This window comes from Plecotus auritus (assembly GCF_963455305.1).
Source record: "Plecotus auritus genome assembly, chromosome: 3".
In the NCBI taxonomy this organism is placed as follows: domain Eukaryota; kingdom Metazoa; phylum Chordata; class Mammalia; order Chiroptera; family Vespertilionidae; genus Plecotus; species Plecotus auritus.
Window position 1 is genome coordinate 63,458,779 of NC_137772.1, and position 144,179 is coordinate 63,602,957.

Sequence of the window (144,179 nt, forward strand, 5' to 3'; positions counted from 1 at the left end):
ACCATAGTAGTGACTCGCTTTTGAATCAGGCCACGGTGTGGGCAGCCAAACTGCCTGAGATAAATGGCACAGGTCTTCAATCACATTATTGAACTGCTAGATGAACCAACCTTCTTGACTTCCTCTCAGGTGAGGAAATAAACTTCCCATTGAAGTCAATTCAAGCATGCAAATGAACATTAATAGATGCTGTTTCTTTCTCCTGCGTACACTCAAACCCTTATCTCCAGCTACTGTTAGACACTTCTCATATGTCAACCCTGCAATATATCCAGAACAGAGCTTATCTCCTTCCTCAACAATATCAGTTTCTAAACTACCCAAGCTTGAAGTTCCAGAGCTACTCTTTCACTTCTGTTCAGCTCCCGTCATGGTTTCGAGTCATGTTCTCATATAATCTACTTACTCCATTTTTGCAGCCTCACCACCGGGGATCAGATATTGCCCATTTCATGGGTATATTGTCATGTATAGTGCATCTACATATCTCCCCATTCCTCTGCAAACAGGCCTAACTATGTTTGGGTTTTGATGGGAATACACAGAAAGAGAAGGATCTCTGGGGGGTTGATCCCAACACAGAAATGGTATTTTGTTCCTTCTGCTAAGATTGTATTTGCTCTTAAATATGCAGGTCAAAAATCAACTCTACTATAAAATTGCTTTTACTCCCTTAGTGTAAATAACTCATAGATTCTCACACCCTGTGGTCTCTTCTACCTCATACTAGAACCCTTTACATATGTGCCCCTCTCCTCCGTATGAGAATAAGGATTGCTTTGTATTCATCAAATATACTCCCAGCACCTACATGTTTTATGACAAGGATCTGGAAGTTGGTTTTGTCCTGTCCCATACACATGGATTTGAAACATAAATTAAGTTTTTTTAATGCCATTTTTATGGGCATGAACTGAAACTTGTATTAGCATGCCTTTTAATCCCTCTTCCAGATTGCAAGGGTGGATGTTAAAGTACTAAATAAAACAAGTAAAATCCCACTACCAGACATGTCTCTCAACTCTACCAGGCAATAGTCATTATGCTTATTCATTGGAATCCAGATCTTCCTTCCTTTCTTTCTTCCTTTCTCCTTCCTTCCTTCCTTCCTCCTTCCTTTCCTTCCTTCCTTCCACCTTTTTGCTAGTTCTTACCCCATGATAGAAATGAAAATTTCAAGTAAAATACCAAGATTAAATCCTTGAACAGAACAAGTTTAATTTTTATACTACCTTCCTTCCTGAATTTAGCATGGCAGCAGTTCCAGGTTTTAATGTATATAGGGGGTAAAATCATCCTCTCCCCTTCTCTATGGTCATGCCTACCCATAAAATAAAAACATTAGCTTTCTCAAAAAATATTGAAGAAATCATCCTTTCTCCTTTCTCTGTTCATTGTCCCTCTCCACTGGTAGAAGAGTGATAAATACTCCCCTCCTTGGGACAGACTGCGAATATTAGAATTTGCCACTCATGTTATGTCCTGGCTCCTCAATTCTTTTTTGATCTTGTATTTTAAAGCTGCTTGTGTACAGACCCCATGCTGTCTTCTCTCCTCTACATGGTTAGCCCACAAACATGGAGGACAAAGAGCTCTTCTCTTTGCTACTCACGTGTTAAACTCAATTCAAGTAGGAGGAAGTACGAAGTTTCCCAGCAAAAATGAAGCTGATAGTTTTGATACCTGCCTCTTACAACAATTCCCAATTAACCCATTGCTCGGAGGAAAAGGGGGTACAATTCATCCTACAAGCACACAGGTAATTCTCAAGTGTGAACATTGGAGAAATGAATAGCTAGGGAATATACTAGTATATTTGTACCTATCACCTCTTTAAGAATATAAAGAGGCAATATTCGAGAATATTTATGAAAATTTAAAACATAGAACATTCTTAAATAGTTAAAATGGCACCTAGATGACAATTTCTGACTCAGCCTCTCCCTGCTTTCCATAAAGTATAAATTAAGACATGGAAATGATGAAAATTCTTAACACTGGCAAAACGTGAGGAATGGGAGGGGGGATTTCTATCAATTACCATGAAGCTCAACTGTGACTCAATTTAAGGGCCCAAGGAGACAGCTGATTGGTGATTCTCTCTCATCATGATGTTTCTATCTCTCTCTCTCCCTATCCCTTCCTCTCTGATATATATATACATATATATATATATATATATATATATATATATATATATATATATATATATAAAATTTAAGGGCCAAAGTTGTAGGATATAAAATCAATACATACAAATCAATTGCATTCCTATGCACTAACCATGTAGCTCTTTTATAACGTAAGTCAGTTCATTTCATTCCTCTGCTCAACCCTCCAATGTCTCCCTATCCCATTCAGAGGAATAGCCAAGTCCTCAATGGCCTGCTGCTCTGTGCCCTCCCCTTCCCATATCTCCGGCCACCCTGTCTCTCTCATTCCATTTCAAACCCATGATTGCTTCTTGAACACACCAAATATTCTCCTCCCTCAAGACTTTTGTACTTGCTATTCCCTAAGTCTCAAATATTTCCCCCTCAAATATCTGGGAGGTTTGCTCCCTCATTCCTTCAGGCTTTCACTCATATAGGAGAGAGGCCGCCTCTGAAAAAGCACTGCCAATCTTCCATTTCCCACACTCATGGGTCCTCTTTACCCTGATCATTTGTTCTTCAATGCCCTTATCATAACATGCATGTTACATTTTCCTGTTTTTCTTTATTGGTGTCTCCCCCAACCAGAAATCTAAGCCCAATCAGAGCCCAGACCTTGTATGTGTTCATTGTTCTATCTATAGTGCCTAAAACTGTGCCTGGCATGTAAAGTTTGAATAAAAAATGTCCAGTGACTTTATCTTCCCTTGTTCCTACATAAAGTAACAACTACCCATGGGCTTATTCAGAGGTACTATAGAACCAGTGTCTTAGAAGAGAATCTCTGAAAGTTGTTCTAACAATTTGTACTAACAAAATTATTACCCATAAGTAAGATAATGTGAGCCACAAAAAGAAAAAGGCAACACACACAGAAGAAAAATCAACAGGAAAAGATTTAAAGACAAAAAAAGTAGATGAAAAGGAGTAACAATTAGAAAAGATACTGGATTAAAAAAACAAACAAACAAAAATCAGGTAAGAATTAAAGCTTGCACTACAGGTAGGAACAAGCACAATTAAGAAAAAAGAAGGAATTCTTACCATTTGCAACAGCATGGATGGAACCGGAGAGCATTATGCTAAGCGAAATAAGCCAGTCAGAGAAAGATAAATATCATATGATCTAACTCATTTGTGGAATATAATGAACAAAAATAGATACAGAGACAAAGAAGCATTGAACTATAGTGGGAAGGCAGGGGAAGATTGGGGGAGTGGGGTAAGGGATCAACCAAAGGACTTGTATGCATGCATATAAGGATAACCTATGGACACAGACACTGGGGGGACGGGGGGGGAGGGCAAATGCGGGGGGAGGTGGGAAGGGGGAGGGGAAGCCAGGGGGAGGTCAATGGAGGAAAAAGGAGACATATGTAATATTTGTATTACTTTGAACAATAATAAAAAAAGGAGACAAATATTGAAGCAGTGGCTTCTTAATTCAGCTACAGCATATTGAGGGCTACTATATGCCAGGCAGAGGCAAGGCAATGGAAGATCATTTTGGTGAACATGAGGTGAGATGGACAAGCTCATGTGCTACTTGTGAGAGTCTAAGCTGGTAGCAGCTTTTGGGAAACCTCTTTGGTAATATGTACCATTACAGCCTTAAAATGCATAATCTCTGAACCAAAACTCTCATATCTATTCAAAGAATACAAAGAAATAGATGGGATCATAGAAAGTCTACTATAGAATTTATATTATAAATATTTACCTATATACATAATATATGGCTATGTTATATATATGTGTGTGTGTGTGTATATATATATATATATATATTAAAATATTAGAAACAAGTGAGAGGTGCACAGTAGAGGAATTATCAACTAAATATTAATAGCACCAATCAATGAAGCACTATGAAACCATTAATAAAGATAAAGAGAAATGATTTTAAGAATTTAAAAAATTCACAGAATTTAACTAAGAATGCAGGATAAATTACACAGAATAGGTTCAAACATAGAGCTCTCATCTTTGGAGTTTGGAATTGAGAATTATATTCTTTATGTTTTAGGGCATTTGATAATTTTCATCAATAAACATATATATTACTTTAATAATCAAAAATAATAATAAATAAAAATGAACTACATTTTTCATTTTCTCCCACATTAGACCTCATATGTATAGTTCTAACCTATTCCAATACAGTTCTCATATCCTGAAATTATCCAGTCCACTCTCATTATTATAATAGAATCAAGCAAGCTTATATTTTTCTCAAAGCATGCTTCAATGTTTTATTCTTTAATTCCCACTCCAGATTGCAAAACATTAGAGATATCAATATTTTTACTGTACACATTTTCTAAACTCACTGTTATATATTTTTTAAGATATATTTTTATGAAAAAAAGTGTGCTGGGGAGGCAAGATGGCAACCGGCAGGAAGGTAGAGAGGGAGAGTGTGTGAGAGAGTGAGAGAGCGATAGAGGTGTGTGTGGACGTGTGTGGGTGTGTGTGTGAGTGAAATAGGGACAGTTAGACCCTGCAGTTCTTCCAGAGGGTTGCCAATCCGGGCAGTCTTAGACGGCAAAACCCCGCAGCCACTGCAAACACTCCGGGAAGGACACCGGCGGCACAAAGACCACACCATCTTGAAGAACAGAACTGCTTGAGACTAGGATCCTAGCCTCGCCACCACCCAGTCTGGTCTCAGAAGCAAACCAAAACCCTACAGCCGCTCTGGTAGAAGACCTGACACCACAGCTGCAGACCTAGGACACCAAGACTCCAGGCACCCTGCCGCAGATTTCTGTGAGTCACAAAGCCAATCCCCCTCCCCTGCTGCCCCCACGGCAGTGACATAGAAACTACCAGACCCCAGCCGCACAACAAGGCTTTCTGCACACACAAAGCAGTGGCGACTCTGCCTGACTTTGAGCATTGGTGTCGGACACAGGAAGTTTGTTTCCCATGACTACTCTCCTCGCCCAGGCAGGGAGACTGAGTGGAATTCAAGCCTAGCTGCTCATCCCTAGGGAGGTAGTTAGGCGCACGACCTTGGGGAGATTGTTTTCTGCGACCAGATCCTATGCCCACACAGGGAGACAGCGCTGAATTTGAGCCTGGGGGTGCAAACCCGAAGAGTTTGTTCCCCATGACCAGACCCTGTGCCCACACAGGAAGTCAGCACTGAATTTAAGCCTGGGTACATGGACACAGGGAGTTTATTTTCCACAGTGCACACCCGTGTGACCAGACCCCATGCCCACACTAAGGGGCAGAGCCACCTGACTTGATTCAGGGCAAGCACACACAGAAGGCTATTAACCGCAGGGTAGAAGTGGACCTCCTGCCAACACAGTGAGACTGAGCAACCCGGTCTCCCGGGCAGATTGGGGACCCTGAATCTCCACATAAGAGGCAGCATTGACCACCAGTGACTAGACTCCATTCCTCATTACGTGTGCCTGAGATCCCCAATTTCCAGTACGTTCACACTAAAAGCCAGTGACTCCAATTCTTGGTGCATGTGCACACAGGGACCTGATTCTCAGTGCGAGGTAGCACCAAGAAACAGAGACTCTGATACTCAATTCTCGGCATGGACACAGGGAGCCAATGACTCCTGACACGCAACAGGGGACTTTGCTTTTTGACACACGCCAGTGGGTTCTCTGTTTCAACGTGGCACAGGCAGGATTCCTGATTCTAGGTGCACACACGAGGCCACACTAAGCGCCTGTGACTCTGACCCAGGGTGAGCGTGGCTCCCACCAACCACAGCAACCACATGTCTTGGTATCAGAGCTCTTCAGTGACACTTGGGGGGTGCAAAACTCCTACTGCACACAGTCCATGCCCCTGCAACTCGACATCTGAACCTTCTGTGACAGTCAGAATGGGGAGACAACGAAGCAATCCCCAGATGAAAGAAAAGGAGAAATCGCCAAGTAAGGAAATAAGTGAAACGGAAGCATGCAACATGACAGAAAAATAATTCAGAGTAATGGTCATACAGTTCATACACCAGATGGACGAGAAAATCAACAACCTATGCAAAAATCAGGAAGAAATGAAAAATGATATAGCTACAATAAAAAACACCATTGAAGGCTTCAACAGTAGACTAGAAGAAGCAGAGGACCGAATCAATGAGTTAGAAGATCAGGTACAGAAACAAGCCCAATCAGAACAGCAACTAGAGAAAAAACTAAAAAGCAGGAGAGCCTAAGGGAGCTTTGGGACAATGCAAAACGAAATAACATACATATAATAGGGCTGCCAGAAGGATAAGAAGAGCAGCAAGGATTAGAAAATTTATTGGAAGAAATAATGACAGAAAACTTCCCTGATGTGGGGAAGAAAAAAGTTACTCAAGTACAAAGAGTCCCAAGCAAGATGAATCCCAAAAGACCCACAATCAAGACACACCATAATTACACTGGAAAATGTTATCGACAAAGAGACAATCTTAAAGGCTGCAAGAGAGAGACACAGAGTTACCTACAAAGGATCCCCCATCATATTATCAAATGATTTCTCAACAGAAACACATCAAGCTAGAAGGGAATGGAAGGAGATATACAAAGTGATGCAAAGCAAGGGACTCAATCCAAGAATACTCTATCCAGCAAAATTATCAATCAAAATTGAAGGGGAAATCAGGAGCTTCACAGACAAAAATAGGCTAAGGGAGTTTATCACTACCAAACCAGCAATGCAAGAAATGCTAAAGGGAATGCTGTAAAAAGAAGAAACAAAAAGGTAAGAAGGAACACAGCCTCAAAAAATAAAAATGGCTACAAACAAGTACCTTTCAATAATAACTTTAAATGTAAACAGACTAAATGCTCCAATCAAAAGACACTGACTGGCTGAATGGATAAAAAAAAAAAAATGACCCATATATATGCTGTCTACAAGAGAACCACCTCAGAACAAGGGACTCACACAGACTAAAAGTGAAGGGATGGAAAAATATCTTTCAGGCAAATGGAAATGAAAAAAAAAAGCTGGGGTAGCAATACTTATATCTGACAAAATAGACCTCAAAGTGAAGGCCAAAACAAGAGATAAGGAGGGCCACTTCATAATACTAAAGGGATCGATACAAGAAGAAGATATAACCCTGGTAAACATATATGCACCCAATGCAGGCGAACCCAAATACATAAAAAATCTCCTGGAAGATATCAAGAGAGAGTTAGACAACAATACAATCATAGTAGGGGACTTTAATACACCACTGACATCACTGGATAAATCCTCTAGACAAAAAATCAGCAAAAAAACAACAATCCTAAATGACTCACTAGATCAGTTGGACTTAATTGACACCTTCAGAACATTTCACTCCAAAGCTGAGGAATATACATTCTTCTCAAGTGCACATGGGACATTTCCAAAAATAGACCACATACTGGGTCACAAGCAAAGTCTCCCCAAATTCAAGAAGATTGAAATCATGCCAAGCATCTATTCAGACCACAATGGCATAATATTAGAAATAAACTACAATAAAAACAATCCAAAACACTCAAACACTTGGAAGTTGAATAGCATGTTATTAAATATTGATTGGGTTACCAATGAGATCAAAGAAGAAATTAAAAACCTTCTGGAAACTAATGACAATAAAAACACAACAATCCAAAACCTATGGGACACAATGAAAGCAGTCCTGAGAGGGAAGATTATAGCTCTACAGGCCTTCCTCAAAAAACAAGAAAAAATGGTAGTAAATCATCTAATGCTACAACTCAAAGAATTAGAAAGAGAGCAACAAGAAAAGCCCAGAGTGAGCAGAAAGAAAGAGATAATAAAGATTAGAGCAGAAATAAATGACATAGAGACCAAAAAAAAAAAAAAAAATACAAAAGATCAATGAAACCAAGAGCTGGTTCTTTGAAAGGATAAACAAAATTGATAAACCACTAGCCAGGCTAACCAACAAACAAAGAGAGAGGACTCAAATAAATAAAATCAGAAATGATAGAGGTGAAATAACAATAGACCCCACCGAAATACAAAGGATTGTTAAAAAATATTATGAACAACTCTATTCCAACAAACTAGACAATCTGGAGGAAATGGACATATCCCCAGAAAAACACAACCTTCCAAAACTTACTCAGGAAGATTCTAAAAATCTCAATAGGCTGATAACTATGGAAGAAATTGAAGCAGTCATCAAAAAGCTTCCAGCAAACAAAAGCCCAGGCCCAGACGGCTTCACAGGAGAGTTATACCAAACATTCAAGGAAGAACTAAAACCTATCATCCTCAGACTATTCCAAAAAATTCAAGAGGAAGGAACACTTCCAAGCTCCTTCTATGAAGCCAGCATCACCCTAATATCAAAACCAGATAAAGACAACACAATGAAAGAGAATTACAGGCCAATATCCCTCATGAACATAGATGCCAAAATCCTCAACAAAATTCTAGCAAATCGGATCCAGCAGTATATCAGAAAGATCATACACCATGATCAAGCAGGATTTATACCAGGGATGCAAGGATGATACAATATCCGCAAATCAATAAACGTGATACATCACATAAACAAATTGAGGGATAAAAATCACATAGTCATATCAATTGATGCAGAAAAGGCATTTGACAAAATCCAACACCCTTTCTTGATAAAAACTCTCGGCAAGGTGGGAATAGAAGGATCATACCTCAACATCGTAAGAGCCATATATGATAAACCCACAGCCAGCATCACACTCAATGGACAAAAACTAAAACCATTTCCCCTAAGATCAGGGACAAGACAGGGATGCCCTCTCTTACCACTCCTGTTCGACATAGTACTGGAAGTTCTAGCCATTGCGATCAGACAAGAAGAAGAAATAAAAGGCATCCAAATTGGAAAAGAAGAAGTAAAACTGTCCTTATTCGCAGACAACATGATACTGTACATAGAAAACCCTAAAGACTCCATCAAAAAATTATTAGACTTAATAAATGAATTCGGCAAGGTAGCAGGATACAAAATTAACGCCAAGAAATCTATGGCATTTCTATACACCAATAGTGAACTTACAGAAAGAGAGACTAAAAAAGCAATCCCATTTTCCATCGCACCAAAAAAATTAAGATACCTAGGAATAAACTTAACTGAAGAGGTAAAAGACCTCTATGCAAAAAATTACAGGACACTGAAAAAAGAGATAGAGGAAGATATAAATAGATGGAAGAACATACCGTGTTCATGGATTGGTAGAATCAACATCATCAAAATGTCCATACTACCCAAAGCAATCTATAGATTCAATGCAATCGCCATTAAAATACCAACGGCATATTTCATAGACCTAGAACGAACTCTCCAAAAATTCATCTGGAATAAAAAAAGACCCTGAATAGCCACAGCAATCCTGAGAAAAAAGAACAAAGTAGGTGGGATCTCAATACCAGATATCAAACTGTATTACAAAGCCACTGTTCTCAAAACAGCCTGGTACTGGCACAAGAACAGACATATAGATCATTGGAATAGAATAGAGAACCTAGAAATTGATCCAAACCACTATGCCCAATTAATATTCGACAAAGGAGGCATGAACATACAATGGAGTTAAGACAGTCTCTTCAATAAATGGTGTTGGGAAAATTGGACAGATACATGCAAAAAAATGAAACTAGACCACCAACTTACACCATACACAAAAGTAAACTCAAAATGGATAAAGGACTTAAACATAAGACGGGAAACCATAAAAATACTAGAGGAATCCACAGGCAGAGAAATCTCAGACATATGCCGAAGGAACTTCTTCACTGGTACTGCCCCTAGGGCAATGGAATCTAAAGAGAAAATAAACAAATGGGACTACATCAAAATAAAAAGCTTTTGCACAGCAAAAGAAACCATCAACAAAACAACAAGAAAGACCACTACATGGGAGAACATATTTGCCAATGTTATCACTGATAAGGGTTTAATCTCCAACATTTACAGGGAACTCATACAACTCAACAAAAGGAAAATAAACAATCCAATCAAGAAATGGACAATGGACCTAAATAGAATCTTTTCGAAAGAAGACAGAGGAAGGCCAAGAGACACATGAAAACATGCTCAAAGTCACTAATTATCCGAGAGATGCAAATCAAAACAACAATGCGGTACCATCTCACACCTGTCAGACTGGCTATCATCAACAAATCAATAAATGACAAATGTTGGCGAGGATACGGAGAAAAGGAACCCTGGTGCACTGCTGGTGGGAATGCAGACTGGTGCAGCCACTGTGGAGAACAGTATGGAGTTTCCTCAAAAAACTGAAAATGGAACTCCCCTTTGACCCAGTGATCCCACTTCCAGGAATATATCCCAAGAAGCTAGAAACATCAATCAGAAAGGATATATGCACCCCTATGTTCATAGCAGCACAATTTACCATAGCTAAGATTTGGAAACAGCCTAGGTGCCCATCAGCAGATGAGTGGATTAAAAAACTGTGGTACATCTACACAATGGAATACTATGCTGCTATAAAAAAGAACGAATTCCTACCATTTGCAACAACATGGATGGAACTGGAGAGCATTATGCTAAGTGATATAAGCCAGTCAGAGAAAGATAAGTATCACATGATCTCACTCATTTGTGGAATATAATGAATATAAACTGATGAACAAAAACAGTACCAGAGACAGAAACGTCGATCAGACCATCAAACCTCGGAGGGAAGGTAGGGGAGGGTGGGAGTAAGGGGGAGAGATCAACCAAAGGACTTGTATGCATGCATATGGGCCTAACCAATGGACACAGACAACAGGGGGGTGAGGGCATGGGTGGGGGGATTGGGGATAATGGGGGAATAAGGAACATGTATAACACCTTAATAAAGAAATTTAAAAAATATATTTTTTTTTATTTATTTCAGAGAGGAAGGGAGAGAGAGAGAGACAGAGAGAGAGAGAGAGAGAGCGAGAGAGAGAGAGAGAGAGAGGACATCAATAAGAAGAGAGAATCATTGATTGGCGCCTCATACACGCCCTCTACAGGGGATCGAGCCTGCAACCTGGGCATGTGCTCTGACCAGCAATCGAAACCTGACCTCCTGGTTCATAGGTCAATGCTCAACCACTGAGCCATGCCAGCTGGGCTCATTGTTTTATTTTTTTTTTATCACTGAGGAAGCAAAAGAATAAAGATTTTATGCAAATGATCCAACAATTCACCATTCACTTCACCTCTTACCATAAAAGCATACTGCATTCAAAAACAGCTTCCCATCAAAAATGAAGTTCCTTGTTAAAATTTTTCTACAAAAACAATATCAAGAGTGTGGTGATAGTTTCAGAGGTATACTTTTATGCCCAAGCTTGTCATATTGTACAGTTTATATGTGCAATTTATGATGTCAATTTATACCTCAGTGAAGATGGTAAATAAAACATAATATCACAAAAAGTCACGTACTGAAATATGACTAAAGTGCTTGGAATGTAGACACACACAAAACCACACAAGAAAAATAAATTAAAAAAGAACCACTCCTTAAATGCATCAGCAGTTTTATTTACAAATACAGTTGGACAGAAAGGCTCACTACTTCCTCGAGAAAATTTCTGGTATACAAACTATAATGATTTTTCATTAATGAAAAGCAGCAGCTTTCTACTGAAAACGGGCTAGTGACAATTCTAACGAAAAAAGAGCTCCCCTCATCAAGCAAATAACATTTCATATAAGCTAATTGTTTTTCAAATCATAATATATAGCTGAAAAGCAGGATACAGAAAGCAAATTTGGGGGGTGCATTTTAGTGACATTTTCCATATGGTTCTGTATTAATTTAGCACACATTACAATAAACAGCAAATGCAATTATATATTTATATTAACTATTTCAAATAATGTTTTAGAACCTTTTAAAAAAAAAAACAATAAAATAACCCTCTTCAAAACACCACTGATCATTATCAGCCTCAAAAATATTTTGAAGTTCTTTTTACCCTTGTGCTGTTAGGATGCTGAACTCAGAAAGTAAATACTGTACTTTTCCCCACACATAATTACCTCCTTATAAATAAACAACAACAAAAATACAGGTTCTACCAAGTCTATACTGCTCTGATGTAATCTACAGAGGCAAAAAAAAAAAGTGTTATTCTTTAAAAAAAAGAGAGAGAGAAAAACATACAACATATATTTATAGATCTACATCAGCAGCAACCAACTCTTCTTCTATCTGCAACAGTGCTTTCGTATGGAGGCTTACATCACATGGCGGTTGGCCGTCCAGCTGATCAGGCAGGGAGAGAAAAAAGAACAGCGCTTAGATTCAGAAACTCTGGAATATTGCTGTTGGGGATGCATAGCAATAATCACTCAGAGAATGGCCTCATGAGCCTCACGAGGTAGAAAGTCACCTTGTCCACTCACTGAGGATAAAGTGAGGCAAATCACAGCCTCTGGGTACTAGAAGTCTTTGAACTGCTGGTACAGAAGTAAGTTACACTCAACTCTCTTTTATTTGTGTTGGAGAAGAGAAAAGGCATGGGTACTTTTTCCGTGGTGAGTCCCCCAAAAATAAATTCTATTTGGCTTTGAAATTTGATTAAAGAGAGAAAAGCACACACACATATACACACTCCCCCGCCCCCCAATTGAACACCCAGCCTTGACATTCTCCAAGCTCAGTGGCAGCATCCAGGGAAGGACTGGGCTGCTGGGGTACGAAGACTCAAACCCCGCTGACAGATAAAAGAGAGTTGACTGGGCTGAAACCATATCCAAACCACTCTTCACATAAAGGGCCATATAAATACCTCAAAAGCAAAGGGATTTGCAGATACCACTTGTAACACCCTTTCACAATGGGAAGAAACACATGTTACCAGCATCAAGGTTCAAAATATACACGGCAGTAATGGTTGTCTTCATGGAGCTATAAGCAATACGCAATCTAACCGTGCTACCCTAGGTTTCATAGCACACTTAGAAACAAAAACATGATTAGACGCAAAATAGCATGTGAAGTTGTTGAAAAACTCAACTTTTCCGAAAATAACAGTGAAATGCCATATAATCAGACTTAATGCTCTCCTTTTAAAAATGTGTATGTTGATATCTGATTACATAATAACGAAGCATAAACTGTTCTTTATGACCTTTTAAACCACAGTTTTTAAAACTGATCATATTCTAAATCACATAATCAGAGCCCATTGTTAAATAATAGAAATCAGCTAATGATGAGAGAACAATTGATGACAGTCTACACCAAAAATTCATTTTAACTGTGTTTCTATTTGTTCGGATCCTCAGGTCATTAGCAATTTCTCCAGACGGAGCAGACCACACAGGACATCGTCCTGACTCGGGCACACGCCCCTCTCCAGTTCCTCAGCCCTACCACCCACCCTGTGTGGCTGCATTCCTGAGCTCTGACCCACCCACCGTACCCTCTTGGAATGGGTGGGCCACACTAAGATTCCTGAGACCTGGAGTTCGAAGGGGAGACGGGCGCAGGTTCAGGGAAATGCATGGGAACGCGTGGTTTCCTTAAAAGACTAGAAATTTTCTCCCTGATTTGCTCTCTTACATTTGAGTCGGAGATAGCAGTTGTTGCAGTACAGTTGGTTGTTTCGGATTCTGACTTCGGCTCCTGAGGAAGAGCCTCCGAGGTCACACTCACAGGCAACACACTGAAGAACAAACAAAGAAAAAAATGCACATGTGGTGAGCTCAAGAAAGGTTGGGGCACTCCTGGAAAAAACAACTGAGCAAAATGCAGCTTCTAAGCTCTTAAATATGTTTCAGAAAAAAAAAAAAGCCAAAAGATAATTAGTAGATTAAAATCAAGCCTGCTAGATGAGACATTAAATAATTCATAAAGCCAATTTTAAGAGCCAAGATGATCATTCTAAATATACCAAAAGAGCAAAAATGATTCATTGACTGGCTTAAAGAAAGCGAGTCTTCTCTTCTCTCTGGGGAATGAGAGAGGATCAAGCACCACATAAAAAAACCGAGGGAGTGAATGAACACTGGGAGACTGGCACTGCCCTCTGGGGTAGGACTCGCCCAGGGCCCCCACTGCACCAGCTTGGCAAGTGTTCTCACATGGTGCTTTCACCTCAAGGCTGGGCATTTTGGTTCCAAGTGCTCCAACACTAATAATTTTGACTCATTCTGCTTTCCCTAGAAACAGCCCACGCCAGCAATATACAAGCTTAAACAAGCTGTGGTCTGTGGGACTCTGGGATCAACAACTGGAATCACTCTTTGGCCCAACACAAGTTCAAATAGATGTGTCTCTAAAGACAGTTACTGCAAAATAAAGTTGTTACAGCCTTAGTTCTTTCTTATGTGCAAGCAACCATCAAGTGCAAGCAGCTGTGCAATTCTAAAAATATTTCCCATGCTTGTCCTTTCAGACTCTCCCTAGTCAAAGCTAGGCTTTTAGATACTTTTATAATTGCACGTCCCATCCCTATGCTGTTAATGACATTATTAAATTACATTTCAAATATGCATGAGAGAGAAAGCATTTATGCACTGTAAATTTTACTAATGGAATCTTAACAGATTGGAGATGGGAAGTGCAGAGCATTTCTACAACTTTTGAAGCCAGGTTCAGGATTTGAGAACTAAGTAGTAGCAAGCAATTTGAGATTCAAAATGCAGCACAGACCGACAAATACAGCAGCACCTAGCTCGCTAACGGCACGTCCACACCCAGCGCGCAAAGCAGCCATGCGCTCTCCAAGCAAAGCTTTGCGGGGCAGCAGCGGCTGTTTATCTTAATCTCACCTTAAAACAATATAAATGATAACAAAGACCCAGGGACTCGATGATCATGGCAGCTCCTTTGCCCAGAATGCTATTACAGTAGGAGCACACGCGCTTCCCACTGACTGACCTAGATGCAGAACGAGAGTGGAATGGAGGCTTTCATCTGTGCAGCTCAAGGTTATCATTTGACAATCACACTAGGGCAGTGGTCGGCAAACGGCGGCTCTGTTGACTAATGAGTTTGCCCACCACTGCCCTAGGGTGTTAACATTAACAATTTAGGAAAGTCTCTAATCTGTGGGAGGAAAGGTTTCACCAGCCAATCAAAATGTGCCCTGATTACATTATGCCTTGAAGGATCTCTGTGATGGTTGAGAAATCCTTGATGCCTATTCAATAAATGAACAATTTTGGTGTAATTGGTCCACTCTGCATTTCGAGACGCTATCCTCCTTAGATCCATTTGTATTCAGCAGTCGTCTCCCCTCTTCCAAAGCACAACTCTAATCATGTCATCTCTCCCATGAGAACACCAAAAGAGCAGCCTCACAACTTCCGAAAGGCATCGTAAGCTACCCTCCCAATCTTAGTTTCCCATCCTCTTCCTCATTCGCCCAATATTTCATTTAAGCAGAAGTAGCTGCTTTCCTTGCTGTGCCTCTGGCTTGACTGCCTCTGCGGAGAAGGAAATGGAAAAAGCCTGTCAGCTACCATGTAGATAAGTGTCTACCTCCCTTTGGATACAAGTCTCACCTTCTCTCCAAGGTGGGAAGGGGTAGGCCACTGCTGACCTCTGGATGCCACACGGCACTAGCCTCGCACTTCAGTGGCACTGAAAGGGCACAGCTGTGGAGTGCCTCATGTCAGAGCACCACCTCCCAGACACAGGCCTTTTCAGGCAGAAAAACCCTGGCCTGTCTCCTGTGTGTTCTCCCAGCGGGGCTCTCAGGAAATGGGTACTGTCTCCCCCACACATGGCCTTCATCTTCCTCCATAACTGACCATAAATTCTCACCCCATCTTCTCTCAATTCAAACTTCCTGACACATTTTATAGATCCTGGAACAAGCAACACTTTTAGATGGATCTAAAATATAGTCTCTTAAGAAAAAAATCCCTTTATTTAATGGCTAATAAAAAAATAAATCCCAGTATCAATCATTGTGTTTCTACTTTTCAGTATTTCATTTGCATGAGAAGCAGTATATGCTAGTAGCACTACTTTTGGGTAACAGCAGAAACACTGCTGTGTGTGGCTTCATGAAGCCTCAGTGATCAGTGGAGAAGCTACGCAGATCTAAACACCCAATACCTGCTGCTATCTGAGCTTTCCTCCATAGCAAAAGGCAAGTTTTTATTCAAGACCTATGGTTATAACTCTTCCACAGTTCTCATGGCATATGATCCACAGAATCAGTTGATGTAGTCTGAACAAAATGTCGGCAAACCAATAAGAGGCAGGCAATAGTTCTGGAAATCAAGAACCAAAAACAAAAACAAAAAAACAGTATCGAACTACTTAGAAGTTCCATAGACAATGGAGCTTGATTACAATGCTTTCCTTTTACGCTCAGTTTCTATAAAATGAGTTTGTATTGTCTCATGAAAACAGTCAACCCTTTTATAAGACTGCTTTTGTTCATAAATTTCAAATGCATTCATAGGCTACTGTATATCTGTATGATTGCATATTGAGAACTATTCAGGTACATCTGTATCCAAGACACTGACCACAGCACCAGCCAATGAGACAGCGGCAATGATGCTGGTATTTGAAAGGTCACCAATGGCTTCAGGAGACATCTATATATGCTCTTAGAAAGCTATGAAGAAAGCCCTTTTAACTGATCTGACAAAAGAACACTGACCTTGATACATTCAAAAAGGCATGACTTTCTTTGGGAAGCTGGGACAAGATTTGGAGTGAATTTTAATGAAAAAATACCCCTGAAATTAAGAAAAGGAGAAACCCAGAGGGCCTCACCTGTTGCGTGGCTGGGATGATGAAGTTGAAGGGAAATGGCTGCGTGGAGTGGGGGACGGTGCGGGGCTGGTCTTCATGGACCCCGCTGCAGGAGGGGGTACGCTGGAGGATGGGTTTCGCATGTAGGCACGGTTGGACGTGGACACCAGCTGAGGGGGTGGGCGGCTGAAGTCTTGGACAGAGGAAGAGGCATAGACCCCTGTGGACTGACTGAGCCAAGGGGACTGTCTCCAAGAATTGGACCTTGGGGACTCCAGGTTATCTAGAGATTCGCCTCTGAAACAGAGAAAGGATTAGTCACAATTACATTACACAATCAACTAGGAATTCTTTAACATTATAGTCACTAAAATATCAATTTTATATATTTTATAAGCAGGTATTAATCTAACAAGTCCAATTACATATAAATTTACTTTTAAAACTGAAGTTTCTTTTCATCAGAGGCATCCTGGTATTTCATATTCAGTTAACCTTCACTGATTTCTATTTTATTTACTTGGTGCTTAGGTTAAAGAATAAATACCAAAGTAGAAAGGAAAATACAAAGAAAAATATTTTTTAAATAAAATACTCAAAGACCACATATATTTGCCCTTTAAATCTTTAACTGTTTAGACATACCGATCTTCATTTTTTAGACCCCAAACAAATGAAACCACACACACCTTTTTAAACACTTACATATGTCAGGTATTAGACTAAACACTGTCACAAAAAATACTGAATTATATAATCTTCACAATACTTGTGACTCAACTCATGAAATCGTGTGACCCTGCCCACCCCGCCCTCCCGCTCACTGCCTCGCGTTAACACCCTAGGCTAACCTCTCAACCCAGAGCTTGAGCACACCTGGCCCCGCCCCCGACCCCTCCGGCCTTCTCTGGCTGCTTCAAGCCCCGCCCTCGGTCCCACAAGTCGCCTCAGGCTGGTCCCACCTCTTCCAGGCGTGTCCCCACTTCCACCCTGTCTCTAGAGCAACACTGCAGCTTTGCCCCGCAGTGCACCCAGCCTCCTGCTGAACGTTTGTTACAGCGTGAGGGCATCATGAACATTAGCATATTAGCTCTTTATTACATAGGATATTCTCACAGAAGTTAACTTGTCCATAATAAAAAGAGCTAGCCAGTGGTGGACTGGCTTTTAAACCAAAGTCTCCCTGATTCCAAAGTAATCCAGGCCATCGCTACTGTGTAGCCCTCGTTCACTCACCACCAAAACCTCATGCAAATACAAAGTTTGGGAAATCTCTCTTAAATGAAGTAATATACTTACATTAATTCTGATCTATAAAGAATGACTCTAAATTATGAGGGTCTGTTTCTACCTAGTCAATTTTGTTATTATTTTTAAAATTTTATCTCTTATCCCAAATTTTAAAAATATGTATTTTTTCTTTTGAAGTTATAGAAGTACTACATCATCATAATGAGAAAGACCCAGGCAGCAGAGAAGGGTATCTGAAGGAGGAATAAGGTTTTCCCCCTCTCACCACAATTTACCCGTGCTAATCCCAAAAGTTGCCATTATTAACTGTGTTTCCTTCTACAAATTGACATATGTAAGTATAGCAATGTCTATAGTCATATGCAATATATGTGATGTGTTTACCATTCGTAAACAAATAGGATTATTCTATAATGCATATTCTTTATAACTTGCTTTATTCCATGTAATATACATGGTCTTAGAACAATCTTCATGTCAGTTCATGTGATATGACACTTCCATGGCCCCCCAATGGACCATCCCTCCCGGCATCCATGCCCTTGTGTAGTCCCCTCTCACTGATTCTGGGCTTGGCCATGTGACATGTAGACCTATGGGACATGAGCAAGCATGATACAAATGGAGGTTTGCTAATAAGCATTAGGCTTATCCTCTTGCAAGGTTTCCTCTTTGAATCCAGGTGCTGTGTCATGAGGCCACCCAAGCAGCTATGTGGAGAGCCCACATGGAGAAGAGAGGCTCCCAGCCGAGTTCTCAGTGGAGCCTCTCCCTCAGGGGTCAGCAAGTCGCAGCCCACGGCCAGCCTATGGATAACTCGTGAGTGTAGGGTATTTCATATTTTCAGTCATAAAACAATCAGAACAAAGAAAATCTGACAGAGACTTATGTGGCCTACAAAGTAAATTATTTACTATCTGTCTTCATACAAAAAAATTTGCCAGTCCGGCTCTGAATGACTACAGCTGGCCAGGGGCCCTGACCAACACCATATAAAGAACTGCCCAGTCGACCCTCAGAACTGTGAGATGTGAATCATTTTAACCCACAAAGTTTTGAGCAGCAATATGCCGCTTTCAATTCTTTAATAGTTGTATCATATTCTACCTAATCTGTGAGCCACCATTTATTTAACGAGTACTAGGGACACTCTTTTATTTTTAATTGTATATTTAATAATATTTAAGTATATGCCCTGGATAGGTAGCTCAGTTTGTTAGAGTGTCGCCCCAATGAGCCAAGATTGCAGGTTCAATCCCCAGTCAAGGTACACACAAGAACCAACCAGTGAATGCATAAATGGGTGGAACAACAAATCTCTCTCTCTCTCTCTCCCTCCCTCCCTCTTTCTCTCTCTCTTCCCCCCCAATCAATAAAATAATAATAATAATAAAGTATTTATTCTTTGATGTATCTTTGCATACTTAACCAAACATATCCAGGAGATAAAGTGCCAGAAACTAAAGTGTTCACAGGGCACAAGCAAACACTTCTGCTCAATGATCACTAAAAAACCATCCAACCAATCAGGAAGAATTCTTGTTTCCTTATATATTCGTCAATACTAGACTTACACATTCATTTTAACTCTCTACAAATCCTATATACACTGAGTGGCCAGATTATTATGATCGCTTAACGCATAATAATCTGGCCACTTGGTGTGTGTGTGTGTGTGTGTGTGTATTAGAGGCCCAATGCATGAATTCGTGTGTGTGTGTGTGTGTGTGTATTAGAGGCCCAGTGCATGAATTCGTGCATGGGTGGGGTCCGGCCAGCCTGGCCAGGGGGAGGGGACATGGGAGGTTGGCCGACCTGCCTGCTGGTTGAACTCCTGGCCGAGGGGACAATTTGCATATTAGCCTTTTATTATATAGGATATACACTGAGTGGCCTGATTATTATGCATTCAGAGATCATAATAATCTGGCCACTCAGTGTATGTTGATCTTTTCTATGTATAAAGACTTTATTTCTATGAACTATCTATTCTTATCAATTATCTGTTTCTATAAACACATCAGGGTTTATCTACTGATTTACAAAAGTTAGTTGTACATTGAGATAATTAGCCCTTTGCCTGTAATGTGTTGCAAATAATCTTCCTTAGTTTCTTGGAAATACTGAATGAAAGTAGCCTTAGTATTCATTTACACAAAATACATCTTTTAAAATGTTCATCCTCTCATCTCCAATCAATTTATATCTATATATTTTTTCAGAAAGTTAAAAAAATTGAGTTTTCACAGTTTGTGAACACAATTATGATTCCAATCTAACCATTATCTCATTGTAAACAAATAAACAGACGCTTAAATTTATTTTAAGTCCAGCATCCAAGGAAGCACCAAGAACTGCATGAATTATTTAAGTGCCCAAATCACACTGTAGACTTTTACATCCAGCTTTGAAATCTATTAGTCATTTGGTTTAGTCCACATGTATTCCCTGCTTGAGCCACAGTCTCCTCATGTGGAAAACAGAAAGCTTATCTCTGCCTCAAAACATTTTCCCCAGACAAAGCAACTGGTATGGGTCTGGCACCTAATGAGTGCCCAATGACATTTGCTTTACTTCCCTCTCTCCCACTAAATCTTGGATTAAGAGAAGAATTTATGACATCTCTTCACCCAAAGCAGCCAGCATGTCTAGAAATTAAATATTTGCCTCACAGCACAGAAGAGGAAGTAATTCCTAAAATGTCTCGCACCTTCTCATAATCCCAGGCAGACAAATGGGCTCTTTATTGACGCTGGAACTGCGCTGACGGATCCAGCTGCTGTCAGTGTGAAGGGATGTTCTCTTCCTCATTTCTTGAAGGATCTGTTGCCTCTCCAACTCTGCTTCTGATGGACCTTGTTCCTTCTTGGCGCTCCTCTGTGAAGAGCTACCGTTCCCAACTCGGTCTAGATATTTATGGCTTCCTAAATTAAAAACACATCCAAAGCTGCAGGGTTAGCACATTAAAAAAGGATAGTGGATGCATCTCCAAACAGAGTGTAGCAAAAATGTGCCATTATGCACCTATGCTAACATTATCAATTCTCAATGAGGCTGCTGCCTGGGAACCTACTCCTGGAAATTCCAATTCCACACCCAGAGGCACAGCACAGAGCACACTCAGGAAAACTAAAGAGGCTGCCTGAAAAGGAAACAAGCACACTGATTTCAGCAATAGGAAGTTTCCACATGCTCGTCCAAAAGCAGTTTCTCGTCCACTTTTCCCTTCCTTACTAAATTAAGTCAATTGAGCTCATGCTCACTGAATGCTTGCTGTGACAACTCCACAGGGAGCTGGGAGTTCTCTCAAAAAACTTACACTTCCCCTGGGGAGAGCGTGAAGACATACATGCATACATCTGTAGATGACGTGACTAGAGTCTCCATGGTATAAGTCTATGACTTTAAGTCATGACCAAATTGAAGAAATAAGAGCATATTCAATCACTACACTGGCTTTTGTGAAACTGAAAAATAGCCAAGTCGCCAAAGAATAACCAAAGGATGTCATGAGACTTGTTTCTCTTCTAAGAAACTGACAAAGCTACAAGTCAAATTTGTGAATGAAAATTAAGTCAAGTTTTATCCTGAAGGCTTTGTCTCATTGGATTTGCTGATTAATTTCTGGTTTGGTTAGAAAATCCATAACTTTGAAATCCTCCCCACGTTGATTTGGATTAGGAAATTTCACCTAGTGATGTATTTTCTTTTACTTTCCAGATTCACTGCTATTGTCATTCTTTCAAAATTCATGATGTGTCTCTGCCTTAGTTCATCTTCAAGTAAGCCATGAATAAGGCTGCCAAAGGTTCCTTATGTACATCTATGTTTATATTTGTGTATCACACAACTCAACAATTTTGTCAGATTTGAAATGAAACGTTTTCTATTTTAAAAGTACCTTATTGGCATAACTAAGTTTTTTAGTAAAATATTTGATAACTTCCACTGCCCACAATTCATTTAGTTAAGGGGAGAAGACATACATGCCAGAATAATCAGGTTAATAACACCAGCCACAGATAATAACAAGACAATTTCAGAGAATCACACTTGCCATTACTAACAGGTCATGTGTTTAATTTCAGGAGAGAATATTATCAATGCAGGTTAAAAATGTTTTATGGCAGACAGAAGTACTTAAACCTTCATTTTCAGGGTGGTTAGTGGCAAATTCTGGGGAGAAGAAACCAGAAATCCAAATAGGTGAGACCAGAAGAATCAGGTCAGAAAGCATCTGGTAAGTTGGAAACTGAGAGAGAGAACACTTTGGTTATAGTTAAATGTTCCTAATGGGAAAAACAGCAAAAGAGGCTGGAAAGATAAACTAGGACCAGATGATGAAAAGGAAAGGGGTGATCATAGAACCTAATAAAAACTGTAAATTCTACAAGTTTCAACAAGAAGTGACAAACTGGCTTCCACCAGACCATTCAGACCTGTACATGTGGTATGGCTCACAGAGGGTTTTAAATTTTTAAATCCCTTGTCAGTGCTTAAAATATAACACGAAAATCCAGATTTTGTTTGTTTTACTTCTCTTGCAATAGAAATGGTCAGTAATAACAGGCTTGCATTCTCCCACTTGGCAGTAACAGGCTGGAGCTGGGTAGGAGTGGCTGTCCACATAGATGAGTGTGTTCATGTTCACCAAGTTCACCTCAACCCTCACCTGGACCTCCATTCGTTTACGTAACTGACCAAAACCCTGCTTCCACAAAGCCTGGTATGCAAACCTTGCATAAAATGATGCCTTTTTCTTAGGTTTTTTTCTTAGTTGTATAACATCAGCTACATGTGTACCTAGAAAGGCACTTTATATTAACAATATCAGATTCCAAATTGTTTTTGCCAAGTTAGTGAAATCATTAACATTTTGGATTTTCTGACATCTAAGTGTACAATTTCTACTTTATATACAATTTTTAAGTCCCATAGTATTCTGCAGAAAACTTTTCTGTCCCATTCCTTTAGCTATAAGATGAAATCTACTATACAAAACTATCAGCAGCACTTGGCAAAATTCCCACATATTTCATTAGCTATTTAAAACCATTCTAAGGTCCCAGTACTCCCCCCATTATAAAGTAAGGCCAAAATAAGCAAAAGATAGTTTTGTTTTTAAACACAAATGCTAAAAATATTTGGTATTTTAACTATGTAATCTTAATGAACCGGAAATATCTTGACCTTAAAAATAGTGATCGTAGCATGTGATAGCATAAATAAACAATTTTGACAAAACTTCACATTTACCATTTTTATTTGTAGAGAAATCATCCAGCTCGGTAGTGGATCTGGATTTATTCCTAGAACACAGAACACAGTATATTACACATTCTCATTAAGAACATCCTTTTCATATTTATGAAGAACCAAAAATATAACTTTTTTATATCAAAGAATTTTTCATGTTGCACAAACTAGCAGGAAACAGTGACATCTCTAGAGGAAAGAAGAGCTTGTTGCTAGAAATATATAATCATGTGAAGATCTCCTCTATCTTGTACAATGACTAAGCTTATGATTTGATCCAATTATGTACTTCGACTCTCTTCCAGATCCCAGTCTTACTGGGATGTACAAAGCTTTTGTCATCAGGGTACCTAACATCAGATGGTCCTACTTGCTTCAATACTGTCCACAGGGATTGGGCCTAAACCGGCAGTCGGACATCCCCTGAGGGGTCCCAGATTGGAGAGGGTACAGGCCGGGCTGAGGGACACCCCCCCACACACACACACACACGAATTTCGTGTACTGGGCCACAAGTATATAATAATGTAATATGACTGTTAGAACATTCATGAATGGTTTCATTTGTATTAACATATTAGAAAATACTTTTATGACACACTCCTTAATTCCTTGAGGGCATGCTACATCACAAATGCCTATTTCATATTTTTGAGGATTCCTTACGTTTCATTTCTCTGCAGTCTAATTATTTTCTCCAGGTAATGAGCTATATAATTAAAGCTTACTTAAATATACAAAGAAACCCATAGCTTTAAAAAAGAGATATACATATTTTAATCATCTACAGGTACCCAGAACCACATATTATAAGTCAGGTCATTCACCACTAGAACTTTTCCTAGCTGAATATTAACCCGTCATTACCTGTATAGTCCTCTTCTTTTCCTATCTACCCTGAGCCCTAGTCAGTCTCCTAACTGCCTATACAGATGAGTCTTTCCTTATCTAGAAGGCAAACTTCCTAAAGAAATTTCAGCTCTGAAAACACAAATTAATGTCATACACTGGATATTTTTATTCTGTGTAACAATTTCAAAAGTGCAAGTCATTTTTAAAATTATTTAAAAAAATGAAATTTAATGTTTTAGGACATTTTGAAGAAGTACGTGTAACTTTTCAGATATCTGAAATCCTATCTGTATTCCCTCAAAACTGACCAGTAGTTATAAACAAATTAAGAGAGGGGCCACATTTCTCATTTCAGATGTCCACATGTAACTTCATTTTGTGCAAGCCTATGCCATGGCTTATAATTGCTTTTTAAAAAGATGTTAAGGTAGATTGCAAAAAATGAACACAATTCTCCCCCTGTGCCCATTCCTCATGAATTATGGCCCCTCCCATAAAGAGGTAGAGTTTTTCTCCTCTCTGAGAACTTGGGCTGGCCCTGTGACTTTACTTGAAATAGTAGAATGTGGCAGAAGCAATGGTATGCCAGGTCAGAACTGAGCCTGCAAGGTGCCCGGCATGCTTCCTCTCTTTAATTCTCTCTCTTGGCCAGGAGTGGGCAAACTTTTTGACTTGAGGGCCACAATGGGTTCTTAAGCTGGACTGGAGGGCCGGAACAAAAGCATGGATGGAGTGTTTGTGTAAACTAATATAAATTCAAAGTAAAGGAGCGGAGGGGAGAGCAAGAGAACCGGATAGAACAGCCAGATCCGGCCCGCGGGCCGTAGTTTGCCCACGGCTGCTCTTGGCTCTCCCCAGCCACCATGTATGCAAGGCTGCACTGCTTTGCTGCATGTTGAAAAGCACACAATCCAGCTGGTCTCATTGCTCCAGCTGACTACCAGCCAACTCCCCAAAAGTTTACCTAGTAAACTGGTAGTAGACGCATGATGAGCGCAAGCAACTAAAAGAACTGTCAACTGAGTTCAGCCCAAAAAGCTGACCCACAAAATCATAAATTAAGTTACTAAGTTGAGGGGTAGTTTTATGTATCACCAGCAAGTTCTCTTTGCATCCCACAAAAGATCAAGAGCTATAGTAGTTCTACAAAAACACCTAGGCAAGCCCTCAGAGATTCATATGAAGTCAATTACTCCTACCAAATTACAATGAAATGTTCTACACACCTGTCACTAGGAAGCAAACCTGAAGATTCTTCCTCTCCCTTTAGTGTATCATAGGAATCAACAGGCCTGAAAGATGGAAAAGGTTTATGATAAAAATAAAACTTTGATGCCTCCCCTGGGTTTAAGAAATAGATAACAAAATTATGTTATTCTAGCACCTGTATGAGAATGGTCTCTTGGTTGAAAACTAAACACACAGAAGTATTTCAATCAATCATTGAAGAAAACAAACCTACAGCTACCAACAGACATTTGCAATTCATTCCACAAATACATGCTGTGTGCCTTCTATGACCCAGTAGGGTTCTAGGGAAACAAAACAAACTTATTGGCCTCCTAATGCTTACATTTTAGAGGGGCATGCAGGCCAATTACAAGCAAATAAATGCATACTATAAAGCAGAGAAGGGCACATGGAGAAAAGGGATAGGGTGAGCCATGTTTTTTTAGATGAGGCATTTTGGAAAGTTTGAGAAGGTGACATTGGATCAGAGACTTAAACAAGATGAGTAAGACAACAAACATGTGAGGGAACACTTCTCCGGGCACAGGAACTAGAAAATGTAAAAATCCAAGGGCAGAATATGATGTGCATTTTCAAGATAGGAAAGGGGTGATAGTGCAGCTATAACACACCAAGTGAGGGGAAGTCAGAGGAAGGTAGGTAGACCAAAGGGCCAAGCCACTTCATACAAGCCTTCTACGGCCCTGGGGAGGAGTTCAGGTGGTATTCTAATGTGAGGGAAGCCACTTGGAGACTCTGAGCAGGAGAGTAAGGTGACAGGCTCATATTTACAATGGGATGGGTTCACTCTGGCTGCTTGTGTTCATTTGTGTAGAGAACGGATGGTAGGGAGCAGGAAAACCAATTAGGTGCCTTCAAAGTGAGGAATGGATACAGCTAAGCCAAGCCAATTGAAAACCACATGTACCCATTGGCAAGGGAACCGACCTTCTATACTGGTATATTCTGACTGACGTTTCCCTCTCTCTCTCTGCCTGGTGCTTCTGTTCTTCTGTGTGACGCTTCTGCTCCTCCGCCTGGCGCTTCTGTTCCTCTGCCTGGCGCTTCTGTTCCTCGGCCTGGCGCTTCTGTTCCTCTGCGTAGCGCTTCTGCTCCTCAGCCTCAGCCTGACGCCGCATCTCCTCCTGCTCTTCCTGATATTGTTGCTCCTTCAGTTCCCTCTCTTTCTCAATAGTGAGTTGTTCCTGCAGCTTCTTTCTTTGGTCCTCAATCATGCTTTCCTCATGCCATTGTCTCCTCTCCTCTTCTCCTGCTCGGGTTCCTTCCCTGTCAGAAGACTTGGACCCTTCATCCCAGGTGGCTTCCAAGGTGGCAACAGTAGGCTCCCGAGGGGTCACAGCTATGATGTTTGAGTTCAGGACCATCAGCTCCTGCACAACCAGGGGGGGCGGGAATTTGATTAAGATATGTCTGTATTCAGTTTTTAATGATATTTATTTTAGTTGGCCCAGAATTCTATTGAAATGATGTTAAATTTTATCACTAACAAAGCCACACATATGGGTGACCGAGATGTAACTTAGAAAAGGAAGATACACTTAGAGTCTGTAGATAAAATAATTTAATTATTCAGTAGAGAAACTAGGAGAAATGTTGAAACATCAAAGCAAAGTTCTGATAAATCAGAGCTCATTATATTTTTCAAAGAGCTACATTGGCAAGTATGTAACAAAAGCCAAATGAAATGTACAGTCTTCCATTTTTCAGCAGATTTCATCAAGACAGAGAAGGAAGAACATGTTCCAACACTACCTCATTCAAGAACTTGTAATTCTCTCTCTCAGCCTCCTGCTGAGCTCTTTGCCACTCTTCCCTTAGTTTCTCCTGCTCACGTTGGTATTTTTCCTATAAAAAATTATAGCATATTGATTAATTAGCTAATTAATAGGCTGATGTTAATCTTTTCCATTAGCAGTTTTGCTAGCCCCGCCTTTCACCTCAATCTTTAAAGACAGAGATATTTATTTTAACTAAACAGATTTTAGTCCTCAAAATAGAAAATACTTATATTGAAGTAAAATGCAGGTGCTGGGAAAGGGTAGACATTCAGAATTGTACCCAAATGCACCCTTTACCATGGTGTAATTCATTAAAGCCCCTAAAGCTAACTGTAAGGGGGACTGAATTTCTCTGCAATAAACTGGCAGTAAGTCCTCACAAAGCCTCCTACTCACACAAAAATCTTATGTTCATTGCAGCATTATACACTATGGCCAAAACATGGAAACAACCTAAGTGTCCTTCGATGGATGACTTGATAAAGAAGATGTGAACATATATTTACTTGAATACTACTCAGCTATAAGAAAGGATAGAATATTATCATTTGCAACAGTATGGATAGATCTTAAGAGTATTGTACTAAATGAAATAAGTCAGAAAGAAAAAGACAAGAACCATATGGTTTCACCCATATGTGGGATATAAAACAGAAAACAACAAACAAACAAAAGATACAAACAAACTCATAGACACAGACAACAGAATGGTGGTTAACAGAGAGGAAAGGGATGGGGGGAGGAGGAAGAGAGTAAAGGATGCCAAATATATGGTGATAGAAGGAGACCAGACTTTGGGTGGTGAGTACACAATGGAATATACAGATGATGTATTATAGAACTGTATACACAAAAATTATAAAATGTTATTGACCAGTGTCACCCAAATAAATTTAATTTAAAAAATAGTGCATAGAAAAAAAAGAAATCCAAACTACAGTGCCTCATATTTTCTAAAAATAAACACAAGGGTTAATAAATTATTTTAAAAGGAGGTTTCTGGAAAGCTTCAAAATGAAAGGTAACTGTCCTTGTGTTTTAATAGAAAATTAGTTTAATACAAAAAAAATAATTTTATGTTAATACAAAATGCACTACCTTTCAAAGTATTTGTTAATTATCAGGTTACTGGCTTTTTAAATTTATTTTTTTAAAATATATTTTTATTGATTTCAGATATGAAGGGAGAGGGGGAGAGAGAGAAACATCAATGATGAGAGAGAATCATTGATTGATTGCCTCCTGCACACCCCCCGCTAGGGATCTAGCCCACAACCCTGGCATATGGCCTGACCAGGAATCAAACCATGACCTTCTGATTCATAGGTCAACATTCAATCACTGAGCCACATGGGCTGGGCAAATTTCTTTTTTCATTTGCTTCTCAATACTAGTGGCATTTACAGTAACAACAGGCCTACTTCCTGTTGCTCCATGTTATTCCGCTCTACCTGCAGCAGACGGTCCTGCTCCTTCTGCCACCTCTCCTGCCGCTTTCGCTCCTCCTCTTGATCCCACGCCCAGCGACTCGGGGCATTGATAGTTGGAACTGGAAGCTAACCAGTTATGAGAGAAGAGGTGCAAACAAAGAATATGTTACATCATTAAGTCACCTATGGAAGCATATTTGCATACATAAATTATTCATATCACCCTGTGTCTAAGCTGTACCAAAGGACAGTTGGCTTTATATTTCAAAATAGGTCTTTTCAACTTGAAGAGACTGGGTCACCTTATTTATTCCAAAAACAAGTGAATGCTACTTACATCAGGAACCACAGAATCGGAGCTTCCTGTATGGCAGCGTGCGGGTAAGGAAGAAAAAAACACAGTATAAGACTTTTCATTTCTATGAAATAATTCCATTCAGAGAGTTATGTCACTAGCTGTTTCTATGCCAGTATACTAAGTGACTGTTTTAAACAACATTTTTTTTTAAACAACAGGAGTAAATCCTTTTTTTTCCTCTTAAATTCCATCTGTTCGTTATTCATCTTCCAAATTCAAAGTCAGTTTAAAAGAAAAAGGCAAGAAGAAAGGGTCAGCTATGGGTGCTAAGAGTACATCCAAGTGCTAGGTACTAGCGCTGGATCAATGGTGTATTTCTGAATAAGTTAGAGGGTTTGTTTATTAATAGACTGGGATACTATCTCATAGTTTGGCCTACTTAAAAAAAAAGGAATTTCAAATATTACAACATCTACCAAATCTAATTTTTACTTGCCACTCTTCAATTACAATGTGAGAACTCTAAGCTGCTTTTCTTAAATAAGCCATCATATCAAACATGTTCAAGAAACCTTTCCTTTTCTTCTACTATTATTTGAAACATAAATATTCAAACTTCATATGTATGGCATAGTGTTATTTTTTTACTTTTTCACAGTGTTATTCTATTTAGTCTTAGGGGGGGGTCTATATAAGTGTGTGTCTGTAGTACAATGAATACAAACAAGTAAGCAAATTTCATAAAATATGTATCATATAGTATTTTTAAATTTTCCTGAAACCTCAGCTGTCAAATAAATTATTCACTTACACAATTATATTTTTAAGAAAACTGTTTTGAGACTTAGGAAAATATTCTTCCCTTAAATAGCCGCTGAAGAAAAGTAAAAATTAGAATAAAGAAGAAAAGGAATTGCTTTATTTTAGTCAATCTGAGCTAGAAGTATCATACTGCATCAATTAAATTACCAGGGAAAAACAGAAGTTTAACAAAAAATGTATCTAAACCACTAAGGATACTGACACAAATAAACCTTACACATGCATAGCTGGTGAACTATTTCTATGTGTGGTCAAAAGACCGTAATTCAACAAAGGAAGACTACTAGGAGACTGACAAAATACAAAAGTCCAGTAAACATCGTGTTACAAGGTAAGTTTGTAAATGTTTGATAATCTTAAAAGTAAGAAACCATAACATTTTAGACACCAACAGCACACACTTTCCACTGACCGTGCCATTGCATCTCAAATGTTTGGATTTTACTTTTAAGTTCTTGACAGTGAAACACAGAGCTCGAACTGCATTCATGAGACAGAGCATCAGGCAAACATGAGAGGGAAGAAAACGCCACATGCATAGACATCGTAAGGGAGCACTGCCCAACTACACCAACACAGAGAACCTCAAAATTCATTGTTCACAAATGTCACCAAAATTTATTTACTTTAATTTTACTTCCAAGTCAACAGAGCAGGGCTATTAATACTCCAAAGCCGCCATCCCAATAATAATAAACAACTCTGCTTTTTTATTGGGAACATTTTCCAGAACCAAAAAGCAGAGGTCTTTAGAAAGTTAGCCAATGATATGTTGGTGTAATCTAAGATTATGCAATTTGTAGGAAGTAGTAAGGCTTGAATGAAATGCTTCATTTCTTACTGTCACCCAGTTGGGGGGAGGGGGGGAAAGTATGTGTTTAATAGCATCTCAATTTTTTAATTAAAAAAGAAAAAAGAAACTTCAGAGGTACAAAGGACACGCAAAGACCCATTACCACAGAGGTAGACCCATGAGCTGTAAGAAAAGCCTGATGACCCTAGGGAAAGAATGGAAATGGGTTATGTCGTTGGTCATGATGACAGCCAAACTGAAGAGGCTCAGTGCCCAGCACCACAGACCATCAGGAAAGGTGGAGGGTGGGAACAATTCCATGAAAATGCATGAATTGTTAGCTTGGTGGTTTACCTTGTTCAAAAAATTGTGATCGCCTTTTTAAGTTTTTCAAAGAAATAGGTTCAGATGCTAGTTGAAAAATACAAAAAAAAAAAATCAATAAGATGTCATTCATTTTAATTTCTCACCACTGGAAAACTAAATGATACTTGCTATATATCTTTCTCATCTATAGCAATATAATTTTTTAATAATAAAAATGACAAAACTGATAGCCATAGAAGATATGTATTATTTCAATGCACAGAGACACACATATTTTTAGTAGTCTATGCTATATTTAAATTAGTAAAAGGAACTAATATTTTGATTAATAAATTTTAGCAGATAAGCAGTCTAGTTTCACAAAAGTCAAAACAGCTTTAGGAAAATGGAAATTAAATATTTTTGCTAAGGTCAATAAAAAATCTCTTCTAGTACAAGGAAAATTGTTTGTAATGAAGAGTTTTCACAAAACAGGTGAGTAAAACAGAAACTAAAGAATAATGAGGAAGAGAACAAGAAAATAAATAACCAGAGAAAGAGAAAATAAAAGCAAATGCTAAACTTAAAACATTCTTCTAACTAGAATACTTTGTCCTCATTTTCAAGATCTTTCAGCTACCAACTTTAAGTAAAACAAATGGAGTCCTGTCAAATAAAAAAAAAAAAAAAGAAAAAATTCTGACTTCTCCTATGGGTCTGTCGCGATATTATGGCAAATGATTATTATACTTCAATTTATTCATAAAATATAAGTGCAATTATTACTTGATATTCATTGTTGTTTACTTATCTAAAGAAAAAGCTGAAACGACAGACCTGTGTAGTGCCATAGTCACTAAGGAGTTAAGTGTCTTATCAGTTTGCTTTGCCTGAGTCACTGGCAGAACAGGACCGGATGTCTTATATTTAAGATCATGAAGGAAAATAAGCCATGCTTTAAAAACTCCTTTGATAAAGAATGCAATATCAAACAAAACATAGTCACTTCTGATGGTCAGAAACTAAATACAAAGATAAATAATCAATAAAGAGAGGGAAATTTATAAACTTAGTTTGGCTTTGACATTGGACTATGAACTGGCAAATGCAGATTCAAAGCCACCAGCCTGCTGTGAAAACCCAGCCCGATTCCTGGCAGTCTAGTTTCATGTTAAAAGAAATTTCATCTTCTGTGGGTCGCTTTCCCAGACTATTTCTTTTGTATGCCTATGGAAACATGTGGTAGCTAAATTATTTATAGGCCAACAGAAGGAGGAAGAGAATGATAACTCCATAAAGCAAAATTATCCTCGATACTATGCCTGCTTTTTTATTACAAATGGGTACTTTTGCTAACAACTGTTATTGCCCTTGGCATTTCCCTATTAATACTAGCCGCCTCCAAGCTTGTCCCTTTCACAACACTAAAGGGAGAAAGGAAACCTCATTCATCGTTTTGTATTTAACCAGGATTCCCTTTGGCAGCACCCCACAGCAAGAAGGCTGATGGCCTGGGCAAAACCAGTCTTTCTTCATTGGCTCAGGCACACAGGCTCTCAAAGCTCCTGGACATGCTGCCAAAGCTTTGTTTGCAGTGCCTGCACCATTCTACACAGCAGCCCAGCGCCCTTCCACATGGCTGCAATCCGATCTGGGTGCTAACCTTTTAGTTTCAACTTGCAGTGGATCAGTTTTTCTTTCACTCACAGGTATTAATGTTTATATTAACAGAACTGCGGTGCTATGACTTCTTACACCATAAATGTAAGTTATAATGGTGATGTTTACCTTTTAATTCAAAAGTACTGCTTTCATCACGAATCCCATTGATTTCCCTGGACTCGGTATTCTGGAAAGAATAAAAATGCCAGTTAACAACATTCTCTCCAATTGGACTTTGGACTTAAATAATGCATTTCCCCTTAATGCAAATATAGTTTAGTTAAATTAATTGTCGAGGGTATTAACGTATTCTTTATAGCCTTTTACATATAATAGATATTTTTTTATGATTCTTTAAAATTTGTGGAAGGATTAATGACCAGCTGCAAGCATGGATGGCTTTAAATTCAATCAGTCATTAATTTTTAAGAAACAAATAATGATTAGTTCATTTGGCTTATATTAATGAGTAAGCAACATAGTTATATAGGATTCTCTAACATTTATACTTGTCTTACACGATGTAGCAGGACCTCCTTATTAGATAAAAGAGGGTATCGTAGGATAACAACAATATATATCTAGGGAGTCAACATAAACATTTATTTGAAAATTTAAATCTAAGTATTCCTCTGATACTTAGAAAAATTTCTACATTATAATTATTTTAATCAATTAATGTAACTGAGTATCTTTTAACCACATATATAAGTCTACCCACCAAATTCACCTACTCAAGATTAAAAATGCTTCATGGGGTTTTAAATTGCACACAATTACTATACTTATTTTACCAGTAAAGACCAAAGAAAGCATAGAAAAGCCATAGTGCATAATTTTACATAATTAATAATTCACATTCACAAAGATCTGAGAAATGGGTATAATGATGAAAAATTGGTAAGAAACACCTGCAAAACACTAGTATGGGATCTTTTGATTTTACCATTATATAACTCATGATTACTCTAATTATTAATGAGTAATGCTCATGATGTTTAAAAATACATTTTACCCTCATTACTATAAATGATCTTATTTAATTATTTGTTTTTTAAAGTAGCATCAAAATTATCCAGACAAAATAAGTTCTTCTCTCCCAACACACATTTCCTACAGCTGCTTTGCTCTAAAAAATTTTCCTCCTTCTCAAAATACTTACAGAATTCTGAAGGCTTTCTGAGAAATCAGTCATTATTGATAGATTTGAAGATCGGTCTGAGTTGTAAATTCCAGAAGTTGCATCAATCCATTTTGTTTCAGGTGAACCTATAATTTTGGTAGCCATACTGGTGAGATTGAGGGTTTTATGCCGTATAAATGGCAGGGAAGGCTGGTCTTTGCCCCAATCTGATTGGCACGTGAAAATCAAGAAATGAGTACACATAAATGTTGAAGTGGAAAGAACAAAGTTACTGAATGCACACATACAAAATGTACATACACAAGACAGACAAACAAATCAGGCAGTGTGTGAAAGAAATGAAAAGTTTAAGGATTTTACCAAGAGACCACCTTCCGAAAACACAAGGGTTAGATCATGTTAATAATGAAAAGACTAGCAAATTTGCTGAATCTTTCTGTAAACCAGGAATGGATATTAATTTTTTTATATCAAAAGTTGGTAGGTCTGGGTGGTTTAATGTCCATTCCCATCTAACTTCTGTAACTAAGAAACACAATAATTAAGTATATTTTGAAAGTTTCTTGAGAATGAATAACAGAATGTATTGTGAAATTTTCTTGAGAATGAAAGGCCATCCCCATTTCACTTCTATAACTAAGAAATGTAATAGAGAATTTATTTTGAAGGTTTCCTGAGAATGAACAACAGGAATATGGCCTACCATGTTCTCTCTTACACCGGTTACAGTTTTGGTGCTGTAGAGAAAGTCCAATCGTAGTCTAATTCTTAATGCTCAACATTATTACATGACTCCCCAATGCAGATACAATTATAATAGCCTTCAAAAAAAAGTGAGAGATTTGAACGAATTTTTAAAAAAACAATAATCTTCAGTTGATATATGCAAGTCAGCCAAGAATATAAGTCAGTCACTAAATAATGTAGAATTCAGTAAATTTGCTAGTGAAAAGTTTTCAGACAGACTATTCAAGGAAGTATTACTCATGATTGTCTTGACATAACCAAAAAATATCTTTAAGCAAAAAATTTTAAAAATGAAAAGAAAAAATTGTTATTGAAGCAAGCTGTTATAACCACTTGCCAAAGACCAGCTCCCAATTTAAAAAGCCAGACACAATGATAAACCAACTCACCAGACTTTCCATACCGCCTGATATCCATTACTAGGTTTCCAGTTTCTTGAGCATTAGCCATGGCTTCTTCCCACTCTTTTGTGTCTTTATATGAAAACTTGGTATTGTTGATGGCAATAATTTCATCATCTACCTGTAGCTGAGAAAATTCTGCTGGGCTACCTAAATAGAGCAAAATAAACAACCAATTTAAAAATAAACAGGTCTGCCGAAACCGGTTTGGCTCAGTGGATAGAGCGTCGGCTTGTGGACTGAAGGGTCCCGGGTTCGATTCCGGTCAAGGGCATGTACCTTGGTTGCGGGCACATCCCCAGTGGGAGGTGTGCAGGAGGCAGCTGATCGATGTTTCTCTCTCATCGATGTTTCTAGCTCTCTATCCCTCTCCCTTCCTCTCTGTAAAATATCAATAAAATATATTTAAAAAAAAAATTAAAAAAAAAAAAATAAACAGGTCCTACAGTCATTGATTATTTAAATTGAAGAATAAATGACTTTTTAACCTCAACTAACCATTTCTCATAATTTTTTAGGTGAAAAATAGTCACAAAATTTCTTAAACTTCTTAGTTATCAAACATTTGAGTATCAACAATACACAAAGCACCAGAGGCATATTTTATTGTATAATATATGTCATCTTCATTAACATTTAAAGGACAAATGATAAGTTCATCTGTTCAAAAAAAATTTTATTAACCTCCTAAGAACAGAGAAAATGTTTAATTATTTTAAAATTTTAAATGTGAAATAAACTACACTTTAGTTGAGCTTCCAAATCCAAATGCATTTTGGAACAGAAGAAAACAGGGCCACTTAAAACTGATTAAAATTACTACTTACCATTATCTCATTGGAGAAGTCTTGAAATTTCAAAGAAAAAGCAATTTAGCATGCAATTTTTGCAAATGAGGAACTCCTCTTAAATGCCATAGTTTTCTTTTTAATTTTAGGCCCTGTGGTAGGAGTTCGGGGCTTCACTTGGCATAGCCCTGAGTGGGGGTGGGGCAATCCTTTTGTAAAAGTCCCAGAGCATCCTGAGGTCTCCACAGGCCATAGTTGAATTAGGACACTCAGAAAACACCATTTAATTATACAGCACAGATAGATCTACCACATACACAGATGATTGGGTTCTATTAGCATTTTCAAATATTAAGCCTAACATTTTGACAAATAAATTCTGTAAAAGTCACAAAAATAAGACTCTTCAAAACTAAAATTAGTTAGGCAAGGAGAACAAACAACATGTGGTTTGTAACTCAACTATCAGTCTCAGGGAAGAGGATGTATCTTCTCGCTTTACTGCTGCATTTTCCACATGTGTGTTCTCCTGTATCAAATAAACCAATGTCTGGGGGTGGGAGGAACAGCATAGGACAGCAAAGGAGAAGAAATTTCAGTAGAGCAAAATCTATGAATTACCTGCTTCCACTGATGCTATGAAGATCCCGGAAATATCCCATTTTACTGTAAACCCAAAGTCAAGGCCGTTCCCAGGCGTCTGGTTTATGCTGATTCTCATATCACTGAACTGATCCTGAAAACAAACATGAAACGGTGGGATCAGGTGTCCCTGGCACCCACGTAGAGGAAAGTCTATCCATGAAAGAAGGGAGGCTGCAGGCAAGGTACACTTCAATTATTTTGTGATCAAATGGGAGCTTCATTCTTTTTTCCTGGTTTTGATAAAACCTTCATTTATATAAATATTACCAAGTTTATTATTTTTCTTCTAAATTAGGGGAAATTTATATCAATAGATATTTTTCTTTGCATTAATATATCAGTTGGCCACTGATAAAGCTTATGCTATTGCTCACCATATAATTGGGTCTAATGTAAAGACTATTTGTTTATACCCAGGAATGCAGTTGAGTAAGAAAATGTCTGTGTGTGTGTGTGTGTGTGTGTGTGTGTGTGTGTGTGTGTAATGGAACATTCTTAAGTCCTGAGAAAAGGAACATTCTGCCATTTGCAACAACATGGATGAACCTGGATGTATGGTGCTAAGTGAAATAAGTCATGCAGAGAAAGACAAGTACTGTATGATACCATATATATGTGAAATGTAAAAAAGCCCAACTTGTAAAAATAGAAAATGGTGTTTACCAGGGGATGGAGTTGGGAAGATAGGACAGATGTTGTTAAGCGTACACACTTGCACAAAGTAGTTAATAAGCCCTAGAGATATAATGCACAGTAAAGTGAACATAGACAACATATTGTATTAAAATCATCACACTTGTTAGAGAATAGAACTTAATGATTCTAACCTCTAAAGAGAAAGAGTAATTATGTAATGTGATAGAGGTGCTAATTAGCACTACATTTAAACAGATATAAATGTATCAAATTAACATGTTGTACACATTAAATTTACAGTGTTATATGTCAAATTCAATAAAATGTCAGTTTTGAAAATGCAAAAAAAATATTTAAATCATTTATTTTGAAAATGTCACTATGCTTATAAAAAACTTCAAACATTGAACTTAGCTGAATCATTTCAAGGGGTTCACAGACACATAATTCAGTGACCAGTAGCATGCTTATCTAGGACAGGTACCACCCCTAAGTAGCATTTGAAATTTAGCAAGGCATTTTTGCTTGCTCCAGTGCCACATGAAGACAGAGCTGCCAGACAGCTGCAAGATGCTGAACTATGTGATCTCTGAGGAACCAGAAGTAAGATGCCAAGACACCCCCTACTGAGACACCCTGAAACTTTCTAGCCTTAAGCGGAGCCAAGCCTCCTGCTCGCTCCGTGGCTGCAGCCATTTTTGTTGGGATTTATTTATCTTCTATAATTGAAACTTTGTAGCCTTGAGTGGAGGCCTGGGCCCGCCAGGGCAGGTGGAAAGCTTGGCTTCCTCCATTGCCGGGGAAACCCAAGCCTCCTGCTCTCTCTGTGGCCGCAGACATTTTGGTTGGGTTAATTTGCATACTCGCTCCTGATTGGCTGGTGGGCGTGGCTTGTGGTGTAGCAGAGGTACGGTCAATTTGCATATTGCTCTTTTATTAGATAGGATGGCCACAAAAGTTAGGTGCTATAACAATATTAATTTGCTCAACATTCATTAATTGTACATCTTATTCTGCATATGACACAGTGTTAGCACGCTGGGAAATAAAGATGGATTAGGCATGGCTCTTGTTCTTGAGAAATAATTACTGATTCTTCAACAGTGGGTATGGAATTTTTTAAGAAAAAGTTTGTAACTAATAACATAAAAAGATCTCATCAGAAAGCTTGTAAAGCAGTTTAAATATGGGAACTCAGATGCAGCTAGTGAGAACGCTCATTAATAATCAGCCTAAACACCAATCCCCAGAATAAAACTCTGCTATGAATAGACAAAATTACTGGTTAGTTCTACTCCTTAACTAAAACCACCATACACTTAGAGATGACTCAACAAAAATAATTGGTCATCTTCGCTACTCTTACCCTCCCAAATTCCAGCTTAAACCCAATTAAAATGCAGAATCTATTGCTATATAAGAGCAGAGAGGCAAATGACAGGTTAGATATTCAAGACACTAACTGAGGTTTCTATCATGAAGAATAAAAGACAGGATGGTGATTTAATAAATAGTCTCAAACTACATAAAGAACACTTTGTGGGAGACAGCAAGTGAATATTTTCTGGCAAATATAGGATAAAACGAACAAGTTTAAGCCATAGATGGAAGAGTCTCCCAATTATATTAGACCAGAAGAATTATCTCACAAAGGGCTGCTCTTACCTTGGAAATAAATCTCTACTTGAACATATTAAATGAAAGGGCAGATAACCACCTCCCTGGAAGTTAACAGAGGACAGCCTCACTGTGGCTACCACCTGGAAGACTGTTGTATGTGGATCCTTGGCACTGTACACAGGCAAAGAAGAAGAATGAACCACCTGGACAATTACAGTCCATTCTGTCAATAACCAGGTGACCTCAGGCATGTCACTGAGCCTGACAGAGCCTTCTTTCTCAAAAATACATTGATTTTCAAGTTTTTGTTTTTTAAAACACTATTTTCAAGTGAAATCCTGATGCATACCATGTCCCTCCAAAAGCAAAATATAGCAAGGATTAAAACTAAAGGGTGGTTATACTTTTAGGTTAGGGGCCCCAGAGCCCCACCTGCATGGCCTCCTCATGGCAATCCTTCAAGCAGCTCTGTGGAGTTCAAGGTTAAAGCAGCTCTGTGGAGTTCAAGGTTATTAAATTAGGTTATCCCTGGGACTTCTTACAGGGGAATATAACTATAATTATAGTCAAGCATAAACTATTCAGCAATGATTTCACTTAGGATTTCTACTTCCATGTTTTTCTCTGCATGATGCATGTCACATGAGTAGTCTACAAATGGTCCATGCTTCAGAAGATAATGGAGAATTACCTTTTGAACTGGAGGGAACCATGAATATAAATTATTGGGGGAAATCTAGATTCTTGATGGCTGACAAACTACTATCCCAAGTAGTTTAAGTACTCTATGCCAAGAACAGTAAAATATAGTTATTAACATATCAGCACTTAAAAATGAAAATAATTTCCTTCAAATCAGGTATAATTTAAACAGAAATATATACTGAAAACTGTGATTTTTAAACAAAAAACATGATGATCTGGAGTAATAATAAAAAGATTTATTTTTATGAGATCTAGTGAATTAAGATTCTCATATATCACCACAGATGGGAATTAATGAAAAACAGGATCAATCTTACGAAATAACAAGACAGTAATTCTACTCAACTTTTCCAATTAGATAAATGTTTACTTAAGGGAAGCCTATTTAAGTTGATAAAATTAAACACTAAAAGTAGATTCAGGCTATAAAGTCAGAAATACCTGAGGAAATAAACAATCTTAGATTTCTGTACACATGGCATTTGAGTGTCTTTTTTTCCAGGGTCTAAGGTGAGCCTTCAAATCATGGCTCTGATCTAGCACTGGACTAACCTCCTTCACCAAAGAGACTGCATACCTCCTTCCTCCACTTCTCCATTCCAAAGACTCAGGGCATTTCCAGCTCTACCACTTACTCAACCCTTTCCAAGCTTATCTCTTACCTACCAAATCCATTTACAGTCCTCATCCCATCAGACATCACCAACTATTCCTTTTATTTTTTTAATACATTTTTTATTGATTTCAGAGAAGAAGGGAGAGGGAAAGGGAGATAGAGACATCAATGATTAGAATCATTGACCAGGTGCTTCCTTCATGCCCCACACTGGGGATTGAGCCCACAACCTGGTCATGTGCCCAGACTGGGTATCAAACCCTGACTCCTGGTTCATGGGTCAATGCTCAACCTCTGAGCCACACTGGCTGGACACCACGAACTATTCTTGCTTCTAAGAAATAGTCTTCCAAGTCATCCATTATTTCACTTTCTCTTGCCTTTCTCCTCCATCTCTCTGGACACATCAGTTTCATTAGTATGTTCTTCCTCTTACCATTTTCATTTTGTTGTTCCCTCCATAGTCTCCCATCTTTGTGATTACAGGCTTTCCTGAGTCACCTCCTTCACTGCTATATCTTCAACTACTAACTAAGCCCAACATATCCAAAACTACATTCATTATCTTCCTCCCCTAACCTGCTCTTCCACCTCTTGTTTTTTAAATGTTGGTTAATTACATCACTATCCAACCAGATGCCTACATTAGAAATACCAGGTTCTTTCTGGGGCTCTTCCTCTTTTCTTCTCCTAACTGCTCCCCACCCAACTCCACACAATGATCCTCACCCCCACTATCCACCACACACATGCATTTAATAGTGTTGTCAAGTCCACAATCCATAATTCCACCTGGAACCACCCCATCCTTCCATCTTCCTTCAAGTTATCATCTTAGTTTGGTGTCCCCTCTAAACTACTGTGGTCACCTCCCAATAGGCCTCCAGTTTACTTTTCCCCATCTTCCACACAGCTGTCAGAACTTGAGTAACAGAACATGGCAATTATTATATTACACCTTATTTAAATGCGCATAACTCCTTACTGTCTGGGTAGATTTTAAACTCTACAATTCAGAAATAATTCAGTTCTGATACATATGTACCTTCCGCAAAACAATCTTAAGAATTATTTTCTCTTTATAAACCAGAAGATATTTCAGTCCCTGTGGGCTCCAAAATTGTAAAGACAGGGCAAAGTTAAAATAAGTCAACATTTGGTGTTTTTCCTTCAGGCAGTTCTCAAACTTGAGCATGTCATATTTCATAAACATTAAGGTCAGAGAAATCATAATTGTGGCCTGATCATTTAACTGGCCTGGAGCATGTACATAACTTTCAAATCTCAAGAATTTCATTGGTAATAAGGTGGATGATACCACCTACTTTGCAAGGTTATTGAGAGGAATAAATGAAACATTTAAAAGGTGCCAAGGCAGGTGGTTGATGCCTAGTAATTACCTTCTTTTTCCCATGGAAACAATGTTATCCATTATGTATATGCTGGTTAAGCAATTAAAGAAAATCCTATTTAACACTCAACAAACATAGCTATGAAACCAACAGTACTCAATCAGCATTCACCAAATACAGATCCAGGCACTGTGCTAACAGTGAGCAAGACAGGCTTGTTTCCTGCCTTCACACAAAGTCAGCTCTAGTGAAGGTGACAAGCAAATAAAATGCATGTATGAAGCTGTGATAAGGAAAGCCCTGGGTGTTATTAAAAGGGGCATTTAATAGGCTCAGGGGTCAGGAAATGGACATGTAAAAAGCTTCCTTCCTTCCATACCTATCATCCTACATCTGGATACTGCTTTAAAAAAAAAATCAGGGGAACAGATTCCAAAATGTAGGCTTGGATGGGATTTGAGAATTCAGGGCTCTCAAAATAAAATGAAAACCTGTAGGTAACACCAATTTGGGAGGAAAACATGAAAGCCACATCTGTGGGAGGTAAGAAGAGGATGAAGGACTCTCTCCCCTTGCTCAGGGTTACCCCCAGAATTGTCCCAGCAGCCTGGACAGGCAAGGGAAGCAGACAACGGAGCAACACAAAAAGAGAAGTAGGGAGAAAGGGAACAGAGAGGACTAAAACTCCAGAGCTCAGCAAATGAGATGGGAAAGAAACCCCTGCAGGCAGGAAATGAGATAATATTAATTTCTTCTCTTCATTATGCCTTTCCTTTTTTATGGCATAAACCCACAATTCTGTGATAGGCTCCTAACCAGTCTCTGCCCCCAGACTTCATTTCCTTAAAATAGTTCTATGCAGCAGTGCTTACGTTCCTAAAACAACCATTAATCTGAAAACTCCCACATTAAAGATCCTATAAGGACCTAAGTTACCTGCTGGATCAAGTTTATACTTCAGTCTAGTAATCAGGGCCTTAAATGCAAATCAAGTCAGTAAACACTTCCAACTCTGTGCAAAGGCTGTGGAGGTATAAAGAATACCAGTGACGAGACACAGTGAACACAAGGAATAAGGAAGAATTCAGCAGATGAAGCTTTCAAGGGTGAAAAATTCAATTCCGACTTGGGGAGGGAGATATTTGTATTCACAAAGGAAATGACCCTCCTGGGCTATAAAAAAATAGGAGGACTTCTTTAAACAACAGAAATGGGTGAAATAAACGATTTCAAATGAGGTGACAATAAAAACAAATATTTGATGTGTTCAAGCAGTCTCATTTGGCTAGATCACCTACTTCCTCTCTCTTTCCCACATCATAGTGTGGTGTAGGTAGGTAGCTTGAATCAGATTGTCTGGGTTCAAATCCAGACTCCACCACTCAGTACCTTGCATGGCCTTGGACAAGTACTATGCTCACTCCGTGCCTCAATGTCCACAACTATAAAGCAGTGATCCAAAGGTCACTGAGGACTAACTAAGCTAATGCCCTGAGACACCTGGGGTTGGTAATCCCTCAATAAACAGCTGCTAACTGCACTACTAAAGGAGTTTGAAACCAGTGATGAGGGACCTCAATACTCCCCTGAATGCCCTGAACTTCACTGCGCAGATCACTGAGGCTTTGCAGCTAGGAGATTAGTCCAACCTGGCACCACACAGGTGCCTCCAATGCCAGCCTCTGTGGAATGCACAAACACATGTGACTGTTTACAAAGCATCTGCATGGATGGGGACAGAGCCTGAACCTCCACTGAAGCAGGGAGAGAAAAATATAACATCAGGGAAGATTCCGGAGGAAGAAAGAAAAGGACATTACTAGCAAAAGTGCAAGTAAAGAACGAGAATGAAGACTTGAAGAACAATTATAAAACTACCAAGACATCTAGTTCAGCCACGCACTATGCTTTTATTTTTCCATTCTCTGAACTCCTGGAATTATAGTTAGGCCAAGAGTTTGGAGGAGTGTTCCATATGCCTTGATATATTAATGACCAACTATTTTATGCCTTCACAGTATTTTTCCCAAGGCAGTGAGCCCCTTTTCAGTGACAAGGGCGGGGGGGATGCTACATAAGCTACTTCCCTCAGAGCGCAGAAGTGACACACCCGGCATCTCGGTGATGGGCAAGTGGCCATATGACACACACCTATGTTCAAGAATTCTAATGGTCCCACTTGTTAAATGAAGCCTAATTTTGCTTGGTAGAAGATAATTTCAAGTTTGGTGACGAAGAAGCCTAAACCCATTAAGGATGAAACCTGACACCATGCCATGTTAATTCAGGTTCCTCTGACCTGCACTAACCGGGGACACACCCACACACCACACTTTTTCTTAACCCGTGGATGCAGCTAGTCAACTGTCGCCCTGAGGGAGTTGGGTGCACCTAGCGCCCACACACCAATCAGGTTGCTTGTTTGGATTTGCTGTTTGAAAGGGGAAGGCTTGCATGCAAGTCCATAAAACAAAAGACACCTGGCTGCTGTTTCTATTATTCATCCACTAGTACCTTATGTTCCCCAAGTATAACATAGGCTATTGTTCTCATCTGAAACTTATAATGCTAATTAATATTTCCAATTCTTTAAAAATTAAGTTAAACACCTGAAACTGACACAAACTTTCATTAAATGTAAACTGTAATTGAAAAATAAAATTTTAAAAAGTAATAAAATAAAAATAAAAAGTTATAAAAGTAACTTACAACTAACTATTTTAGCAAGCTGCAAAAATTTCTTTTAGATATAGGTTTGTAAATATGCATGGGAAAAACTGAAAGAAATATACCTAAATGCTAATAACAAAGATTACCCATCAATGATGGAATTACTTTCCTGCGTTTCCTAATTTTTGCAACTACATAGTACTTTATAATCAGAAGAAAAAACTTAAAACTGTAAAACTTTACAGAATTAATAAAAATCCAATATACCAAAAAAATATGCTATTTCATATTATCTATACTAATAAAAGGGTAATATGCAAATTGGTCACAATGCCTGACAGGGGGGTTGCAAGGGACAACCAAACGACTGACCAGCAGGCTGCGTGGGGCGACCAGGCCAGCAGAGGGGGAAGCAGTTGGGGGTGACCAGGCTGGCAGGGGAGGCAGTTGGGGGTGACCAGACCAGTGACAGGGGGTAGTTAAAGGCGATCAGGCTGGCAGGCAGAGGGCAGTAAGGGGTGATCAGGCTGGCAGGGGGGGGCAGTTAGGGGCGATGAGTCAGGCAGGCAGGTGAGCCGTTAGGAGCCAGCGGTCCCGGATTGTGAAAGAGATGTCCGACTGCCGGGGTTTTTCTAAAAAAGAAAAGCTTGATCTAGACCCGTGGTCGGCAAACTGCAGCTCGCGAGCCACATGCAGCTCTTTGGCCCCTTGAGTGTGGCTCTTCCACAAAATACCACGGCCTGGGCGAGTCTATTTTGAAGAAGTGGCATTAGAAGAAGTTTAAGTTTAAAAAATTTGGCTCTCAAAAGAAATTTCAATCATTGTACTGTTGATATTTGGCTCTGTTGACTAATGAGTTTGCTGATCACTGATCTAGACAATCAACAGCTTTATAGCTTGCATGTAAAATATACTAAAAAAACAGTTATTACTTAATTCTGTTGTCATCTTTGGGGATTTGAAGAAGGAAAAACTACAAATACTTCCAGTCATTCTTCATCTGATGGTATATTTGTTTGGATTCCAAATGTTAAGGAACACAATTGTCATACTGTAACTAACCCTCAATATTACCATTAGGAGACAGTAAGTGGTTCAAAATTCTAGACTTTCTAAAGTATAAATGAGCATTGAAAGTCACTAGAAGATTAATATGATAGAGAAAGAAATGCCATGTCCCTAGAGGCCTGCACCTCTCGTGTGTACCAATTTCTCCTTGCGGTCAGTTAATGTCCCTGAAAAAGGGCCTTTTTTACCCATTTATCTATTAGACCTGCATCTAAAGCTTCCTGAGTGAGTCCTGCACCTGAATCCAGGACTGCTATGCAGTGTAAAGGCAGCAGCTGCTGAAATGGGCAGTAGAAAGAGCACCCAGATAAACCCCAAGGAGATTGGACAATGGTCTCAATACACCCATGTCACAGGTTCATCTGAATCCATAAACTCAGAGTTGAAAGAGACCTACTTCCTCCAAGATCTGCTCAAAATAAATGCAATCTCACATTCCACATTATCAGCCCATGTAACCAATCACAACGCCTAGAAATATGGGTTAGAGGTATGGATTCCAGTTTAAATACTTGTGTTTCTGAGCCTGGGTGATTAAACGCCTTCCCAAACTCACCTTTGATCGTGACACCTCTGTCTGTGGTGAGCTTCTCCCTTCTCCAAGTTCAGACATTGAATTGGGGCCAGATACTGAAGACCAGGTGGCATTAGAAGTGGCAGCCCGGTCCTGGGAGAGAGATGAGAAGGGGGGTGCAGGAGAGGGCAACCTCATCACACCCTCTCCTGATGTCACTGCCTCTCTTTCACCAAAGGAGCTGGAAGCCAGCTGGCTTGGGTCAGACTTTTGCACAGAGGTGCTGACCGAACTGTACTGAGTTCTCTTAACGCCTTCTACGTCTCCATTATACTTCCAAACGTCATCCATCTAAAATAGGAAACATCATTTTAAACTTGGTATCGTTAGATTTCTGTTTTAAAATGTGTGCAGTCATATTTTAGTAAAGATTACTAAAAGCTTGGAGCACATTCTTTCATACCCGCATAGGAGGAGAAGGAGTTGTTTTCACAAGGGTTTATATTATAAACAGACCTCTGACACTCGCTTTGCTCATTTACATTAGTCCAGGTCAGTAGATAGAACTCGACTCTTTTTAATTATTGAATACTCTATAGTATGGATATCTACAATTTATTTATGTGATATGCATTCAATGCTGTTCAAAGTTTTCTGTAACTTCCAAAAACATTGCAACGAATACCCATATACCTTTATAATCAGATTATTTTTATAGCACAGATTTCCAAATGATATTTACATATAAATATAAATTATATATAATATCTTTTAAAAATTATAGCAAAGCACACCCAAAGCAATGTATAAAAATGTCTGTTTTGCCTGGCCAGTATGGCCCAGTGGTTTAGCATCAACCCATGCACCAGGAGTTCGCTGGTTCGATTCCCAGTCAGGACACATGCCTGGGGTTCGGACTTGATCCCCAGGGGGTGGTATGCAGGAAGTAGCAGATTGATATTGATGTTTCTCTCTCATTGATGTTTCTAACTCTCTCTTCCTTCTCCCTCTCTCTCCCTCTCCCTCTAAAAATCAATAAGAATATATTTTTTAAAAAAAGAATGTCTGTTTTTCTCTGTATCCTTGACAACACTAGACATTTTGAAACTGATGGGTGAGAAGTTGTACACCTCATTCTTGTTCTAATGAGGTTGAACACTGATGGATGAAAAGTTGTACACCTCATGCTTGTTCTAATGAGGTTGAAAATTCACCTGGGTCCTTTATGTTATCAACCATTTAAAACCCCTCTCTCTTGAACTGGCTATTCATTTCTAAACCCATTTTCCTACTGGTTTATCTTTTCCCTACCAACCTGTAAGGCCATTTTAAACCTTAGGGATGTTGACCCTATATTTATAATAGATGCTACTAATATTTTTCCAAGTCTATAAATTATCTTTTGACTATGTTAAAAGTGTCTGTCATATAAATTTAATTTTTATGTTGTCAAATATGACTGTATTTTACTTAAGATAATGATCAGGAGTTCTTCCTGGCTATTTAGACAAGTTTTCCTCACTTCAATTTTTTTTTTAAATCATATTTTTTCTCTTTTAGATTTTAAGATTCCACATTGGCAGAGAAAAAAGGAACTTGAACATTGACAGTAAGAAGTGTATTGCTTCCTTTTACATAATGAAAATTAGTAAACCCACTTTCAAGTTTGTGATACTGCTTTATTCTCAGGGCAAATGATTCCATATTTTTAGAAATACTAATATAAATAGAAATAAATATGTAATTTTTGAACATAAGATACATTTTAATAACTATACTCAAATATATCAAGTTCTTATGAAGTAGAAAATGATGGAAAATAAACATTTGTACATAAGAACTGAAAATATTTAAGTCAAACCATATGAAACTGCTGTTTTGTAAGTCTAAAAGAACTGACAACTGGCAACTTCATATAGTTCAACCTAATACTTTACAAAAGCTATATCTGAGAAAATCTGATGCTAAAAAATAAATTCTCTGCCTTAGAATGTAGCTTATTCATTCTTCAAAATGTATCAGTTCTATTTTCATTGAATTTAAAGCTTAATCAATTCTCATCATTGCTATATTTTAAGCATTAAGTAGCATTAAATAACTATGGAATCTATATTGGCTAAAATAAAAATTGCGTTATATATGTTATGTACATTTTACAAACTGAATATATATAACTCAATCTTCTGCACAAGTACACCAACAGTTTGCTCATGAGAATCGAGTATATGAACTGAGAACACTTTTTTACCGTGTAGGATCTCGGGAGCGATGAGATTCCCCTTGAGTGAGAGCCAAAAGGTCTCGGTGTGACCACAGATGTCAACCTAGCTGTATCAGTTTTCTGGTAACTTCTGGGGAGAGAAGCTGAAACTCGAGTCGACTCCATTTGTGTAGCCAGTGAACGCTGGGAAGACAAAGAGGCTGGGCGTTGTTCTTCCGTGGGGCTTTTAGAAGGAAGCTGAATTTCAGCTGGCAGAGTGTCCTCTCTTTTCACAACAGTTGTAGAATCTTGTTTAGGAATTTCTGTAGGGTAAGTTGTTTCTTTCTCTTCTACTCTCTCCCCCTGATGACTTGCTTCTGACATAGTTAGTGTCAGGGGAAGCTTGTCTTCATTCAATACATCATCAGAAGAACATATTCTACTCCTCGATGTAATTGTAGACGTCTGATTTCGGGATTCCCTTAGCAGAAACACACCACAGCCGCAAAGTTAGGCATTTGGCATTCAAAGGTGGAGAGACAGATCTTATTTTGGTAATTAACATACAAAATGAGCTGGGAATAATGTGCAATATAATACTAACTTCACACAATGTGCAATATAGTACTAACAGAATATGAGAAAAAATGCATGCAATTGTTTTATGCCACACTAAGAAATATTATAAGAGCTTGACTTTTCTTTTCAGAGAGGCTCTCAAATACTTCACAGGGATTTTTTTAAGTTGTAAAGATAAATAAGGAAATAAAATTTTAATAAGGAATCATTCGCCAAATTTATCCACAAGTTTATAACTCTTCCAAATTTGACACACTGTACAAATAACTGCCTGACAACCAATTTGAACCCTTCAAAGATGTAGATTCCTTGTCAGCCCTGTATTTCCTATACATGATTTATAATAATTTAGTAAAAATAAAAGACTGCAAAAGACACAGACTTCCATTAAGATCAAGTTATTACCTAGTTTCATACAGCTTCATAGAATTTGCAAGGACAGTTATTACAGATTAAAAGTCACCATTCATACGTATGGAGATAATGACGAAACAGTCTCATCTCTAGCATTTAGTAAGGAGTGCCTCTTAAGCTGACAGTTGCATTTAAGTGAATGAAACTGTGTTTGCATTTGGCTTCTGGGGCATAAAGGAGCTTTGTGTAATTTCACCTGACAGCACATTTCCTTTTTGACATTATCCTTAAAGCATATTTGCCATTTCCCTGAGCTGTACATATCCCAAGGTTTCGAAGAGTAACTGCTCTAACAGGAAATTTTAATTTGACCTTTATTCAGTTATGTTGCAATGCAAAAAATAAACCCTCACAATTTATTTTTATTTAGTCTTCCTTTAAAAATATAATTTTAATTGTACCACTGAAACATGAAAAATAACTCTGTTATATTTTATACAATTTAGTTGATTGTGGGAGCTGGTTTTATTTGACCATTCCATTCCTAAATTCATTTTAAAAGAAGGAAAAAATAGTCCCTTTTCTGCACCAAATACAGCCAACACCACCCAATTCTGCATATGAATATCCAGTGTAAAATGAAGAAATAATGTATATCTATTTAGTATTCATTTCTTTTGTCAATCCAAGCCACTATTTATCATAGCAATACTTTGCTTTTTCACTGCTAAGCAAAATGCTGAAAGTTTCATTGCATATTTGGTTACAGTTTAATCACCCTACACATGCACAAAATGTCCATTTCTAACACTAGTCTCTCCGACCAGGAGATCTATCCAGCCTATTACCTGTCCTGCAGCATTTCCTTAAATGTCTTAGAGCTTTTCTCAGATTTCTCCAGTGCCTGCTTTTCAATTTCTTCCCTCTCTTCTTTTTTCTTCTGCAAGTCTGAAGTGTAGCTTTTTCGACGATCTTTCCATTTTGCAAGGTCCTAACAGAAGAAAATCACATCAGCACAGGCATACCTGAATTGCTACACACCCTTTCTAGCAGTGAGAGCATGCCAGCGTATCCCATTACATCGCTGAAACTATTCACTCCCACTTGATGCCAAGGTGCCCTAATTTTGCTTTTTATAGCCAGCGTTTCTGTACCAGGCCTTTATCTCATGTGTCTGCCTAAAAAACCTGACCTAATAAGATAGACCCCATTTTTGTTTTCCTGCCTCGTTGCCCATTTCACAAAGAATGCTAAATGCTTGTAATTAGGTGCCAGGTCAGAAAGAGCAGGAAATGTTTCAAGTTCATTTTCATCTCACTCCAATAATCTGGCTGCTATATGAAATGACATTTCTTCACCAGGAAAACTGGCAAAGAAAATGATTATAAAATGGTTAAGTGTGGATGCACACTGGATCTTCCATTGAATGAGCCCTGAGCTCAGTCCCTGCTTGGAGGCAAAGGGTGTATAAACACAAATAAATCAGATGTGCTCCCCACTCCCAGGAACTCTCAGTCTAGAAGGGAAAGACAAGCATGTAAATAAAAATTCAGCAATGAGTGCGACAGGATTGCTGAGAGAGTAGGGATCCAAAGGAGAGCATGGCCCACCTCAGGCAGGGGTTTCCTTGGGAGGCCAGCCTCGAGTACGGACTTCTTCAATGTGGATAAACTTTACATAAGGACAGGGCAATAAGGAAGATCACATAGAACAAGGGGACACCTGTTTCCCATATTCCTAGGAAGGGAAGTCTCTCCTAGCCAGGTGAACCCAGGACGATCAACCTAATTCAGCTTGACATTAGCCCTAGCAGTCTAAGCTGGTTCTGACATCCAGGGGTTTAAGGCATTTTTAATGGTACAACCTTTTCTATGTCTCCCAAACAGAGAAGTCCCATACTAAGAACTGCTAGTCATTCTGGCCCAAGTAGAAGCCTCTCCAAGTTCTCAGACTAAATGGAATCTCACTCCTAGGACACGCAATGTTAAGTTTGGTTTTAAACCCTCTGGGAGCAGACCAAGCCACTCCTGCTTTAAAAACAGCCTGAACCCTATATGAACTATTTGCAGAAAGAACAAAAGCAGTGTGCATTTCGTCCTATAGGATCACAAGCATGCATTTTTATCTGACCTAACCTAACTGATAACTCCTCAATACTATTTTCACAACCAGACAGTTACCATGTATGTTGGCAAAATGACATTGAATTCCTGTTTCCTGACAATTAAATTGAGTCCCCCACTCAAAGAGACACTGGAATTTTGAAATGTGGCCAGAGCAGGGGTTTCTCCTTCATGAATTAGACCTTAATTCCTTTGAAAAATTAAGATTTACTCTCTCTGGGCCTTCTGTTCATGCTACCACTCAACTCTATTACCATAAAGATGTCCTCAAACATCTTTGGGTTTGCTTTGTATAGCTTATCATACTTTTATATACTGCTTTGGTTTATAACAATTACTCCTTTCAAAATAGCCCAAGCTGCTTTCTGTAGGAACAAAACTATTACAGCTCTGTGAAAACACATAACTTTGATTCAGATTATATGATTACATTTTCAACCAAACTATTTCTTCTTAAATCTCCTCTACTAACTCTAAGAACCAGTTCATCTCTCCACGCTGATGCCCAGATTCTGCTGAGCCCCTGCCCTTCCGCTTCCCAGACATCGAGCAAAGCTTCTTCCTTTCACCAGCATTAGTAACGGTCCCACCCTAATTCAACTACCAACACACGTTAACAAGTTAGCAACACTGCCAGGAAGGAGCTTCTCATGTAGGAGAATTCTAGAGAATATTAGATCAACAGCCTATTGTGTTTTGCACAATGGCCTTTAAAATATACAACAGTAATGGACCAAGAAGGTTTAAAAATCTTCTTAAAGGAAGTTGGTCACATTTTCTACAAACCTGAGTTCTCTAATAGCAGGGAAAATCACCTCTTGAGTATACTGACTTTCTTTGCAGGGAAGCAAAGAAAAGCCAAACACACACACTTGCCCTGTCTTCCCATCTCCCAATACAAAGCATACTCACATCCTGCCATTTCTGATCTTGCTCTTTTAGTTGGGATTTCATTTTCTGCATCTCCTCGTAACGCAGCTGACGCAAGTTCTGAACATCCTCGGCGCTGACATCGCTCATGGACTTACTCCTATAACAAAAATACCCAGGGTAACCAAGGTTCACATGACTGGATTTAGAGTTGAGACTGGGAGGTTGGGCTTATACTTGGAAATTCCATCTAAATTTCTGCCGTACTACCTAGATGCTTTAGCGATATTATCACAGAAATAGCACAACAGAGATAAATGGTGTTTTTCCAAAACGCAGAAACAAGAGCCTTGCATGCAACTCAAGTGTGAATTCTTTCACAAGATGGCTAAATGAAACCTCCTAAGTCTGAAAAAAAATAATCCAATGCTCATATTTAGAGTGGTCTCTGCATAAAAGAATTGTTTCAGAAAAAAAATAATTATTATTAGTCACTAGAATCATTTGTCTTTATTTTTCTACCTCTCCCCAAGATAATCTTTTAAGGTTTGGCTGCCTTTTCTGGACACTTATTAAATAATTTAATGATTACCTGATATTTTCTCCTCAAGTTCAATAGCATGAATAAATGTGCTGCTTTTTCACAAAGATTCTATACCACCTGCCCACCACTGCATTAGACTTGTTCTCAAAGCACCACAGGTAGCTTCTAATACCCAGTTATAATATAGCCTCCATAGCTTTCTTTTTATTAAGGCAGCTCTCAATGTCTTCCATGGGTGCCCCCTACCATGAGGATGTACTGAGAGTTAGCTCTCACAGAGCTCAATCTAGAGTAGAAACCAATGAACGAAGTTGGGTGTCAGACATAAGGCACATGTGTGCTACATACATGCACCCATAAAAAGTTGGGGTAAACTGCCCCAGAGAAAGTGAAACTATGGGGGGGAGGGAAAGAGTGGAGTCAAGTCTAATATTGAAGAGCAGGTAGGAATGAGTAAAGAGAGAGAGATAGAGAGAGATAGAGCTTTTGAAAGTGGGGTGCCCAAAATGCTCTCTCCTACAAATCTTTCATAAGGCACTTCTGATTTTATTTCATTGTAAGTGACTCCATCTTTATTCGCTTAAGTAACACAACACCTCCTTCTTGGGCCCCTAAACTTTGCCTTCCCCTAGATCTTGCCATCACATTACTTAGCTCATGAGTTCAATTATAATCTATGCAAATGACTCCCAAATCCAGAGACAGGACCAGTCCCCTCCTTACACTCAATTCTAATTGCTCATTAGATAAACATCTCTGCATGGACATCCCCTAACCATCTAAATTGTAAAAGGACCAAATGAAATAATATCAAAAAGGATTCTGTAAACAGTAACTCACTAAATACATGGTTATTGTTAATGTAGCCAAACTCAATTCTGTCCCCAACTCTGTTTTTCCTCCTATAGCTGTTAGTAGTGTTACCTGCCCTCCAATCATCCACATCTGAAACCAAAGAACCATTTTTCACCTTTGCCTCTCCCTTCTCCCTACTTTCAATTAGTTATCAAGTCCTCTTACTCAGTGTCTTTTTCTTTCCATTTCTATTGCCAACACCCTAGATCAGAGCACAGTCAACTCTTAACTAGACTTTTTTAAAAGCTTCTTAAATTATCACCCAGTCTCCAGATCCAGTGATGGTCTTTCATGAACTGTTCCCTCCACTCAAAAGCCCTTCCCAGTATATATGCCTTTTCAAATGCCCTTCTGTCCTCAGGAACCCTGCTAAACTCTGGTTGGGTGTAAGCAATGTCCACTTGGAAGTCTAACAGGTCACTCAAACTTGTCACAGACCAAATCCATGATTACTCATTCCACTACCTGCTCAAAACCCATCTTTCTCATCCCAATAAAAGTCAATACAACATTCACTTCTCTCTTTCTCTCATACATGGTAGCTGATGTCCTTAGTAAAACCTGTCACTCTACCTTCTAAATATATCTAAAATACAACCACTCCTCATCACCTCCACCTTTACCACCTTGCTCCAGGCTATCATATCTCCTGCTGTATTATCACAATAATCTGTCTCCATACTTCCACCTCTTCCTGCCCAACAGTGTAGTCTCAACATAGCAGACAGAGGAGTCTTCAAAACTGCACTCAGATCATGAGTCTACTCAACACCCCAGTTCCTTCCCATCTCACTCGAGTTAAAAACCGGTCCCTACCAAGATTACAAGGTCCAACCATGACCTGGTCCCCACCTACATCTCTGCACTCATCTCCTGAAATGTTCTCCTCCACTCACTCAGCTACTGCCAACTGGCTTCATTGTTCATGCTCACATATAAGCTCTTCATGGCTTACCTCTCGCTCCCAGTCACCTGCTTAAATGTTACCTCAGTGTTTCCTTCCCTGACCACCTTGCAAAAATAGCAAATGTCCCTCTCCCCTGGCCCACCTTTCTCCATAGCATATATTGCCATCTGAAATGTACGTTTATGTCGACACCACCTGCCTTGTCTTATAAGATTACAAAGCAGGAGTTTTGTCTGGTTTGTTTATGTCTGTATCACCTGTGCCTCAAAGAGAGCCCAGCCGATGCATGTAATCATAAATGTATTAATGATCTAGGTAATATTCTGCCACTTTGATAAGTCTTCCTAGCTCCTCCATGCCAAAAATTGTCTGTCTGTCCCTTCTTCCAACTTCTCTAGTGCTTTAGTTCTACCTTTCTCATGGTATTTCACAATCAGCATACTGTGTACATGGTGTGTGCACAAACATGCATGTTTGGCTTAGCTCCCTCACAGGTTCATATGTTGCCTGGGAGGAAAACATAGCACAAGGCATGCAGGATACATGCATTTAACATCTGTGGTAAGAATGAGGAATGTTTCATCACATTTAATCAAGCAAAATAAACTTGAAATGTTTCTAATATTCTGTAAGAATATATAACTCCTCCCCAAAGTTTTATAAAGAAAGCTTTATAGGATTTATTAAGGAATACTGAAGAATTATATATAGGAAATACATGAATTTATATATGAAATTATATATTGCTCTATGAATGTAATATTACTTAACTAGGTATGACTAAATAAAACTGATTTGTATAAATTTGAGGATATAAATTTACTTAACTCATAAACTGAAAAGAATCAGGCTTTTTCAGCTAATACTATAACAGACTCACCAAAAAGAGGCAAGGAAAAATGTTCAAGATCAAGACATAAAGGGAGCCGTAACCGGTTTGGCTCAGTGGATAGAGCGTCGGCCTGCGGACTGAAGAGTCCCAGGTTCGATTCCGGTCAAGGGCATGTACCATGGTTGTGGGCACATCCCCAGTAAGGAGTGTGCAAGAGGCAGCTAAATCAATGTTTCTCTCTCATCAATGTTTCTAACTCTCTATCCCTCTCCCTTCCTCTTTGTAAAAAAAAAAAAAAAATCAATAAAATATATATATTTTTAAAAAGACATGAAGGGAATCTTGATACTTAAAACATGAGGTTACGAAAATTTCAGAACAAAAATGGAAATGCAAATATGATAGTAATATTATGGCAGGGGAAAGGCTGGCTGGTCTCAACTGGCCCAGACTTCTACACTGGTGCTCTTTGAGACTTCACCTCTTGCACTGCAGAACCTGAACTTGTGTCTTTTCAAAACACATACCCATCATGGGCAGAGCAGCCTCCTGAGAGCCCACGCACAGAGCCTGGCACACAGGCAGTGCCCAACGTGAACAAAGTGAGCCAAACATGATCAGGAGCTGACAAGTCCCTGCACAGGGCAGGAATGTGAGCTCCTTCTGTTCCCTCGGGTGCATAAAGTTTCCTACATAAGCTTGAGCACTTTCCATACAGGCTGAGCCAGGCACTGGAATGAGACAGGAGGTGGAGGGCTCTGGGCCTGACCATGGCACCAATTTTCACCCCAACCTAACATCGTTTCACTCCTCTGAGCCTAAGTTCCCCATTCAAGAAAGAGATCGTTATGAGACTTGGGTGGGTTATGTGGACTGCATGTCAACAACCATCTCGTGCTGTACACCAACTCTTCTTATTATGGCAAATGTAACTGTGTGGGATCTTCTGAAAACTAACTGCCAAAGCAGTTTCAAATAAGAGAGGTCATCCCAGGCCACACTGATAAAATCTAGAACTTTTGGAGTGCAGGAGTGTTCTAGCCAGATCATGAAGAATTCTTTCTTTCCTTATCAGAGTTGACAGCATAATAAACTTCTGAGGGCTTACTGTGAGCCAAGCAGCCTACCGGGATTATCTCATTAGACAAAACTTCAGTCCGGTTCTACCACTCACTAGCTGGATGACCTTGGGAAAGCTGCAACATCTGCTTCCCTTTCCCCATGTTTCTAAAATGCATATAATATCCACCTGTCTTACCTTACAGAAATGAGATGAGCACCAGAGATAGTCTCAGGAAAATTGTTTGGGAAAATTATAAAAGACTACACGCTCTAATATTCGCTAGCCAATCACAATTTTTACAATTCATTTATCTGCCACGCTTAAATTTGGAGAGGCTTTGATTTAGAACTGCTTTGGATTTTTTACAAAAATAAAAATATAGGTCTAATATGTTGCATTTTTAGCTGAATTGACTCTTTTTAACAGCAGTTGGGGTAGAGAGAGAAAGAAGGGGAAAGGTAAAGAAAAAAGGTATAGATTATAAAACAGTATTACTAAAATCTTATTCTCTTCTCCCACGATACTGATCAGCTGCTACTCTCCTGGCACTTTTTGACTAGTTTTATGATGCATATTATTTTATTTTTTTAAACATTTTTATTTATTTCAGAGAGGAAAGGAAAGAGAGAGAAACATTAATGATGAGACAAAATCATTGATTGGCTGCCTCCTGCACGCCCTCTATTGGGGATCAAGCCTGCACCCCAGGCATGTGCCCTTGACCGGAATCGAACCTGGGACCCTTCAGTCCGCAAGCCGACACTCTATCCATTGAGCCAAACCAGCCAGAGGAAGCATATTATTTTATAACTCAATTTCAGAAAACTTATTGATGAGTATCTAAGGAATAAAGGATGAAAAAGGACCAGCGTGTAGCAAAATTTTCTTACTATAAAAATCACTGAAAAAAAAAAATCACTGATAGCCTCATGGGTCAAATAGAGATTCTATGACATTAAGTTAGGAGGCCCCAACCTTCAGAGGAAGATATAAATATACTTATTAATGCACCTCCAAATACACGGTGGGCGAAAGTAGGTCTGCAGTTGTGAGTATGTGAAGCACAGAGCTTATTCTTGTACTATTATTGATTAATTATTGTATTATTTTCCATATGAACAACTGTAAACCTACTTTTGCCCTACCCTGTACTAGTATACCTCCATTACGTGTTGCAGGAATTCACTAAACTAAAGGGTAATCAATACTAAAGCTGGGGTAAGAGGCTTTAGAGCTGCCATAACTAGATTGATAAATAATATAAAGGAAACTTTAAGTCAGGGTTTCTCCACAGCAGTACTATTAACATTTTGTAGCCAGAAAATTATTTGTGGTTGGGGGCTATCCTACCTACCGAAGGACATTTAGCAGCATGTAAAGGAACTAGATGCCAGTAGCAATGCCTGCCCCCGCAAAAGCTCACCCAGTATGACAATCAAAAAGTCTGCAGATATTGTCAAATATTTCCTGGGAGCATAATCCTCAGAAAGTAACTCACATCAACATTATTTTCCCTTTCTTTTTGTTGTCTTGGCAATAAAAAAGATAATTGGCAGCAGATTCAATGGCTTAATCATATTGCAAAATTATAACTGTATACCCTTACATATTTGTCCTTAGAGCATCCACCAAGACCATAAAGACATAAGGTCCATGCAACACAAAAGCACACATGTGAGAAATGACTGCCACATACAAAGCATCTTACTAAAAATACACAAGTGACAAGTGTTAAACGCCAAATAAAAAGCAAGCCCAAAATTAATAATCTAAGATTTCAAAATTTAATACACATTTCTCTTTAACATAGTCCTTACAAAAAAAAAAAGCATTCATTATTTTTCAACCATAGGATGTTGAACAATAATGATTTTCCAGATAACATACATTATGTCCAGAGAAATATCACCCAGAAATATCAGTTGTTTTATGCTTATAAACACTTATGAACACCTTTATAAACATGAAATGAGTTCCAGATTAAAAGCCTATATTCAATCCAATTTTTTGTTTTCATTACAGATCAATTTAAGAAAAATATCAGTAACTGATAGAATATAGGGGGGAAAAATACCATATAATAGATTTTTTATTGCAAGTGGCCTAAAATGCACTTGAGTTTTGTGAGAACGTATTTGTATTTGTGTTACTTTCCATTATTTGACAAGGCAAGCATCATTCATCAGTCTCAATTTACAATCTTTATTTGTGTTGTTACCTTGCCACTAAATTGCCTTTATAACAAACACTATACTAGGCAAACAACAGTCTTGAAAAAATCTACAGGAGGCATTTGTTCTTGCTAATGACAGCCCAGAAAAATCCTTTGCTTTCTGAGTCTTGGCATTTGGGTTTCTCTCTTTTCTTAACCCAGTTATACCGGTATAATGTATCCCGAAAGAGGAACATGTACAGTCTTTGAAATAGCAGTACCTGTTTCCATCCCTCACATGACTTGTACTCAGGGTACTTATAATCACTTTAAGAAAAACAACCTATTTACAATATAAAGTCTTATGTACCAATGAAAATGCTTCTGAAAATTATCATTCAAAATGCTTGAAGCTGCAAAGAGGTTTTTCATCAAGTTAAAACAGCTTTGCCTTGATGAATCAAGATGAGCAGATGCTTAAGCATCATGCTGAAGTGGCCGTGTTCATCCTCACTGATGAGAAGGCTTTAACACCTGAGGAGCTAGAGAGAGACAACATGTCCTTGCATGGCATATGCAAAGCAGGCTGGGAGCCTGATTTTTAAAATCATCAACTGAGAAGTACTTGCAATGATGTGCCTGTGCTTCAGTGACACCTTTGACATCCAGAATGGTTATATTGCTTTAAATAGCAATTTTAGCAACTTTCAAGACCTCTACACTATCAAACTATCAAAACTAGAGAATCTTCGAGATTAATTAAATCTTAGAGATGAATTAAGTAGGGAAAGATTCTTAGCTACTCAGCCTTAGGCCTTAAATTTAAGATACTTGATTAGAGATCAATTAAAATATTTAAGTTTTCTTCTTGCTCAAAAATGTTAGCAGTTAGACACAACATCAAAGAAAGTTTGATGGAAAATATTTATTTATATGTAGCCACCTGGTTATTTTTCGCTAAGAATAAATGATTCTATACAGTTAGTATGTAGTAAAAAGTAAAAGTAGTATTCACTTTTAACTCTATTATTCTAGAAATGGAAAATATTTCCAGAAAATTATTTTTATAATATTTATGTCTATCAGGAGACTAAAATTTAAAAAAACAGACAAAAATTAAGAATTAGTTATAAATACAGTCTTTGCAATAATACTGGAAACTACCAAGATTTTAATTTTTGCAAGTTTTGGAAGGCTAATTTGACTCTATAACACAGAATGTTTCCAAATCCTACTAAGGTGAGATTAATGGCATTCACCATCCAAACTAAGAAAACCCACATAGGTAGGAGTATATAGGCAATGCCAACCGCATGTATTCCAACCTCAAAGTAAATGCTAATATCCTCTTTCCATCACAGATTTTTCTAAAATGCAGTTATGCAGTCTTCCACATCCAGAAAGGAGAATTTAGGTCTATATAATAATCAAATACCAAAATAAATATACCCAATCTCAGGTAAGTGCTTTTGTTACTTTTAATCAACTCCTTTAAAAAAAAAAAAACTGAATTTTGAACTAATAAAACAATTCTATTGTTGTGATATAGCAGTTCATGCACTGAGCACTCAGACACACTACCATTAGGTTGCTAAATTAAGAAAAATATCCCATTTTAAAATCTCATGCATAGCACACAGCATCCACGTTTAGTAACATGCCAGGATAGCAGTGCAATGACACATTACACAAAGGACAAACAATGTGCAGAGATTTCTTTTTTGCTGCAAACCATGACACTTACCCATTCTCACCATAAATCTTTTGAAAGAGTCTAAGAAATCAGAAAACCAAAAATTAAAAGTCATTTCTTCCAGTATGTTATTTTTTAAATGTTCGACGTTTTTAACTTAAGTGTCTAACAAGAGATGGACAAATCTCAAAAGGTTGCTTTTCCAGTCACGTTCTTGATCATGTCTCAAATTCTCATTGATCTCATATCTCAAGGAATTCACATTAAGCAAGATCAAGAGTTTCCGGATTTAGCTTGAACTGACAAATCCAAAACAAAAAGCTTTATTAGTTGCCAGGAACTAATAAAAAAGTTAGATTTGCATCTACTAAGTTTATTCAACCTAATCACATTTGCCCATCCCGAAGTTCAACAAACTGAACATTCATCAAACATCAAGTGTTCATTATTCTAAAAATGGCCATCATTACATACATGTAAAATTTAGCAGACAGCAAATAACATTCATGCATTTTAATCAAGTTTGCACTAAACTTTGAAACTATAAATTTAGAAATTCACACACTTATAGTCCAAGAAACCTAGGTCAAAAACAAAAATCAAAATCAAGTTAAATGAAATTTGCAATGCCATATTTTGAGGGAAATTTTTACACAAAAATCACACACTCCAAAATGAAAAACACATAAAACCAAACTACAACCGGACTGTCTCAGAAACGCCTGGACACGAGAATAAAAGTCTGTAAATGTAATCAGAAAACATTTTCATGAAACACCATGTTGCAGAATAGTACCACAGTCTCTCCTTAAGGCCAAAGGCAATGACTGTGTACACACTTTCTTAAACGGGCCTCAAATAGGCGATTCAGTGATGTGCAAATATGGAATTGCACTTTTTCCATGAAATGTGCAAAGGTTTCTCAAAGCAAAATAAATGTTTAGAAGATGCTTCAAAATGGCTCGTGACATGCAGTCGGGCAATATGAAGCCACTTTCTCACTCAAGAAAAGTAACACAAGACCATCCATTCAGTACAAGCAAAGTCCTTGCAGAAACACACTCTGACCTCTCAACCATCAGCCGTTTCCTGTGCCTAAGCCTGCTGGCCTCCCGGATGGCCTCCCACTTCCGTAAGTCCGCCTCACTGCAGGGACCAGGGATGAAACTGATGGGAGGCACAGAAGTTCCCAGCTTCCAATACTGGATCTTACGGGTCAACATGTCATCTGTCTTCTGCCGATACGAAGGAACTAGTACTCTACAGCTATTACTTTTCTCTTTGGCTGGGCATGTCCTTTCAAGTACACAGAGGAACTTTGCTTGAATTTCTGGAGGAAGAGTCCAGGGCTCGGGGAAAGGGATTGGTTGGTATCTATCTGGGGCCCCCGATAGAGGCACCTCTTTCTTCTGCGCTGGAATTCGGCGGACAATCATATCATCTTTCTCTAGATCTGGAAGTACGAGTTCACCTTCTCTGCACTGCAGAATTATATCTCGCTCTACAGGATCATCTCGCTCAGAAAACCTTCTGAAGTCTTCGAAAGCTCGGAGAACACATGGATTGGCGTGGAAAGCCCCAGTCTTTCTGACAAAGAAATCGTCATTCTCTAAGTCAGGATCTAGGGCTGACATCTCAAGGTCACCTCTTCTATACCCTGGTGCATAAGAGAGATGCTTCCTGCGAGTTATGAGCCTTGGGCCAGCAGTGGGATCAAGTTTGATATTTGTTTCAGAAGATAAGATGTCATCAGAATATGTTTGGAGGGCCTGAAGTAATAAAAACGGACTGAAGCACAGAAAAGAAAAAGGAAGGGAGAATCTTATTATGTGTATTAAGGAGAACAGGTAATTAGGTAGCAGACCAACTAGCCATTATTGTTTAATTATAAGGGGCATGGGAAGGACTCTTGTGTGGAACAAAGACTAGCATCACCTGTGACTTTCCTGGGTACCACTTAAAGAAACAAGAGCAGAGGATACAGCTCAGGAAAGGTGGGCACCAAGCAGGCCAAGCAATAGGGCTCAAACTGGGTAGAGTACACCTCCCTGAGATACAATGCAACTCTTGCTGTCACCTCTTCCTCACTCCATGAGCCACAATGACCTCATTCTCATCCCAGAGACTCAGGAATGATCTTGAAAAAGTTTTAGAGTCGGTCATGAAGCACTGTATGCAACAGGCACCGGTAGGAAGCAGACATTTAAAAACTACAATGCTCTGAAGCTGTACAAAAGGCCCTGATGACTCTTCTCTTTGCATTTTCCCACCAGACTTGCCTGTCCACCTGTCCATCTGAAAGTTATTTCTTTTATATCTCCACGCATAGCACAACTGTAAGACTACGTTCACTTTTCTTTTTTCTTTTTTTTTTAACATATTTTTATTGATTTCAGGGAAGAAGGGAGAGGGAGAGAGAGTTAGAAACATCAATGATGAGAGAGAATGATTGATTGGCTGCCTTCTGCATGCCCCCTACTGGGGATCGGGCCTGCAATCTGGGCATGTGCCCTTGGCCGGAATCGAACCTGGGACCCTTCAGTCTGCAGGCAGATGCTCTATCTACTGAGCCAAACCGGCTAGGGCAGTCTGCTTTTCCAAAGGCCTTTTAGAAATGGTTTTCCAAAAGAACTGACTATGCCACATGTAACTCTATACTATTTTATACATGACTCTGCTAAAGAATATTTAATCCTATAGACTTCCAAGCTTACATGCCTGCACATATGCTATACATAATGCTTTTATACTAAATATTAAGTGAGTACAGTTTCATGATTCAACACGTCATGGTCAGAGGTTAATGGTGCAGCAGAAGCTGGCCGGGTGTTGCATGCCAGACTCCAAGCAGGAAGGCTCATGCAGGCAGGTACACCTGGGCTCCTCCGAAGCACCACTGGTTCTCCTGGCTGCTTGGGTGTCCCATGTGCTCCTGGCTACCTCCATCAGGAGTGAACGTCTTTGGCAGGTGCCGTCTAGCCTACGCTCTGCTTTCTGCATCCAATTAAAAATGGCAGAGCTTCTGTCAGAGCCTAAATCCTCATCCTCAAAGCCTGGGCTCCTTCTACTGTGGAATGAGGCAGAGACAGGAAGGAGAGAGGGAAAAAGACAAAGAATTGGAGAAAAATATAACTAAATAATGTCAAGCTATGACTATGTATAGAGGAGTACGTGTTAGGATCCAGATCCCAAAGATTAAATTTAAATGACTTTTTTTTTTTCCAGTTACAGAGGTTCTATAGATGTTGGAAGGAAATCCATCTCTTTCATTAAAAGCACACACAGAACGCACCCAGCCAGGGCACTGAATGAACACTAGACTGACAGAAACAGGCAGAAAGACAAACCTGAATCCCTGAAATTCTTTATACCATGGTTTATAAGTTTCCCTTTTTATTCTTTTCCAGTTCACATCTTCTGGGATCCAACATTTGGGAAGAAACTGATCAAAAGTGTTCCCTGGGTTTGGCATGATGGGGCTTAGCTTTCGCACATAAAGGTCATCCTTTACAGTGTCGGGGATGCTTGTCCTTTCTTCCTCCTCCTCCAAGTAACAAAAGGAGTTTGAAGTTTCTTGTACTGCTGTCCAGTTCTCCACATTTGTGCCCCAAGTTCTCCTCTCGTTACTGTTCAAAACATCCAACCAATTAAGATACTGCATGATCAACGTGTGACAGAGAACACAAAAGGCATGCTTCCTGGCTCACAAAGTCTATACCACTGTGAATGAAGCAAATTAGTTTCCCTTCTCATCATTAACGCTCCTAGAACAAAGTCATGGCAGCATCACAGCACCTCATTTTAATTAGAGAATAGCTTGATACACGAGGGCCAAAGATAATAATCGGTGGTAAAAAGAGACAATTTGCAAACAGTTTGGGGTGTTACTTTATGTAACGCAATCAACAGGATAGACATTTGGCCCCAGGAGAAATTTTTCTGACCTCGTCAGTTCGCATAGCCCGGTGGCTACCGGGTCAGCAGGAGAAAATAATTGTGAACAAGAGTTAGGAGAGAGAGTTTTTGAGATGAAACTCTCTGGCCTCTTTTTCACTTGGAATCTAAGGTTGGCTAAGTCATCCAAAACTACAGGAAGGCAACCTTTGCTTATCCTTGGCATCCGATCCACTTTCAGGACCAAATGCCTCCTTCTGATAGGAAGCTGGATTTGAAAAGTCACACTCTGCTCTGCTAACTTGATGAGAAATCAACATAGAGGCGGGGAGAGGGTGGGGGGCTGCACAGCTGAGCTCCCAAGGAATAATGTAAGTCACCCAGTAAGCTGCAAGATACCAATAATGCTAAAGGCAGGCATCTAAAAAAAGAACCAGCAAATCATATGCTGACATTTTTAAATGGAAAAAATATCAAGATATGAATGACTAAAAATATAGGGGGGGAAAAACATTTTCATTTATGAAGTGTAAAATATTATCTATGAAATACAAGTTAGGGACCATTCCTTTTACCACATTTCAATATCCCAGCACATTTGCAAACACAGGACATCTTAAAGCTCAATCATCAGATCGCATCCCAGTACCTTGGAAATGTCCCATCAGCTTCTGTGCCAACTGGGCTTGCCCAGCTTCTTCTGTTATCCTCATTTCTGTCCGGCTTCTTCTTCCTCAAGGGTGCTGGCACGTAGGATGGCTGTCTACTTTTGTTGGGTAAGAAACGATTGAATGGTAAAGCAGATTTTGGTTCAATGGCCGAAATCCTTCGATAGGACATATCATCTTTATTATAATCCTGCATTTTGAATGTAAATTCAGAATCTGTGTCGCTTTCACAACCTGTAAAAATAAGAAGGCACCAGAACTGGCTTTATTCTCCAGATTATTCGTCTCGCTGAAACCCACACAGCATGCCTGCTTCGTCTTTCCCTACTGCTAACTGCGAGAAATATTTTTAGAAATTTGTCATGAAGTTGTGATAAGATCCATTAGGAGGAACTTGCTTTGCATACTGGAGGTGCCTGCGGTACATTCTTTCACTGTTGTACATTCTACGCAGAAAAAGTCCCAAATTACAGCTGAAACCCTTTTCTTCTTGACTTTCCTTGCCCATATAATTTTTTCATCAAATTTGTTGATAGAATACATGTCAATAAAACCTAATAATACATGTCCATAAAACACACTTAAAATGAGATATAAAAATAATTCTTGAGAGACAGTAATTTAAAATAAAGCATGCAACCATCTAACATTTCTGTGAAGTAAGAGATAAGGGAGGACACAGAGAAAGAAGTAGAAAGCACAAAAGATCTTAAAGGGGGTCGGCAGACCATTCTGAGACCCCCTATAAGCAAGAATCACATGTTAGGTATGAGACAGGACCAAATGTCTTCTAACATCCCCTAGGAATGTCAAGTCTCATACCTTAATGAGAACACAGAAGTCAGGCTTTTGTAAGGGTGGCTGTGGGAATTACATATTTGGTACAAAGTCATTGAAACACAAATTCAAAAGACTACACCTCAAAGTCAGATCCATACAAATACAATCCACTCTCTTAAAACTATCTAAATAGATGTGCTCTTTTAAAGATGGGAGAAGAGGTACAGAACACTGCTACAGATTCGGGCCAGACTGTCACCCTCTCCTGCCCTTTTCTCCTTCCTGCCTCTGTATATTCCTAAAGAAAGTTTGCTAATGTGGCTTGCTTCCTACCTGGCCTCTCTGAGGCCAACTACCTGAGCACTGCAGTCTCACAGCACACAGAGCAGAGCACCTGCAGGGTTAACCTGAGCTAAAGGCGGTCTTCGCTCCTCCCTCGGGCCTGGCAGGAGTCTACAGTAAACAACAGGGAGACTGGCCTACAGGAAGTGGTTTAACACACAGCTATGTAAGCAGGAGACCTGAACAGGGCGAAGGAGAGGCACAGCAAAATGGGAGACAGTTAACCAGCTCTCACCAGGAGGATTTATGGTCAATCATCTGGTGCTTCGCTTGTTTTTACCACCTCCTACATAAATAGTACATTTTTTGGAAATGAGAGAAATGTCTTAATTCTTGCCAAAATTTGTACATGCAAAATCTTAAATACACAAAGAGATTGTTTTACTCGGGAGTATTTTCCCCATCTTTATTGAGATATAATTGACATACAATAGTGTATATGTTTTTGTTTTGATATATTTTTATTTATTTCAGAGAGGGAGAGAAAGAGAGAGAGAACCATAACTGATGAGAGAGAATCATGGATTGGCTGCCTCCTTCACACCCCCCACTGGGGATCGAGCCCGCAACCTGGGCATGTGCCCTGACTGGGGAATGAACCGTGACCTCCTGGTTCATAGGTCAATGCTCAACCACTGAGCCATGCCAGCCGGTCAATAGTGTATGTGTTTAAGGTATACAGTATGATTTGATTTAAATATATTATAAGATGATTACCACAATAAGTTTAGTTAATGATGGATAAGTTTAGTTATCCATCATTCTTATATAGATACAAAAAAAGACCAAAAAAAATTCTTGTGATGAGACCTCTTAGGATCTATTTTCTTTTTATTTTAATACAGTTTTATTGATTTCAGAGAGAAAGGGAGAGGGAGAGAGAGCTAGAAACATCAATGATGAGAGAAAATCATTGACTGGCTGCCTCCTGCACACCCCCTACTGGGGATCGAGCCCACAACCCGGGCATGTGCCCTTGACCAGAATCGAAACCTGGAACCCTTCAGTCCACAGGCCGGCGCTCTATCCACTGAGCCCAACTGGCTAGGGCAGAATCTACTTTCTTAACAACTTTCGTGTATATAATACAACAGTGTTAATTAACTATAGTCATCATGTTGTTCATTTTATGAATTTTTAAAGTTATTTTTTTTTATTTTTTAGTCTAGTACAATGCTCTCTAGAGTAGGCAAATATTCTTGATATAGGGAGTTTCATATAAACCTAAGGAATTTAACCTTGCAATTCTGTTAACCTAAAAACATTAACCTAAGTGGTGGTGATCACCAATTTTGGACTATAACCTGGTGGGTAGCAGAATTTTAATACAGTAATCATAAAAAAAATGTTTATCATCCTGGTGGCCCCCAGGCTTTTTTTATTACCCCCTAGTTATAATTACCAAGTCTTCATTTCCACACTCTTTAACAAGGTAACTCCTTTTCCGAGATCAGGAAGCTGTGTCACAGTGGCCCTCTGCTCTTGGTCACATGGACAGGCACCAGTCCCATGAGAATTGGAGGAGACTTGGATTCCACACCACAGGACCACTGCATCTGAACTGTCTCAAGTCTGCATATTCCCAAAGTGCCTCAATCTTCCTCTCTTTCATTGTTTGCTGGCCAGATATAAATTTAAACTTTAAATGTTTTCGCTTCTTTGGTCAGGACAGAATAATATAATGAGTTCAGAATTTTAGCCTGTTTTTACAGCTTTAATTACTTAAATTATAAATCAGATTCATTTCTTTAAAACTATTATAATACTCATCTAGACTATTAAAGTGTCACACCTAAATAGCAAACAGCCAACAACTGGAGCAGTAACTATAAAGGTTAACTCTTCCCTAGCCACATATTTTACTGTTAGTTTTTAAATGCCATTTTTTGTTACCATGCTTAATACTTTGCTGATTTTTATTTTTGAAAGACAAATTCATTGTACTTTGCATTTATGTAAATTTATCTAAGAACAACAAATAAAGATTGAACTCTAGTTAATGACCTGCATGCTAAAGTATTTAGAACAAGTGTAATATGCTCTGAAATGCCTCCAAAAAAATAAGAAGGATAAATGAATGCAGGGAGAGGAAGGATAGGTATGTGATGAAGGAGATATAATAAAATGTTTTGGTAGAATTAGATGGTGGGTACATGGGTGTTCACTGGAAAATTCTTCCAAACTTTGATGATGTTTGAAATTTTTTATAATAAAAATGTTAGATAAGTCACTTAATATTAAAATAATAATCAAAATGAACAAGTAAAATTCCTAACAATCTAGTACAAACTCACAACCCGAACTCTCAATTTTTTTCACATTAATGGTAGAAGCACAGAAATATCTGAAGCAACATTACTCATGGTTCCAATCTAGTCCAATTTTAATTGGTAGAGGTATACATTTAGAAGTTTCTCAGACCACCAACATCCATAGGAGTAAGAGTTGCATTTAATTAACTGATCTGACCAGGACACTGACATTTTGAAAAGAGTTTCCTCTCCAAAACAGATGACTTTCATTAACATGTTCCTTTCACACTTACACTGTCCTGGATTAGCTCTGACCCTTACAGAACCAAAAGATGTTTTCTAACGCCACGCTTATATTGTTATTTAATCAAAGTTTAGCATAATGTTATATCATGATAGATATCAATCATTTCTTCTCTTAGAGATCATTAAAAAGATGTCTTTCTTGTTCTTTTTCTTGAGAATTTTTTAAAAATCTTTTGTGGGGTAAAGTAAGAGAAGGGAAAAAAGAAATTAACTCAGGAATTAGAACAAACTTTTTAGAATCTTTTTTATGTTTAGGTACATACCAGTCAATAGGCCTCATAGGCACAGATTATTAACCCTAAATCTGGAGAGAAAATAATCAAAATACATTATCACTAATAAGACAGATCACAGTTAACTGTCTCCTCATGTCTTCTCTGAAAATGGGAAGAAGGAAAAAATGAAACCAATACCCCTCTAGTGGTGATACAGTGAGGGAGGAAAATAAAATTTTTTTTCAATTACACTTCAGCCCAGTCGGTGTGGCTCAGTGGTTGAATGTCAGTCCATTAACCAGGAGGTCGTGGTTCAATTCCCAGTCAGTACACATGCCCGGGTTGCAGGCTCGATCCCCAGTGTGGGGCATGCAGGAGGCAGCCGATCAATGATTCTCATCATTGATGTTTCTCTCTCTCTCTCTCTCTCTCCCTCTCCCTTCCTCTCTAAAAAATCAATAAAAACACATTAAAAAAATAAAAAATTACAATTTAGTCTCTATTTCCTTGGTGAAATTTTTGCCTCAATAGTTTTCACCTCATTTTTCTACTCTCTCCCATTCCCAATTTTTTCTTAACATGCAAACAAATAAAAATAAACTGCCAGTCAAAAATGCAACTCACCTTACCTAGCAGGTTTGGCTCAGTGGATAGAGCATTGGCCTGTGGACCAAAGGGTCCCCGGATTTGATTCCAGTCAGAGTGTGTACCTTGGTTGCAGGATCCTCCCCAGCCTGGGCCCTGGTCATACCTCATGCAGGAGGCAACTTATCTGCGTTTCTCTCACATGGATCTTTTTCTCTGTCTTTCCCTCTCTCTTCCACTCTCCCTAAAAATCAATGGAAATATATCCTCGGGTGAGGATTTACCAAAAAAAAAAAAAAAAATGCAACTCACCTTCACGCCCACCCCTCAGCGTGATATCAGAGGAGCAGCTTGTGAAGGACCGAGAGCCCAGAGAGTCCAAGCTTTCAAACGAATCTTCTCTCCTGTGGCTGCCTGGGGGCACAGGGAACTCTCCCCGGTCAGCACACCAGATATCTCCGTACCCACTGTCCCTGCCACTTCGTTTCAGGCAGCTGGAGTCTTCAAGTGCCTAAAAAAAAATTTTTAGAGAATAAATTAGCATAAAATCCCAAACTGTGGTCAGTCATTACTTGTTTGTTTGCATAGCTCAAGTTGGTGTGCTTCATTTGATAGGTGAGGCAACAAGGTCTCCTGTTAATCATAAAAACCTGATTTAAAAAAAATCAGAAAATAAATCTGCTTTCCCACAACTAATAGTTGGTCCTCTTGTAACAACAAAGAGATATTCATTATTATTTAATAAAGTAGTACAACTGATATAAAAGTAAGGAAGGGGAGACATTTTAATATGAAAAGCTACTAACTAAATTAATATACTAAAATCAATTATTATCTAGAGTTATCTGGCAATAAATATGAATGGAGTTAAAGAGAAAAATCCACCTGGACTTTGATATCCAAAATAAGATAAACTAATTAATTATAACCATCCTACATTCAGCAAATAGTTGAGGAGATATATATTAAACAAAAAAAGTAGTTAAATTTTTAACAAAAAGTTTAAAACAGAGAGGAGCAAGTACAGCAGGTATACATGTCCCAGAATTTATCTATTTTCATTTATTATGAAACCTAGATCTGAACCAAAAAAAGCAGACTTGTTGGTCGACATACAAAATACTTTCCCTGAATCTAAATTAAATATTTGTTTGGCTCATGTAAGAGATGTACAAAAACATAGCAAATGTCAATAACTATAGGTTTATAAATCACATAGCATTTACACAAAATCAGTATTTGTAATTAGCATTTCTCTATGAAGGTAAATAGCAAAGTATAACTGGACTTTTTAAAATTAGGATTTAAATAAATGTATAAAGCCCTTAGCATAGTCATGATACAGAGTAATAATTAATTAATGAATTAATACAGAGTAATGAACTCTTAATATTTTAATATGGTGAATATAACTCTGTCATTATAGTAAAAGTCGGGAATGTTAGCTTCAGGTGACTTCACTAAAACAGAGATGGTTTTAGATAATGGGGCCTATTTATGAATTTTCTTAAGTATAATAGATATTGTGGCTATATGGAAGAATTTCCATATACCAAAAATAAAAACTCTTATTCTTAAGACAAGCATTCTAAGTATTTAGGGGTGAGATCTCTGCAATTTACTTTAAAATGATTAAGTAAATAAAACACAGGTGGATGAACAGATACATAAATAGATCAAGTCTATACGGGAAATGTTTAATAATTGAATCAGATGATATATATTTGTTGTACTCTAATTATGAACATATTAAAAACATTCTCAACATATGAAAAAGTCGATAAAAGAACGTTTACAATGAATAATCAGTAGCTCCTTCAGGCATACTTTTGGCTAAGGCTGGATTTGTCAATCTGTAGTTGAGTTTTTGGACAAGTGTTTGAAGAACCAATAAAGTCTAGTAGAACTATGTAAGATTTTCACATGCTTTGGATGCCAGACAAACATGTTAGAATTAACATCCTGTCATGAAAATGTAAGCACCTACCTTGTACCCTATTTCCAAGCAGATGGGGAAGCTAGGCCTAATGCTGGTATCACCTAGATACGTCTCATAATATAAAAAGATTAAAAGTTTTAAGTAATTCTTTTTCTTAATGGATTTCAGAGAGGAAGGGAGAGGGAGAAAGAGATAAAAACATCAATGATGAAAGAGAATCGTTGATCAGTTTCCTCCTGCACACCCTACACTGGGGATTGAGCCTGCAACCCAGGCATGTGCCCAACCGGAATCAAACCTGGGACCCTTCCATCCGCAGGCCAACGCTCTATCCACTGAGCCAAACCAGGTAGGGCTTAAGTAAATCTTTTGATCCATCAGGCTTCTTAGACACACTGGTGTAGCCATAGGGTCCTCACTACACAGCAAGATGACTTTTGACCTCATAAATGTTACAGTTATTTATAACAGGCCACCACAGTTATAAAAGAACCTGAGTCTGACCCTGGTGCCTGGTTATGTAGGACTTCACTCTGACAAGTCACCGGAGTCACCTTCAACTTATAGGGTAACTCAGGTGCAACAGCTTATCCCAAGTGTTTTTTTAACTGATACCTTGGATTGGCCATTAAGCATTATCTACTTAAGTTGGAAAGTTTGATGAACACAATGGTTTTGATTTTTAACAAAAGAGATGCCAAACAGATTACAGATCCACACACCTCTTATGGCTATTCCCACTCCATAATAATGGAATAAGAACACAATTATAGCTTTTTAAGTATTGAAAAAAAATTTTTTTAACTAACAAAAAATGTTTATCTACTCCGATTTCCCACTGGTGACAGGAAACAGCCCTTAACAGAGCATTCCCAGCACATACACTGCACCAGCCTTATTCAGCCTGAGTCAGACTGCCATAAAAAGGACCAAGGGCTGTTAAGAGAACACTAATTCAGGTGCCAAAGTCCAATATTGTTTTTAACTGGATGTTTTCTTAGCTGAAATAACTCGGGCAAAGCTATGCTCGTGCCCAAAGCCCCCTGCATGTTCCTCCATCAGTCTTACCCTCCTCTACCCTCCTCCACTGCAGTGACTTATCTGCTCATCTGTCTCCAACAGGCAATTGTGCTGCACGAGGATGGATCCTTTGTCTTGTACGTTTTCCCAACACCTGCTACAAGGCTTGCACATGATAATATCTCAAATATTACTTGAATTAACTGTTTCAAGGAATTTGAATGGAGTGCTAAAACTCCTTACAATTCAAAATAATAAAAATAAGCCCTGGCAGGGGTGCTCAATGGTTAGAGCATTGGCCCATGCACCAAAGGGTCTCGGATTAAATTCCCGGTCAAGGAGATGTACCTGGGTTGCAGGTTCAATCCCCAGCCCTGGTCGGCTCATGCAGGAGGCAACAATGTACCACTCTCACGTTGATGCTTCTCTCTCTCTCTCTCTCTCTCTCTCTCTCTCTCTCGCTCTCGCTCTCGCTCTCGCTCTCGCTCTCTCTCTCTCTCCACCCCCTCCCTCTCTTCACTCCGCTTCCTTCCACTCTCTCTAAAAATCAGTGAAAAACATATATATCCTTGGATGAGGATAAAAATCATCATCGTTATCATCATCAAAAAGGAAGACCGAAACCTTCTAAGCTATATAATCCCATCTATATATATAAAAGCCTAAGTGACCGTTATAACTGGACAACTGGCCCCGACTGGGGTGGGCTGGCTGGCCAACCTCCCGCAGCTCCTTCCCCGGGCCTCCTGCCCAAATCGGCCCTGATGGGGCAGCCTCTCCCCCTGGCCGGCCACCCCGATCAAGGCCAATAAGGGCAGGCCAGCCAGCCAACCTTCCACGGTCCCTACCCCCCAGCCGGCCTGCCCCAATCAGCCCCGGACCCCAATCAGAGCGGGAGACAGCCCCAATTAGTCCAGATCACTGGCCAGCCTGAGGGACCCCACCCGAATTCATGCACTGGACCTCTAGTCTTTCTATAATGTAGATGGCTGAACTCGGGCAAAACTAAAGATTAGGGTAGATATAAGGCCTGGTAATCATTTTCATCCTGGTCTACAATTTCTATCTTCCATTCATGACAACTAACATTTATTACATCCTTGTAATGTGCTAGAAACTAATACTAAATGCCTTCTTGGTAGAGTATCACTTCATCATCATAAAACCTATGGAGCAACTACATATCATGTTTCATGTAACAGCATTCACTACTCCTTAGGAAACAGAAGCAGTCTGTAGAATTGTGGAGATATAGAAGTATAGGCATTAGAGGTAATCCTCCATGACTAAAAGATACTACGATTTTTAAAAAAGTGAGTAGCTTCCATACATTTTAATAACCCTGAAGAACCCTACGACTACAGGTTGAATTCATAATGAACACAGGAAGATTTACATATATGAAGTATCTAAGAAAGGAAACAAATGCCTATTGTCGAGTTAGCTAGAATTAAGAGATAAATGCCTATACCCTGGACACTGTTCTGAAATAGACTCACTCACTCCCTGGTGGTGGCATACAAAGGCAGCCAATGAGTAACAATCCTCTCTACCCTTCCCAATCTAGACCAGAGCAAAGATGGTCAGACCTTCCACATTTGCTATAGAGAAGGAGAAGAATGAAATGGAAGGAAACAGAAAGGGGAAGGGAGGGAAGAGGAGAAAATAGTATTAGTTATAGTGATCCTCTCATACAGATATCGTTTCCTTACCTTGGTCAGAGCTTGTCCCAAAAGATTCTCAAATGCTTTCAAATTAAGATATGGACCATTATAGTAGGGGTTACTCTGTGCTTTTCTTCCCAGCCAGTACAATGTTATCAAAACCTTTCAAAAAAAATTCCATAAAACAAAAAGATCAGTCTACTTATAGCAACTAACTGCAATCTCAAATGCAGGTGAGCACTCCAGATAAAAGAGCATATCTATCTATGGCTGAAAGTAGATTTTTCTTTTAAATTATAAGGAAAAGAGTCATTAAAAATGTTATTCACTCTTCCTGGATTTCACAGTTAGATTCCTGGTCAGGGTAAATGCCCAAGTTGCAGGCTCAGTCGCCATAGTGGGGCATTCAGGCATTCTCTGAGCACATTCTCAGACCAAAAGCCCAGATCCCAACAGGTATTCATTCATGAATTCTACTAGTACATATGAACAGGGGGAAAATTAAACTTTTAAAGCAATAAATATTTTTCTAACAACAAACTTAGGAGGAAATGGACACTTAAAATCAATAATTCTCAGCTTTCCTAAAGGTACTAAGCTCTTATGTTTTTAATAAGCTGTCACACCAGAAATTCTTCTAATACATGTAGAATATTATAGATATTATATAAGTCCACATTGAATAATCATCTAGAGTTCCTAAACATTCAGAGGTATTCCTTAAAGTCTGATTTGATGGTTTCTGACTTACTACCCTAAAAATCCTAACGTGTGTTCATTGGCCTTGACCACATTACTAACATATGAGAAACCACTTTCTAAGTTTAAACTATCCTCTTATTACCATGAAGACAGACAATATGTTTTAACCATATTTTAACATATTTAGAGTTTGTGACTGGTTGGTTTCTAGCAAAAATTTCATTGAAAAAAAGATAACAGAGAATATCATATATTTTTAGATCCCACTGCCTTATTACAGAACAAGTAAAAAACCATCTATAATATTTTATTAAACATATCTTACATTTTTCACTCTCCTATCGGTCTCTTCTTGCCTGTAAAGAAAAAAGAGAAAATATCTATTAATATCTAAGAACTTTAAAATATTAATTATTAACTGAAGCTCATTTCTATGAATATTAATACCACCTGGAAGCTCAAAAACTTCAGAAAAAATTTCCTGCATTCATTGACTTCATGAAACAAGCACCAATTTCTATTAAAAAGGTTGAATTTTTCTAATTTTATTCATTACAATCTGATTTCTAAAATGCAGTATTTGCATTTTTTGTATTTATTTTAAACAATGCTTAAACCCTATCAAAAGGGGGAAATGTGCTCATGGCAGGGGGATCAGGAAAGAGGAGAAAGAAAAACTATTTTGCACTGAGTTCTCATCTCCATCGTCCACATGAGTTTTCTCACCCAAGTTTCCCAGAGCAAACTGCTGAGACCAAAACCCTGCAGATGTTGGAAGTAACATTTAAAAAATAACTGTGAGCCTAGCCAGCATGGCTCAGTGATTGAGCATCGACCTATAAACCAAGAGGTCATGGTTAGATTTCTGGTCAGGGCACATGCCCCAGGTTTCAGGCTCGGTCCCCAGTGGGGAGCATTCAGGAGGCAGCCAGTCGATTCTCTCCAATCACTGATGTTTCTATATCTCTCTCTCCCTCTCCCTTCCTCTCTGAAATCAGTAAAAATATACATATTTTTTAAAAATAGCCATGAATCTCCCCCTGAAGAGATTTTGCTCTATTACAAAAATCATGGGTTTTTTTTTTTCCTTTACCTATAACAGGACATGACATTTATGGGTGAAGTTAAAAATAGGCTGATGTCACCACAATGTTGAAGAAGCAACAATATGAGTTAATTAATAAAAGGAACTTAGGTTGCCCTAAAATAATGTGCTTTCAGTTGTTAGAGACACTTCAGCAGGATCAATGTGAATTCAAAGAGACTTTAGAAGCCTGAGCTGGATGACTTCTAGGGTAGCTTTTCAGTCTAAGGGTCTATAAGGAGTACATTTCTAAGATAAAATATATACACACACATGCTATATTTAAGACATACATAAAACACATATACCTGGTAAGACATAGGAAGACAGAAAGAAAAGAGGGAAAAAATGAGCACACACATATTTAATTTAGCTTTCAAAGACTCAATGAGACAGCTAAGACCATTCCTTTCCATAAAACAATCTTGAAATGAAATGAACCTAAGGAAAACATTACACCTCTCATCTACCCCTAAAACATCATATTAAAAATAACATTTACAAGCTTTCACACCACTGTGAAAATAGAAATTGGTACAACTACTTTAACTTTTGGCCCACTCAGAAGTATCTCTTCAAGCTGTATATATTCATATTCTATGACCTAATAATTCCACTCCTAGGCATATACCCAACAGAAATGCTTACATATATTCACCTTAAGTCATATATGACAATGTTTGTAGAAGCACCACTTATAATAAGCTGGAAGCTACACATAATTCTTTAACAGTACAATGAATAAATTATGGAATATCCACACAATGAAATATTATACAGCAATTAGAACAAATAACCCACAATTGCATTCAACCATATGGTTCAACCTCACAAGTGGGAAACAAAAGAATCCAGACACAGAGAGTATATAGATTGTTACCAATCATTCATGCCAAGTACAAGAATAGGCAAAACAAAGACATGATGTTAGAAGTCACGATAGTGGTTACCCTGGTGGGAGAAGATGGTGCAAGTGATTGAAAATGTGGGGGTTTCTAGGACATTGATAATTTCTTGTAGTTTGATCTTGAAGCTGACTACCTAAGTGTGTTCCATCTCTACAGTCTTTGAATTGTACATTTACACATCCTTTCTGTAGGTATATTATCTATAACTAGAGGCCCGGTGCACAAAATTCATACATGGGAAGGGAGGGTCCCCTCAGCCCAGCCTGCACCCCTCTCCAATCCAGGACCCCTCAGGGGATGTCCAACTCACAATCTGGGACTGCTGGCTCCTAACTGCTCATCTGCCTGCCTGCCTGATCACCCCTAACTGGCCCCCCTGCCAGCCTGGTCGCCCCCAACTGCCCCCCTCTGCTGGCCTGGTCACTCCTTACTGCCCTCCCCCCTCCACCAGACTGGTTGCCTCTTACTGCTCCCCTTGCAGGCCTGGTCACCCCATGCAGCCTGCTGTTCAGTCATTTGGTCATCCCTCACTAACCCCCCTGCCGGCCTGATCGCCCCATGCAGCCTGCTGTTTGGTCATTTGGTCGTCCCTCACTAACCCCCCTGCCGGCCTGGTCACCCCACACAGCCTGCTGTTTGGTCATCCATCCGGTTGTTTCGGTTGTGACGGCCCCTGGCTTTTTATATATTAGGATAATAAAAGCATAATATGCTAATTAGGCCAGACAGCAGAACGACCTTCCAGGCATCCTTCCGGATGACTTTCTGGATGAAGCCAGGGCTATGAGGGCCAAGCCCCTTGCACAAATTTTGTGCATTGGGCCTCTAGTAACTCAATAAAGTCAACAAATAGAATTTCACAGCCCAAGTACTCAAATCATAGTTTACTTCTTGAATAAAAAAAGAAAATCACCTTGTAAAAATTAACAACATTTAATTTTGGAAGTAATAGAGGCAAAAATCACTAGAAACTAATAATAAAAGATAGTACATAGAGTTGTGAGATATATAGCTTCTTTTTTAGATTAATGACCAACATACACTCCTCAGATATTGAATTAGCCAAAGCACAAAAGAATAAGCAATACTCAATGCAAAGGATATAATAGGCTGAAAAATCACTACCTTATTAAAAGTGGGATGCTTTGTGTTGAACATTATCATAAGCACACTGAGGGCAGAAGAACAACAGAGCTCTCTTGAACCCCAGACTTTACACAGCCCTCTATAAAGGTTCTAGTTCAAAACACTCATTTACTATTCACTTTTTATTACGATAAAGCAATCGCTGTAAATACAAGGTATGGCCTCTTCTGTCATAAACAGGCACAATAATCAGTGAACTTGGCACTACAACCTTTCACTCTATGTTCCCTTCTAAATATGGGCATTTATAAAGTGCTCTTGAACATAATGATACATAGGCCAGCCAACTTAGTGTCCTATCACTGAACTGCAGCGCCAGGAATTCAAGTAGTCAATGATTTGCTGGAGTCATGAGACGCCCCTTTCTGACACATGACAAACTCATCCCGCTGTATGGAAGTCAGTAACCATGCATGCAGCTCCTCTGCCTGCTGCGGCCAGGGCACGAGCTCAAGGCCTTTTAAATAGAAAAAGCACAAGGGAGGAGGCTCATAACACAATACTCTCCTTGAGCCAACCAAGTCACTGCCCAACCAGTCAGAACCAAAATTAAGGTAGCCTTATCTCCAAAGTTGGCTAACGCCCCCATAACAAATATTTCAAGAGTTGACTTAGCAAAAACACTATGTTTAAGAGCAGGCCTTGGGTCTGATCTGAGTCCCATTAGCCATGTTTGTCTTGGCAATTTACTTGATTCTTAAACCTTCAGTTTCATTCTGGAGAAACTGGTGATAAGGTCCTCTAGTTAACAGATTAGCAGGAAATGCACACAGGTACTTAGCAGAGCCCCTACCCTCGTGGCAGGTGCTCATCAGGAAACAGTTACTATCACTAAGCTATGTGAGGACAGAGTCCATCTTATTCACCAAGCTACCCACAAAGGCTTCCCAGCCAAGCCATGTGGGACCCCAGTACTTAAAACTGCAGCCAGTCTGCCTGACACACCCATCTCTCATCGCTGCTTTATTTTTGTATTTATAAACATCTCCTGCAGGCATTCATTTATTATCTCTCTTTCCTCCACCAAAATCCAAAAGAATTTTTGTGGTTTTGTTTACTAGCATACCCCAAGTGTCTTTAAGACAGATTCTACCACCTGGCAAGCACATAAAAATATTTTATTAAAAATATCTAGTACAGCCCAGCCAGTGTGGCTCAGTGGCTGAGCATGACCAGGAGGTGACAGTTCAATTCCCAATCAGGGTACATGTCCAGGTTGCAGGCTCGGTCCCCAGTGTGGGATGTGCAGGAGGCAGCTAATCAATGATTCTCTCTCATCTTTGATCTCTCTCTCTCTCTCTCTCTCTCTCTCTCTCTCTCTCTCTCTCTCTCTCTCCCTCTTCCTCTCTGAAACCAATAAACTTATATTTTTTAAAAAATAAATAAACAAATGTCAAGCACAGTGCATGGCACACAGAGGCTCTCAAACACTGACTGAACACATTTATTTCACTTACAGAAATGAAATTTAGCAGAAGATAGCCTGAAATAATAAAAGCCAGATAAAAGCCAGGGAGATTCCTAATAAATATTCATATGATGTCAAAGAACAGTTAAATTGGATTAGCTTATTAAAATATACCCAAAAAATAAAAATAAAATATATCCAATTTATATTCAAATTATATAGAGATTCACAATTGGGTTTCTTTTTAAGCTACTATCTTGAAAATCACAATAAAATGAATTCTTTATCATCATACATCAGTAACCCAGAAAAGGGCACAGATTCAAAAACAAAGACCAACTTCAAAGCACTGAGTACAAAGATTAACTGCTAGTCTCTACAATAAAAACACTTCCAGCATCCTGGCAGGTGTGGCTCAGTGGTTGAGCGTGTACCCAGGAACCAGGAGGTCACGGTTCAATTCCCAATCAGGGTACGTGACAGGTTGTGGGCTTGATCCCTAGTAGAGGGCATGCAGGAGGCAGCCAATCAATGATTCTCTGTCATCATTGATGTTCCTAGCCCTCTCCCTCTTCCTTCCTCACTGAAATCAATTTTAAAAAAAAAAAAAAAAGAAAGAAAGAAACACTTCCCAGCAGAGTTCTGAAAAACAGAGGCCAAAGAATCCAAGCCTACCTTGAAACCCGAATCTAACATAAAAAGGTGCAGAGATAAAACATTAATAGTTTGAAAAAATGACTATGATGAGTATGTTGCTAGTATTCCCTGCATATCACACAGTAATTTTTTTTCAATTACAGTTGACATTCAATATTATTTTATATTAGTTTTAGGTATACAGAAAAATGGTTAGACAACCATATAATTTACAAAGCAATCTCCCAATATTTCAAGTACCGACCTAGCACCATACATAATTATTACAATATTACTGACTATATTCCCTATGCTGTACTTTACATACACTAATTTTTAAATATTATATTTGATATTCAAGAAATAGCAGGTATAACATAAATATAATCTTCCACTCTGTTAATGGAATAGCTCTGGTAATTTCTTCACTACCTGACAAAGCCTAGAAGATATATATGCCCATTATAGACCTCAGATCTCTGTCAGAGGTTAGGAATAGCCACTAACTCTCAAGTGGGCCCATCAGTAAGCACATCCATCTGTCACCATCTTATCCTAACAGCTGTCAGGTATACTTACAGCCACAAAGCTCTGAGTCTGATCCCATCTGAATTCAAACCTATTTCAGAATACTCGTACACACTATTAATGAAGAAGTACCACGGCTAACCAAAAGTCCAGGGAAACAATCCATGTAGGTGCTCTGGCTCCCTGCAGGAGATCCCATGCCAGACCCTTCCCTGAGATGACAGCTTGGCTAAGAGGGCAGACTCTGGGGTCAGTCTTCCTGGGTGTGAATTCTGGATCCACTCTGATTAGCTGTGAGAACTTGCTCATGTTTTTTTAACTCTGTGTCTCCATAGTATTACCTGGAAACAACATACCGATCTCACTAGGCTTACATGAGAAGTTTAAAACGTGCTTAACCCAGGCAGATCAAGTAAAGGAGATGTTTCAAGACTATCCTCCAATTCCCCATCTCAACCAACAGGAAGGCAAGTAGCCAGAAGACAGCCAAGTTTCCCAGCACAAAGAATTCCCCCCAGGAAAGACATTTCTGTGAAGTGCAATTCATAATTCATATCATGCTTTCCTTGCCCTCTTGCTATGCAAGACTATGAACAAGAAATTATTTCTAGAATAAGGGCAAACAAAAGGCAAGGCAAACTGGGGTGATATTTCTGTCATTGACCAAACATCCATGTTAATACCAACCCAACCCTCCTCACCAACCCTTTGTCTACCAGGGACTGCTCCTTGGCCAACACCCTACATTTTCCAAAAGCTCAAAATCTGAGGGAGAATAATATGCATACTAGTACATTGCCAAAATCTATCTCCCTCATATCTGAGAGCATAGTTTGCGAATAAAGTATTAAAGGATGGGATTATAGTTTCATTATAGTTTGGGACAGCCAGTGTGTTCTAGAGCCTCATCAAAATATTTCCAAATACCTTCTGTTTATCGAAGAGCTAACCCAGGGCCCACATGCATGCACCCACAACAGACGTTCCTAGAGTCTCCTCCGGGAGACTGCAAAGAGCTGGAACCATACCTGACTCATGGTTACATCCCAGAATTCAACCACAGGTCTGGCTAAGGCAGCAAAACATTCAGATGTTCATGTACAAGTTGCCTACAGCCACTCATAGAGCTAGTCCGGCACAGCAAGGGCAGAGAAAGATGGAGGGTATTTCCCCAAAAATAAGATAAAGCTTCATGGAGTTTGAAACACAATCCTATTTCTCTTTTTATGTTCCTCTCCCATACTTGACATACCTTTTTTTCCTCAAAGTACCAACCTCCTCATTTGCAACTCTGCAGGGTCCAGTCTCCTCATGTTCTGCCTCAATACCATAATAAAAGAGCCTCTTTCCTTCTCAAATCCCAACTCCCAACTTGTTTAATCCAACTTCTGTAGAGGTCAAACAAAATTATCTTATCAAATCACCATCTGAGGAAACATATGATTAAAAACTCATGCTGGAATTTCTGATAGAGGAGAAGTATTTTTGCCCTGGGTACCATGAGAAGTTTGGCTCCACCTGCCACCACCCCAAGCCTCTCTGGCTAACAAGGAATCTGGAATGCTATAAGGGATACCAGTATAGCTTCCTATTCCACCCAGTCTCCTCCCTGACACACAAAGTCATCCTTCTTTCTACCCCTACTCCTACAGTCCCTATAGTCCCTATTTCTTGACCCAGAATAAGCCTCTATCTTTATTCCTCAGAAAAAATACATGCAATTCACTGGGTGATTATGTTCCCAGGCATTCACTTCCAGAGACTACATCCCAGAGCAAAGTGTGGATTCTTCCTAGGGACCCACCCCTTCTATAGTTAGTTCTAGCCCTGCCCTGCCCTGCCCTGCCCTGCCCTGGGTAGCAACTAGCTGAACTGAATGTTGCCTCTTGGGAAATGAGGTTGATATTAGAGAAGTTGGGCTCACAAGTTACTTGGTCCTTCTCCAAGCCACTAAGTAACCTCTACCCTCCAGTTGTTGCTTATGAAGTCTGGCCACCTGTTCACAGCTTTAAAAAATTTTTTGAAGAAATGGGGTCCTAAATCATGATTTCATAATCTGTCAGATGTGTATGGGGTAAGGATGGAATTCTATATGTGGCAGAGGGAGACCATTCAAAGCCAATGTCCTCCTCATGACAGCAGTGGCATCATTTGTACATATGAAACAAGACAGGCTGCCTCCAAATGGGCAGAAAGGAGGAATTCTAAGCAACTGGAAGATACTAAGTGAATTTTTAAAAAAGACTGTGTGAAAATTTCTAACACTACTTACTGTCTCTGAGAAAAAGGCCTGTTTTTATTCCAAATGCAAAAATCAAAGAAGGATATTAGGAATATATTAGGTAATGCCTCCTTTTTCTATTAACATAAGTTCTATTTTTCTAATAATGAAGCTCATCTATTGCATTATTTAAAATAGAGCAAATACTATCACTTTTTTCTAATGACTATCAAATAAAAGACGAGATCTGTGAATAAAAAGCTAAAGAGGAATTATTAGAAAACTGAAGTTATTCCTTCCTTCTCTCAAAAAGCAAAATACATTTAAATAAAAAGGAAATTCTTCCTTTCCTCCAACCTCCATCCCTAAAAATGAAACTCTATTCTAATTGACAATCTTCCAGTCATGTTAGACATATGTGACTCATGGATTTGGATCTGCTTTTGTTACCTGATTATGGAAACTGTAAAAAAAATAAAAATAAAAATGACACTTGAGAAAATAACACCACATCTGGAGGTAATCAGTGACCTCAAGTAGATAAACGTGATGATTCCTGTGCTTAATTATGTGAGAAAAAAACTATTGGAAATTCAACAGCTTTTTGCCTCCCAAGGCACACAATGCTTATTCCAAACATGACAAATGAGTAAGTACCCTCATGTTAAAAATAATCTGTCATTAAATTTCACACCCCTCCCACACACTACTAAAAATAGCTGTTTCACTTAAAGAGAAAGGAAATAAGCGCAGGCATTCGATGGCAGTGGCACACAGTCCCACTTAAATAATGAAGAAGAGTGCTGTTGTGGGAGCTGAAGGGTGGGTTTTATTTCTAACTCTCAACCAGGCTCTTTTCTACTTTGTGCAAAATGTTTGCTATTACATAAAGCTTATTTCACAATTGAGACTCACACCTGTTCGTCCCCTGTGAGATTGCAACCCAGAAACAGTCACTGAATATGGAATTTAGCATCCGTTATATGCTCTGTGTACTAAACGGAGTGATGACATTCACTTCGATCAGATGTGTTGGGAGAGGCTACAGGAGATGTCAATTATAGACTTACCCATAATTTTCCTTCTCTAGGTAACAATGCTAGGGAACAGCAGCACTGGAAATAGTGGGTTTGGGTTTCAGACATTTTAAGTTTGAGACACTTAACAGACAAAGTGAGAAGGTGAAGTAACTGATCATTAGACATACAAAGTAAGATGTTCAAGCTAGAGATCTAGGTGGAGATATAAGCTACGGCAGTGATTTTCAACCTTTTCCATCTCATGGCACACATAAACTAATTACTAAAATTCTGCAGCGCACCAAAAATATATTTTTTGCCAATCTGACCAAAAAAAAAAAAAAAGGTATAATTTTGGTTCACTCACACCAGAAGGCTATTGTTGTGTTGGCTGTTGTCATTTTCTTATTTGAAAATCTAAGGGGAGAGAGGTCAGAGCCTGTGACTAAATAGTCAGGTCCTCACTGCATGTTTTAAAAATGTTTACAGCACACCAGTTGAAAATTGCTGAGTAGAGACTTGTCAGCATGCAGATGAAAGGTAAGTCCTAAAGCTAAAATGAGATCACCCAACAAAGACGTGTAGACAGAGAAGAGGTCTACGGATTGAGCCCAACACAAAGGGGTTAAGAAGTAGAGGAAAGCTGGCAAAGCAGAGAGGAACCTCCAGTGTGATAAGAGTGGTGCTGGAGGGAAGGAAAGAAAGATGGAGGAAGCAAGGGTCAAAGAGGCTGCCAGGGCTCTAGCCGGTTTGGCTCAATGGATAGAGCGTCGGCCAGAGGAATGAAGGGTCCCGGGTTCAATTCTGGTCGAGGGCACATGCTTGAGTTGCAGGCTCGATCCCCAGTAGGGAGCATGCAGGAGGCAGCCAATCAATGATTCTCTCTCATCACTGATGTTTCAATCTCTCTCCCCCTATCCCTTCCTCTCTCTGAAATCAATAAAAAATAAATAAAAAGGTTTCGAGGGCTGAGGAATGACCACTGGATTATTTTCTTAGCCCTTATAATATCTTACACATATACACAATTACTAATTACGTCTCCTTGAAGGAGGAAAAATAATATATTAACATCAACAAAAATCTTGTCGAACCCCTGATGTTCCTAAAGATACAATTTAGGAGAACACTGCACTAGAAAGCTCATGTCTCCTCCTGAACTTCTGAGCCCATGCTCAGTAAAGGCAGGATGAAATTTCACTATAAGTAATAAATCTGTAGTCCTTAACATCATGATTTTGGAACAACAATGACATGCCAGGTGAGGTACTTTCTTTCTTTCTTTTTTTACCAATATAAATTTTCTGTTTATTTAAGTAGGAATATTTCCCGTCTTGGGGCAAAAAAAAAAATCTATCAGTCACGGTTAACAAATACACATTTTTAAAATTGTGGACAATCATACCTGGTATGCCTCAAAAGAGCTTTGGAAAAAATAATGTAAACTACGGGCTTTTTTTTGTTGTTGTTATTCCTCACCTGAGGATATTTCTCCATTGATTTCCAGAGAGAGTAGAAGGGAGAGGGAAACAGAAAAACATTGATGTAAGAGACACATCGATTGGTTGCCTCTTGCACACACCAAGACCAGAGCTGGGGATCCTGTAACCAAGGTACGTGCCCTTGACCAGAATCTAACCCGGGACCCTTCAGTCCACGAGCCACTGCTCTATCCACTGAGCCAAACCGGCGTGGGCCAGGCTTCATCTTTCTGAAGTGGTATGGGGAAATGTTGAACTGAGAAGGCTAACCCCTATTTTGTAAAACTACTGTTTGGAATTCTCTGCTGTGTTTTTAGACGGCCTCTTATTCTAAAAAAATAACTTTGCTTTCTAGCCTGCTTTAGCCTGCTTGAATAATGAGGAAGATAAACTTAGCTGTCTGACCTTGTAGGCCAGAGACTAGATATGCCCATGCTCTCAATGCCATGCCAGGTGCATTTTTTAATTGGATAGAACTGTGTTGTTTTCAAGGCCAGCAGCGAGATAACCACTAAGCGCACATAGGGCTGGCTCTTTAATAAAAAGGGAAGTTCTGCTTGTAGCCTTGCTTAGAATTTGAATTCATTTTCTCTAAGCCCACCGGTGAATAAAGTGTGACTCCAAACTCTCTGAGCATTGTTTGATTATTCCTTGATTATTCCGATTCTCTGTAACAGAACTACTGAAAAGGCTTCTTCAGTAGAAAGTCAATCAACTCCCAGAACAAGTGAACCCCCAGGTCATCTCTACCCATCCCCCTTACATTCCACTTTTAACTCCAGTTTTACAATCCTTTATTGCAATCAACTTGTTAACTGTTGTTGTCTGAATGTATGAATGTATAGAATAATTTAGGATTCCTATTCCCTCATACTAGTCAAGGGCATGTGCAGGAGGTAACTAATCAATATGTCTCTCTCACATCGATGTTCTCTCTTCTCTTCTCTTCTCTCTCTCTCTCTCTCTCTCTCTCTCTCTCTCTCTCCCTCCCTCCTTCTCCCTCCCTTCCGCTCCCTCTCCCTCTCTCTCTCTAAAATCAATGGAGACATATCCTCAGGTGAGGGTTAAAAAAAAAGGAAAAAAAAGAAAGAATAATTGCCTTTATTAAGCACTTTATAGTAATCATTATATTGACTATTCAACATTAGCTCTTCAATCCACACAATGATCTAATGCTTTACAGATTAGGAAACTGGAACTCTAAAGCTTAAGAAACTTTCCCAAGGTCACGAAACTATTAAGACTTTATGTGATTCAGACTTTCCATAGACTAAGCCCTATAGACTAAGACCTGGATTTAGTATTAGTGCAGTCACGCTTTCAGCGTTAATGTATTTTTAAAATAATTTACTTCTTAATCCTGAAAAATAGTTGTCTCTGTAATATCCTGAAATAAGCCCTGAATATTCTTTCAAAGTGTTGGCTCAAAACCTGTCTAAGGCAACAATAATTTCTGCTTAAATTTGTCTCCAAAAGACAATAGCACACAAGCTCCCCATTACCACCCTTTCTGGCAAATTTTAGATATGTGTCCCACTATCTTGCACATATAACCCATTATGGGATTCCCCAGATGGAAAATTGTATGAAATCAATCACAATAATTTCCATAGTGAGAGAACCACAAAGTATAGAATTCCTGTACGTAACCACTGCTAAGCTTTTATGAGTACAGTTTCTGTATAGTACCCTTCAACTATAAACAAATAGATAATAAATTAAGCACAAACAAGATTAAATATGAAGAGCTTTGGGTTAGTTTCCTGAAGGCATATTTTTCTTACCTTAAAAAAAAAACTATTATCTATTCTTATGAATATTAAAATAGATTTGAAATGCCTAGCATATGAATACTTATTTCCTTGCACATGAAAGTTCTCTGTAAAGCATAAGATGATATAAATTATTGTCAGTTATCATGACACCAATTCCTCAGGTGCAGTTTATATAAAATGTGCTCTGTGTGTGTATAGTACATATTGTCAAAGTATTGCACACCAAACTAAGTTTTTCACATTATGTAATCTGAAGGTTCGTGGGCAATATGAATTTAGAGTACGGTTTCTTGATCTTGGCAATACTGTCATTTTGAACCTTATAATTTTTTGTTGTGGGGATTATCCTGTGCATTGCAGGATGGAAAGCAGCATTCCTGCCCTTTCCCACTGGATACCAGCAGCACTCTCCCCACCTGAGCGAGTCATGATACTCAGAATATCCAGACATTGCAAATATCCCCCGGGTCGGGGTAAGGGTAAGGGGTGCCCATGGTTGAGACTCATGTATTAGAGATCTAAGAATTTAACTAACTCCCCTTAATCAAATAAAGCATACTCAAGGTTCCCATAGACCCAACATTAGCTGAAAAGGTCATTTAATGACTATAATCTAGAAAAAGATATCAAATACATGAGAGCAAAGCAAACAGCCAAGCAATTACTACACACCTGAGAAGTTAATGAAAAACATATTATCAGGTCCAAGGGCAAGACCTCACCCAGTGCCTGAATTGTAATTGACATTCAGTAAATATATAGTAAATGCTGAATGAATTACAACTTAGTATATCTAGGAGCTCAGTATTCTCGTTGCCTTGGTGCATGCAAACCCGCGTGTCTCTCAGACTTCAGGTGCTAAGAAATGATGCTCAGAGCTTCATTGTTTCCATTACAGCTGTACTGCAATATATCCCTTATAGAATCTGACCAATTCAGATGCCCCTCCAATTAGACCTTATCTAAGCCATTATCTAAAATTTATAATTTTAGGTTCCATGTTCATGTACTCCAGAATGGTTAAGAACATTCTTTAAAATACATCTGTATATAAAATATATGCTATATGGATAATTCATGTTGTACTACCATCGATTTTTAATTTAGAACAATGCCATTTCTAATTTTTTATACCTGCTCACAATATTGATAATTTATTGAATGTTCTGGTAGGCTGAATAATGAGCATTCCCCACCCCCAAAATGTTCATATGTCCTAATCCCTGGAATTTTCTAATGTTACCTTATGTGGCAAAAGAAACTTTGCAGATGTGATTAAGTTAAGGGTCTTAATGATGAGGATATGACCTAGATTAGCAAGGTGGGTTCTATATGTAATTACAAGCATCCTTATTAGGAAGAGGAAGAGGGAGACTTAACTACTCTACACAAAGTGATGTGACCACAGAGGCAGAGATTCGAGTGATGCAACCAGGGGCCAAGGAATGCCAGCTGCCTCTAGAAGGGAAAAGGCAACGAATTGATTCTCCCTCTGGAGCCTCAAGAAGGAACCAGCTCTGCTGACACCTTGAATTTAGCCCCTTAAGACTCATTTAAGACATGTGACCTCCAGAACTGTAAGACAATAAGTTCGTGTTGTTTTAAGTCACTACCAACAACTTGTGGTAATTTGTTACAGTGGCAACAGGAACTAATAGAAGCACTATATCAGCATTGCATGACACATTTCACATGAAGCTTAACTTCACCTCCAACATAGCTCTATATTTAGTGGTGTCCCCATTTTACAAATGAGACACCAAAACTTAATGAGAAGAAGCAATCTTCTAGAAGTTACCTTTCTTATAATTTAAACCCAAATCTATGTCACTTGAAAGCTTATTCACAGCAAGATGAATGTTTGGCTACAAGAGCACACCTTCTGCTTATTCTCCATTTTAACCTTCATCCAGAGCCAGCAACCTGAATATAATTTGTGCTAACTCAATGCAAAGCTGAAATTTGTCACTAAATTCTCATGTGAAATTATTTAAATCCAAGTTTTTATAAATTCAATAAGTTTTTAAAAATCCACAAAGATAGCAACTTTCCCATAGCAGCATTACAAATATGTAAGCAGTACAGGTGACATTAAAAAAGGAATGAGATAGTGAAAACTTTTTCTTTTTTTATGAATATGTGAATAATTTCTCAAACCTCCCAAGATTAATAAAACCAAAACCAATCTATCTCATGAGTAGAAATAAATGAAGTCTGCGGAATTGGCTAATTACTTAAGAAAGATAAAATATTAAATTACAAACAAATAAGGACTAATCTTATAATTTGCATAAAGCTACCTATCTTTCATTAGAAAGTCAACACCATGCATTATATATAATTTTCCGTTTACATATACTACTTTTGATAGATTAACCATTTCCTACTTAGCCTTCCATATAACACTGGAAATTTCGAATGTTATAAAAAATATCACCAATCACCTTGTATAAAACTTTGAGAAAAAATGCACATGCTTCAAAGGAATAATATAATTGGCTTCCAAATTCAAATTAATATATATTATTTATACACACACACACACACACACACACACACTCACACACACACTAGAGGCCCAGTGCAAGAAAATTCATGCACTGGGGGGGGGGGGGGGGGGGGGGGCAGGGGGCCTCAGCCCGGCCTGTGCCCTTTCGCAGTCCGGGACCCCTCGCAGTGGTTCTCAACCTTTCTAATGCCGCAACCCTTTAATACAGTTCCTCATGTTGTGGTGACCCCCAACCATAAAATTATTTTCATTTATGGTTGGGGGTCACCACAACATGAGGAACTGTATTAAAGGGTCGCGGCATTAGAAAGGTTGAGAACTACTGCCTCAGGGGATATCCACCTGCTGGATTAGGCCCGCTCCCCTGGGGATCAGGCCTACGCTGGCAGTTAGACATTCTTCTGGCAGCCTGGGAGCCCGCAGGGAGCGGACCTAAGCCGCAGTCAGACATCCTTAGTGCTGCCGAGGAGGTGGGAGAGGTTCCCGCCAAGGCCGCTGAACTCGCAGCTGTCAGCCCAGCTTATGGCTGAGTGGAGCTCCCCCTGTGGGAGCGCACTGATCACCAGGGGGCAGCTCCTGCATTGAGCGTCTGCCTCCTGGTGGTCAGTGCAGTCATAGCAACCGAGCATTCCGGGTCGTTCAGCCATTAGGGTCAATTTGCATATTACCCTTTTATTATATAGGATATTCCCACCTTTCAATTAATATGCATTCAATACACATTCAATCCGGACATTCTTCAGTCTCGCTTACATTTATTGCCATAATTTCAATTTTCCAATTTCATTTATGAATAGCTTTTTGAAACTTCTGAGATTAATGAATCTAATTAGTTTTTTTCCTCTCTCCCCCCTTCATCATATTCAGTCCAAACCAAACTCAACTAATACTTCCCAGACAACTTTTCTCAGGTAGGTCCTTTACATTCCAACTATAAATATCCCAGTTGAAAATTTAAAAATTTGGTAAGTCCTTAAGTGCAGGCATCATCTAATCTCCAAGCCTGTTCACCCTTCCATATATATGCTCTGCCCTGGTGCAGGGCCTCAAGTCTCAAGGCCAGAAAGCTACTTCCGCTCCCTCAAACTCTCACTTGCCCACCAACCAAATCCTATCAATTTTAGCTCTTACGTATCTGTTAAATTCACCTCTTCTTTCTCAGAGGTAATTCATTTCCTTTCTTCAGTCTTTCCCCACACCTCAGCCTCCTGCCTCCCTCCACAGAGATTCCTCAAGAACCTTCCTAAAATGGAATCCTCTCCATATCTCCCCCCTTAAAATCCTGACTTCTATGGCACTTATTTCCTTTTGAGTAAAGTCCACAGTGTGGCATTCACATTCATGATCTGACCACTCTTAGTTACCTCATTTCTTGATCTGCCCCAGCATAAACCCAAAACTCTTTCCCTAAAACTCTATCAACAGCCCTGTTCTCTCCCATCTCCATATAAGGGACATAGGAGGTTTTCTCTTCCCAGAAGGCTCTTAACTGTTCCCTCCCTCTTTTGTACTGTTTCATCCTTTCATTTTAAGCTCACCAGTCTCTGAAGCCTTCCTCTCCTCGAGGCCTCTCCCATATGAGCCCCTGGGGAACTCAGACTGCTTTAAAGCATCCCACTATATTATGGTGCATCATGATTATCTTCCCAGCCTCTCCCCCTAGACTGAGAACTCCACAAATTCAGAGATAGAATGCGTTTATCTCTGGCTAAGTACTTAAAACATAGGCACTAAAATACTACTGGAAAGAATGTCAGATTAATCTTCAGCCCCTTCTCTTTAAATATCTAACCCAGCAAGCGTGAAGAATCATTTTAAGGAGCCATTTTGACCATGTCTTTTACTCCCTTTCGTTGCCGTTACATTACAGGGCTCTCAGGCTTTAACCTTTAACTTAACTGTAGTTCTATCCCCCAATTCCATCTTTCAGCCACTTCCCACTGCATCCCATCCTATTCTGACTTCAGTCAAGCACAACAGGACCTGTTTACTCTCACTTCAGGGCCAAATGTGCCAGTCTTTGAACCTAAAATGCCCAGAATCTGTCACACATTTAACTCTCAAATGTCAATTTCCAGGAAATTCCCACAGGACAATAGCATGTAGCTGAAACACCACCCTTTTAGAGACCCAATAACTCAACAAAATATGGAGCCGCACCATTACTCATCCACATGTGTCCATTACTGATGTCTCACCACCTCCAAAGGAACTTTGAGGGCTAATCTCATTTTCTTTTCTCAAACACTATTCATAAACTGGAGATTTTGTTGAATATCTATGTAAGCGGAAGTAAAAATATTCTTAGGATAATAAATTTCTTTTTGAGTTGGTCCCACTGATTTATCTCCTACTAGAATATAGGTTCTCAGACCATGGTTCCCAGATCAGCAGCACCCACAGTACCTTAGAAGTTGTTAGGAATGAAAATTCTCAGGCTTTACTCCATACCTACTGAATGAGCAACTCCAGAGTTAGTGGTCCAGTAATATCACCTCAGTGCACCTTCCAGATGATTCTGATGTATGCTACCGACTGAGAGTCACTGAAATATACCAAAGTTAAAATGGCGTCTTAAGGGAAACTACAGCTTCAACTAGTGGAACTGCTTCTTTGAAAAAGGAAGTTAAACTGAAACATAATTCCTCTAGCCTTACCCAATCAGAATCTAAAACAAAAAATAAAAAGCACAAAGAAACTCAAAGTTAAGCAAAAGCCTGAAACGAATGCCAATGATTTTCAAGTGTTGACTAAAAAACCTCAATGTGCTTCATTGTACGTGGGCATAATTAAGAGAGCAACACACACAAAGGCACTCCACTTGCTGTCCCTGCACCCTTAGGATGTCTTGGTCCAGAGATCTAAAGGACGGGAAAGGTCACTGAGTTCATTACTTAACACTACACCAGCACCAACACTCCACGGGATCCCGTAGAGAACACCTAACAAAAACAAACATGCATGAAGTCCACAGAACAAAATGTTTCAAGAGCACAAAAGTGATTTCTTCTATAAGTTTTCTGAAAAGTCAACCACTGCCAGCTTTAAAGGAATGCTCTTCAAGATGTTAATTTTGTTGCAGCCATCTTACAATTTCCTCATAATATCATGCAACCCTGTTTTAGGTCTTTGAAGAAGCATAATTCGTGAGAAACCAAGCCTAGACATATTTTGGAATTACCTAATCTCTAATTTGTTTGGCCCAGTTAAAAAGAAAATCTGAATTAAGTAACATTGGACTAATTTGTCTGAATGTGATGGGAGATTAAATGACCTTGAATATAAGGCCACCTTGTTAGAAAATTCTAAACACAAAATTATAATCCAAAATTGCTTCCATAAAAATAGTTGTGTATAAATAGAATTATAAGGCACCCCTAGCAAACATTAGCACAGACCAACTTGTTGAAAACAAGTACAAGTCATGGATAAAGGAAAAAGTGCACCGGCTGCACAAATTACCATTGGTAAACTTCTTTATATACTGGAATGTGAAATAATGTGAAGATATTCTGGTCTGAGTAACACAGGTAGTTGCCTTTGAATTTAAGTCTTGCCCTTATTTTATTCAAGTTACTAAATCTGAAATAGAGTGATAAATTAAATGTAGATAGAGTAGCCATATTATAGATGTCACTTACTGAAATAAGAAATGAGGTTAAGCCAAGCCAGAGTGGCTCAGTGGTTGAGCATCGAACTATGAACCAGGGGGTCACAGTTCAATTCCCAGTCAGGGCCTATTCCCAGTTTTCGGGCTCGATCCCCAGTGTGGAATGTGCAGGAGGAGAGGGAGCAGGTGGCAGCCAATCAATGATTCTCTCTCATCATTGCTGTTTCCATCTCTCTCTCCCTCTCTCAGATCAATAAGAAAATATTTTTAAAAAAAGAAATGAGGTTAAATCTGGGAAAATGAAATATTAACCTCATTTCAGTCTTTTGTTGTTCTGGTTGAGCTGGCAGTGAGATACAGTGGAAAAAACTACACCGGGCTCAGTGGGTGGCCTTGCAATAGCCACCTGACCTCCGCTGGACACTTACCCGCTTTTGTGAAAGGACTACATGGGATGAGATTCTTCTTAGTACCTTTCAGCTCTCATGTTCTGATTTTTACAACTTATAAAGGAGTATTCCCTAAAAGCATGTTTCTCAAGTTAAATATTCCCACTACAATTTTAAGATGGATATCAAAGGCAACAGTTTTATGAGTCTCCCTAGAGAGCCTCTCTGGTTAAGTACCAATAAAACAGTCAGCAGTCACATCAACTTAACACATGACGAGGCATTCCGAACTCATAAATAATGTTCCCATGTATTACTTGATTATCATTGTGGGGTGATATGCTCCAGAGTTGAAGGCTGACAACTTTTTGAATATAATATTTACCTCCTCATATATGGTATCAGAAATTAGTGAGTTATTAAAGTCATTCCCTAAAACAATTCACTAACAATAAAAAATAAATTTTCAAATGATGTAACCCCAAATTTCTCCTTGGAATACAAGAAAGAGATCAAACACCAGAATATATACGTAAGAATGGTAAGAATGTCCTTTCCACCACAAAAGTGAATCCCCAATGCCTAGAACAGTGCTAGGCACACAGGAGCTCAAGAAATGTTTGTTACTCATTCCCTTGTCCATCCATTTATTTATTCACTTATTGAATCAAATCCCTACTGACACACATGCCCTAAAATACTGTCATTTGCCCAACCTTGATGGATAGAAGCAGAAGCAACTTTTGGTTATAAAATTGTGCCAAGCTGAATCGGGTGTTGTTCTGCAGTCCACAGCTTTGTTTTTAGTGTTATTAGGGAGTAGGGTTTGCAGAGCTGGTGGAAAAACAGAGAGATAAATACATTTTGTTGGAAGCAATGTGCCTAAAATAGTCTGTTCTGTGGGGAGCTGCATGTATTCTTGTCTGAATAATTGTTTACAAAAGATGCAGAATTTAGACTTAAAGATGACAAGGGAGAAAAGCAAGCAACAACTCCTACTTGTGCTGTAGGAGAATGTACAAAGCAAAACAGTGGGGTTGGTCCTGGCCAACAGTGGCTAGAGTTGTAGAAACCACACAGTGGTATTTACGATTTAAGGACCCCAAAGCTAGGACATACAATGATGTTGGATTCTCTAAACTGATTTGAACACTCAGCTGGGTCCAGAGGACAAGCCCATGGTGTTTCCCTTGAAGGGGCGACATTCCCACTACTAGTTATTCCAAAGCTTCATAGTAGTTTCTAAGGGAGGGAATCAGTCCTAACATTTCCAGAGGGCACTAGAGGAAACAGAATTTGAACTTCAACAAAAAGAGAATTTTTATCTCACTTTAAAAGAAGGAAAAAAGATAATGTTCCAAGCTATGCTCATCAAGACAGTAAGCAGTACTGGCTGAATAGAACAGAGCAGTCAGAAATAGATGAATGCTTACATGGACAATGGGGGGTGGGAGGGCGGGGAAGAAGGAGGGGGGAAAAGAGGAGGGTCTGGGGAGGGAAAGGGGAGGAGGAGGGGAGGCAGTCCTTAGCCACCTAATTCTCTCTCCACCCTCTTTCTCTGAGCTGGGCTTCATTTTCCTACAGATGTCTATTACCGCTTCACAGATGACTCCCCAATGTAGTACCCAGACACAATTTCTGAGTAAATATACTGACCACTCCTACATTTTCATTTGAATGCCCACTGCCATGTCCAACCCACTGTATTAAAGCCTCATCCCCATCTTGACCCCCGTCAGTGGTCTTTCCTGCTTCTGCTAGTGGCACAAGCTCAGAAGCTGACTCTTCTTGCTCCTTCACTCTAATCAACCCCCATCCTGTCGTACTTCAAACATCTTTGGCCTTTCTCCTCATTTACATTTTCACTGTTTTCAGCAGTTGGCTTCCTTATCCAAACACCCAGGAACTGCTACAATTTCCTAACCTCTCTCTAGCCCCCAAGCTAATTCTCTTTCAATCCACTTTATGTACTATCCATTACCCCACTCTTTCTAAACCTCTGCTTTTAGCATTTTTACTTCCTGCTCAAAAGCTTTTGGTGATAATCCCACTACCTGTGAGACAGTGCTTAAACTCCCAGCCAGGATACTCAAGGTACCACTCAAGCTGGTCCCATCTTACCTGTCCATCCTGCTGTCAAACTAGACTACAGATTCCTGCCTTATGTTTCCCTGCCCCACACACAAAAAAAAGTGTAGTCCTCAAGAGCGGCTAATTGCTGACTTTACTCATTGCTTTACAACTAGAAGGCTCTAAAATATGGGACCAGAACTTCTCGCCTCTGTGCCTTTGGATGTGCCAATCTTCTTGCACAGGTCTTCCGCTTCTCACTCAAATGCTGCTCGGCTTTTAGATCCACACTCAAGCCTTACATCTTCCCCAATCCCTTTGTTTATTAAACCCTCACTCCTGTGTGTGATCACTATGGTGTGTTTTCTATAGATCGAGTAACTTTATTTACAAAATACTTGAAATACATGTTTTTACTTTAGTTTATGACCACTATTGTTTATTGCTTAAATCCTTGGAGCTCATAGTGTGGTCCTCCCTGGCATGACCTGGAAGCTTGCCAGAAATACACAATCCCAGCCCCCTGCCCAGACCTGATGAATGTGAATCTCCATTTGAACCAGATCCCAAGGAGCTTTACGTGAACATTGATGTTTGAGAAACACTTGTTTAAAGTATTCTAACTCTCAAAGTTTGGGTAGTCTCTCGCCCATAGTTTCTAAAAATGACAAAATCCTCTGTATCTCCAGAACTTACATTCTACACAACCAACTTCATGGAACTCATGTCTGACAGATACACATGAACATGTTAAAGAATTCCTTCATCCAATCTTGTTACCTTTCATTAGGATACACGTAGAGGCTGAGTTTTATAATGAAAAGAACACTGGGCTTGGGGTCATAAGAAGGGCTCCCACTTACACTAAGCATGTGACCTTGAACAAACCTCTGAGCCTTTCAGCTTCCATCTCTGTAAATTCAGGCAACCACCCTATCTTCTAAAGTGGTTATAATATTACACAAGGCCGTAAGCAAAGCATTCAAGTGTCATTTGCCTTCCACTCTCCTCCACTGCTACTCTCAAAAGCAGTATTTTTCCCTCTCTTTATTTAACAGCCTTAAAACAAGTGTGTTCTGTTACTGCATCTAAAAGAATTGTCCTTGTTTGTGTTCTTCCACTATGTTCCTATCTTGGGCTACTATTAGTTTCGCGTGTCTTTGGTTCTCTAAACAACACATCCATAATTTTAATACATTTCCCTTCCTAGTAATGAAAGGCAACCATTTCTGATGTGTTTCTACATTTAACCACTACCAGGAAATAATTTCTAATGACTTGGTAAGAGAAGACATGATCACTCCATTCATTGTAAGTCTTGGTAAAGAAATTCTTAAAGTGTTTCTGTGCTTGAGTCATTTCTTGGACTTTGCTTTTCTGAGTCACTATCAGATGTGCAATGAAAGAGGAGTTTCATCTTACTGGAATTAGATGGTGCTATTTATTGTTACACTTGATGCTCTGTGCTTACCACCTGTTTCAAACCCTCCAATAGCTACACTGATTGCAGAACTTTGCACCATGGACTGAATTAATTTTTATTGTTTAATACACTATGTAACATGGCTACAACTTATCTTTTTGCTTATAGTTTGGGCTTCAAGATTTCAAAGTAGCATTAAGTCTTTGTATGGAATTTAATATACAATGACCTAAATTGTAACAAAAATAATTACCCATTTTAAATTTTTTGAATAAGTACTTATTCTCAGCCAATGACGTTTTGAGGAGTCATGGTTTAGTTTGGTTTTAACAATATTAAGTAAAATAGAGAATCAAAAGCTGGGAAATAAGAAATTATTCTATATAAAATATATTTACCAGTTATATTTTTTTATTGTTAATCTTCACCTGAGGACATTTTTTCCACTGCTTTTTTTTTAGAAAGAATAAAAGGGAGAGGGAGAGACAGAGAAAGAGAAACACCAACGTGAGAGAGTCACATCAATTGGTTGCCTCCCACACACACCCAGGGACTGAGCCTGCAATCGAGGTATGTGCCCTTTGACCGGAATCGAACCCAACAGGGCCTGCAGGCCAACACTCTAACCCCTGAGCCAAACTGGCTAGGGCACTAGTTCTATTTTTAAAGATAGGTTCCACGCCAATGCTATATAGCGCAAAGTGTGGTGGTATGATTCTGGGCAATTTAGATTAGGGAGGTTTGCAATCTCGTCGTCCTCGAACAGGTATGCTCCATTAGCATGGAAAATATAATTGAACAGTTATAAATATCTGCACAAAGTCATAAATCCTATCAAGGCATATGGACACATTGCGATAAAGTCCAAATACTGCACTCTGTTATTTCTCAACTAGCCAGTGTTAGAAGACCACACATGTAGCCTATTTCTATTCTGAGGCACATGTGTTCATTTAACATTCCTAAAATTAGGAGGTCTCGGAATCACTGATCTTAGATTTGGAGGCATATTGTATGTTCATTTATAGTTACTTAGTTCACAAAGTAGGAAAAACATTTTAAAATCATAATGCAAAGATATTTGACATGTATCAAATGGGGTAATATCAATATAATCACATCCATTGTGGGTACAGCTGGCCTGATTTAAAAGCAACTTATGACAATTTCATTTGCATAGCACTAGAAAGAATTGTAGCCCATTTTTTATAAGGTTGCTTAAGTCTCTTGGACAATACAGTGGAAGGAGTCCCAGCTTTGTAGGCTAAGCCCCACCCATCCAAATTAAAATCCTAGCTCCATTACTCACCCAAGATTACATAAGGCAAGTTACTCTTCCGACTTTTCATTTCAAGTATCTGCAGCAAAACGGAACTAACATGGCTGGGCTGTTACTAAGTTAGAAATAACTACTGTAAACACCTGGCAGTGCCTGCCCGCTCTCACATCCAGGTTGTCTAAACCTGATCAACAGCAGTGACAGGAATCCCTCTGACAAACTCTGGCACCTAGTCCAGTGATTTTCCCACCTCGCTGCTATTCATCACTCCAGCATTTCCTTAGAGTTGTGAACTAGAAATCATTACGATGCTCCTTGAAACATAAAACATTACAACTCCAGAAAGCTTTTCATCTTCTCACTTTTGGTGACAGGAAAGGAGAAGGTCTTGTTTCTCTTCCACCCACCCAGGATCTATACCTGATAAATATTCAATACCCAGTGAATTCCACTGATAAGCCACAAGGTAAAAGGTCTACAGGTGCCTGGCCAGCGTAGCTCAGTGGTTGAGCGTCGATCCATGTACCAGGAGGTCAGGGTTCCATTCCCAGTCAGGGCACATGCCCAGGTTGCAGGCTCAGTCCCCAGTGGGGGGCATGCAGGAGGCAGCCGATCAATGATTCTCTCTCATCATTGATGTTTCTATCTCCCTCCCTCTCCCTTCATCTCTCTGTAATCAATTTAAAAAAAATTTTTTTTTTTTAAAAAAAAGGTCTTCAGGTGAGATGACTCAATACCCCTAAGTTAGCTTCACATGCCCACCGTCAGGACTGTGCTGCTTCTGTCTGCCCTAGAAGCAGTCATTTCTGGTCCCAGCAGGCCAAGGTTTACATCAATAGATGTCAGTCTTTAATTAAAAAGATTTTTTCCTGCCTCTTTCTTGTAAGTAGAATGAAAGGAGAATGGAAATTGTGAGAAAGCACACAGAGCTCTATTTCTTAACAATCTGGGAAAGGCATGCTCTGGACACCCACATTTAATTATCATATTATTCCTATTTACCCTCCAAGTCACAGACCAAACCCCTTTGGTGAAATGAATTCTTCACCAAAATAACAAAGGATCCAAGGTCTCTTCAGATTGGTGCCTAAGACAAAATTCTTTGAGGCCTTACACAAATTTTCACATATGTTCTTTTTTAATGTGTGTGCTCTCTATTGGACAATATTTTGAAGGTGAATACACACTACTAAACACAAAATAAAGCACGAGATAATAACTACCTGGCAGAGATTTTTCGCTTCTCAATATTAAGCCAAAAGAAGTTCTAGTAATGTCAGCCAAAATGTTTACCCAGATACACTGTTTTACTCCTTTCCTGCCTCCAAAAGTGGAAGATTATTCCCATATCTCAGTAAATTGAAAAGAAAAAAATGCAGAACAAAAGCTTTTCCAAAAAAAAAAATCTAGCAGCCATCATTATTATGATAATGTAATGGAATAATGAAATGCGTTAATAGTGATACTTAATATTTATTTGGGGATTTCTCCCCCAAATTGCTCAAAGCCCAGAGCAAACCCTTGTTAAGTTGATAGCGGTTACTGTAAACAGAGCTTAATTCAAAGCAGCTGCTTCGCCCAGCTGACTAGATCCCCCACTTTTTCCTTTTTTAACTTATGAAAAACTGGCTAACCTGAAGTTTGTTCAAAGCATGTTTTTAATCTACTCCCTTTTAATGGAATTTTATAACACTATCACTTACATTTAAGAATAACATTACAGCGGGTTATTTGTATGGCAAATTTACTTTTTATGTGTCCCTAAAATTAATGGTCTTTCACTAACACTATTGGAACATGTTTTCATGGGTTTACTGTGCATATTTTGTGCCTAACGCAATGGTCTTAAGCGTTTCAGAAGAAAAAAGTGATGACACAGCACCCCACCCACCCGGTTCAGTAGGGATATTCAGAAAGGTATGTCTCTCTGAGGATGGAGACTAAGTCCATCAGCAACCAATTCCACCTTGGATGCTGCTCACCAAGACAGGAATTATAACAGGGCAATTACCCCCAAAACAGAGCTACTTCATTAACCCAACGTTTTAAAAATAAGCAATTTATAGTGAATAAAAAACTTTTACATAGTCTATTTAACATCTGATAGACTCTACTTTTTCAAAGGAAAAAAATCAAATTATAATGTTATATCAAATCACATTAACATAAGTATACTACCTAGTTTGACATTTTTTTCATTGTAGACAAGTACAACTGGAAACACAGAACAAGCAAGCCTTTGACCTCACAAACAGTGCCTATTGCTATTTATAACTTTTTAGTGCCCTGGGTAAAAACCACGGATGTTGATAGCATTATCTAAAAGACATTTTTATGTCATTCATGTAGTAGTCTTTTGATGGACAAAATAGAAGGGTACACCCACAAGGAGCAGCTAAGTCTTCTGCCCAGAAACCATGGCAGCAATGCACACTGGAGGTCAGTCAGGGCAGATTATGAACACTTATTCCAAAAAGAATACTTCATAAGCCCTGCAAAGCCTTTTAGAGACAAGCGTGTGCTCTTGCCTACCTGAAGGATATATATAGCCTCCTCATGACTGAAATGACAGGAGGAAATGGGATAATAAAATACACCAAAATACCGAGTGAAGTCTTAGATTTGGGTTTGTTGTAGACTGATTGGTTGTGGTTTCATGAAAGTGTTTTGGGGTTTCATTTGTTTGTTGTTTTCTCTTTTTTAAGTATGGAAATAAACAACTTGTTAAAAGAAACGGATCCAAATACAATTAAAATATTTATAATATTTCAGAAAATACACAACATATTGAGGTCTCAAAAAAAACTGTATTGGTTCTACATACACATGGGCAAGAGCAAAGAACCTAAATGTCTATTCTGTTTTCCTGCTTTGCTAGGCTAACAAAAGAGGTAAATTGCAAAAGGCTGACTAAACATAAAAATGTCAGAAAAAATGTATCTGTTTTAATATCTGCTCCCAATTAAATGGAAAGAAGTTTAAATGGCCGAAATTCCCCTAAAAATTAAGAGCCTATAGTTAACCATCATAATTTAAGTATCCAGAGGCCAGATTCTTTTCTTACATGTTCTTCTATGGGGGATACATCTTTATAAGGTCAAGAAGAGAAAGCCAGCCCCAGCTGGTTTGGCTCAGTGGATAGAGTATCAGGCCTGCGGACTGAAGAGTCCCAGGTTCGATTCCAGTCAAGGGCACAGGCCTGGGTTTCAGGCTTGATCCCCACTGGGGGATGTGCAGAAGGCAGCCAATCAATGATTCTCTCTCATCATTGATGTTTCTATCTCTCTTTCCCTCTCCCTTCCTCTCTGAAATCAATAAAGATATATTTTTAAAAAAAAGAAGAGAAAGCCAAATTATGAAAATGATCAGAATAATTCAAATCATTTATTGAGTAGTACTATATGCCTAGTAATATACACTTCACATACCTGTCTTTCTGTAGTCATTACAACATCCGTGTGAGGCAGGGCTATACCCTGGAAGGTATTATTTGCGAAGCTCCAAGACAACAGCAATTACAGCTTTGTTCACTGAGAAGCAAAGTGATCACAGGGAGGAAAATAACCTTTCTTAGTCTTTCAGCCATCACATACTGAATGGGATGGGAGTTGTAAACCCATGTTCACAGACACCTAAAACCTTTGCTCTCATCCAAGATGCTTATCTGTTTATGACAACTGATGCATATCAACTAAACTCCAACCGAACTCCTTGTTCTATCTTGGGGAGTAGACAAACAGTTCAAATGAGTGCTTAAGAAATCTGCTCAGTTCTATTCTTTTTTTAAAAATCCTCACCTGAGGACATGCTTATTGATTTTAGAGAAGAGGGGGGGGGAGAAAGAGAGAGACAAGCATCAATATGAGAGAAAAATATCCATCAGTTGCCTCCCGCATGCGCCCCAGCCAGGGATGCAACCTGCAACCTAGGTATGTGCCTGACCTGGAATCAAAGTTGCAACCTTTCGCTGTAGAGGATGATGCTCCAACCAACTGAGCCACAATGACTAGGTCACTTAAAATGGTTTTTATCATGACAAAGACAAAGGTAATTTGTGGCTTTTTTTGGGGGGGTGGGCACGGAGGGGGCTTTGATGTTTAATGCTAGGCTAAGGTAAGAGGTACTAAGGCAGGTATCTTGACTTTGGAAGGAATGAGGCTTACTGTAAACTTGTTGGTAAATTTCATTAAATTTTAGTGTTTCTTCATTAAGAAGTCACCTCTATTATAAGTTCCTGCTGTTAAAATTTTCTATTCCTTGTCCTTGAGTTTCTACATGATACTTCAGCTACTTATATAACCACCATATTTTTCCACCCAAAAGTCTTAAACATGTAGATTAATTTCACAAAACGAAAAGTGATTGGTGATATGAAAACATTAAAATGTTTCTAGCCCTGGCAGGTGTGGTTCAGCTGGTTGGAGCATCCTCCCATACAGCAAAAAGTGGCAGGTTCGATTCCGGTCAGGGTGTGTGTGGGAGGCAATGGATCTCTCTCTCTCTCTCTCTTTCTCTCTTGCTCTCCCTCTTCCTCTCTCTAAAAATCAATTTTAAAAAAGAATCAAATGTTTCTAAAACTTCATATATGCATAAAATATACCTCAAATGTCAAACACTATTAGTATTTATCATTTGCATCTCAACATAAAGATTAAAATGTGCACCACTTGAGAAGCACCTGGTCCAAAGTTCCAATTTTATTTATTACTCACACATTGAGAGGAGACACACATTCTTTTAGATTGTGTAAATTTTAGATTATGTTGCAGTCTGCCCGCCCTGTCATTATTCTGAAATGATAAGGGAAAAGCAACCAAAACCAAAAGTTCAATGACTAGTTTGCCAGATTGCTTTGCAATTGTGAAAGATGAGAATAGAAAGAGGAAGGCTTGGCAAAGAAAAATCAGTGCTAAAAAAAAAAAAAAAAAAAAAAAAAAAAAGAAAAATCAGTGCTCATGTTCCAAGCCTATTTTAAAACCTCCAGGAAATCTTTGTAATGAAAATATAATTTTCAAATACACATTTAACACTTAAAGTGTTAGGGACTAAGGAAATAAAGGGAATGATGTACTGTCCTTGTTCTCGGCTAGTTTCAAGTCTAGGGAAGAATTAGATGTAGATGAACACAGTGAGTGCTCTGAAGTCCAGAGGAGAAACCAATGCCACTTTCAATGGAAAGTGTTCCCTGATTAGAAAGTTGAAATGCTTGTTCAACTCCATATTCCCGGAGAACCTGTGCATTTATCTTAACACAATGTATTCTAACTGTGAATTTATGGGGACATTTCCTCAGTTATAACGGAAAGCTCACCAAAGGCAGGACCCCATCTTATGTATGTGTGTGTAAGTATATGCCACAGAGAAGACGCTGAATCAATGCTCATATGACAAACAAGTGAACAATTTCTCTGAAACCCAAATCTCCCCTTTGGGCATTAAGTGCCATTTACTACTCTATCTCTGGAAATAGATGTGAGGACACATACTTCACATGTATACCCTCACACAATCAACTACATCAGATCCGAATACAGCATGACACTCGGAAAAACAATGCTTAACACCTCTAGTCACTGGTGAAGCTGTCATTTTTGAAAATGACTGACTGGACTACAGATATTATAGTGCACATATTATTAAAACTTTGAGTAATTCACCCTGACCGGTTTGGCTCAGTGGATAGAGCGTCAGCCTGCGGACTGAAAGGTCCCAGGTTCGATTCTGGTCATGGGCACGTACCTGGGTTGTGGGCACATCCCCAGTAGGAGGCGTGCAGGAGGCAGCTGATCAATGTTTCTCTCTCATTGATGTTTCTAACTCTCCATCCCTCTCCCTTCCTCTCTGTAAAAAAATCAATAAAATATATTTTAAAAAAAAAACAAAACTTTGAGTAATTCAACATAGGCAGCCCTATAGGTGATAACTAGAAAGTCAAGAATCCCTACAGGAAATCTGAAAGACAGAAGAATCTCTTCACAGCAAAAATACCTCTCTCTTCGGTTTAACCCTTTTTGAAGGACATTACTATAAAACAAATGCTATCTGGTCAGGAGAAACAAACTCTAAATTCTCCCATGAACTGACTCATAACAACTCTAAATCAGATGAGCCACCAGGTGAGACCCTTTGGAGCAATAAACACAAGTTGGGTTCCTTGTGAAGGTAAAGACCCCGGTCAGAAAAGTCCATAACGTGGAAAAAGTAGAGCTGAAGAAGGAGAGCTGGTATCCAGAAACTTGTTTATCTGTCCAAAAAATAAATTAAGAACTAGAAATGGAGAGAAACAAATACCAGATAAAACTTCACTTATTCTATAGTTTGTCCCAGCAACAGACCTGCCTCACTCCCACAACCTTTCTCTGAAGCTAAGCTGACTCTTAGATATTCCAACTTTGCAATTAAAGAACATTTGAAAACATGGCTTTACATCTGCACTGCTGGCATTAAACAGAACCTTTGGCAACCCAAAAGAGTTAACGTTCCCCTTTCAGCACCTACCTAACACCAGAGGAGGACTGGGTGGGATAGAGATGTGTGTGGTGCAGCAAACTTCCTTTCTGTTTTACTCTCTTCCAATTGCTTGGTAGGAAGGGCACATCCTAAAATAGTAACATGAATTGACAGGTGGAAGTTCCCATGCTCAAGTTACAGATCCAAGTTTGGATACTATGAAGTTGGCTTTTTAAAAAAAATACAAACAGATTAAGATGTGGAGAAGCTCCTTTGAAAGACATGAAAAAAAAATGTAAAACCAGGTTTAAGTCAGAAAAAGGTAGAAATTACATCAGTCAAAGTAGCTACATTTTTACCTACAAGAATAAAAATCTTAATCAATACACATAAACACATTCATATCTCAAGCCCAATTCGGCAGACTGCTAACCGTGTGCCATCTGGGAACCCAATTCCTAAGAAATAACCTTACAGTATTGCCATAAAATCAAGCACCGTTTTGAGGCTTTAGAGAACAGTTAAATCCTTAAAATACAATTTTGAGCCTCCTTTATTTTCACAAAGGCAATATGTTAACACTAGTTTTGTTTCCAATTACTATTCCTTTGGCAACCAGCATGTGTAAAAATAAAAAAGATTTTTCATTTCTGTACCCTCCATTTGATAAATAGATCTTTTAAAAAACTCAGTCAATATCAACATTTAAAGTTACATTTTAAACCTAATATTAATACCCTAAATAATGAAAGAGTGTACTAGAAAAGAATTTTTCTTTGCATGACTGAAATATTGTGATCAAAAACACTGCCATCCTGTAACTGCATAATGAACAGAATGTATCTAAGAAGTGCTAAAAACTGGATTGGAATGATAAACAGACAGAAAAAAAAAACATGTTGAAAATATGTCAAATTCTCAGCTTAAAATTTTCAATATAATTGTTTAGAGCAATGGTTTAAATACAGGACTTAGTTTCTGAGTCAAGTTGCTGTACAGAAAATCAAAACCTTTAATGTTCAGACATATGCAATACTTTCAACAATAAAGAATTTTTTTTTAATTTAATGTTCAACACTACCTTCCTGCCAACTTCCTCCCTCCAATACAGGACCTCTGGACTACTCTGTTGGGTTGCTTTTTACAACGTGCAATTGCTGTGTGTCTCCTAATGGCCAGCAGCACCACAGAGACCATGACATGGCTATAGGAGCTCTCCAGTGCCTGTGCCTGGCCCAGTGGTCGCCAGGTTTGCTCTCAGGAGGCCTTCTACAGAGAATGTGCAGGCACAGCAAAGTGGGAGTCACACCACCTCTTCTCCGTGGGCTGTGTTTGCTTCTGAGTTCAGTGTGAACATACAACATGGATTATAATAATGATGCAGCTATTCATTAGTACAGAAGGTAAATGTCATGGCCTCAGTAAACATCTGGATGTAAACATCTCAATAAACCACTAGGAAAAGTTTAACTTCAATGTACCATTCATGGAGATGAAGTCACAAATTTATGTATTAGCCTTTTGGGAAGAAAAGTAGTAAAGATGGATTCTACCCATTAAAGTCAGAGATGTCAAAATTAAAAGTACCAACTGACTTTTGAATACATGAATCCCAAAGTAAATGCAATATTTCAAACATACTTGGAAAAATTCAAACTACATCTTGCAAGAAGTAAAATAATCCATTTAGAAAGTTAGGTCCCATATTACTATGAATATTTAAATAAAATTATGTCACATATTAATATGTATAATTACAGAAAAATAAAGAATACTCTAGTTCGATTTGACTGGTACAACGTTGTTATTGTAAATTAAATTGTGTATCTCAAATTGCTGGAAAGTTAGGGTTTATGGTTAGGATCTGGATTATCGACATTACTCACTAGCAAAGGATCTTGAAATTGATTGCTCCTGCTACTCATTCTCACCACACACAACTCTCCTAGACTCCATATGCCATTATGTTTTTAACACTCCTGACCATTAACAAAAAAAAACTCTCTGATGTGCCAGTGGGGAGAGTATAAACTGCTCTTTCCTCTCAGTATGTCACACAAATATGTATCTTAGATTGTACTTGCAGCAAGACCAACGGCAGGTCTATGAACTGTTAATGCAGTCTTAGACATTGAGTTTTTATAGAGCATTTAAAATAATCAAATATTTTGCCACATCTTTGCTAATTTTAATGTATACAGATGAACAAACCAATGCCAAAGTACTCACTGCATTACTATAACTGCACACAAATTATAGTAATCCTTCCCTTTTAGATGGACAAACATACTAGCACAGAAATATATAAATTATTACATGTTAGTAAGTAAAAAGTTACATTTTAGGAAGACAGTCAATCAGTATCCTTCCTGCCCACATGGCTATCTTGCTGGCAGACTAGAAATAAGTAAGGAACTCTAAGTCTAAGTCAGGGTTTCTCAACCTTAACTCCACTGATATTTGGGACCAGAAATTTTGTTATGGGGACTGCTCTATTCATTAAAGAACATTTAGTAGCATTCCTGACACACTGAATGCCAGTAGTACCCCCTGCCCAGCTACATCAGCCGTAAGTATCTCCAGGTCTTGCCAAGTATCCCATGGGGGACAAAGCTGCCCCGAGCTGAGAACCATCAGTCTAACCAACTCCAAGCCCTTTAATCTATAATAAGGATAGGGCAGGATTTGACCAACAGGAGACTCCACGTTACATACGAACAAAAACTAAAAAGAAATGCATTACTATTTAGTAAGCAATCATTTGCTTTCCTTTAAACCTGCTTTCTTTTTGTCAGAATGCTATCTCAGGGCGTAAGATCTGTGGCCAACATTGTTTAATAAGCCATCTGCCAGTGTCTCCTAGCCCCCTGATTCCATCTCAGCAGACCCAGGGTGGATCCCTGTGCCGCTCCAGTCCCAACAAGACTGAGTGGCCAAGGGAACTGTTCTCCCTCAGGGGATCTCGCCAGTCCTCCTCAGGCACACCTTAGTTTTATGGCCTTGTGGTTTCAACAGAAACAAGTTGTTCTGCATACTTCCTACTACAGCTGTAACTGTGACCTCTGTTTTCAGTTTGTCAGTAACTTCACTGATACCTGGGCCCAGATATGATTTTTCCCAAACACTTTAGACCCAACATTCCACGAGGCTCCAGGGCAAGATTTGCTGAGAGCACCCTTGGAACTAGGAGCCAACAAACATGTTTTGCCTAGTCCCCATCCTACTCAAACATCGGCTATCCAGTTTCAAAACAGTATGATTTTAAGGGGAAAAGACATTTGACAGCGACAGCTTAAAAATAATTTCCAAGTCAAAAATTTCTTTGCCCATCAGATAAGTCTTATGAGAGAATGATGATTAGGAAAAATAAAACAAGTTTTTCCAAAGTTACTGTTCAAGGAAATTGAACATGACCCCACATACTGCAGAAGTAAAAACACCATTCTGAAACTTAGGATCAATCAACTATTTCAATGAGTCAGAATTAATCAGAAATGCAGACCATCACATCGCTGCCATGCACATATCATTGCTCTGTAGCTTAGAAATGCGTATTCAACAGAACTCAAAGCATATAGGTTCAAATGGCTTGTTCATTTAAAAATATGTATTGTTAGGCTCTGAAGAGATTAATCCTACCTGGGATCTTAGGTTATACTGCTAAAAGATATGTATATATAGAGTTATTTTTCTTTAGAAAAAAAATGTTTTCCCCATTTAAGATTTTACAGTCAATTTTAATAATTATTGAAGCTTTTTAATAAATAACCATATTTATTAATTATGGTTAATACAACAGGGGTATTAACCATATAAACTAAATCTTTATTTGAAATCATAGAAACTAATTTTTTTCATTTCTATTATTTCTATAGATAAATACTTTATTCTATTTTTCTTCCTTGGGGAAAAAAATGTTTATTAGGTTTAAGAGCCATAATATAAAGAGGTAGTCACCATTATAAAATTAAATCATTTTCCTGTCACATTTATCTGGTAACAGAAATTTATTCTGATTTATTGAAAGCAAATTAGATTTATAGGGAAAGAAATATCACAGAAGCTCAAAACCAGATTTCCCCAAATCATATGAACACATGAACACCATTTTCCACCTAAAACCCAAAAGCATCACCTGCACACGTTTTCACGGCCCCTCACTTTCACTTTCTCATCCATATGATTAAAACAGTTCATTTTTTAGAAACCAGCCACAATTAACAAGGTCATTAGCTTTGCTTGCTGGTCCTAGGCGCCTCTGCTTTATCACTGTCCCTCTCTCAGTTAGGTCTCAATTCCAAACATATAAAAACTACCTTTTAAATAAGTATTTTTACTCTGCAAGTTCTTACATAACTTTTAAATTAGCTTTATAAGTATAACAAGTATCGTCACCATTAGCAACTGAACACCACCAGGTTGGACAAGCATTCAAATATAAACTGCCATTTCAGTTAGCAGAGAGACTTAAAATAAGACCATAATTTGTTATCGATTACAGAGAGCTTCCCAGTCTCAGTCCCTACGCTATTTTTTTTAAGAGCCTATTTTGGAAAGAGAACAGAGGAAGACAGAGAGAGAAACGATCTTACAGTAACCAGGAACTCTCGGGAATTCTTTTCACTTAAGCCACAAAGCCCTAAGTTTAAAAAATATATAAGCAGCCAGTGAAACTTACTTGACAGTGACTCGATTTGATAAGTCCTGTAGATCCCCAGGATGGAAAAGCTGGGCTTCTTTCAATCCAATCTGTTCACAAGCTTTCAAAAAAACGTTTATATTATCCTGTGAAAAAAAGTGGAAAGTGATTGCTTAGCCAAGAGCTCTGTCTCAGACAAAGGTTACAAAATTTTTATGATAAAACTTCCAAGCTTCAAAGTCCAATTACAGCCAGCAAAAAAAAGGAGACAGCAAGACCGATGAATACATGTATTAAAAAAAAAAAAAAATAAACGGGCATGTATAGCCTTTCAGTCCTCCAGAGCATAAACGGTGGTGCTATCTCATGCCCCGGCATACGCCGTTTCTGTGATCTTTGTGACTGGCACGTTAAACATTACCTGTTACAGGACAAGTGCCTAGCCACTGAGCAGTAATCTACACTTTGATGTCAGCTCTGCTCTGCAAACAAACGCCCTCTTCCCAGCTTTGCACGACAAGCCTCACCTCTCCTCTTTAAAAATAACTCCAGCTACTGACATTCACCCACCCAGAAACTGTTGGCAGGGAGGAAATAAGAGGAGGAACATTCTGTTTCTATGATTACAAATTACAGAAAGACTGTGGAATACCACACCTGGAATCTGGGTTTGGTTGCTGAGCCGGCTCTTGACAGACAGGGAAACCATACTATAGGACCCAGGAGAAGCCTAGCTTTCATTGGCTCAATCACATAGCTTAGGTGTGGCACATTACTCAACGCCCTGCAACCTGCCTCAGGAACTGCCTCCAAAAAAATAAAAATCTAGGCTGTCCTCATATCTAATTTCAAAGCCAAAACCATCCATTTACAAGCGAATGCTTTCCATTTACATGAACTGCTACACAGACACTGACTACAGTATATTCTATGCTACAGCCAGCTGCATTTCTGAGACACTTATTTGGTGAGCAGAATTAGCATGAGCTTTCTTCCACCTTTACTCTTCCTAAGGAAACCCTTTACAGGGTTGAACTTGTGGTGATCCCACGTGAACTCTTGACCTTCACTTTGTTAGTGTTCTCAGGCAAGAGAACAGCCTCCTCACTTGCCAACACACGTCTGTCCACTTACACGTGCTGGCAACGCCATGTCTATGGTGTGAGCCTCAGAGCCTCCCTGAAACCTCACCTCCTTCCCTAACAGCCGGCCAAGACAAGTAGGGACAGAAGACAAGCTACACTTGAAGAAAGGCCACTGCTCCTTTCCCATGTTGAGAAGCTCGTTCTCAGAGGGGAAAAAGGCAGGATGTTATGGCAAAGTGGGAGGGAATGATAAAGAGAGATAAAGGGACTAAATTTAATAGTTTGGATTCGTCAAGAGTGAGGGGATTTAGGGAAAGGGCAAGAAAATATATAGCAAGAGAAGAGCAATACTGGTTGCTAGGAAACTCAGGCACATTTTTTTAAAAAAAGGCTTTGTAAAGTCTTTATTCTAGTGTACTATCAGTAAAAGGCAGTGTGAGCTACCTAGATGAAAGCTCAAATCCATGATTCATTTTAAATAAGAGGTCAAAGATTAAAGTAATGTATATGTCAAAAGTTAAACAGCTCAATGAAAGGTGTTTTATATGACCCTATGTGGAAAAAAGGTAAATAACGTTTTGGCAAAATTACAGGGGGGGGGGGGCAAAAAGTGGCCATTTTGTTGGTAAGCTCACATAATTTCTAGAAACTATACTATTTGTAATTACCAAATGATTCAAATTCATGGTTCTACAACTGACCCTCAGACAAGCAGACAAGAGTAAGTGGTTTGGTATACCAGTACTCCAAATCCTATAGGATGCAAATCTCATACCCAACAAGGAAAAATAATCCATAAGAGGTCTTCCCACAAAGTCAATTTGGTTCTGAAAATTTTAAATGTTATAAAACATTAAAACAAAGTTAAATTCAAAGTAAACCGCCCTAACCAGTTTGGCTCAGTGGATAGAGCGTCGGCCTGCGGACTCAAGAGTCCCAGGTTCAATTCCGGTCAAGGGCATGTACCTTGGTTGCGGGCACATACCCAGTAGGGAGTGTGCAGGAGGCAGCTGATCGATGTTTCTCTCTCATAGATGTTTCTAACTCTCTATCCCTCTCCCTTCCTCTCTGTAAAAAATCAATAAAATATATTTTTTTTAAAAAAGTAAACCTATTTAACTGACAGCCAAAATTATTCTTCACATATTTTATAGAAACATAATCACATTCATTCAGTTGATAAATATGTACAGGCTGATAAGTATAAAGCTACACATGCCTCAAAAGCCATCCAAAGTATTTAGAAAGGAACCACTTAAAATATAACATGACGACACTTCATTGGAGACAAAGGAAAAATACAATTAATAGGAATAAACTCTAATTTTAAATAAAGCCTTTACAGTAAAAAGCAGAATCTTTTAAACAATTTGATGATGCTCAAGTTTAAAACAGACAAACTTCATAAACAAAGTCACCCATGTCCTGGCAGCAGGAACAGGTTGGACTAGAATCAGAACTGTAACTTAAATCATGCTTACTGGACTTGAGCCCATTGGTAATTTATTTTATGCGATTTCAGAGAGTTGCCTAAGGGGAGATACAAAATTATAACATTTTCATGTCTGATGAAACATCAAGAAACCACACCCAGCTCAACATATTAAAAGGGAAGCATGTAGTCCTCATTTAATGGAATCATTTTCACTTGGAACTCGCAAAGACAAAAGTAAAAACAAAGGACAAACCTGAAACAAATCTTATCTCACTGGACAGGTAGCCAGGACTCCAAGTTAGCTCTGTCAGCAACCAACTATGTAGCTTTGGAAATATTAACCTTTCTGGCCCCGTTTTCCACATTTGTGATTAGTTTGTGGAACTGTAAACCGTTACCAAGGGCACACGCTTGTGTCTGCAAGGGCAGGGAAGCCCAGCCCTCCACACAAATATTTCATAGCCCAGCTTACATAAAATACTTCATGTCAAAAGCCTGTCTAAACATCAGTAATTCTTACACCTTGAGGACCAAAGGTGGCTTCTTAAAAATAAGCCCCCCAAAAAGCTGATCCCTGAAGATCTGATATAGCTCCTTTTAGGTTTAAGTTCTTCTATGACTATGAATAAAAACAAATACTATGTAAACAGAAATAGCAGGATGGCTGAAGATTTTCATATTCTCTCAAATCCCCTCTCCACCCTTTGGCCTTGAATCAATTATGAGGGCAGTCATGAACAGGTGTGGGGTAGAGGGGAGAAGGGTAAATTAGAGAGAGATGAATGAGTCAGGAACAGTACTTGCTATAACAATGTTAGAGGAAGAGGAAGAAGCCACAGAAATTTACAAAGATTCCCAGAGTTATATTAGTCTGCTGTAGTATCTCTACAGATTATCTACTGCTGCATAGCAAATTGTCTGAAAACTCAACAATAAACATTATGATTACACACAGTTTCTGAAGGTCAGGAATTTGGGAGTGGCCTAAACTTGATGGTTGTGGCTTGAGGGTCTCTTGGGTTGTAGACAGCTGTCAGGTGAGGGTGCAGTCATCTGAACGCTTACTGGAGGCTTAAAGAAGCTGTTCCCAAGGTGGCTTCCTCAGACAGCTGGCAAATCAGGGCTGGCTGTTGGCAGCATGCCTCAGTGCTTTGTGAAATGGGCATCTCCACAGGGCTGCTTGATAGAGTGAACCATCCCAGAGAAAACAAGATGGAAGTTGCAATGTCTCATAACCTAGCTTTCCAAGTCACGCTCCAGCACTGCCTCATGTCCTGATGGTTTCACAGGTCAGCCTTATTCAATGTAGGGAGGACTAAGAATATAAATAGCAGGGGGTGAGAATTATTGGGGACCATCTTGGGGACTGGAGACCACAGTTCACTTTCTGGCTCCAATGATTCATGTCCTCATTAATCCCTTCACAAGGTGCGGAAAACTCTCATCCCTTTATAAGGTGCACTCACAACCTGGAATTGCATCATCTAAATCAGATCCAGGTACGCATGAGGTGCCTCAGGGATAGTTCCCTAAGTATAGCCCTTGAGCACAGGTCCTCTCAACTTAAATGCCAGTGAACTCATAAAACAAGTTATCCACCCCCTGTCCCCAACAGGTATAGGGTAACTACTGGAGACACTCCAGTTCCAAGTGTGGAGAAATGAATGCCGGAAATTCTGAAATCCTGCAAAGCAGAGATTAGTGGGGTGAGCCATTCATTAGGATTCCAGGCCAAGAAATACTTATTCCTGCTTTTTTGCTTTACCCCCTGAATGCTTGATTCACCTTGAATATCATTTTTCCATTTCTTTGAAAAGCAGCTTCTGTTTGCAGCAGTGTTAGCTTTCTCAGTCAGCTTCCTCCCCATTAAAATTGGGGGAACTAAAAGTCTCCTAGTTTTGCAGTCCTCTCTCCCTTCCAGTTGAAGTTTGGGTGTTTCTGAAAATACAATTCTCTCGAAAATATCCTGTCTTCTGTGAATGGTATTGGACTTCATGGGATTATACCAAAAAAGCCACACTCACAAATCCCTTCACAAGAACACCTTCTCTATCTTGGTCTGCAGAGATGACTGAGGGACACCACCCTTAAGCTTCTTAGAAGTCCCATTGCTGGTCTAGATAAATTTCTGAGGCACAACTTTGAATCTTTCTAAGATCTTAAAAGAATTTTACAGCCACACCCTCAGCTTCATATTTTTTTTAATTTAAATCTTTATTGTTGAAAGTATTACATATGTCCCCTTTTTTCTCCCAATGACCCCTTACTGCCCTCCCCCACACCCTACTCCAGGCCTCCACCACCCTATTGTCTGTGTCCATGGGTTATGCATATATGCATACAAGTTCTTTGGTTGATCTCCTCCCACCCACCCATCCCTGCCTTCCCTCTGAGATGTGACACCAGCTTCTGCTTTAGACCTTGTTTTCCTGACAGAGCTCTGAATTTGAATTTTGCCAGAAAGCCATGTGTCAATTCTAGCATCAAGGAGGCTGATAATTCTCAAAACCAGCAATTCCTATGCCTCTCATGTTTATAATCCTAACCTTCACTCTCCCACACTTTACTATAATCAGCAAGAGGAGGCCAGAAAGCACTTAGACATTCCACCTGGAAATCTTTTCAGATCACCTTTATTAGGCACAATTTATAGGTAAAAGGGAATAAATATCAGGTGAGAATCACTGGGACCACCTTAGAAGCTGGCTACAATACTTACATAATAAAGAATACACAACAGTCATTAATTTGTAGAAAATAAACTGTTTTAGAGATGTTGAGTTTCAGATATCCATACCGAGATGTCCAGCTAATAGTACATTGGGTTTAGAGCCCATGAAAAGTATCTGATCTTAAAATATGGTTTGGGGAATCAAAAACTCATTGATAGTAGTTGAAATTAAGGATGTGAATGAGCCCTCGAAGGAAAAGCAAAGCTAGAGAAGGATGCACAGACACCAATATTTAAGAGGCATTTAAAAAAAGAGTCAAGGAAGAAAGAAAGAAAACACACCCAGCAACCAGAGGAATCAGAGAAAAAGCAGAAGTGAATAGGGTCATGGAAAACAAGGGAAAAGAGAGTTTCAAGATGAGAGAGTCAGATGCTACAAAGAGTTCCAACAAGGCAAGAATAAAAACAGTCCATGCCCTAGCTGGTTTGGCTCAATGGATAGAGCAGTGGCCTGCAGACTGAAAGGTCCCAGGTTCGATTCCAGCCAAGAGCACATGCCATGGGTTGTGGGCTCGATCCCCAGTAGGGGGCCTGCAGGAGGCAGCTGATCAATGATTCTCTCTCATCATTGATGTTTCTATCTCTCTCTCCCTCTCCCTTCCTCTCTAAAATCAATAAAATATATTTTAAATTAAGAATAAAAACAGTCCAAAGAATTTGACAATCTAATGGCAAATCCTTAGGAAGCATGAACTTCAAGAGGTTAAGGAGCAAATAAGTGACATTGAAGATTAGAGCAAGAATGACCCAAAATGCAGATCTCCTTCTTAATGCCATCCTAATAGTCTTGCCTCCCACTCAAGTTTCCCATCACTTCTCCCAAAGCTACCATCTCCAAGCCCTCCAGTGCTAGAATGCTCCATTTCTGGGAGGGGGTTGAGGAGTTGGGGGAGAGCAGCTCTCACTCTCATTCTCCTGACCCAACTGCAGGAACATGTTCTACTTCCCTCCAGCATTTTCTGGTTTTAAACATGAACAAAATTATACATTTCTATGGAGTCTTAACTCCTATCTCCATTATAAATCTTGAAAAGAGGGTTGTGAATAGCTCAGGCGTCACCCCCTGAGCTGGAAGGGCTGAAGCACCAGCTTGGAGAGGCTGCCCTCCCCAGACACACGCAGGCAAGCAAGGTGGGCAGGAGTGATCTGTCAGCCAGCCCCAAGGACACTGTGGTGTTAGCCTCTCAGGACCAGGACACAGGCCAGCAAGATCAGAATGGACCCAAGGTGCCAAATAGGAAAAACATAATCACTCTTGTTTATTAAGTGTTAACAATGAGGATCGAAAAAAATGGCGGCGGAATAGACAGACATGTCCCGAGCCTTGTCCCAGAGCAAATAGAAAGAATAGCTAAGGGTCACACGGGGAGTGTTTGTTGATGAGTTGAGGGACAGCTATACACCAGGAGACTGTGGGGGACTGCTGGATGGGGCTCCCCTGACCGGGCAGCCCCCACTGCTGCTAGGTTCCCTCTCGGAGCGACCAGCACGGACGCGGAGACCGTGCCATCTTGAAGGGGAAAGTGGATGTTATCAGAAGCCTGAAAATCTACAACTACAGCACCCAACAAACAGCTGCGAACCCCAGAGCACCAGTCCCCAATTGGCATAAACAATCAGACTCAGAGGAGCTCTACACTCCACCACTGAAAGGTCAGATTTCGCCTGGGATAAGGTGAGGTCTCTGGTCATGGCAGGACAGAGAAATGGGCGCACTGTGGGAGCTAGAGGACCGGGGGAAGTCTGCGCCTAGAAAAATCTGTGGCTGTTGGGGCTGGCGTGATCCGCGAATGTGGAAGGGGGTCCTCAGAGCTGCTAACAGAGGGGATCTCTAAAAAGCAACCCATTTTGATCTGACACAAAAGGACAGCCTAAAAATTTTAAAAGTGTGCCGGCAGTTTAGACCCAAGGGGGAAATAAAGACTGCACAGATTTGTGCGCAGCCCCGGAGTTCACACACTTACGCTTTTTTTTTTTTTTTGCTTTTTTCTCTTTCCTCTTTAAATCCTTGCTTCTGATTACTAAGCCCAATACACGGGATCACCTAATTGGGGACACCCTAAGAGACTGCAGGGGAAAGTTGTTTTTCTGGAACCTGGGGATCAGAGCAGGGAATAACCATCAGAGAACCAGCTCTGGAGCAACCCACTCCCACAAACCGTATTGAGTGCCACAGAGAAAGCAGGATCTAAGCACTGGCTAGAGAGGACCTATAGACCTGGAGGTCAATCCTGAAACACTGCCACCCAGGGGTTGAATCACAAATTGACTCTTGTGTAAACACAAATAAAGGAATACAAGAAATTAAAACACACTGCTTGCTTAAAAATCAGGACTGGCTTACAACATTGAGGAGCAGTGGAACGCAGGGAACTACAATACTGTCCTGACTAGGAAACAGGCATTTCAAACAGAACAGTAGAGGAAGTGAATGATCTTCACTACTGCACATTTTTATTTTTATTTTTTTATTTTCTTCATCTTTTACTTAACTTTTTTTCTTTTTTCCTCACTTAATATTACCTTTTTAATTATTATATTTTTATTTTCAATCAGTATTATTACTACTACTATTTTACCCTTTTTTATTTTTTTAAATATATTTTATTTTTTTACAGAGAAGAAGGGAGAGGGATAAAGAGTTAGAAACATCGATGAGAGAGAAACATCGATCAGCTGCCTCCTGCACACAACCTACTGGGGACATGCCCACAACCAAGGTACATGCCCTTGACCAGAATCGAACCTGGGAACTTTCAGTCCGCAGGCTGACGCTCTATCCACTGAGCCAAACTGGTTTCGGCTATTTTACCCTTTTTTTAAAAAAGTGTCATTTTATTTTCTCTTATTTTACTTTGGGATTAGTGTTCTACATTCTATTTTCATCTTTTCTTTAGCATCATTTTACTCTAACTCAACTTTACCTTTATGCCATCACTCTCTTCCTAACTTTTCCCCTTTTGTTGTCCCATTTCTCTTACCCTTTTCCTGCTTTAGATTTTCCCTATTTTTTTTATCCCCTGTTAAAATTTCACCCTCCTTATATATCTAATTTCCAATTCCCTGCTCCAAGTCCATACACACCTCTCTCTTCCCTATCTTCACTATCCAAAAAAATTGTTTTTCTCTCTGTCCTTTTGTTGCTGTTTGCTTGATTGTTGATTATGTCGATTTTTTATGCTTGTTTGTGAGATTGTTTTGCTTATTCTTTTTGTTTGTTTGTTTTGTTTTTGTTTTTTGCTTCTGTTTTCCCTCACCTCACTTGATATTAGTTGTTGTTTGTAGTTTGTATTCATCTCCAGGTACTTGTTGCTGGCATTTGCTGGGATTAGTGGCTGTTCTATTGGAGTTTTCTCCCCATATATATATATATATATATATATATAGTTTGTTCCCCTCTTCTTTCTTATTCTCTTTCTTTTCTCTCTTACCTTTTTTATTCCTTTTCCCACTTTCATTTTTGCACTCCTTTATTTTTTTTTCTCTTCTTCTTTCTCTCCTATCCTCTAATTTGCCTTTCTCTGCTGGTCACCTTTATTTGGGGTTATTAATATCGTAAATACATTTCTTTTCAGTGCCTTGTGCGTAGTACATGGTTGTGTTGTATTTTGTGCCTTTAAATCGACGCAGGAGAGAGAGAACTACATAACCAGACACCTGGAGAAGAGAGACCATGGGGAGACAAAGAAACAGCCCGCATATGAAAGAAAAGCAGGCATCACCAGAAAAGGAAGTAAACTAAATGGAGGTAAGCAACCTGTCAGAGAAAGAATTCAGAGAAATGGTCATAAGGTGGATGAAAAGAATGGAAGAAAAATTCGACAACATGTGTAAGAACCAAGAGGAAATGAAGAAGAAACAAGAAGAAATGAAAAATGACATCGCTGCTGTAAAGAACTCAATAGAAAGCATCAAGAGTAGACTAGAAGAAGCAGAGGACCGCATCAGTGAGCTAGAAGACAAGGTATGAAAAAATACCCAAGTACAGCAGCTTCTAGAAAAAAAATTAAAAAGCAGGAGGAGAGCCTAAGGGAACTTTGGTAAAACACAAAACAAAACAACATCCACATAATAGGGGTTCCAGAAGGAGAGGAAACTGAGCAAGGAATAGAAAACCTGTTTGAAGAAATAATGACAGAAAACTTCCCTGATATAGGGAAGAAAAAACCCACACAAATCTAAGAAAGCTCACGGAGTCCAAAGCAAAATGAACCCCAAAAGACCAACGCCAAAGCACATTATAATTAAATTGGCAAACACCAACGACAAAGTAAGAATCTTAAAAGCGGCCAGAGAGAGACAGAAAGTCCCCTACAAAGGAACCCACATCAGAATAGCAACTGATTTCTCAACAGAAACTTATCAGGACAGAAGGGAATGGAATGAAATATACAAAATCATGCAAAGGAAAGGTCTGAATCCAAGAATACTGTACCCAGCAAGGCTATCAATCAAAATTGAGGGTGAAATCAGGAACTTCACAGACAAAAAAGGACTAAGGGAATTTATTACCACCAAACCAGCAATGCAAGAAATGCTAAAGGGTCTGCTGTAAAAAAAAAGAAAAAGAAAGCGAAGAAGGAACACAGGGGTAAAGAATGAAAATGGCGACAAATAAGTACCTACCAATAATAACTTTAAATGTAAATGGATTAAATGCCCCAATCAAAAAACATAGGGTAATGGATTGGATGAGAAAACACAACCCTTGTATCTGCTTTCTACAAGAAACCCACCTCAGAAAAAAAGACGCACACAGACTGAGGGTGAAGGAATGGAAAAAGGTTTTTCAGGCGAATGGAAAGGCAAATATGCTGGGTTAGCAATACTTATATCTGACAAATTAGATCTCAAAGAGAAGGACATAAGAAGAGATAAGGAAGGCCACTTCATAATACTAAAGGGAGCAATCCAACAAGAAGAAATAACTATGGTAAACATATACACACCCAATACAGGAGAACCCAAATACATAAAAAAACTCCTGGAGGATATCAAGGAAGAGATTGACAGCAATTCAATCATAGTAGGAGACTTTAATACCCCACTATCACCATTGGACAAATCCTCTAAACAAAAAATCAGCAAAGAAACATCAATCCTAAATGACTCACTAGAACAGATGGAATTAATTGACATCTTCAGAACATTTCGCCCCAAATCCACAGAATATACATTCTTCTCAAGTGCACATGGGTCATTTTCAAAGATAGACCATATGTTGGGTCATAGGCAAAGTCTCTTCAAATTCAAGAAGATAGAAATCATATCAAGCATCTTCTCAGATCACAGTGGCATAAAACTGGAAATCAACTACAATAAAAACAATCCAAAAAAATCAAACACATGGAGACTAAATAGCATGCTATTAAACAATGACTGGGTTACCAGAGAGATTAAAGAAGAAATAAAAAACATCATGGCAACAAATGCCAATGAAAACACAATAATCCAAAATCTATGGAACACAGCAAAAGCAGTCTTGAGAGGGAAGTTCATAGCTCTACAAGCCTACTGCAAAAAACAAAAAACAATGGTAATAAATTACCTAAGCCTACAACTCAAAGAGTTAGAAACAAGAAAAGCGCAGTGTAAGCAGAAGGAAGGAAATAATAAAGATCAGAGCAGAGATAGACGACATAGAGACCAAAGAAACAATACAAAAGATCAACAAAACCAAGAGCTGGTTTTATGAAAGGATAAACAAGATTGATGAACCTCTAGCCAGGCTCACCAAGAAGCAAAGAGCGAGGACCCAAATAAACAAAATCATAAATGAAAGAGATGAAATAACAACAGATCCAGCTGAAATACAAAGGATTGTTAAAAAATACTACGAACAACTCTATTCCAACAAACTGGACAACCTGGAGGAAATGGACATATTCCTAGAAAAATATAACCTTCCAAAACTCAATCAGGAAGAATCTAAACATCTCAATAGGCCAATAACGATGGAAGAAATTGAAGCAGTCATCAAAAAGCTTCCAGCAAACAAAAGCCCGGGGCCAGATGGCTTCAAGGGGAGTTTTACCAAACATTCAAGGAAGAACTAAAACCTATCCTCTTCAGACTATTCCAGAAAATTCAAGAGGAAGGAACACTTCCAAGCTCCTTCTATGAAGCCAGCATCACCCTAATACCAAAACCAGATAAAGACAACACAATGAAAGAGAATTACAGGCCAATAAACCTCAGGAACATAAATGCCAAAATCCTCAACAAATTTCTAGCAAATCAGATCCAGCAGTACATCAGAAAGATCATACACCATGACCAAGTAGTATTTATCCCAGGAATGCAAAGATGGTACAATATCCACAAATCAGTAAATGTGATACATCACATAAACAAATTGAAAGATAAAAAGTACATAGTCATATCAATTGATGCAGAAAAAGCATTTGACAAAATCCAACACCCTTTCTTGATAAAAACTCTCAACAAGGTGGGAATAGAAGGATCATACCTCAACATAATAAAAGCCATATATGATAAACCCACAGCTAACATCATACTCAATGGGCAAAAACTAAAACCATTTCCCCTGAGAACAGGAACAAGACAGGGATGCCCACTCTCACCACTCCTGTTCAACATAGTACTGGAAATATTAGCCATTGCAATTAGACAAGAAGAAGAAATAAAAGGCATCCAAATTGGAACAGAAGAAGTAAAGCTGTCCTTTATTTGCAGATGACATGATATTGTATATAAAAAACCCGAAAGACTCCATCAAAAAACTAGTAGACTTAATAAATGAATTCGGCAATGTAGCAGGATACAAAATTAATGCCAAGAAATCCATGGCATTTCTATACACCAATAGTGAACTTACAGAAAGAGAGACTAAAAAAGCAATCCCATTTACCATCGCACCAAAAAAGTTAAGATACCTAGGAATAAACTTAACTAAGGAGGTAAAAGACCTATACACCCAGAAAACTACAGGACACTGAAAAAAGAGATAGAGGAAGACGTAAACAGATGGAAGAACATACCATGTTCATGGATTGGTAGAATCAACATCATTAAAATGTCCATACTACCCAAAGCAATCTATAGATTCAATGCACTCCCCATTAAAATACCAACGGCATATTTCACAGACCTAGAAATAACTCTCCAAAAATTCATCTGGAATAAAAAAAGACCCCGAACAGCCACAGCAATCCTGAGAAAGAAGAACAAAGTAGGTGGGATCTCAAAGCAGATTTCAAGCTGTTTTACAAAGCCACTGTTCTCAAAACAGCCTGGTACTGGCACAATAACAAGCATATAGACCAATGGAATAGAATAGAGAATCCAGGTATCGACCTAAACCACTATGCTCAATTAATATTTGACAAAGGAGGCATGAGCATACAATGGAGTCAAGACAGTCTCTTCAATAAATGGTGTTGGGAAAATTGGACAGATACATGCAAAAACATGAAACTAGACCACCAACTTACACCATACACAAAAATAAACTCAAAATGGATAAAGGACTTAAACATAAGACTGGAAACCATAAAAATACTAGAGGAATCCACAGGCAGAGAAATCTCAGACATATGCCGAAGAAATTTCTTCACCGATACCGCTCCTAGGGCAATGGAAGTTGAAGAGAAAATAAACAAATGGGACTACATCAAAATAAAAAGCTTTGGCACAGCAAAAGAAACCATCAACAAAACAACAAGAAACCCCACTGTATGGGAGAACATATTTGCAAATGTTATCACTGATAAAGGTTTAATCTCCAACATCTACAGGGAACTTATACAACTTAATAAAAGGAAGATAAATGATCCAATAAAAAAATGGGCAACGGACCTAAATAGACACTTTTCGAAAGAAGACAGAAGGAAGGCCAAGAGACCTATGAAAACATGCTCAAAGACACTAATTATCTGAGAGATGCAAATCAAAACAACAATGCAGTACCATCTCACACCTGTCAGAATGGCAATCATCAACAAATCAACAAACAATAAGTGCTGGCAAGGATGCGGAGAAAAAGGAACCCTCATGCACTGCTGGTGGGAAGGCAGACTGGTGCAGCCACTGTGGAGAACAGTATGCAGTTTTCTCAAAAAACTAAAAATGAAACTCTCATTTGACCCAGTGATCCCACTTCTAGGAATATATCCCAAGAAACTAGAAATGCCAATCAGAAAGGCACCCCTATGTTCATAGCAGCACAATTCACCATAGCTAAGACTTGGAAACAGCCTAAATGCCCATCAGCAGATGAGTGGATCAGAAAACTATGGTACATCTACACAATGGAATACTACACTGCTATAAAAAAGAAGGAATTCTTACCATTTGCAGCAACCTGGATGCACCTGGAGATCATAATGTTAAGTGAAATAAGCCAGTCAATGAAAGAAAAATACCACATGATCTCATTCATTTATGGAAAATAAAGAACATTATAACCTGATGAATAAAAAGATAGATACAGAGGCAGTAAAGCACCGAACAGACTGTCAAATTACAGCAGGAAGGCTGGGGAGTGTTGGGGAGGGAGGGAAATAGATCAACCAAAGGACTTGTCTGCATGCATACAAACCAGGGGTGGGCAAACTTTTTGGCTCGAGGGCCACAATGGGTTCTTAAACTGGACTGGAGGGCCGGAACAAAAGCATGGATGGAGTGTCTGTGTGAACTAATATAAATTCAAAGTAAAGGAGCGGAGGGGAGAGCAAGAGAACCCTCCGCTCTTTCAGCTCCACGGGCCGGATAGAACAGCCGAAGGGGCCGGATCCGGCCTGCGGGCCATAGTTTGCCCACGGCTGATGTAAACACACCAATGGACACAAGACACTGCGGGGGTGGGATGAGGGCATGCGACAAGGGTTAGGGGAGGCTGGGGAAAGGTCAATGGGGAAAAAAAAGGAGATATATGTACTAATATATGAAATAATTTAAACAATAAAAAACATATTTTAAAAAAAGAGAGTTGTGAGAAGGAGAACATGAGGCTAACACAAATATTCTAACACTAGATTCATAGGTAACATAGGTGTCCAGTAACACTTCCCCTCTCAGAGCCTTTCATCCCATTTTCCTTCCCAAAGCAGTTATGCAGTAATGATTCTCACATCATCTAGGGAGGTTTCCTTGCTCTTTTATCAGGAGTGGAAGTAGCTGAGAGTGTCAGGGGCCCAGTGTTGAATTAATCATATTTTAACAAGCTCTTATCGATCAATATAAAGGTTCTCTCTCTTTTTAAAATATTTTCTTCCTCATCCCATACCCTCATTCACTCCCACTCCTCTCCATGAAAAGATGCCTTCTCCCTAAGTATATCCCCTAAAGAATCAAAATAAGATGTTCGAACAAGTACATGCACAGGCATACCTTATTTCATTGCACTTTGCTTTATTGTACTTCACAGATGTTGTATTTTTTACAAATTGAGGACAAGACCCTCCACTAACAAAAAGATCACAACTTACTTTATTGTGATGTTCTCCTTATTACAGAGGTCTCTAACTGAATCCATATCTCTGAGGTATGCCTGTACATGCATATTGACAGCACTATCCACAATAGTCAAAAGGAAACGGTAACAGCTAAGATGTCCATTAACAGATAAATGGGTAAAGGGTGATATATCTATATAATGGGATATTATTCGACCATAGAAAAGAATGAAGTAATGATACATGCTACATCACGGATGACCCTTTAAAACATTATACTAAACAAAATAAACGAAACACACAAAGGTCACATGGGATGTAAAGATGAAGCTGATGTCGAATCTCAGAGGAATATCCATAATAGGTAAATTCGTAGAGACGGGATTCAGGTTGGTGGTTGCCAGGGCTGGTGGGGGTGGGGGAGGATAAAATGGGGAGAAACCACTTAATAGGTAAGAAGTTTTACTTAGGAGTGATGGAAATGTTTAGTGGTTGAACACTATGAATATTCTAAATGCCACTGAATTATTCATCTTAAAATGGCTAAATTTATGTTATATAAGTTTCACCTCCATACATTATTTTTTAAAAGGTGCCTTCTCTAATGTGCTTAAAATGTAAATGTCCTTTAAAGTGTCAATTTATGTATGTAATATAATTTACATAAATAGCATTAAAGTCTAAATTTTTCTCTTCCACATTAAATCATTTTGTTACACAAAAGACTAAATCCTCATTAAAGTGTATACTACACCACCTGAGGCTCTTACCCAACCCAAGGCCACTTTCATTTTTACTAGAAGGACCTTAAAAAAAAGTGTATTTACTGATAAAATTTCCAGTGTGATGACTTCCAACAAACAAGGAACTCTCTACTTGTGAGATCAAACCAATTAGACCCACTTATGCAAAAGTTTCCTGCATGTACAGGTCAAGAGCTATCATAAACAAAAAATAGCTTCATTATGATCAAATCCTAACCAATTCTGAAAAATAGCAAAGCTGTGCTCAGGGCTGTGACCTGATGTCCATGCAGGCAATACCTTAAACCAAAGCTGCCAGAGCATCTCCAGGAAGTGCTCCCCGTCAGAGAATCCCACGTTCTTCCTGCACACACTTTGGCCTGTTATTCCCAGTGAGGTTCTATGTTCTATGCCTACTTAAGTCAGATGTTTTCAATTAAAAAAGAGAGTGCATTATGCCCAGTTCCTCTGAATCTGAGCACAGATCAATTTATCCTGAGGCCAAGAGACTTGCTGGCCTCAATTCCTTTTCTATTTATGACTAGTGGCCTGATGCACAAAGATTTGTGTAAGAATGGGCCTTCCTTCCCCTGTCTGCCGGCACCGCCTTTGCTCCGGCCCGGAGCCGCCCTTCTGCTTTTGCTCTGCCCAGAGCTGCCTTTCTGCCTTCCCACACTGCCCAGAGGCCAGAAGCGGCTGGGGCAGTGCGGAATGCCTGTGTCCCGCCCTCGGCCGCTGGGTGCCTGTGTATGCAAATTAACCCACCATCTTTTTGGTTAATTTGCATGCTCACTCCTGATTGGCTGGTGGGCGTCACGAAGGTACAGTCAATTTGCATCTTTCTCTTTTGTTAGTGTAGATAGGACACCAAAGCACCTACCTCATCTCCCCCTGGAATGGAAAGTGACAAAAAGTTAGCAAGTATGTGCCAGCAATCAAGCGGTTGTCACCATTGTTCCAGGCAGAGAAACTGAACCAAGTTCACGCTTTAGAATAATGGTCTGGTCAGCCATGCCAGAATCACCAGAGGCGCAGAGTCAGCACTCAGGTGATGCTGATGCAAAAAGTGGAAAACAGCTGCCCTAGCCTCTTGCTGCACAACATGTGGTCCACGCACCATGAGCACTGGCATCAGGAGAGCTGTTAGACATGCAGACTCTCCAGATTCATTTCCTCCCTGGGTGGAGGTGGAAGCTGGGAGGAGGAGAGCCCTGGGAGTGGAGCACAGAAAACACAAAATGACTCTGCAGACCAGCCCCGATCAGCCCCAATGAATCAGTGCTGACTGTACAAGAATCTGAATTTGAAAAGCAGTTCCATGAGAATGAAGCCATCCAATGGATGCAGGAAAACTGGAAGAAATCTTTCCTATTTTCTGCTCTGGATGCTGCCTTTATCATGGGTAGTTGGCAACTAATGAATAAAGGATCCTTATTTGAACTGAGGAAGCCATTAGTGCTCTGGTCTCTGACCCTCGCAGTCTTGGGCACATTTAGTGCTCTTGACTTGCTGTTTACACGGTGCACATTTTGATGACCAAAGGCCTGAAGCAGTCAGTTTGTGACCAGACTTTTTACAATGGACCCGATGGCTAATTCTGGGCTTGTGCATTTGTGCTAAGCAAAGCTCCCGAATTAGGAGATACAATAGTCATCATTCTGAGGAAGCAGGAGCTGATCTTCCTGCACTGGTGCCCCCACATCACTGTGCTGTTTGCCTGGACTCCTAAAAGGACATGGTTGCCAGGGTGGCTGTTTCATGACGCTGTGATAGTCTCTCACTAGGCCTTGCGAGCAATGGGTTTCCAAGTCCCCTGGAAGTTTGCCATGTTCATCACCTTGCTCCAGATCACCCAGATGCTAACAGGCCGAGTCACTAACTGTCTGGTCTTCTACTGGGTGCGGCACGACTAGAGTCTCTCACTTTCAGAATGTCTTCTGGTCCTCACTCCTGTGCCTCAGCTACCTTGTGCTCTGTGGCCAGTTCTCTGAGGCCCACGTGGGCAAGCTGGGGAAAACCACGGAGAATGAATAGTGTGGGAACTGGGGAGGAAGCCATAGCTCAGGGTCAGCAAGAAAAATAATAGAAGAAAATGGCCCAAGGAAATCACACATAGGGTGCAGCTGCAACAAAACAAAACAAAACATATGAGCAAACACAAACCCAAGGCATCTTAGGGATAATTGGGCTGATGTAACCCAGTAAGTCTATGACCTTTTTTGGGGTGAGGACTCACTGAGTGCACCTCTACCTCAAAGGACTGCTGCTAGAAGACCCCATTCCCTCTGTACCTGTCAACTTTAGGGCAAATGAGAGCAAAAGTGAGCCAGAGGCAGAGAGAGGGAGGGAGACAGAAAACAAAGACACTGTAGGAAAAGTATGTACTAAGTGTTATATTTCTCCAAGAATGAAAGAAGTGTACTTAAAAAACTGGGAGCACAAGCATACACAATCCTTTCTAATCTTTCTGACACTAAACTAGAGCCAACAGAATAGAAAAAAATGGAAGAGACACAAGGTGTATGTCTAGGGTATTAATGCTTTTGCAAAAATTAAAGCCTTTGAAAGAAAGGTTAGTACTTGTAGCCCCCGTCAAAAAAGATGTCTTAATCACCTCTTACGAAAACAGACGTAAACAACTATATTTCAACTAAGGAAGGCTGGTGTTTTTCCCTTCGCAGCACGCCTCAGGCTGGTGACTGCCAAAACCAAACGGGGCACCATATTTTTCCAAGGTTCTTGCTGGGAGGGTGAAAACAATGCAGCTCAGTGCCGACAGGGGCAGCTCCATCGCAGAGCATCTCTGATAGTTTAACTGTAATTTCTACTCTTAACTGAGATGAGATATCCTTGGATCAGGTGCCCCAGGCTTTTGAACAGAAGAGTAAATACAGAACAGAAAAGATAAAACTCAACCAAACGATTTGAAAATGGATTCTGTACTACATGTAGAAAGGTTCAGCCTTTTCTTGAGCTAGGAAAGGGGAAAAGAAGTGAGTCAAAGATGAATACAATGTATACCCCTCCCTATTTAACTTCACACATACTAATAACATTCTACATGAACCCCTGTGGTACAGTCCAATTATATAACTGATGAGAGAGAGAGAGAGAGAGAGAGAGAGAGAGAGAGAGAGAGAGAGAGAGAGAGAGAGAGACCAATTTATTGTTGCACTTATTTATGCATTCATTGGTTGCTTCTTGTATGTGCCCTGACCAGAGATCGAAACCACAACCTTGGCTTATCAGAAAGATACTCTAACCACCTGAGCTACCTGGCTGGAACCCATATTTTCTATATTTTTGTGAATTTCAAAAAGAAATCTTCAGGGCTCTTTCCTGATAATTGGGTGAAAACTGTTTCAGCATCAGTGTTTGCTCCCTAAGCAATGTAAGGTGTGTAAAGTGCCCTCTGCTGGTTAAGTGGAGATACTTCAACAAACACTTCACGGGAGTTTGGTTGGAACAATTAACAAAGTGTTTCGTCCCTTCAAATTTTAAACGATATAAAATACACATCATACTTTTGGCCAAATCAGAAGACATTCTTCCTGTTTCAAGCCGCTTCAGAAACGTTTTAAAAGGGACTTTTTCTCTGGGACTCAGAAAAATCAATTTATTAAGAGCCACATTCTTTAAAATAAAAAGCTTGTTAATATATTATTGGAATATTTCAGTCCTTTACAAGCCAAATAAATGTGTAAACATTCCTAGTATTTCGAAGAGGCAATTATGTAACTTGTTCAATGTGATATATTAGTATCCTAATTGGTTAAGTGGCTTAATGATTAGACAAACTAGTTGAAAAGATTGGGGGCTACTATACTGCATAGATTATATACATGTAACTACACATATATGCACACAGATGTGGAGGTACACTAAACTTCAAAGCTCAAATAAATAGAAACAGTTTTTCTGGCTAGCAGGAAAAGAAACTATTGTTTATCTTTCTTTTTAAAAAAATATATCTTTATTGACTTCAGAGAGAGAGAGAGAGAGATAGAAACATCAATGATGAGAGAGAATCATTGATCAGCTGCCTCCTGCATGCCCCCACACTGGGGATCGAGCCTGCAACCCGGGCATGTGCCTTTGACCAGGATCGAACCCAGGACCCTTCAGTCCACAGGCCAATGCTCTATCCACTGAGCCAAATCGGCTAGGGCTGTTTAGTTTTCTTGCTTTATTTGAGAGTGGACCAAAAAAGGGACTTTCCCCAAATTTTTATTTTAGCTTTCATTATGCTGTCATTCATGAGCCAGCGCTCTCTGCTTCTCTGTCAGAGAGGACAAAGGCTTTCTCAGCATCTTGTTTATGTATGGAACTTAAAAGAATAAAATTTTATTCCATTCTGTGTGAATGGTTTGAACAATGAACAAAGAATCCACACAGAAGCTGTTACATCTGTGTTAAATTATTGAGAACATCTATGATGGCTTGACATTGGTTCATAGATGAGAAACAATTGATGGAGGGAGTGTTATTATTATTATTATTTCAAAAGCTGGCATGAGCTGATAAGATAGGTCCTGCTATTGCAACTAATAGGTCATCAGGATGAAACTAAAGTTATTTTGAGTTTTGAAAATACATGACACTGTGCAATAGCTTTCTTTTCCTTATAACAGAAAATAAGCTGAATAATTAAAAAGAGGGGAAGGTCACATAAGAAACCACGCAGACTATCCCGCTCCAGCCCAGACCTGCTAAGTTAGAACCCATAATTCTAAGAAGATCCTCCAGGTGATTTGAATCTTTGTAGACATAAGTTTTCTGGTAAAGAACAATATAAGAAAAATATTTCCAAATATAACTTAAAGCAGTGCTTCTCCTTAGTGAACATGAATCCCTAGGTGTTGGAGAGTTCACATTAGGCCATCATCAGAAGTACGTGAATTTGGTTCTTAGGACAGACACACTGAAGGTGATCACTCAAAATTAACACTCCCAAGCAGCAGAGTAACTACAACAATACACCCAAATTTGCATTTTAATTATACAGTTTCCCATTAAGAAAGCAAAGTAGTCATAATTTTGATCAGCTGACACTAGCTTTTTTACTCTTTTGGAGAATTCATCCTCTATTTTATGGCTTATCTAATAAATGTAAGCTGTGAAGTAACACCTACATTTTGTTATGCAGGCCAACACTCAGAGATCTAACTTCAATAGTTATTTGGGAGAAAAAGAAGCAGCTGGTACGTTTTTTGGGTTGGCCTGTTTGTTTGCTTTTGAAAGTTTTCCTTGGGTCCTTATCTCTCTACAAAGACTCAGGGAGCCTAAGGAGAGCAGTAAGCTTTTGTCACATGTGAAAACAGGAATAGGAACCAGCCAGGAATGCTTAAAAGGAATTGCCAAGTGACACCCAGGAGATTATCCATGATAATTATGCCAGAAGCTTGGTGATTTGATTTTTCTCCAGCACTGCTTGGCAGACCAGGAGCAAAAACCAGACCAAGAGAAACAGAATTAAGATTGGCAAATAGGGCAGCAAAGGAATGAGGGCTGAGGTTCTGGTTAAATGCTAGCTATTGAAATGCTTAATCAACTCAGGTGACAATTAACTACACAGAAGCAATAACAGGCTTTGTCAAATTGCAGCATGAAATATGGTACAGTCTTGCATATTATTCAAATTAAACTTTATATCAAAAGTGAATTCTAAAATGTAGCCACTCTTTTAAAAAATGCTGAAATTGATGCTTAAGAAATTCTGACTGAGAACAGATTGGTGGCTGCCCGAGATGGAGGGGTAAGGGTGGGGAGAAAGGAATGGGAATAAAAGAGAAAAGAGGCCAAAACCGGTTTGGCTCAGTGGATAGAGCATCGGCCTGCGGACTGAAGGGTCCCAGGTTCAATTCCGGTCAAGGGCACGTACCTTGGTTGCGGGCACATCCCCAGTAGGAGGTGTGCAAGAGGCAGCTGATCAATGTTTCTCTCTCATCGATGTTTCTAGCTCTCTATCCCTCTCCCTTCCTCTCTGTAAAAAATCAATTAAAATATATTTTTTTAAAAAAAGAGAAAAGAGTTCTGACCTCAAATTATTCATGTTTTATGTTCCAAAGTAAAACAAGTAAATAATTGCTTAAAGAAACATGTCATAATGACACTAACAGGCATAGTTTATGAAGCAATAAAGCATGTCTAATGAAGAAAAACAACATAGTAAAACTAGCTGAGAATTCTCGTTCCTTCATGCAGCTGCTCCCACCCCCCTTCAGAGAATCGTTTTTACAAGTGATGTATCTGGATCATCAGATTAAGCTTTTTCAGCCTCAGGGACTCCCTACTTTATGAGGCTGACTCACTTTTAGTCCTTTCTATGTCAAGAAAGTCCCAAAATTCCCTCACTGTCATTATAAGACATTGTCCCCAAGTCGAGGTGATATGGAGGCTGAGAAGTCCCACAGTCTGCCATCTGCAAGCTAGACACCCAGGAGAGCTGATTGATGGTCTAGTTTTTGTCCTCATCCAGAGCCTGAGAACCAGGAGAGCCGATGTAATGGTGTAAGTTTCAGTTCAAAAGCCAGCAGGCTCAAGACTCAAGAAGAGTTGGTGCTTCAGTTCAAATCTGGAGGCAAGAAAAGACCAATATCCCAGCTTATCCCCTCAGGCACAGTAGTTTCCTCTTACTCAAGGAGGGTCGGCATTTTTGTTCTAGCCAGGCCTTCGACTAATAAGTTACGGCCCACCCACATGAGGGAGGGAAATCTGCTTTACTCAGTCCACCAGTTCAAATATTAACCCTCACTGACACCCTCAGAGTAATGTTTGACAAAATATCTGGACACCCCGTGGCCCGGTCCAGTTGACACACAAAGCTAAGCATCACCACTACTGAAACTGTTCTTTACCTGGCTCTCCTGTTCCTCTTCTTGATTTGGTTTAGTCTGTTCTTCACACACCAACCAGTGGTTTTTTTTTACATTCCTTTTTTCATTTGTTTTTTGTTTGTTTTTTACATTTTAAAATGCAATCTACTCACCAAAGTCCATGACGCCTTATAAAACCTTGAGGACTACCTCTCCACCTCACTGTTTCAGATCCACAGTTCTCCTCGCTGGTCCAATTTCATCCGGCCTTGATACCCCTCTCTTCCTTCTGACTGGAAAACTCCCACCCGTTCCCATATCTTCCCACTCCCTCACTTCATGCACACCCCTGATAAATGTCAACTCCAGAAATAAGATGTCCCTGAGCAAATACTTATCATACATGCACTCAATCAATCTCTACCCATTGACGTATTTTTTCAGTGTAATTATTGGTAACTGACAGGTATTATATATTATTCATTGTAGTTATTGGCATCTGACAGGTTATTATTGACTTATTGACTGTGCTCCATTAGAGAGGAACTTTCTCTGGCTTATTTGTGGATGTGTCCCAAATTCCTAGAACAATACCTGGCACATAGTCGGTGTTCAATAAACACTTTTAGGAAGGGAGATAGTCATGAGCCTAAAAACCATCAAGTAACCAAGGTCCTCAAACCAGTCTTACACAGGGTTCTATTTCTTATTACCTCATTTGCTTTTTCCTTTCCAATTTCTACATAACAAAAGGTGCCTAAAGAGAGATGTTCCAAATGTTAATGCATCTGCATAAAACTGTCATGTATGATATAATCCTATTCTGAATCATTTTTTAAAAAAAAAAAAAACTCCACAAGTTAATTATAGTGCTGCTTTAAGAATTCTAATTCATTAATGTTTAAAAACAAGATTGCCCTCAAGGCTGAAAGTTGGCTTATAAATGTTCATCTTAGATTTAAAAACAAGTAAGTTTTGGCACTCTAGGGAAGAGCTCTAAACTTGTGTCAATACCATGACTAAGAGATTGTGGCTGGAAATAAAACAGGAGTTTCCTGATCTACTGTGCTGCATCATTATGTGGGCATTGGAAACAACTTCAAAGTTGGCATTAAGCTTTTAAGTTTACACCCTTGGTGATACTTATCTGTAATTGGGAGTTGGAGAGAAGTAGAGAGACAAGGAGACTCTGGAAAAAATCTCCTAAAAATGCTTTATAAATAACTTCACCATTATTGACTTATTTATATGCCACTTATGTGGAGGTGTTAGGCATTTGGATATTTAACATCTAATATTGGTTACTTTGAAGACAGCCAATGCACACTCCCCATTCCATCTATTTTCTCAGACTTACTAGTAATTATTGGATAACACCAAATTATTTCAAAATACAGATGGTAATCCACAGAAATTCCAGTAAAATATACATTAGAAAAAAAAGTATTAAAATACAACCATGGAAAATGTCATTTGCAATGTGTAGAGTGGCCTTATTTTTAGTAAATGCCTAATTTATAAATATTATAATTTCTTGGACAAGTGTAAACAATACATTAATAATGGCAATACTGTAGGACTCTCCTATATCTTAATTAAGAAGTAAGAAAAAGTACTCCCTGTTTTTTTGTTAATGGTGTTTTCTTTATAAAGAAAATAATGAAACTGACAAGCAAGTAATATAAGAGTCGTTTACATTTTAGTGTTTGAGGCATAATTACATAAGTTGTCACAATGGTTTAGCTTTCCTTTGAAATAAAAACATTTCTTTAGCATAGTTTTAATCATGAAACCACAATTGAGCAGTTGTAATCAAGTTTATTGATATCGTTTAACCTTTACTATCTCCATTAGGAAATAGAAGAAAAGGAAACAAGCCATCTTTTAATTCAATAAAATACCGAGATCTGATCCAACACATATAAATTGTCCCATTACAGTGATATGTGTGAAATGAACAAACGTTAAAGAGCATGATAATTTATAGCAACAACTAGCTTTCATTATGTATCAATTGTGAGGAAATCAAGAACACGAAAACTAAGTCAGAGTTGAGGCAGAGTAGTGTGATGAGAGGAGACCTCCAGGTTTGCTCCCCATCCATTTGGATATGGGGATCATGGCAGCCAGAATCAGCTCTGTATGGACGCTGCTGTTGCAGGCTAAGCAATCAAACAGGCAAAGATGAATGGATCAAAATGAATTTGCTTGGTGAAAGCCTCTCCCAAATTCGCTATGTGAAAGATCTCCTCAAGCAAATGTATAAAATCAGCAATAAAATTCAAAAACAGAAAAAAAAACTACTGATCTTACCATTACATGGTTATTCTAAACTAGCTCTACAATACTATCTTCCCATGCTGTCACTTGTTATCAGTATTTTCTATACATCAACATCCAAATACATTTACAAAAGTATCTTGCTTATTATCAAGTGTATTCCCTCTGAGACACACACACTAGGTTTGACCCAGCAGAGAATAACTCTCAATCACCACAGTTGCAAGCAAGGCATATATCAGCTGCTCATCCAATTTTATATTCCATTCTTATTCCTTGAGTATTTTCTCTTCAACCATATAGAATCTATTTCTGCCTCCTACCCAGAAAAGTGCTATCCTTGAATGAAAATAGTAATTATATTTGTACTTCTTATATTATTTCAACTTGGAAGAGAAAGAAGAGGAAACAGAAGTGGGCTTTCTTTCCCCCCTAAAAACTCTCTGTCTTGAGGTCTCACATTTTATTTTCTTATTTGTGTTTATTTGATTTTATTTATAGAAAGAGCTCAAAAGCTCTGTGTCCCACAAACCTCTCCTCTTCCCACCCCCTCGCCTCCTCTACCCCTGAAGAAAGGAATGAGACAAATAGAATCCCTGCCTGAGAATGGTTTTTTAAAAAGCACACGATAAAATCTTGATAAGAATATTTAAATTACATAGCTGATTCCTCAGGTGAATTTTCTATCACTGCTGCAAGGGAAACACGAGATGTTTCAAGAGTGACCTTGACACAGACTAGCTTGCACTATTCTGCTGACACCCAGCACGGGTACAAAAACGTTAACCACTAGTAACTTTGTGAGAAAGGGCAGTTAGAATGGACCCATAAACTTGCCTTATTTCTTGAAGTAGTCACTAGGAAGGTGAGGTAAACTGACAATGCACTTCCTGCATTCCTGAATGAGGAGACAACCTGCCCAGCCTCTACAGACACACCTTACACATTCCACTCTCCACAGTGATCTGAAAGAGGAACGCTTTAGGGCAAAGCTGTTCAAATTCAGCCCATATTTTTGATGCAAGTGTGGGTATACTGAAGATTTTTCCATTGAGCCCACTGGTAAGACACAAACACTCACACAAATGAATGGCTCAAAACAAGTTTTCTGAAATACCATTGCTTTCAAAGGGAATGACAAGCATGAGTAGATCAATGAAATTTATAGTCATTCAGCAAACTAGTCCATGTAAAGGGGCAGTGTTTACTTCCTTGATTCTGTAGCTCAGTGGTTCTCAACCAGGGATGATTTTACCCTATAGGGTCATTGGCAATGTCAGGAGATATTTTCAGCTGTCACAAATGGGGGGTTGGGAGCATGATGTTACTACTGTTATCTAGTGATAGAGGCCCAGGATGCTGCTAAACATTCTATAATGCACAAGGCAGACATCCACAACAAAGAATTATCTGGCCCAAAACGTCAGAAGTCATTAGGACCACGGCTGAGAAACCTTGCTTTAGCTAAATACAAATAAGTCATTGCAAGTCCAAGATGACCATAAGTCTTTGGGTTAATAACTTATGTGATGTTCTCTATACATATTGTATTTCATGCACACTAACACATCAGATGGCAAACATTATTCTGGTTCAACAATTTCACCATCAGAATATCTTGCTTGCACAAATAATACTAATGTAAAGTGTAATTGAAAAAAATTAAAAAATAAAAGAGTTATCTTGCCTGCTTCTCATGGTTTTGTATTGAGCTTGAATCTTTTTACTCCCAAATAAAATTACCATTTTGAGTTTCAATTATTTAAACATACCCACCATTAACACCAGCTACTTTTTTGGAAGACTCAAACTCCTGAGTTAGAATTTTTTTTTCTGGTATGACTTTGTAAAAAATAGGAAGGACAGAAAAGATAAGGGAAAATCAATCTATATATATAAAAGCCTAAGTGACCGTTCAACCATTCGACCGTTCACTATGATGTGCACTGACCACCGGGGGCAGACGCTCAACGCACAGGCATGGAAACATGGAACAGACTAATGAATCTCAGAGGGAAGGGGGAAGGGGAGAGGGTGGGAAGAGATTAATCAAAGATCTTATATGCATACTAGAGGCCCAGTGCATGTATTCGCTGGGGGGATCGGGCAGAAACTGGCAGTCTGACATCCCGCGAGGGGTCCCAGATTGCAAGAGCGTGCAGGCCAGGCCGAGGGACCCCAGTGTATTTATAATATAAAACTCAGTCAAGTAAGAAGAACCACTTCTCTTTGGTAACATGGTTACTGTCTTCCCAAATAAAAAATAATAATCATGAATGCTTCAAGCAAAGCAGTGAATATATTTCTAAATTACCTAAACATCTCTTCCTGTATTGTCATTGCTTATGCTTTTCACACAGGCCCATGTGCACAGGTAAATACATTGCCATGGCTGCCAAAGCCAAATATACATGGTAACTGACATGAAATGGAAACGTTCTAGCTGCAGGAAAGAAAATAAGAAAGGAGAAATGGAAGAGGGGGGTTGGAGTACTACAATCACTCAGGTTAACAAACTTACACAGAAATTGTATAATTCTTACTGTATTTGATGTAACTTGATGTATCTACCCCACACAAGCCTCATTCACAGAACCCAGGTCAATCCACACACATGAACTAAAGTGGGCCAAAGGGAACCCACACTCCTAATCACAGCCCATTTGGCTAGGACGACTTTCTTCTCAAGGAACTGGTCATGCACAGGCTGGCCATGATATCAGTAGCCTGGAAGGAAAAAGTAACCTGATCTATTCAGATTTCTCTCTTGAGAATCTCAACTAGGAGACACCATTCCCAACAGGAAAAAAGTAATCATGTGGAATGCAGTTGCCATGTTTACGCTGAGCACTGGAGTAACAGGAGAATTCTCCCCAAATCCTTACAATAAAACACTCTACATCTCACTTAGCTTGAAAGCATCACTAAAAAAGCATTCACTGCATGTAAAACTGGTGAATTTTGATTAATGCCTTTGGCTGTATCAATGTCAACTTCCTCTCTTTATTCCTCCAATGTCCTTACCTGGCTTTGTTCCTCCAATACATCCCTATAAACTAGAAAAATGCTTGCCCCAATTGGAATTCCATTATTTATTAAAAGAATGAACGTGCTACCAAAGAACATTCATTGAATGTCTGTGTGTCAGACCATCTATATATCACCCATTTCCATCCTCATAACAACTCTACTAGATAGATACAAGAGCTCTAATTCACACTTGAAATTAAGGCTTTGGGGTTTGCCACAACCATTATTCCACACAAGCAAACATCAGAGGAAGAAATCAAATGAGGCATGATAATAACTTCAAATCAATTGAGCTTAGCCCACTTCTGAGGCTATGGTCACACTTCTCCTACATTCAATTGAAAATGCTCATTGTCCTGTATTTGGGAAATCATCCAATTTAATATGCTGGAAATGCATTTCATTTTAGTTTCTAGAGATAAAATCCAAACCAGATAGAATTTCTGATGCTTAAAATAGAAGTATTTGGAGAGATCTTTGGATTTAAAATTACATTTGTGATTTCATCTCATCACAGAATCAGGAGATTGAATAAAACCTCTGGGGACCAACAACTAACCACCACAATTCAAGCATTTCAAATATGCAGGGTGTTTGAGATCAAAAGCTAATTTCATTTAAAATGCATGTAATTAATCCAAGAAATGACAATTTAAAGTCTAAGCGTTAAACTAAGAATAGCTCAAGCCATTGGAGAAGACAGAGAATACTTTCAATACAATTCGAGCTTTTAATTTTCACAGAAGTTATTTTAATATAAAATCTATTTAGTTTATTAAACTGAATATTCTTTTTTAAAATATACATATATTTTATTGATTTTTTTACAGAGAGGAAGGGAGAGAGATAGTTAGAAACATCAATGAGAGAGAAACATCGATCAGCTGCCTCTTACACACCCCCTACTGGGGATGTGCCCACAACCAAGGTACATGCCCTTGACCAGAATCAAACCTGGGACCCTACAGTCTGCAGGCCGACGCTCTATCCACTGAGCCAAACCAGTTAAACTATTCCAAAGAGAATATTTTTTCCTTTACATTCTAATTGTTAGCTCTTAAACTCAGTGTTTTGTGAAATTAAATTTTTTAACAGAATTCTACCATCAACCTTGATTTTTAGGTATTGCTAACATTTTCAATATTATCCATCATTTGCATTTTAATTATAAATTACTTATTTCCAAAGACATGACCCACCTTATTATTGGTCTCTTCAGCGTCTTGACCCACCAAAATATTTATATAATGTCAGTGTGGGGTATTTTTTGTACGCAAAATTCTAAATTTAAAGCTAAAAATCTAGAGAATCATCCATAGTCATTTTATGGATAATATTACTGAGGCAAAAAAAAAAAAAAAAAGACATGTCCAACATCACACAGGATGTTGGTAGGAAACCTATTACATAAAGTAAACGAACCAGGAGGTCTTGAGCATTTTACAAATACACTCCAAGACCTGTGTGCTGGGTGAGGGTAATGCATAAGCAGGAAGTACCAGAAACAGAACAAAGGGTAAACACTGGACAGTTTCCCTAAACTGTGGTCAACTAGCAAACAATGTCTGCAGGCTGAGCTTCAAAGGAATGTGATCACAAACAAATGCAATTTGTAGAAGAAATAAACCAAGAAAGGGGATATATGAGGTTTGAGGGCACAAAAATCAAAACAAACAAAAAATAAATAAAATAAAATCTTCCAGCTGAAGGGAAACAGAGAGAGGTACTAAAGGTGTAAGGAGGACATCACAAAACATGCTTTTTTTGAGCAAAAAAATCCCAAACCTAATTTCTATAATAATTCCAGATAAGAGAACCTGTCTATGTCTATATTTTTACATTTCAAAAACAAAGAGATCTAGTTTTGAAGACAATTTATTACTTACCAAACCTGCTATTGGTGTGGACAGTCTATTGATCTTCTTTATGACACCAGGTTTAAGCTTATTAATCAAACTGAAAGTGAATAAAGAAACAAGATATGCAATTACAAGAGTGCCAATGTCAATTTAATGTTCTTTTTAACATTCTCAAAAATCGTATATGTCACTATTCCATCCCCAATATGTTATTCGGAGCTAAGAGCCCCACAGAAAGCAAACAACTGAGAAAACAATTCCAGAAAGAGTCAGAACAGTGCTGCAAACAAAGGTGAGTGGTCCTCTTAGACCAGAGACATACTTCTCTATCCAAAGCCAAGTCCTTAAAATAGTGAGCTCCCCATCTATTAAAGAAAGGTAATATTTGATTGTTGCAAACTGCCAGTTTAAGAATCTCTTCATTATAATTTAATTCACTTGGTCCTTAGAATACTTTTTTCTATTAATCATTTTCATTGATTCTTTTCTTAAACCAATACTTTTTTTATTTTATGTGAAAATTGACAGTACTATTTATTCCTATTTACCCTTTTATATGACAAATGAAAAATGGATTAATGCAGCTATAAGTAATTAATAATGTTCATAGGTTCTTCTTAGAGTTCAATATACTATATATATATATGTATGTGTATATATATACATATATATATGTATATATATACATTTGAATGTCTGAATGTAAACAGATCCCTATTTTAAAAGTTAGTTTCAACTATATACTATTTTGTGATATTTAAAGGGTGCAGTGGGAACTCATCCTCATAGCCAACTAGTTCTTATGGGTAACTCATTCAAGTCCATGATTGATTGTTTTGTTACCATAACAAAATGACTGAATGAAAAATTAAATGTACCAGAACTCCCCAAAATAGCCTGAAAGTTACCTCAAAATCTAACATTGAACAAATTTAAGTTGTTATGACAATCTACAAAGATATATGTCTCCACACTCTAGAATACCAAAATAAAACACAACTTTGATAACTACAACTGGGAGTACACTTTTTGGTTCTAAATCTAGATTATTGTGAATTCTATTTTTTTGTGGTTCACTAGTACAGTGCCAGGCCACAGAGAAATTTAATACTAAAATAATGCTTTTCTATTAGTTCTAGCGTGGTTAATTAATCATTAATTACTGCCATAAAGCAGTAACTTGAAACACTGACTTTCTACCCACAAAAAATAAATAAAAATTATTTATTCTGTAACTGAACTCCACTAGGAAAGCAAAGAAAAGAGAAAGAATCAAACATTATTAATTCACTGGTCTCCTCTCCACAATGAGCGACAGAAAAAAAAATCTGACACTTGTGGAATGTCACTAGTTCAACATTCCAGAGATTTATATACACACTTGAGTGTGCTAAAAATAAAGACAAAAGTCTCAATTTAATAACCTTCAGAATGTCGTTCAACTGGATTCAAAAGGGTGGATTATGAAGACTTAGTCTGGTGAACAAAAGATGTTTTTCTGTTTTCATAGTTTCTTGACACAAAGATCTTTAGAAGATTTAATAAAACCATCTCCTCGACTTTAAGCATTTTCTAGAAGTGTTAACACCTTTATTCCTAATTTCTTTTTTTATATATATTTTATTGATTTTTTACAGAGAGGAAGGGAGAGGAATAGAGTCAGAAACATCGATCAGTTGCCTCCTGCACACCTCCTACTGGAGATGTGCCCGCAACCAAGGTACATGCCCTTGACCGGAATCGAACCTGGGACCTTTCAGTCTGCAGGCCGACGCTCTATCCACTGAGCCAAACCAGTTAGGGCCCTAATTTCTTATTTATGCACTAAAAGCAATGTGGGAAGGAAGGCTTTCTCTTTTCATGGCCACTTTAGTTTTCTTTAATGACTAGCTAAGAGGCTAGACAAGAATTGAACAGGTTTATAAGCAATGAGAGTCCCAAATTAACTGTTGTAGCTATTCCCTCTTAGCCAGGTATTTCTAAATTCTATTAGAGGTGGCATTCTTACAGTGCACAGAAGAAGTCATAACTGAAACATTACTTAATAGAAACATATTCTGGCACTATATAAGACAAGAAACCTGTGGCAATTGACCACTAGCTTGGCAATGACTTTCCAACAGTTAACTTGGATCTTAAAATATAACCTTTCATTGACATTAAATGTTGAAGATCAATATGAGATAGGGCAACATATAGAATGTCAGGGAAACCTAACATTCATTGTTCTTGTTAGAGGAAGAGTGTCATACATCCCTCCTCCACCCATTTGAGTCACTGGGGACTTTGTCCAGATCATTCCATTTACCTGTTTACTTCACTGATTATTTTTGTATTACAGTGTTAGTAATATCAAGAGCACTTTTTAAAAAGACAGTTGCTGGGATGGATAATACTCTCAATTAAGTCAGCCAGAGGAAGTAAGGGATTGGGGTAAAGAAAACAGCCAATAAATGTTGTCTCCCTGTAATGAGTTGACTCCTCCCTTACCAGAATGCACAGTGGACCGGAGCCCCTCTCCACTCCTGAGCCTCCTAGTACAGGTACAAACTCAGAAATAATCATGGGACAAACCTAAACTCTGGATAATCACAAACCACCCTCCAAAAAGTGTATCACTAGAGAAAAAGGCTGTTTTATCTGTCAACTGTTAAAACGGTATCCATTCTAGGCACTAGAATATGGAGAAAATGCAGTTTGGGCAAATACTGACCACCCATAAATAATTATTTTCATATACAATTAAAGGAAGACTTTCTAGGAATAAAAATAGCTTTAAGAAAATTTAAATTTCTGTGACATTTAAGTATATCTAAAGGAATGGGGCATAGTCTTATGTCAAATAAAATACAAGTATCATGCAAGAGAAATACCATTCTCTTTTGCAAATAAAACTTCTTTGTATAATAAGTGTTTTTCAATTATATATGTTTCTAAAGGCAATACTGACTTCAGGTGACTGGCTCTATTCAAGAATGAGCTAACATGATAACGTCCCAGATTCCTCTGAGCACAAGGGACCATTTCCTCCTCTTGCATCCCCGTATCCCATCCTTCTAACCCCATATAACATTACACAGCCACCCCAGCAAGCCTTCCCTCTGGCCATGGCAGGAACCTGGTGATGTGCTCTGATAGCCCTCAGAGGTCTGCTCTTTTGGTGAGATTAAAACCAGAACAGAAAATACTGAGTCATTTGGTACCCCACACAGTAGATCGCTCTCACAATTCAGCCTGCAAACCTCTCCTTCAGCTCATCTTTCCAGTTGTAGTCTACTTCCTTTTCCTCTCTTCCCCAAAACACTGCTCCAAGGGAGTTCAGTTGCACAACAGATGCTAGAAAAGGGCTCTGTTCCAAACCCTTGTCGCCAGTGACTGTGACATGACCTGTAATGAAACTCAGAAGTGAGATTCAGAACTGCCCATGAAGCTCAATGTGATGTCCAGCTCAGTTATAGGTTTTAATCAGAATTTGATACTCGGTCTGTTAGTCTCCGGAAATTAGTTTCAAATGCCAAACTTCATTTCCCCCCTTATCAGGAAGCTCTTCAGCAGAGGTGCAAAATGTACGGACATCTTTTGACTTCTTATTTCCAAAGATTTTCCAAATGCACCAGAGAGAATGACATCAAAGAGCACATCAATCCACTGAGAGTGAGCTTTTAAACTATAAATCATTTGGTTAGTCATTCACACATACATTACTAATATCTTTCTGTCAGCCATGTTTTTTAATTATATACCCCCACAGGAGTCAAACTTTTCCTATTGGTAACTAAAATTTTTAAAGATATAATTAAGAGATTACACATTTCCTTACAATATTTGTTTTACCCATTATTTGACATTTTCTCATTTGCCTAGTTTTCTTCTAGATGCAAACTTTGCTCAACAAGCATTTGAATGCTTCCAAAAGATTCTAGAGAACGGTGCTGTGATCAGCCACAGAGTAGCCAGACAGTGATGGTGCTAAGCACACACAGGACTATTCTCTCAATCCAAACAGCATCTCCTAGCATTGAGCGGGTGCTTTAAAAATACTGGCTAAAGTCCACTAACTTCTAATGCATAAATTTTTCTGTTAATAATTCAAAACCTCTATCTTTTTTATAGAAATAACTTTAATAAAAACTTTACCGTTGGTTTCATTCAAATGCTAGAAATGGTTTTTTGCTTCTCCCAACAAGAACACCTCTTATGCCAAAACCGGTTTGGCTCAGTGGATAGAGCGTCGGCCTGCGGACTGAAGGGTCCCAGGTTCGATTCCGGTCAAGGGCATGTACCTTGGTTGCGGGCACATCCCCAGTAGGAGGTGTGCAGGAGGCAGCTGATCGATGTTTCTCTCTCATCGATGTTTCTAACTCTCTATCCCTCTTCCTTCCTCTCTGTAAAAAATCAATAAAATATATTTTAAAAAAAAAAGAACACCTCTTATTTTTCTGTTGGCAGACAGAGGAACTTCAGTGTTCTCTCCTAATTGTCAAATGTTGATCAAGAGAGTAAACTCTTTATCAGATATATTAATTGGACTGATTATCTTTTTTTATCATGTAAGCTGCTTTATTATATTTATCCAGAAAAATAATATACATCTATAGCATAAATTTTTGTGACTGCGTATAGTCCCTCCTGTGGATGTATCAGAATGTACATTAAAATGTTCTATAACTGTTTGACTGATTATCTTAAATAAATTCCTTACTAAGATTATAAATTAATTACTTCCATCTAAATTCTTTAGCTATAATATTTTTAAAATAACATTGTTGGGAGAGTCCCTGGCTGGTGTGACTCAGTTGGTTGGAGTATCATCCTATGCACCGAAAGGTGGCAGGCCCTGGTTAGAGCATTGGTCCTCAGACCGAAGGGTCACGGGTTCGATTCCCAGTCAAGGGCACAGATTCCCCTCAATGTTCCTCTCTCTCTCTCTCTCTCTCTCTCTCTCTCTCTCTCTCTCTCTCTCCCTCCCTCCCTCCCTCTCTTCTCTCCTCCCTCCCTTCCTCCATCCTTTTATCTGGAATCAATAAAAAAATAAGAATAACAATATTGTGGGTATAGGTGGAAGATGAATGGGAGATGAATGGTGATTGGAAAAAATAGTAAAAGAATAACAGTAGTTAGTGATCGCGTTTCCATGGATAAAGTAACAAGCAGATTAATTTTAAATTTCAAAGTGTAAAAGCATTCAGTATATATATTTATGATAATTTTTAAGACAAGTAGTAAAATTAACGTAAGTTCAATTTGTAGAATTCCTGTGGTAATAATTCTGGATACTGCTGGATTACTTACCACATAAATACATAGTTAAAACATGCTAAAATGGGAAAACGGGCGGAACAGCAACAAGTCAGTACCAATAAAATTTATAATCATCACTTTATTATGACTGGACTGCCTTATCTTGCCTCACTGTTATGCCTGAAGCATCCATCCCGCAGTGAATCCAGCAAAACTTTAGGCGTCTGACAGCAGGTTTCCTATTTCGAGCAACCTCAACAGTTAAAGCACTAACAGAGCTTGCTGAGTAGCCAGAAATTTCCCAATACCGGAACAATAATAAAGGGCATCTAGCAGAGGGGATCAGATTCCTGCCCTGATTCTGCTTTTTACTGTTAAGTAACATCACATCACTAAATTCCTCTCCATCCCTTCAGGGAAACGAGAGTGACATGTCATTCCCTTATAATTAGACATAGGTTCTCTCCAATTTTTGCCACTGTCAAAATGTGTGGTTTTTTTTTTAATATATATATTTTTTTATTATTTCAGAGAGGAAGGGAGGGGGAGAGAGAGAGAGGTTGAAACATCAATGACGAGAAAGAATCATTGATTGGCTGCCTCCTGCACATCCCCTACTGGGGATCAAGACCGCAACCTGGGCATGTGCCCTGACCAGGACTTGAACCGAGACCTCCTGGTTCGTAGGTTGACACTCAACCACTGAGCCACGCTGGTCAGGCAAAAATGCTTTGATGTATGTTTGTATGTTTATCTTTATCCATGCTCCTTACCATTTTTTTTCTTTATTTTTGTTTAAATATAGTTGGCATATGATATTATATTAATTATATTAGTTTCAGGTGTACAATTCAGTGATTTGACATTTTTAGACCTTAAATGTGATTATCCCAGTAATTCTAGTAATGACCTGTCACGGTGCAGACTTATCACAATTTTACTGACTACATTTACCATTTCTCATACTTTATTTCTAGAGATAAAAATCATC

General features: G+C 38.9%; 1 protein-coding gene and 1 pseudogene across 13 annotated transcripts; one reads left to right on the forward strand and one right to left on the reverse strand.

Annotated features, from left to right (window-relative positions):
* Nucleotides 1-11,612: 11,612 nt before the first annotated feature.
* On the reverse strand, nt 11,613-109,294 carry LMO7 (LIM domain 7; the record flags this gene model as incomplete). 12 transcript variants are annotated; one of them, XM_080662014.1, is made up of 31 exons in its annotated part: nt 11,630-12,376; nt 13,679-13,781; nt 14,890-14,998; nt 16,856-17,131; nt 20,796-21,009; nt 23,342-23,394; nt 25,420-25,485; nt 26,372-26,814; nt 27,197-27,289; nt 28,674-28,778; nt 28,990-29,015; nt 30,729-30,770; nt 30,920-30,976; nt 32,660-32,720; nt 33,696-33,883; nt 34,814-34,975; nt 36,235-36,349; nt 45,482-45,790; nt 47,688-48,120; nt 49,421-49,563; nt 51,608-51,725; nt 59,663-59,692; nt 60,680-61,399; nt 62,487-62,678; nt 62,959-63,237; nt 64,155-64,407; nt 68,966-69,164; nt 73,325-73,438; nt 74,304-74,334; nt 108,593-108,699; nt 109,211-109,294. In XM_080662014.1, 31 exons carry the CDS (start codon nt 109,292-109,294, stop codon nt 12,354-12,356), a joined length of 5,148 nt encoding a protein of 1,715 aa, XP_080518140.1. In that variant the 3' UTR covers nt 11,630-12,353. The 12 variants fall into 12 exon arrangements, with proteins under 12 accessions (XP_080518148.1, XP_080518151.1, XP_080518145.1 ...); XM_080662022.1 differs by lacking the exons at nt 30,729-30,770; nt 109,211-109,294 and having other exon boundaries at nt 11,613-12,376; nt 33,696-33,802; nt 108,593-109,037; XM_080662023.1 differs by lacking the exons at nt 30,920-30,976; nt 109,211-109,294 and having other exon boundaries at nt 33,696-33,802; nt 62,487-62,675; nt 108,593-109,037.
* A 14,250-nt stretch (nt 109,295-123,544) lies between these two features.
* Nucleotides 123,545-125,997, forward strand: LOC308243272 (very long chain fatty acid elongase 6-like; annotated as a pseudogene). The gene is made up of 2 exons: nt 123,545-123,609; nt 125,214-125,997. The product of its transcript is annotated as a very long chain fatty acid elongase 6-like (transcript).
* The last annotated feature ends 18,182 nt before the right edge of the window (nt 125,998-144,179 follow it).